Source organism: Diadema antillarum, unplaced genomic scaffold (assembly GCF_040938485.1).
Source record: "Diadema antillarum isolate AM-2024a unplaced genomic scaffold, OU_Dant_1.0 scf00000029, whole genome shotgun sequence".
In the NCBI taxonomy this organism is placed as follows: domain Eukaryota; kingdom Metazoa; phylum Echinodermata; class Echinoidea; order Diadematoida; family Diadematidae; genus Diadema; species Diadema antillarum.
Genome location: NW_027270918.1, coordinates 9,393,683 through 9,519,120, shown reverse-complemented (window position 1 = coordinate 9,519,120; position 125,438 = coordinate 9,393,683). Strand labels below are relative to the sequence as shown.

At 40.5% G+C, this 125,438-nt stretch overlaps 8 protein-coding genes across 8 annotated transcripts; all 8 read left to right on the top strand.

Annotated features, from left to right (window-relative positions):
• Window positions 1-4,917: 4,917 nt before the first annotated feature.
• Window positions 4,918-29,933, top strand: LOC139737722 (solute carrier family 23 member 1-like). The gene is made up of 12 exons (XM_071648401.1): window positions 4,918-5,124; window positions 13,322-13,479; window positions 16,489-16,568; window positions 17,248-17,324; window positions 18,047-18,228; window positions 19,238-19,358; window positions 24,289-24,445; window positions 25,307-25,560; window positions 26,359-26,488; window positions 27,797-27,940; window positions 28,757-28,852; window positions 29,653-29,933. The coding sequence occupies exons 1-12, from the start codon at window positions 4,918-4,920 to the stop codon at window positions 29,931-29,933; spliced, it is 1,887 nt and encodes a 628-aa protein (XP_071504502.1).
• A 105-nt stretch (window positions 29,934-30,038) lies between these two features.
• LOC139737713 (uncharacterized) lies at window positions 30,039-33,684 on the top strand. Its single transcript, XM_071648391.1, has 2 exons — window positions 30,039-30,055; window positions 32,757-33,684. The coding sequence occupies exons 1-2, from the start codon at window positions 30,039-30,041 to the stop codon at window positions 33,682-33,684; spliced, it is 945 nt and encodes a 314-aa protein (XP_071504492.1).
• An 832-nt stretch (window positions 33,685-34,516) lies between these two features.
• LOC139737701 (solute carrier family 23 member 1-like) lies at window positions 34,517-64,320 on the top strand. The gene is made up of 13 exons (XM_071648383.1): window positions 34,517-34,937; window positions 36,985-37,160; window positions 37,820-37,977; window positions 49,469-49,557; window positions 50,269-50,336; window positions 51,637-51,818; window positions 52,317-52,437; window positions 54,000-54,156; window positions 55,060-55,313; window positions 55,912-56,041; window positions 59,858-60,001; window positions 63,697-63,792; window positions 64,067-64,320. Exons 1-13 carry the CDS (start codon window positions 34,517-34,519, stop codon window positions 64,318-64,320), a joined length of 2,250 nt encoding a protein of 749 aa, XP_071504484.1.
• On the top strand, window positions 56,194-58,795 carry LOC139739351 (hemicentin-1-like). The gene is made up of 3 exons (XM_071649973.1): window positions 56,194-56,198; window positions 56,688-56,886; window positions 58,317-58,795. The coding sequence occupies exons 1-3, from the start codon at window positions 56,194-56,196 to the stop codon at window positions 58,500-58,502; spliced, it is 390 nt and encodes a 129-aa protein (XP_071506074.1). The 3' UTR covers window positions 58,503-58,795.
• A 5,066-nt stretch (window positions 64,321-69,386) lies between the features above and the next one.
• LOC139737690 (solute carrier family 23 member 1-like) lies at window positions 69,387-93,077 on the top strand. Its single transcript, XM_071648373.1, has 14 exons — window positions 69,387-69,593; window positions 69,966-69,985; window positions 81,730-81,867; window positions 82,533-82,614; window positions 82,762-82,777; window positions 83,285-83,352; window positions 84,522-84,703; window positions 85,487-85,607; window positions 88,029-88,185; window positions 88,751-89,004; window positions 89,372-89,501; window positions 90,849-90,992; window positions 91,921-92,016; window positions 92,812-93,077. The coding sequence occupies exons 1-14, from the start codon at window positions 69,387-69,389 to the stop codon at window positions 93,075-93,077; spliced, it is 1,881 nt and encodes a 626-aa protein (XP_071504474.1).
• A 2,551-nt stretch (window positions 93,078-95,628) lies between these two features.
• Window positions 95,629-96,880, top strand: LOC139737678 (uncharacterized). The gene is made up of 2 exons (XM_071648361.1): window positions 95,629-95,738; window positions 95,911-96,880. Exons 1-2 carry the CDS (start codon window positions 95,629-95,631, stop codon window positions 96,878-96,880), a joined length of 1,080 nt encoding a protein of 359 aa, XP_071504462.1.
• Window positions 96,881-97,863: 983 nt separating this feature from the next.
• On the top strand, window positions 97,864-102,627 carry LOC139737671 (uncharacterized). Its single transcript, XM_071648351.1, has 2 exons — window positions 97,864-98,599; window positions 99,248-102,627. The coding sequence occupies exons 1-2, from the start codon at window positions 97,864-97,866 to the stop codon at window positions 102,625-102,627; spliced, it is 4,116 nt and encodes a 1,371-aa protein (XP_071504452.1).
• Window positions 102,628-105,112: 2,485 nt separating this feature from the next.
• LOC139737661 (solute carrier family 23 member 1-like) lies at window positions 105,113-123,207 on the top strand. The gene is made up of 13 exons (XM_071648341.1): window positions 105,113-105,533; window positions 107,587-107,762; window positions 108,448-108,605; window positions 109,270-109,358; window positions 110,068-110,135; window positions 111,450-111,631; window positions 112,108-112,228; window positions 113,125-113,281; window positions 114,201-114,454; window positions 115,075-115,204; window positions 118,745-118,888; window positions 122,584-122,679; window positions 122,954-123,207. Exons 1-13 carry the CDS (start codon window positions 105,113-105,115, stop codon window positions 123,205-123,207), a joined length of 2,250 nt encoding a protein of 749 aa, XP_071504442.1.
• Window positions 123,208-125,438: the final 2,231 nt, after the last annotated feature.

Genomic DNA, 125,438 nt, shown 5'->3' with positions numbered 1-125,438 from the left:
TGAGCATTTTGTGTGTTCGGTGTGTGTTGTGGGAAATATCACGTGATTATATAAAAAATTGGTTTACTTTGGTTGTAATTATATCTTTAAATATTTCTAAAGCTATACTCAGAGTCTTCCAATACCTCGTCTATTTGCTCTATAGAGTATAACATACTGTAGAGGCAATCATGAATATTATATTATGATGTTGACACCTCAACGTAAAAATATTATATACTATTTTCTCTGCGTGATATTCTAACTGAAATCTGAAGCTGTTCAAAAAACAAGAGCTTTTGCTTGCACATGATAAAATCCAACAATGGAATCATAACTTGTAATTCTCATTTTGGTTTTAAGTCAGTTAGGGCCTATCTACTAAAAATGTTCAATACATTTAGAAGTCAGTATTTAGATAAAGTGTAAGTTGACACATTATGCTTCGCTTCATTTCCTTGGTGAAGGATTTTATGTATTACCTTTAGAAGAAAGATTTTCTATAACTTAGAAAGTTCCTGTTGAACTATAACCAGATAACTCTGGTTGACGGTTGATGTGTACGGTATTTAGAAGGATGATCTTAAATCTAGTGCAAAAACAATTTTATTATAATAAAGATAATATAGATGTCATCACATCTTTATTTTGCTCTCTTGTGCACCGCTACAAGAATGGGGAAAATGAAAAAATTTAGTAAATTAGTATTCTACAGACGTCATATTATATGGCTTTATTATTACATGGAATTTGGGTGAATTCAGTTAATACTCTACTGGAAGTGCTTGTCACGTTGATCTTCCACAACATCGTCAGTATTATCTTTATTCTTATATTGTCTGTTTGTATGATCGTCTTGAACGTCCGTCCTCAAAAACCTTCTTGGTACTCTTTAGCAAATACACAAGAAGACACACTTTTTAAGAGTTTAATGGTGATGCGGTGATACTTTTTCAATGACAAGGCCAGTGTACGGTTGATTTATTCTGGAGAATGTTTCTTGTTGGAAAATTTAAGAATAAATGATATTTGACAAGTCTATTCGAAAAAAGACGCGTCTCTCGATCATAGTGTCTGATATTGGAGGTGTAGCCTATTTTGATATTTCACTTGATTACTCGCATTTGGCTAAAATATCGGCTTTGCACACAAATATACGTGACCTCTACAGGGCAAATAACGTGGTACGTGCTGCATTTTGTCTTTTCATAATCATCTAGCAGTCTAGCGGGACAGATGTACGCAGAGAAGTACTTGGGAAAACAGATCGGATTTCAATTTGTACCATAAGAAGGGTCAATCAACGAGGTAAACCCTGCCATTTCTCGTTATCTTCAATGCATTCTTATCAGATCCGAAAGGAATCAAATTTCTGGGGCCATTATTCGCGTTGATATTCGTCACACTCGTCCGTGATCACGGTGGTGAGGGGAAAGGAAACTTTTAAACTGCTTTTTTTTTTCGAAATACCAGGACGTCTCTGCCTCCTCTCTTCAAATCCTTGGTATCTCCGCACAAGTACATTTTGGACTCGTGCTATGTATCAAATTAAAACAGAGTAAAAAAAAAAAAATGCCATGTCATCAGAGAATCGGCCACTCCCGACTTCTGGCTGCTTTTGAGGTACTGTACTGTATAGCAGGTGACATTTACTTCGTCAACTACTGCACTCTTGGATGGAGGTCATCACTGCTTGAGTTGATTGTATAGATCTTCAAGCTTCTGCGTGTGCTTTAATGGGAATTGCCTGCCGTGACGATATTATGCTGCTGCTTTACAGCGTCTCGTATAACCCTATGAACTCATTCAGTCTTTGAATACATATTGACCTCCGTGATTTTCCTTAATAAGAAAAAAATAACTGTTGTAAATTGGAAAGTCATCCCCGTCGTTTGAGACTTCGTCACAATGTTGGCATCATTGGTGAGAGGTACGGAAGAGATAGTGCTCGATGAACTGAAGACAGAAGCTACCCGTCATCGGACAACACCATCGACGTCGAAGAAGATGACGAAAGAGCTCGTGCCGATGTGATCGTCTATAGCAGACGCCTATGTTATACGGGATCAATAAAATCCTCCGTGGTCCAGCACGATTGTGTGTTGTTTTTTCTTCAGGTAACTCAAGCAAAACTCATTATCCTATTCAAGTTAACTTTAATAGCCAAAGCATAAACACACAGACCAGTTGAAAGGCAAATCCGGATTACTGTAGTTCAAAGTTGGCCTAAAAAATAAGGAAAATTTGACAAGCACAACAGTGAAACTTGACCAAAATCGGATAAAGATTAGGGAAGTTATATATCGTGCAATACTATAGCTCAATTCCATCTCTATATTTAACCATGCAGGGAGGTTTGGGAAATCTGTTCAAATCCCTGGTAAATTGATCAGATAAACATGATTTTTTTTTTAAATGTTCGCGAGCGTGTTTATTTATATATTTGATTTGAAAGATCATGCCTAATTAGCATTTTCAAGACAGACGTATCTCTCTGACGAAGGGTACGATTACGAATTATACAATTTCTTATGAGTTCACGTAGAAGGCATGGAGAAGTTCATTAGCAATTAAATCTTAGGTAAGGGAAGTTATATATCGTGCAATACTATAGCTCAATTCCATCTCTATATTTAACCATGCAAGGAGGTTCAAATCCCTGGTAAATTGATCAGATAAACATGATTTTTTTTTAAATGTTCGCGATCGTGTTTATTTATATATTTGATTTGAAAGATCATGCATAATTAGCATTTTCAAGACAGACGTATCTCTCTGACGAAGGGTACGATTACGAGTGATACAATTTCTTATGAGTTCACGTAGAAGGCATGGTGAAGTTCATTAGCAATTAAATCTTACATTAATATGTCTTTGTTATAACAGGACAAGTTTATGCTTAAACGAGGTTATGCTGCAGAGAACACGTCTAGCGAAAATGAGACAATTCATGGTGATCTCATGTAATTTGAGACGATTTAAATTTACAATGTGTTTGTGTGTATAATGAAGGCAAAAACGTCTGTAATGAAGCTATACAGATATTGCAATGAGGAAACTCGTAGTCAGTAGAATGTAGAAGACTTTACAGAAATAATATTTAGCCAGGGTTTGTTTAGCCTTTAGTGTTTCAAGACAGAACTTTGCCCAAAATAATGATAAAATTCAAACTGAATTAACGTCTAAGAGCATCACGCCAAGAGAGCCTCAATTCATTGTGTGCAAATTAGTAGGTACAGTATTATCAAATATGATGACAACTATCATAAAGAAAAACAAAATAAATGCAATAGTGTAAACCAGAACAAAGCCTAATGCCCTGTTTACAATGTATAGCAAAAATGAGTGGAGCTTGAAAACTTGTACAAAATAAAAAAAGAAAATGCAATCCATTTGCTTTGTGACTGGCGTTTATTCTAGACCTTTCATGAAAATTGATGAACATATTGCGGGTTTAGTTCCTTCTTATAGTTGCATTTTAGATGTAAGCTTTCCGGGCTTCTATATCATTTACAATGTCATGAAGAAGGTGGTAACATTAGCAACAAACGTAACTAAAACTGTCACAAATTACTGTATTACTTGTGTCTCAAACATTGATTAAATAGGACTCGAAGGGAAATTAATTCGAGCGGTCGCATGCCAACGAAACTTGAGGTTTCGTGGTCACTCTTGAAGCACTTCATATAGTTTGGTTCCAGCATTGCTTTCTCGTTTGTTCGCGTGTTTGTTTGTTCGTTTATTTGTTTAAATTTTGAAATGTATTCCAAGACAGTATATACACATGTGCAATGAAAACGGAAAACGCTTAATGACCAGTGAGTATATTAGGGTTTTTTATGTATACGAGACATATCCCTTCAGCAAATTTACTCATAATGTTCTCAGTACGTTCGTTGCTCATATTGAACAATTTTTCCCCCTGATATCGAAATTTGAATCAACTGATGCAAATTCACGCTTGGTTATTTGAACGTTTACGGGAGTCAGTCAATGGTGCAGTGTTGGAAAACATTAGCAATTGAATGAGACGACATGGATAAGCTGGCATAATCAAAATTGAAAAAAATCTCATTTTATATTGCCCTCAACAAGTCATTGTTCATTTTTATAGTATTTGTTTTTATGAGCAATGGTGTATAAGCTATGGGTTGCTTCTGAAGTCCAAGATGCACAGAAGCGGTATAAACTGATTGCATTTTTTTTTTCGTTGACTCCCAGTGAAGGTACCTGTTGTGCGAATGAAAAAGTGATAGTGCAATGTGGACTGCCAAAGTATAAATGGCAACTTATAAACAAAGGTTGATTTAGATTTTAATCCTTATCACAACGCTTTCTAAATTGGCGACTGAAATGTTGTATCAGATAATGGTGTTGTTGTTTTTTCCATCATATAAACTTTGAATTCCTCTTAAACTGGTATGTTCTGTACTATATCATAAGTGTTTTTCTTGGTATCTCGTAAAAAGTTAAAAGCCCAATTCTCATCTCCACCAATACTGTATCATCCCTTTGATCTTCCTAAATCCTTAACATCTTAGCATAGGAGTGATTTTACAATCATGTGATGTACCCGATTAAAGCAGATACATAGGAAAATTGTCGTGTTATCATCAGAGCACCGATCACTCCTGATTGTTATAGCGGATCACATTTACTCCGTCAGCTACCGTATTCGTCAGACCGATGTTTGCTGGCATGGGATGTTGTTCGCACTGCTTGAGTTGACTGAATTGATCTTCGAGCTTCTGCGTGTGATTAATGAGAACTACCTGACAATATCATTCTTTTAATAGTTGATTTACAGTGTCTCGTAACCCCGGATAAACTCATTAAAATGTTTGCACATAGGTCTTCGTAATTTTCCAAACAAGAAAGCCTTTGTAACTTGGAAAGCCCTCCCGTCAGTGGACACGTCACAGTCTGATCGCAATCGCAATGTCGGTATCATTGGAAAGAGATACGGAAGAGATAATGCTCGAGGAACTAGAAGACCAATGCTGCCCGTCATCAGACAACACTCTCGACGTCGAAGAAGATGACGGAAGAGATAGTGCCAATGTGATCATCGACCATAGACGCCTAGTGATATACGGGATCAACGATCGACCTCCGTGGTACAGCACGATTGTGTTGGCATTTCAGGTAACTAACAAAACTCTTCGTTAAACTCCATTTTTCAAATAAACGTTTATAGTCGTAGTATGATTAAACAGACCATGTACAGGGCAATTCTGAAGGGAAAAAGTAGAATTTAAAAAGCGCATCAGTGAAAATGTGACAATGTCGAATAATAACTAAGAAAGTTATGGAATGTACATTTTCTCTCATTTTTACCAAACATTTTCAAGAGTTGATATGAATATGAACTCAGTGAGTTGATGAAGTCATCATCTCACAATCTTGATGGAGCCTGTACAAAAAAAAATAACAAAGAAATAGATTTCTTTTCGACTGTAAGATACTATACGCCATTAAATGACAGAATAACCAGAGAGTCGTAGTACTCAGTGGTGAGGATTTTATTACCGAGCTCAAGTCACCTCTAAAGGGCTCACACCTGTAAATATAACTTGTATCATGAAATATCCCTGACCGCATCACCAAATCGTATCAAAGATACAAAAAAAAAAAATGAGAAACAAAAATTAATCAAAAATCCGAAAAGGCAGTTTTGCAGAAAACTTAATAGGTGCTGATATTGAGTGTGAATACCTCTGCAAACTGCATTTTGGTTGGAAGATGAGAGCTTTTCTCATGGAATTGAAGTTACTATTCATTGGGTGCATTTACAGAAAATATGTGATTTCTTTTTAGTTGAAAAAAGCTTGTAGTCTGGCTTTGCGAACCCTTGTACAGAGTTTAAGCTGAAGAACCTGCCTTGGAAATTTGATGGATGAAAGGGTATACCTCACTTTTTTCAGGTTACAGAAGATGTTAATTTCCAAAGCTATTTTACCGAACTTTTTGAATTTTGAATTTTAACACACGTCTCTATGAAATATTTACCCGTTTGAGCCTTATAACCACCGCCAATACTAGCTAGATGACGTTAACAGCAACAACAAATAAAAACATAATCAAGGTACTGGCGTGGCTGGCTTTTTCTTCTTTCCTCTTTACACAAGTATCATCTAATACATGTTCATGTACTTGCAAATGCTTGTGCCAGAAATACACTATTTACACTCAGCTTGAACACTCAACATATCACTTATAATATTCCTAATTCAAAATATATACCATGTTCTTAACATAGTTACGTGTATATCAAATAAAACTCTGAAATGAAGTACACGTATTGATTCTTACTTTTGCAGTCAACACCCGGATGAACTTGCAAATGCTTCTGCCAGAAATCCATTATGTACACTCGACTTGCTCACTCAACATATCACTTATATCCCTAATTCAAAAAATACGATGTTCTTAACAGAGTTACGGGTATATCAAATTAACACAACTCTGAAATGAAGTACATAATTGTACTAAATCTTACTTTTGCAGTCAACACCTGGGATATAAAATCCAATTGACTAATACAAATACATTGAACTAAAACTGTAATTATCATTTTATAAACTTGCGAAAACAATAAACTCTGTGGATCAGAGTAATATTAAGAGAGAGAGAGAGAGAGAGAGAGAGATTTGATCCAAGTGTATGTAGGTATTTGAACTTGCAAATACACTGTACATGTCATACATGTAAGCCTTTTTATTTCATACATGTACTACATAATAAATTGTGTATCTAATACCATTTGAAACAGATGGCAAAAGATCTTACAAATATCTTCGTTACAAAATAACTCACTAAAAACCCTCAATAAAATTATAATCACACACTACAGTGTCATTACTTTCTTTCTTCTGTCTCATTACAACAAATAAAACCATAATCAACATAAAATGGCGCTGGTTGAATAACTTCAAATAATGATCGGTCAGTTATATCATCGTTTTGAGAGGAGCATGATTTCGTTTGAACAACAACACATAGGACATTTCAAAAGTTTATGTACAAACTGCATGGTAACTTGTGGGATGACGACATTATCAGCTCGCTTTCCAATATTTTAAACGATTTTGATTAAATCTTCACTGCTGTGCATAAAAAAATGTCATTTATTCTTTTCAGACAATCTTTTAACTGGTCGAGAAAATAATGTACCCTTTTAGTTTCATCATGCTTTTATATGTATATTCCTTGTAACATTTTGTTTGTGGAAAATTCAGAGACGAGTGAATGAAATGGAATGAAACTACTACACAATCATGGGCGTAAATCCGGGGGGGGGGGGGGGGTGGGGGGGATATATCCCCCCCCCCTGAAATGGAGGAGGGGGGGGGGATGGCCTGTACAATCATCCCCCCCCCCCTGAATTTTGAAGAAAAAAAATGGAGGAAGCAGAAATGTGATTGTATCAATTTTGGCATATTGCATGACGTTTGTACGCCGGCCTTCAGACAGGTAACAGAGCTGAACAGTATTCTATCTTGTAGGAAATCGAATGCATAATTTTCTCAAGCGCTCGCTCGCTTCGCTCGCTCGCGGACATGGACATACACTGTAAGGTATGGCTCAGACGTTGACAACGTCAAATAGTGTAGGCCTACATGTAAACATGCTAAGACGAGAGTAACTTGGGACCATCTGCAAAATATGTACGAAAACAAACAAACAAACTATAACAAAATTATATTGCCATAATTGAACCCCCTCCATTTCCTGAATCATTCATGAGGAACGACAGTGACTGATGATTCAGTCAAGATACATCTATGGGTATACCCAGGGAAGATCAGGGGCGTCGAAAATATCTCGGGGGGGGGGGGGCAAAGGGCATTTGCCCCGCCCCTACGAAAGTGTTTAGGCAGGCAAATCATTTATCCCCCAAGCAATTTCCGAGATGAGGACAAATTTCGAACTTTCTTAATGGAATTATTGTCCAAATACCGCCAGAACTATGCACCAAATCATTGAATTGCAATCATAAACATGCAAAAGCTCCGCTATACTAGATCCCTTTCGATAAGTACACTGTTGAGATTGACGTATATTTCCCTAATTTGTCAAAGAGTGTGCAGCATATCTTTCACTTAACAAAAGCTCCCTCATATGCAGAGGCGTCGATGGGGGGGGGGGGGGGGTATGGTTCCGCCATAAAAGTGGGACAAACCAAATCGCAAAAATAAAGCTAAAAACGGCAGTTTTTGGGTGTAAAATGTCAACATTTTAAAGCTCGCTCGCTCGCATTTAAGCGCTAAGCCATTCCCCTGATGTTGCTGCCAGTGATTGACAGCAGTTGCGCCAGGTGCGCCCCCCCCCCTAATCTCCAAAGCAAAAAATATAGCTACAAATGGCAGTTTGGGGGACTGTAAGATGTCTAAATTTTTCAAGCTCGCTCGCTTCGCACACTCGCATTTAATCATTATGCCATTCTCATGATGTTGCTGCCATAAATTGCCAGCAGTTTTCGCCCTGTGTGCCTCCCCTTAATTTCCAAAGCGAAAAAATACAGCTACAAACGACATTTTCTGGGATTGCAAAATGTCAAAATTTTAAGGCTCGCTTGCTCCGCTCGCTCGCATTTAATCGCTATGGCATTCTCCTGATGTTGCTGCCAGTGATTGACAGCAGTTGTGCCCGGTGCGTCCCCTTTAATTTCCAAAGCGAAAAATATAGCTACAAATGGCAGTTTTGGGGACTGTAAGATGTCAAAATTTTCAAGCTCGCTCGCTTCGCACACTCGCATTTAATCATTATGCCATTCTCATGATGTTGCTGCCAGTAATTGCCAGCAGTTTTCGCCCGGTGCTCCCCCTTAATCTCCACAGCGAAAAACATAGCTACAAACGGCAGTTTTGGGACTGTAAGATGTCAAAATTTTGAAGCTCGCTTCACTCACTCGCATTTAATCATTATGCCATTCTCCTGATGTTGCTGCCAGTTATTGCCAGCAGTTTTCGCCCGGTGCTCCCCCCCCCCCTTAATTTCCAAAGCGAAAAATATAGCTACAAACGGCAGTTTTGGGACTGTAATAAGTCAAAACTTTGAAGCTCGCTCGCTTCGGTCGCTCGCATTTAATCATTATGCCATTCTCCTGATGTTGCTGCCAGTTATTGCCAGCAGTTTTCGCCCGGTGCTCCCCCCTTAATTTCCAAAGCGAAAAATATAGCTACAAACGGCAGTTTTGGGACTGTAATAAGTCAAAATTTTGAAGCTCGCTCGCTTCGCTCGCTCGCATTTAATCATTATGCCATTCTCGTGATGTTGCTGCCAGTAATTGCCAGCAGTTTTCGCCCGGTGCTCCCCCTTAATTTCCAAAGCGAAAAAATACAGCCACAAACGACAGTTTGGGGGACTGTAAAATGTCAAAATTTTCAAGCTCACTCGCTTCGCTCGCTCGCATTTAATCGTTATGCCATTCTCCTGATGTTGCTGCCAGTACGAACTGCCAGCAGTTGCGCCCTGTGCGCCCCCCTTAATTTCCAAAGCGAAAAAATACAGCCCAAAACGGCAGTTTTTTTTTACTGTAAAATGCCAAAATTTTCAAGCTCGCTCGCTTCGCTCACTCGCATTTAATTGTTAGGCCATTCTCTTGATGTTGCTGTCAGTAATTGCCAGCAGTTTCACCCGGTGCCCCCCCCCCCCTTAATTTCCAAAGCTAAAAATAAAGCTACAAACGGCAGTTTGGGGACTGTAATAAGTCAAAATTTTGAAGCTCGCTCGCTCCGCTCACTCGCATTTAATCATTATGCCATTCTCCTGATGTTGCTGCCAGTAATTGCCAGCAGTTTTCGCCCGGTGTGCCTCCCCTTAATTTCCAAAGCGAAAAAATGCAGCTACAAACGACATTTTCTGGGATTGCAAAATGTCAAAATTTTAAGGCTCGCTTGCTCCGCTCGCTCGCATTTAATCGCTATGGCATTCTCTTGATGTTGCTGCCAGTGATTGACAGCAGTTGTGCCCGGTGCGTCCCCTTTAATTTCCAAAGCGAAAAATATAGCTACAAATGGCAGTTTTGGGGACTGTAAGATGTCAAAATTTTCAAGCTCGCTCGCTTCGCACACTCGCATTTAATCATTATGCCATTCTCATGATGTTGCTGCCAGTACGAACTGCCAGCAGTTGCGCCCTGTGCGCCCCCCTTAATTTCCAAAGCAAAAAAATACAGCCCAAAACGGCAGTGTTTTTACTGTAAAATGTCAAAATTTTCAAGCTCGCTCGCTTCACTCGCTCGCATTTAATTGTTAGGCCATTCTCTTGATGTTGCTGTCAGTAATTGCCGGAAGTTTCACCCGGTGCCCCCCCCCCCCCCCCTTAAAGGAGACCTCCGGACGATTTTCAGATTTTTACATTTGATCAACTATAAATTAGTAATACTGAGGACAGAGTTTCAGAATTTGTGATAATTGGGATGAAGAATAAGAATATTTTCAAAATTTAGAGCAAATTGCAATGAACAAGGATGATGACATGGCAGAGCCACCATAAGAATGCATGAGTTTGGGCTCAAGGAAGCAGAACAAAAGAAGAAGGCATGCATAGATTATACACAGGTGAACTCGCAAGCAAGCGGTATTGTAATGGAATTACACTGCTACATTTCTGAAATATGTGAACCTCCTATGTCATCATCCTTGTTCAGTGTAATTTGTTGAAGATTTTTCAAAGTATTGTTTCTCTGCTCAAGAACCACAATAAATTCCATAAATCTATACACGGAGTTGTCGATTTATGTACTACATGATGTGAAATTATGAAAATCGTGTGGAATATCCCTTTAATTTCCAAAGCGGACAAAATACAGTCACAAACTGCAGTTTTGGGACTGTAAAATGTCAAAATTTTCAAGCTCGCTTGTAACAGTTTGTCAGAAATATACCACTCTCCTCCCACTTTATATTTCATGCAAAAGAGTGAGACATCCGATCCCTGTAAAGTGTGTGTGTGTGTGTGTGTGTGGGGGGGGGGGGTTACCAAGCTTCTCTCACCACCCCCCCCCCGTCCCCCTCAAGGCTGCGCCGGCCCGGTTCGGTTATGGGCTTGTAATCGTGGTGATGGTGACTATCGCCGATCATTCCCCCCCCCCCCCCCCATTCCTCAGTATGGATTTACGCCGTTGTACACAATGTCGTGTACCAGTAACGTGCTTGCAGGTTTAATGTCTGTACGAACAATAGGCTTTCTTTGCAAAGGAATACAGACTGTACGTGCACTACCAAGTTAATCTTTTGAGATAGGGGCGTGTATTGTTTTGTTTGTGTTTGTTTTATCGATAGAAACACGGGTTCTATGGAAACGAGACCATCCGTACCTCATGAACTCACAACATAGCAATACATTGCAAAGTAGGGCACATCTTTACACATCTATACAACAAAAACAATATGAAAAGCTTATCACGGCCATATACTTTGCGAGCAATATCATATAGGCTACAGACGAATGCAGACATCTAGAAATATGAAAAACAAAAATGTAGTTCTTCAAAGCGTAAAGGGATTATGCAATGCAAAATGCATGTCGACTTCTGTTGATTCATAATACCATGGTCACCATTCATGTGTCCAAAAGAATATCTAAATACGTGTCATATGTTTTATAATGATCATAATAGTACTACTTGTCCTGAGATTATACTCACACACACACACACACACACACACACACACACACACACAATTCAAACCAAGATTCTGCCTGTGACATCTGTCAATCAACATGATCAATGGTAAAGTACTGATACTCTTAACTAAAGACATTGAAGACAGCGCATTTTCATATAGGTCTACTTTACCATTGATTGACAGATGATGTCACCCGCAGGTCTTGATTTGCAAACTTTTTGGGTTTTGTTCGTTTGTTTCTGGGGGCGGCGTATCCAAGTAATCTGAAGAAAAATAGTATGGATATTGTGTTAGAATAAATGGCACATCATTAGGATATTCTTTGTGGCACACTTAAGTGATAATAAGGCCATTAATTTTGCAGCGCATATCCCTTTAACATGTCGCCACAGAATATCAATATCAGTCACAGTCCAATGTGCAAATGAGACGAATTAAGAGGGTCATGACCTCACAAGACAGGCTCGATCCCTTTTACTTGCACACTTCATCCAACTTTAGATAGCTTTGATTACGGGAATCAAAGAAGAACAAATCTCACTTAACAACAGTTCTAGAATTTCAACAATCTCGCAAAGACGACTTTGCGTATTCAGGGGGTGATAGATGCAAAATCATTGATAAAACGAATGATTTCATAAGATATCAAAATACAAGAAGGTGATGTTGGGTGATCACAATAAAACCTTGCTATATTGGGAATATTGCTTCTTCTTTCACTTTACTCCATTTATTCTGCTTTAATCGAACTGACTTGAACATGGAGGTGAGTTTGTCGTAAAGATGGAAGAAAAGTGTTGTAGTAAGAGTTTGCCTTGAATTTCCACTCACTCACTTTATGGTGCCATAAGGAAGAGAAGCCAGACTTTAAAGGACAAGCTCACCTTCATAAACATAAGGATTGAGAGAATGTAGCAATATTAGTAGAACACATCATTGAAAGTTTGAGGAAAATCAGACAATCCGTTCAAAAGTTATGAATTTTTGAAGTTTTTGTGCAGTACCCGCTGGATGAGAAGACTACTGCAGCGTATGAATAACTTAGATGTCACATGCGTACAACAATATAAGGAAAATATAAAGAGAATGTCACAAAATTCCATCTTTTGAAAAAAGTACACATTCCCCTCACTCGTTACCGATAAATGTTATGGGTAATATTATTCCCCCTGCCTTTAGAAAGAGGCAAGTCAATTGCTCTTTTATTATGCGAAAAAAGTGAAAGTATGTTGAATTTTCTTTTATATTTTCTTTATACTGTTGTACGCATATCACTCACAAGCTGTAGTAGTCTCCTCATCCAGCGGTACCAACACAAAAATTTAAAAAATTCATAACTTTTGCATCGACTGTGCAATTTTCCTCAAACTTTCACTGATGTGTTCTACTAATATTGTTGCATTTTCTCAATCCTTATGTTTATGAAGGTGAACTTGTCCTTTAAGCACCATAAAAGGATGAGGCGTTTTGCAGATACTACCAAACCCATGGCTCCTTTTTCGGTCTTTTTTTTTCAGTGGTTAGTATTTTATTGTGTCTCATATCAGATGATACTGTTTGTCAAGTAATATCTTTTTTAATGAATGATTTAAAGTCATCTTTCCTCTCTCTCTCTCTCTCTCTCTCTCTGTCACATTACCTTTCAATCTTTCCTTCATTCCCCTCTTTTTCCCTTTCTATTTTTCTTACTAAATTGCTCCTTTCAGCATTTCCTGTCAGATTTCAGCTCTTTCTTCACAGTGCCTCTCATCCTTGTCCCTTACCTCTGTATCCATGGCAACCTGGACATCATCTCTAAGCTGGTCTCCACTCAGTTCGTCGTTGCTGGTCTCCAGACCTTCTTGCAGACGACGTTTGGATCCAGGTGCTTGTCAAAGAACAAAATCGTCAGAAGAGACATGAAATCAAAGGACAAAGTTCAAAAGCAATATGACTATCATGAAATTAAAAAAAAATGAGGTAAAATCGTTCAGATAAGATGGGTGGCGCGTCGGAACTGACAACAATGTGGAACCGTTGATGCACATCCCATATCTGAGACATGAACGTCTCCATGATACAAATGTAGTTGTAAATTTACGTAATGTAATTCGTCTCGTAATTGGCAAACTGACACGTGGTAAAGACGCGCGATTTCTTCAGTATAACGTTTTCCTTGGGTGTGCATGCATATATAGATATGTTTTTGAGGGTGTTATTTAGTAAAAACTTTTCCATTCGCTTCGGGAATATACGGTCCGACCGGCTATGCACATGTTTGATTTGATTTGATTTGATTTGATTTGATTTGATTTATTTCTGCTCAATTCCGTTACATCAGATAGGATCATGTACATGTCATTTATGACAAACAGTATATCGACACATAGTTTTTAGTACAATTATACAAGACAAATACAAACATACAAGCTTATGGAACTTAAACAGAAGGGTCTCCAAAATAAGCCGAGGCTTGACGGTATGGAGACTATATGCTACCTACTCTGAATAGAATAGGGAATAGAGAAAGAGAGAAATAGGGAAGGGTAGGGGGAATAGGGAAAGTTACAGAGTGTATGGGTACCACTCCAACTACTTTACAATAATAGTAATGATGATAAATACAATATGATAATGATATTAAAGTTAACACGTTCAGTTGCCTTTGCCGGAGTAATAACCGAATATGCACTATGAAAATAATAATGTGTGAATACAAAATATCTTATACGTATTGTTATCTGACATTGAATAAAATATATCGTGATTGTTTTATGTACGCAGTAATGGTAAGGCACATCGTACACATGCATGTCCATAATATGTACATGATGTATCCTATACATACATATACATACTCATATTCATAATATGGATAGATAAATAAATCGATATATGTATGGACACATCCATGCATTATGTATCACGTACATATTCATATACATCTAATTATAATACAATAAAGGAATCAGAATGTTATCCTGGGGAATACTGCTTAAGGAGGTGAAGTTTTACAGCCTTCTTAAATGAATACATAGTGGTCATGTTTTTGATTTCAATGGGAAGGGAATTCCAAGTGTCAGGGCCGGAGTGTCTGATAGAATGATGCGCGAGTGCGGTTTTGGGGTTAAATAAATGTAAATTTGTGGATTGTCTGGTAGGATAAGAGTAAATCTCTGAATTTGACCGAAATATTATGTTAAATATTGGAGGCAAGAGGTTTGACTTGAGACAAAACATAAATACAGCTTTTTGGAGAAAATTTATATCATTTATCTTAAAGGGATTGTATAGTTTTGGTTGAGACCTATTTTCAGGTTTCTAACATTTTTTGGTGAGATAATGAGAAACCTCTTATGATATATGAAAGAGCACGTAATTCCATGAGGAATTCAACATTTATTTGATGAAAATTGGTTTTGAAAGGGCTAAGATATCAAAAACAGAGCAATTCTAATAAGCGTGGGACCCACACTTTATTACGATCGCTTTGTTTTACTTTGTTTTTGGATGTTTCAGTCATTCCAAACCAGATTTTCATCAAATAAACTTTGAATTCCTTTTAGAATGGTATGCTCTGTACTATTTCATAAGTGTTTTCTTGGTATCTCGCAAAAAGTTAAAAGCCCGATTCTCATATCCACCAATACTGTACTATCCCTTTAAGGGATTTAAGCTGGAAAAACAATGGGTCGGTGTGATCTCGAGAGCGTGCTCGACTGCACACTCGTATTGCTTTTTTTCTGTAGGAGAAGTATACGGTCTGTGTTACATTTGTGGGTTGCCCAGATAATGTTGCAATACGATATATATGGTAAGATTAAGGCATTATACAGGGTAAACAATACACGAGTTGGTAAAAAATACTGAAGCGTAAGGGCTTTTTACACTTGTGTTTCTTAACCCCGGACTTTCTCTGACCCAGGACTATCGTTAGTCCCGTACCAATTTTTTCAGCTTTTTACACTGGCCAATTAGTCCCGTACTATCTCTTGTCCGGGGCTAAGGAGAAAACTGACCTTTTTACACTCGTATTTCTTAGCCCCGGACTTTCCAAACCACATGAATATTCATAATTACGCTGTGTACTGTACACGTACACGCACGCACCGGCAGCACTTGATTGCCTCGTTTCTGATTGGTCAGTGAGGGTCGGACTTCGTCTCCGTCGCTTAGCCCAGGATTATTTTTTCGTTCTGTTTACACTCACTTGCTTGGCACCGCAATTGCGGTGCTAACCCCTGCTATTTTGCAGGGCCAGATAGTACCGTACTATCGGTGGGGCTAGCCCACTTTGGCAAAAACGAGTGTAAACAGAAAGTGGGCTAAGGATAGTCCCGTACCAACGGTGGGGCTAAGGCCCCCCCTTAGCCCCACCGATAGTCCGGGGCTAAGCAAAAATTTACAAGTGTAAAAAGCCCTTTAGTTAACAGGCCAACGTTTCGGGATATAGGCAAAATGATGTGTTTTACATGATCATCCCATTTTAGGTTTTCATTTATATACACACCAAGAAATTTATTAAATATTTTCCTTTCAAGAGATATACCATCAATATACAATTCATATTCTGGTAGATTAGCTTTTTTACATTTGAAATGAATGAAATTAGTTTTGCTTAAATTAAGTGCCAGTATATTACTTTTAAACCATGTAGATAATTTCGGTACATGTACCAGGTATATTTTGTTATGAATCATAATATATCATAATTGTTCTTCCAAGACAAGAAGTATTGTCTGCATTGGAAATATAGCCCTCTCGATGTATTTTGAAGCTATAATATTAACTCTGTATGACCCCTCTAGTAGCTGCAGCACATACGTCTTGTACTGCATACCTCGCTACTAGAGTGACCGACATAACACCTTTTCCTCCTGTCTTTTTCCCGCAGACTTCCTATCGTTCAAGGTCCTTCGTTTGCCTTTCTTCTTCCCGCCTTCTCTCTGATGAACCTACGCGGGGAATGCCCGGTGGTTCATGTAGGTGAGAACGAATATGTGCCAAAGTTTTGCGTTTTAGAATTGAAATTCAACGATTTGGGTCCTGTTTCATAAAACTTGTTATCAGTGACAGCTGCCACTTTTCTATGACAAGTTTCCTCTCATCCAATCAGATGCAAGGATTTCAGTATAGCTTGTAACAACTATCACAACTTGCCACTGATAATAAGTTTTATGAAACGGGGCCCTGGTGTACACTTTTGGTGGAATATTAGGACAATTTGCAATCAAAATGTGAGAAACAAGGATATTCAGAAGGGCGGATCCAGGAATTCAACAAAGGGGGGGGGGGCAAAAAATATTTCTGGTGCCACTTCCGGGTTTCATCGGCTAACAAGCACAAAAAATAATAAAATAAAAATAGAAGAAAAACACGCTTCAGCGCATTACAAAAAGGCTCCACAAAGATGGTTTCTTTAAAAAAAAAATCCCACACATATAATCATACTATATGGATAATGTACATACTGAATCTTGATATCTGTCACCTATGACCAAATTCATTTTTATCAGAAGACCCATTATAGTCATTGCTGTCGTTGCCTTCCATGCACCCATCACCAGCTATACGAGTATATCAGGCATGTCTTATGAAGCTTTAAAAAAATGCGAAATGAATCAACACACTCACGTTATGTTCTTACCATTTCATTCTCCAGCTATTGCTACCAATTCCTCCGAATTTTCAGAAGAAGCGAGAATGGAGTTCCGAGCCCGCATGCAGGAGGCAAGTTTGGCAAATAGTTATTATATTGTCTCTATACGGAGATAAGCTCACACACGCACACGCACATGCACATATACGCACACACACACACACACACACATGTAATATTGTGCAAGAAAAAAATATTTTTAAAAAGCCTAATTATAGTTACGTATGTAGATGTAGGGCAACCAATTTCTAAGAGAGATTTTTTTTTTCTTTTGAGGATCGGGCCATCAAAATTTGTAAGTGTGTACTCATTGTATTTCTATGTTTTTCTTATCCAGAAGAAGGGAAAATAACTTGCTGCTCAGTACTTGCTAACTACACGCATTCAATTCAATTCATTTATTTCATTCTCATTTTTTCAACAAAACATAACTCAAAGTAAATCAGGAATTCCATCATAAGCATATATACATTACAAAGTACGAAGGATAAACGATAGTCAACAAACTAATAAAGATAAATTATGTATACATACCGGAAAATACAAAGTTACGTTTTCATTTCAGCTACCTGCCACGACCAGGGTTGCAAAACTCAGCCACACTCAGCCTGTTTCACTACCAAGTTAAGTCAAACATTCTTTTTTTTTTACTCACGGTCAGATTTCGGATTTTATCTGTCCAATGATATAGGTGTACCTTTGTAATAATCATGATGATTTTGATAACCACAGTATCTTCATAATATCATAATTGCTGAAGCTGTTTTGCATTATTGCGTGTTTTCAATGGCAGCTGAGTGGGGCTGTCCTTGTCGCCTCCATTTTCGAGATCGTCGTCGGCCTCGCCGGCATCACCAGCCTGTTTCTGCGCTTCATCGGACCACTGACGATCACTCCTACGATAGCTTTGATCGGAATGTCGCTGTTCGACATGGTGTCTTCTAACGCGAGCCAGCACTGGGGCATAGCTGGGCTGTGAGTTAGCTTAATGGCATACCATGCAGCTAGTCATATATCACTCACACAGACACACACAAATACTCACACACACAGATTTATATATACATAATATACATTAATATTGGTGTGAGAGGATACATAGAGAGTGATCCGTACGAAGAGTTTGTGATGATCCTGACAAAAAGTTAAGGGTCTAAAAACATATCTTCATTAGCTTTTCAAATTGTGAGTGGGCATAGACCATTTTGTCACATAATTACGTTTGTGCCTTTCCGGCATTAGAAGATCATTATACACAACATGTGGGATGGAAATGCATTTCCTTTGTTTGTATATACGACGGTTCAATTTAGGATCTTTTCGTTGATGTTCTTCTCCAGAGGGACCCACATACTACAAGCTCTGTCTTTTTAGTGGGTCCCTCCATTTTTCGCATTTAAAACAACGGTATACATGTATTTCGCTTTGATCACTTATGTTTCTTTCTTGCAATACAATGTATGATTACTTTAGGTCCTCAATTGTTATACTCTTTTTATTTCACTATGTTCTACTTACCTTATTTTCTGTTACAAAATGAAGTGAAACATATGTTTTTTGTTGAAAAATGAAATAAACTTTGAACTTGAACTTGAACTTGAACGAATACATCCAACATCCAACTGCTAGAACTTACAGCGGGCTATAGGTACCCACGCAAACCTATAAAAGTAGCTTCAGTATATCATTGTAATGCAGAAACGAATATGACATTTTAAAATATTGAGCAGAATGATCTCAAAATCGCTAAAGGCTCTCCCTGTCAGTTTATGGTATATGGGAGAAATCGATCAAAAAAATGTACCGGTAAGGGAAGAAAAAGAATAAGGCTACATGGTTTTACCTTGAGCAGGCTTCAAGATATATACAATATTCAGTGCCATCTCTACATAGATGAATGTCTTCGTCTTTCCTTCTTCGAAGCGAAACGATTTTCTGCATTACTTTCCTGTAAACTCTTTTACAAATTGTGTCTCCCTTCCAGTACGCTGGCTCTCATCGCTATCTTCTCGCAGTATTTAGACCGCGTTAACGTTCCCTGTCTCGGGCTCGGGGAAACGACGAGATTCAAAGTGGCCTGGTTCCCGCTCTTCAAATTATTTCCGGTATACGCAGTCATCGTAGTTTGACACAGAAGCCATGTTATGATTGTAATTGTTTGTTGCAATATTCATTTATTTATTTATTTTTTGTAATGTAACCTCATTCTCTACATCCCCTCTCCGCTTCTTTATACAGAAACGAGCATCTTATCAACTAATGGTACACCCACACTAATCCACAGGACCTTGCCATTCCAGGGGCCGTTGCGGGAGGGGGTCAAGGTTCACGGTATCCCCCCCCCCCCCACCACCACCTATCAACGGGAAAACCATCCCCGGTGGGACCCTCGGAAGTCATTGGTTTTGTTGTGATTTTCTTCAGTCTTTCTTTTTAAGAGCTACGGCTCGTGCATTATCATAACTGTTCATTGTGAGGTACCACGTTTTGCATCTTGCACAAGATGAACATTGTGGATGAAGGGTCTTGTCCAGATATGTGACTAATGGGGAGGACTTTACCGCCGGATGTCCTCTATTCCTAAGGAAGAGTCGGGAGTCTTAAAGGCATCCTTTACCAACTTTTCTTAGTGTCCCCACACTAGAATCCGCAGCCAATGGAGTGATGAACAATCACACGAAGGCGTCCCTCACCTTCGTGTAGAATTCGTTAGGTTTTTATGATTGCACATTGTACATCCAGTTTCGCACTGATGGGAGAAGCGGTGAGTTAACTCAGTCTGTAACGCGTCTACCTCCAGATCCAAAGGACCGTTTTTGATTCCCCAGTCTAACTGAGCAATGTTGTGTGTAATCATACCTTCCTCTCTAGCAGTTGTCTAGTGAGAAGCAAAACACACCACATAAAACAGAGGTTCAATGTGAGAGAGAGAGTCAAAACTCATGCACGTTAAAGATCCTGCTAATTCACTCATCCATCGCACAGATCAGGGTGCATAACCCGTTGAAGTATAGTCCCACCTCACATCCAACTGGATCCCACCGAATACCACCTATTTAATAGTGCATCTGAATATGGGCTGTCCAGCCTTATTCTCAGGTGGAAAATGAAACAAACCAAAATTAAATTGTTTGAGGCCACCTTGTGTGAGTTTCTCTATAGACAAATGATCGTGCATTGGTTTTCAACTCCCCAAAAGACGTACAGTTCTTGAATGGTCGCTTTGCCGCTACCTGCACACGATTCGATCAGACAGGTGATCGATCAAGACGGAAACCATGTTTTGGCCCTCAGAGTCACATACTGCCAATGCACCATATCTTCTTCCTATCAGAAGAACAAGGACAGAGAGTAGAGAGATTAAGAATGTGGGAAAGTTCTGCTAACTGGGTAGCAGAACAGCGCATCCGTGGATGCTGAAGTGCTGCAGTCATGGAGAGATGAGTTCCCCCTTTGGCTAACTGACAAAGAGACTCTACGCTGGCAAGTCCATAGCTTCCGACACTCCACCAAGATTGCCGTGTACAAAGCTGTGGTCCTGAGTGCTCTCCCCCACTCCTGCGAGACGTGGACCACATACCGCCGCGCGCCGGCACATCCAGGTGCTAGCGATGTCTGCGAAGGATCTGTAGTATCAAGTGGCAGGATAGAGTGTCCAACCTCAAGGTTCTGGAAAACTATGGCATCCCCACCATCCAATTCCTGATCAAGTACCAACTGAGATGAACAGCTAGGACATGTTGTCAGCATGAAAGACGACAGGATTCCAAAGAAGCTACTGCATGGGCAGTTGCAACGTGGGCACCACGGTCAGGGAAGTCCCGTGAAGAGGTACAAAGACCCTGTGATAGCAGACCCTACGAGCTGCAGTGTCAGTGTGTGAAGTCTTGGGAAGCAAGATACTGCCTATGACAGAGTTCTTTAGATGGCACCAGTGTACACAAGAGAGCAATCGGCATCCAGTCAACGAAGGATACATAGGTCCCGTCTTATAAAACTTATCAGTAGGGCCTAACAACTGCCACATTTCTATGACAATTGCTCTCAGCCAATCAGATGCAAGGATTTTACTGTAGCTTATGACTACTATCGTAACTTGCTATTGATAAGTTTCATGAAACGGGGCCCTGGAGACAGATATCCACTTCTTTGGCGTCCTTTCGTTGTAGCACCTGAGGCCGTTGAACTAGACTTCATTCTTAAGTCCCGTCTTAACAGACCTTCTCCCCGGGTGCGCCCGGGCGCGCCCGGGCGCACCCGGCGAAGATATACATTCCACAGATTCCATGAAACACAGAGTACCCCGTTTTAACAGGCATTGCTCGAAAACCTTCCCCGGGGAATACACGTTCTCAATAGCCTCGTCTTAACAGACCTTCTCCGGGCGCGCCCGGGTGTTCGCCGGCGAAGATTGCATTCCACAAATTCCGTAAACACGGGTTAACCACCAAAGTGTCCCGTTTTAACAGGCATTGCTCGAAAACCTTCTCCGGGGAGGATACGCTCTCATCGACCAATCACATACGCTGAAAAGGAAGCATTTCACATGCACATCATCGTCATTGCACTAGCATGTGGTTGAGTACTAATGTACAAGCGTGTACTGCTGACAGAGGCATGTTGGAACTATAGACCGATTCTGTGACGCGCTATGTGTATTTTTGGCATGGGCAGCGCCATTAACGAGGTGTCTTGGCCAATTCTCATGGTCGGACATCCGGGTATTTTGCGTGTCACGGGGTCATGGATAGCGGTGGAGTGAAAACAAACAGTCGCGTGAGCCTGGAGGGGTAACGCTGTACGTGTTTTCTGCCGGGGCGCCCCGCGAGCACAAGCTGTACTACTGTAGCTGTGCGGGCAGCAGGATTAGGCCCTAGACTAGGCCTACCCTAAATTAGGCCCTACCTTAAGCCTACTACAGTACTAACGTTATATAGGCCTATAGACCTACCTGAAGTTTCTATTAGGTACTAAGTAAACGTAGATATCGGGGTAGGGCCTACTCAATGAGGTTCTACAGCACATCTGGCCATTTTCGGGTCGTTGATCCAGAGTCCTGCCGCGATTTCATACGGGCACAGGTCCAGTCCGGCTGCCTTCAACTTGGCAAAATACCGGGATCCGACCGATCGATCGACAGGATCCAGATTTTTAGAATATTGCTGGCAAGACATGATGTATGTATCTCATGAATAAATGACAAAATGAATACTAGTAATGAAAAACAGTCCCCATGTCTGCGTAGAGTTGCACATAAAACGCGTCGCACATGCAGGCACAGCATGCAGTATGCGCATTATGCATAGCATATATGCAGGCTTAGCGCGTGCAAGCTGTTTGTTTTCACTCCAGTCAACCGGAAGTGACGTGTAGCCGACCGCAAGAATAGGCGTCTCGTACTGAGTGCGCGAATGCTTGCTTAGTGCGCGAACCTTTGTTACAAGTGCGTGATAAACATGTTGCCCGGGGGCGTGTTTTTTTTTTAGACGGCGCAGATTGGGGACCCCAAAAATCTATTGGGGACCCTATCCCTAAACCTAACCCTAATCCTAATTCTAACCCTAACCATCAAACCCTAACCCTAACCCTAACCCTAACCCTAACCAAAAACCCTAACCCAACGTTTTTCCATGGGTTTAACACGCGCCATGCCCCAATCTGTGCCGTCTTAAAAAAAAAGCGCTGCCCGGGGGTGGGGGAGAGGAGGTGTGGTCGGCTAAGACACCTCCAAATGAGCTCATGGCTGCGCCCAGTGCCACAAATTGTCTGCTGCCCTCAACGAACCCGAATCGGTCTATATCTACCGAGGCGTTTCAATATATATTAGACAAACTGTGTTTCCTTAAAATGTGTTTACTGTGAAAGCGCCTTTCTTTTGTCTTTTCATAATGATCTTTCAAAAAGAAGGAAAGAAAGAAGAAGTCATGAAATCAACCACAGGATTTTATCAGAGCACGTCTATTACTATATTATGCAACCCACAGAACTCGAGGAGTGTTACGACTGTTTACATAATACATAAGATGTGTTATAAAAAGCATTTCACACTCTACAAAATGAATCTTTGAATGTTTTCATTTTCGAACTACCTCCAACAAAATTGTACTCTCTCCAGCTATTGCTCATATCAATGCCAGTGTTACATGTTCGTGATATGTAGGTTTTTTTTTACTATATATTAAACATCAAAAGCGGGATTTTTTTTTTATAACACCTATAATTACTGGTACGTGAGTACACATAAGCCCAATACGTCTGGTCGTGCTACTAGTAATACATAGGGAGAGTTTTTTTGATTTGCACTGGTCACGTGACGCCTCGGGGGAAGATTCACCCCGCGAGCGTCTTAACAGACACCATCGCGGGGTAGCCCCCGGTGGTTCGCCCGAGGCTACCCCGCGTCTACCCTGGTCGATCGAAGGGTGAGGTTTCGCCCGAGGCTACCCCGAGGCTATCCACTGTGTTGCGTCTTAACAGACACAGGGGAAGATTCTTCACCCGAGGCTACCCCGAGGCTACCCTGCGTTTTTAAAGACTTCGCCCGAGGTTACCCCGCGGCTACCCCGAGCCTGTCCACTGTGTTGCGTCTTAACAGGCACAATCTTCTCAGGGGAAGATTCTTCACCCGAGGCTACCCCGAGGCTACCCTGCGTTTTGTGGCCTGTTAAGACGGGGTATTACAGAACCCACCTCGGCAGATGCCTTGCCGGCCAATACTCATATCTGTCGCATCGATAGCAGATTCCAACATAATTATGATTTCAGTAAGAGCACAAGTCGGTCGTTGTATTTTTTTTTCTTTCCATACAATCTACAGTGCTTTCAATGGACACTCAAAACTCTTCCTGGTCATTTTCCTGTTAAGCCAACTCTTTGCTTTTAATGGAAAGCCGCAACTCATTCCGCTAGTTTTCTTTTTTTTTTCCAATTGCAAATTCAATGAACGAGATTGATAAATGATTGTAAACTCTGACTCTAAGTAGTTTTCCATAGCTAATTTTTTCGTCCAAAACACTTTGGTTTTTTTTTCTTCAGGTGGTGCTCGCGCTCCTTATATCGTGGCTGTTTTGCTACATTCTAACCGTAACGAATGTGTTTCCTGACGACGAGTCGTCCAGTGGATACGGGGCCAGAACCGATCTGAACGACAAGCAACTAGCTTCCACTCCCTGGTATTACATTCCATACCCAGGTAAGACTGCTACAATACGAAAGAGAATAGACTAAATTAAGATAATTTACTAAAGTGAGTTCACTTCGTGGTTATTTCGACCTCGAAACGAGGCTTTTTGAAATCTTTTTATCCAATTCTTTCCCAGTAATTCATCAAAAATTTGTAATTAGCTAATGATATGTGAAAAAATTCAAATGAATGAGAGAAATGAATAAACGTTACTATCGTCACGTGTGGTTGCAACAGCCCTGAATGTCCAAGGGCCTTTGCACACTATTTACGACTTTCGGTCATACGACTAACCAAATTTAGATCCGAAATAATTCACAACAGCGTCTGAATAAATACACTTGTTTATTTCAGATCTAAACTCAATCAGTCGTGCGAACGAAATTCATAATTATACTCTCTAAAAAAAATCGAGTTAAAATATTCACTCTTAAAGGAGTGAATTCAAAAAAGAGTAAATTTAGAGTGAAATTGGAGTGAATTTTGAGTGAAAATGTTCATATTCACTCATTTTGGAGTGACCTCAAGGATCACTCGAAGTTTTTGGAGTGATCCCTGAGGTCACTCTAAAATGAGTGAAAATGAACATTTTCACTCAAAATTTACTCCAATTTCACTCTAAATTCACTCTTTTTTGTATTCACTCTTTTTGGAGTGAATATTTTCACTCGAATTTTTTTAGAGAGTAGTGTGCGGTTGCCTTAAGTCTAAATTTTACTGTTGACAGATTCTTTTTGTTGTTTATTTCTTTTTCCAGTCATGTCATTACTTTCTTCGAATATGATGATTTGCATTTTGTGGAGCGTTTCTAAAACATCCGTCGTCCCATTTTCCTGGAATTGACCAGAAACGTTCCTGCTCTTTACGTAGGGCAATGGGGACCACCAAGGATAACTGCGCCAGGAGTTCTGGGTATGATTGTTGGCTGCACCGCTTCCATCGTGGAGTCCATCGGCGACTACTACGCATGCGCCAGAATAGCGGGCGCCCCTCCACTTCCTCCACACGCGGTCAACCGTGGGATAGGGATGGAAGGTGTCGGAGGTGTAATCTCGGCCTTGTGGGGAACCGGGATGGGTGCTACTTCGTATAGTGAGAATATAGGAGTCATAGGTATTACAAAGGTAAATATATTTAAACTGAAAATAGATTACCAAGTGCATTAAAGGTAAAACATAGTAAGCTTACTTGCAAGGGCTTAAAGGGGCATAGTCCCGGTAGTGTAGATGGCGCTGTTGATGATACTGCCGATCACCGTTAGCATTGATACGAAGATTACCGAAGTAGAGCTGTCATCAAGAGTAAAGTGCGTAGGTGTTGCTAAGTAACGTTGCCTTTGTTGTCTTCTTTACGCATTGCACAGTGTGTAGTAATGCCAGGGCGCGTGCATTATGTGCTTGTTATTATGACATCACAAAAGAAGTTTGCTAAAGCTGTCATCACCCTCAGCCGAATCATGAGCCGAACTGTGATCGGACCACTGACTACAGTGAATCGGACTTCTTCGGACTCGGGAAAGTGGGCCAAAGCGTAAGCGCCAAAGAGAAGTCGATAGCGTAGGTCTCTATAGGAAACTTGCGCCGTGCGCCCGCGTACGCATTTGACTAAAACACGGGGACCATGCACCTTTAAAATGCATCTTTCACCAACTCGACTTTACTGGCAATAGGCCTACATGGGAAAGCTCTCCCCCAAAAACTTGCCTCGCTGATGCGATTTACCGAGATAATGAGCTATTTCTTGTGGTATTTTGAAATTTAAAAAAAAAAGTGAAATAACAAAAATCGGCATACCGACTTCTATTCCTGAAGCGCCCTCCCCGCTCAGTATTGGGTATGTAGAACGCTGCTTTTACGTGATGATCGATGATCAACCGTTTGTCAACTTCCAATAATCTTTCTGCCTTGATTTTAAAACTCCAGGTCGGAAGTCGATTCGTTGTACAAGTCATGAGTGTCATTCTGCTCATTCTCGGGCTGTGGCAGAAAGCGGGCGCTGTGATCGTTTCCATGCCAGCACCGGTCATAGGTGGTGTATTGGCGGCAACGTTGGGTACGTGTAGCCCTCATGTTAGTCCGACTTTCCAGACTTATTGCCAACTTTACTCGTCCCTGTACCACAAAAGGCAGGACCATCTATGTAAGAAATCAGTGGAACCATCTTGGTGAACCTGCTACTTCTTTCGTCGTTAGAGAGAGAGTTAATAGGTGCCTACTCCTGGAAGCAAATTAAAACAGGCAGATGGTCTAGAAGACATACTAGTCTTAAATACATAAGTGTAATCGTTTAGGTAGGTCCTATAATGTGTATGTGTGTGTGTGTGTGTATGTACGCGTGTATCTAAGCCAATCATGCATTTTTGAAAGGGAAATTGTCGATTATATATAGTACAAAATTAAATACGTCCTAGTAGCCTACCTTGCAATATCCCCAATAGACAATGATAGAGACGAATGCACTGTATAACTTTGCTTGGCTCACAATTATGATGGGTGATCTATTTGGTCTACTCCCACTTTGTCTCATAGCCATTAGTCTCAACCCACATGGTCTAATCCTGTTTTGTCTAAAACCAGTTCGTCTAATGACTATTTAGTCCAACTGCTACTTTGCCTCATTACCAGTTGGTCTACTCCCAGATGGGCTATGCCCACCTTGTCTAATACCCACATTGTAGTTTATTAGACAAAATGCGAAAAAGTCCAAGAAGACAAGACTGCAATTAGACCATAAATCTAACTGATCATTAGATAAATAAATGATAAATAGCCAAACTGGGCAAAAGACCAAATGAAAAGTAGACCAAACGGACATTAGACGAAATTCACAGTAGACCAAGCAAGTGAGTTTAGTCGTAGTGGTGTTAGACGAACTGGGAAGTAGTCCATCTGATAGTAGACCACGTGGCTCTAAACTATTATGATGTACGAAAGTACGTAGACGTCGGGGTTGATGTTCTGTCTCTCTTTTCGAAAAATTCCGCAAGTGGTACAGAGAAGCTCGATATTCCTCAACAGACCAAATCAAAATGACCGTCCACACCATCTATCATAATTATATCAATATGTTACAGATTTACCGCTCCATCTTCATGTCGCTATGCTGTATACCGTTCACTATTAAATCTCAAGTTGGCAACACCTTGGGCCTATTTTAATAGGTTTTTTTTTTTTACCATAGTATTAACATTCTACTAAAATACACTTAAAAAGAGTCAAAATATTATTGAATATCACACCATTATCTTCAACATTATATCTATAACAGGTTAAGTCTTGCCAAAATGACGGAAAAATGGGAGATGATTTATGTGTCTGTACAAATGCTGGGATTCCAATGTTTCATTACCCGGTTCTCTAGGTATGGTGGTTGCCGTCGGCTTCTCCAACCTTCAATTCGTCGACCTCAACTCGCCCCGAAACCTCTTCATCATCGGCACCTCGTTCTACATCGGGATGGCCGTTCCAGCTTACGTCAATACGCACACCGATTCTATAAACACGGGTACCTTCCGGGGAGGCAACAAGCCATGAGCCCCAACAGCCTTCTCTTATTTCCACATCAATTTTCTTCTATTGTTTCTTCCCTTTTTGTTTTCTTTTCCTTTTTTTTTGGGGGGGGGGGAGGTGATATTCTGTTGATTTAGTCATGTTTTAAAGTACATTTTTAAGTATCCCTCATTGTACGCATTATTTGTGTTCTACTGTCTGTCTGTGTACGTGTGTGAGGGTGTATGCAGCGTGTATGTGTATTTTAGATGTACACAGAGGCTGCACGTTTGTTTTTCGTTTTTCATCTATTTCCAATATGATTACAAATTCGAGTATCTGTGTCAGAGAATTTTTATTTAGGGGCATTGATTCCAGGAAGGAGAGCTTTTTACTGTCGCACAAACAATTAATGTTTTGAGAAGTGAGTCAAAGATTGAATGCAAACAACGACTATAATATTATTGGACTAAGGTATATATCTGATTCACAGAAAGTCACAGCAGAAAAGAATCTCTAGATTTTCAGGATGCGAAAATATGCATGGATGTCATCAAACCCTACAAAAAGACAGAAAAAGAGCTTGAATTCTCACTTTCAAAATCGGGTATAGACCTATGACAACCATGCACTGTTTGATGCGACGTGCCAGCAAAGACGAAAATTTTTGCTCTAAGATCTGGAAATTAACAGGTTACGACGTGTGACGACAGAGGGGCATTTTGTTTTAATTATTGTTGTTGTAGTACTGAAAGTAGGATTGACCACCAGCAATGAACTTATGGATGATGTTCTTTATTTATTTATTTTATTATTATCTCTCTCTTTTCAGGCTCTGAGACTTTTGATCAGATATTAATAATCATTCTGGGCAATAGCATGTTTCTTGGGGGAGCTGTTGGATGCATTTTGGACAATACGGCTCCAGGTAATGATGTCAATACAGATCATGATTTCAATGAACAGATGTTACGATACTAATCATAAAAGCGATGTTCTCAGAAACTCAAGGCCCTTGCTTTAATTCTATCTGCAATGTAACATTTTGCAAGATGATGTTCCGAGTCAGGGGAGGAAGACAGGCACACAAAATAATAAGTTTATTTGCGATATCACTCAAACGTGGTTAAAAAAACCACTGATCAATGCTATAGGAACTTTCCTCAACTCGTCTCAAAATAAAACTAAAGATAACAGCTTACATGACATGTAAGGTAACAACCGACAAGTAGGTTGTCAAAGCATCAATCAGATTTGTGATAAGTTTTGCTGTTCCGTTGTATCAAAACTCTCTGGCAATTTTCGTAAATCTGTCACTCAGACCAAAATACAATGTATGTGGAAAATAATATTTGTCGAAGTAGATTAACGTATTAAAATGGAAAACAACTTGATTGTTTCATCACTTCAGATTCTAGTAGCGAACTTTACAGTGTGTGTGTACTTTTTGAATGTGTCACTCCACAATAATTATTTTTCTCTGGTTGTGAACAAATGAAATTCTCCTTTATTAGAAACTTACCCATCAGATGAACCTCTTCCAAGACATGATAATTATTGTTTTCCGCAAAATGTCTGATTTCTAACAATCGATTGAAGGCTTAACTTCATGAACCTAATCAAGTAGGCCTTACTGAAATCTGAAATAGATAATTGACACCAATTATCTATAATATTGTTTATTACTAAACGTTATATTCTATGTGGATGAATTTTTTGGATATCAAGGGACCCCGGAGGAGCGAGGAATGATACAGTTCCGTGCGATGCGACTTCCAACCGACAGTGAATTCAACGTTGAGGGCGACAGCGATGAGACTGAAGATCACGTCATCCACCGTGCAAACAGGTGCTACGACCTTCCCTTTGGAATGGCCGCCGTCCGACGGTGGAAATGGACCAGACGTGTGCCTTTCTGCCCAACTTTCACTGGATTTCCGAATCTGTCCAAGGGACTTAATCGTTGTAGGACCAAACACTCGGAAGGACACCGTCATAAACGTTATTAAGAATTAACAATTCAGAACTTTAAAAAGAAACATAATGGGATTGTCGTATTTAGGCTTGCTTTACATTCAAACTTATAACTTGGGAACCCAAAGCTACTTTCTCACATGATACCCCTGGAAGTGTAAGATTTATGACATAATACTACACAGCACTAGCGTTCCAGGGTATATATAAAGAGTAGTATGGGAGAACTTTCCCTAATATGCCTCAATCATCTCTTGCGACTTGCAGGTAAATGGGCAAATCTACACGTGCACGTCTAGCATAATTTGGGGGATAGTATACACCGGATAGACCTGTATTACATGGAACGCTTTTGCGAATATTATGTCATTCTATGATTGTTGATAAGTGTTCATAGTAGTCGCGGTTTGGCCATTTTGTTGAAGTTTCTTCATTACTGTTCAAACTGTTCAAGCGTTCATATTATAGTAGTTTCATAGTAGTCTGGCCATTTTGTAGAAGTTTCTTCAACTGTTCACAAACTATTCATGCATTCATATAAAGTCAGCAATATTGTATAGAACTAATATCAAATTAGCTGTACTCTAGTGTATAAATGTATTGATGCTTGTGTTTAATGATAGCATTCAGCTTTTGAAATGTTTAGTGTGATGAGTAATAGGAATAAGAGTATTGGTCTCGGATAATCAGCGTGGGTCATCAATGTGTGTAGATGATACAGATTGCAGTTCTTTCTCCCACAATCTATAAATATAATCACTAATACCCTGAGTCCTATGTACAGGTCAATTTTGTGAAATGAAAACATTACTTTTTTCACGGATTAAAAGGAAGATAGTGTAATATGGTCTTCTTTGTCACTTTGACAACACTATTCGCAGACGGCATAGCACACAAATCTTGCCATAGGATCATTCACAACCAAGGAATTATTGCTTGTACCGTATACCTTCTGTCAAATTTTCTCCTTTATGATAACGAAACAGTTTCCCTTTTCGTGAGATATGAATTTTCATGTCATCAGCCTGTTATAATTATGATACATGAAGAAGTTGCAATAATTATTAAATCCTTTCACTCTCCTATATATAGGCCCTAAAAGAACAAGAACAAAGTTGCTGTTTTTTCGTGAATAATTATGTCTTAACGTCCCAATGGATACTTAAATGTTTCAATCAGCATTATTTCGATGGTACACTTCATTTTACAGGAAAATTACATTCTTCAGTTTTTTGTTTGAATTGTTTGTAAGGGTATAAACGCATCCATAGTTTGTAAATTCATTGATAACAAGCTTTTGAAATGTTTAGAATGCTGATTATATACATTGGCTGACAACATTACGAGTATTATGAGTTGTTCAATTTTTTTTCAATTCAAATTATTTCATTTTCTCATGAAGTAATACAAAACAATGATGATAACGCTTACATGAGTACATAATATTTTTAAGTAACTTTGAATCACATTAATGAGGGAAGTTTCAACAAAACATGGATACGATCATAATGATATCAACTTTGTTGCACTCTGCTCTAATACATTATCATAATAATTATTACACAATTATCCATACGCTTATACAACGGGTTGCCCCTGTTAGTAGCAGACGACCTTTTCTGAGAAGATTGGGCCTCTTGCCATACGACAAGATCATCACACACATACCCATGTCCGTCTCTCCCGCCATCGCTCATCATTCATCGCAGATGTAGTCCCCCTCTCAATATACGTGTCATGATGATGTATCTCTGCACACTGGACTAAAGTAGAAATGTCGAAAAGCTCCACTTGGAGAGAACTTATGGCACTAAGTTTGGCGTTGAAATCATTTGCACCCTACTTGCAAAGTAAGGTTGCGAAAGTAATTACAGACAATAGAGGTGTAGTCTCTATTGTGGAGAAGGGTTAGCATGATTGCAGAATTGCACGAGCTTAGCTTGGACATTTTTAATTTTTGCAGAAAAAGTAGGATTACTTTACAGGTTCACTGGGTTCCCAGAGAGGAGAACCGTTGCGCAGATGCACTTAGTCGGATTATTGATTTCGATGACTGGGGAGTTTCTGTTGAATTCTCTAAATTTTTGGATGAGTTGTGGGGGCCCCATACTGTTGACAGGTTCGCAGATGATTTTAATTTCAAATTACCAAAGTTTAATTCTAAATATTGGTGTCCTAATACGGATGTAGTAGACGCGTTTTCGTGCGATTGGGCGGGCGAGAATAATTGGCTGGTGCCCCCTATCGATAGTATTGGGCAAGTTTTGAATCACGTTAGAGTGTGTTCCGCTATGGGAACTCTAGTTGTGCCATATTGGCCCTCTGCCCCATTTTGGCTCCTTTTGTTTCCGGAGAATAGAGAATCTCGTTTATTAATATCATGTGTAGTAAAGATTGATAATCCTGAAGGAGTTTTCGTTCAAGGCAGAAATAGGAATTCTATATTTGGGACAAAGAAATTCCAAAGTCCAGTGTTATGTGTACGATTGAATGGGGTGGCGAGCGGCAAATGAAAATTCTCCATAATTCCATAACATATCAGTCGTAGGACTATATCATGGTATCAGCCGCTTGGCTATGGAATCAGCCGCATGGCTATGGAATCAGCCGCAAGGCTATGGAAACAGTCGCATGGCTATGGAATCTGCCGCATGGCTGAATGAAAGCTATGTAGCTTTCCTTCCGCGGTTTGATGAATATTTATGCTGCGCTTGGCAATGGCGAATGAAATTCATCAAAAATTTTAGTCTTTGGGGTCCATGCAACATGTTGTTTTGGTGTCGAATGTAGAGCATGTCTTGTAATGACCACACAGGATAGGTATAAGTTGTGCTATTCCTCTTTTTATATTCCCCCAGATTTTCGCCACAGGACGAATATGGTAAAACATTGACCAAGATTTTGGCAGCTTCAAGAGCTCATAACACGGTTTATAAATACAAGAGAGCTTGGTTAGCCTGGGAAGAATGGTGTACGCAATTTAAGGTAAACTCAGCTCTGGCTGAACCAGAAGACATTAGTCGATACCTCATTCATTTATATCAAAGTGGTGCTCCTTACTCCAGGATGGAGTCGGCCCTTTACGCCATAAAATGGCATTATGACTGTAATCCCAAGGTACAAATTAACCCGTGTGATCGGAAGTTTCTACACATTGTACTTCAAGGATTGAAGAAGCTGCTGTATAAACCAATTGTAAAAAAGGAACCTATTACACCAGAAATTTTGAAGGCAGTTGTAGAGAAATATAGTTCTTCCACTAGTTTAGTGGATATTCGTTTATGTGCCATGATAAATATTCGTAGGTGCGATCTTGATATCTATGTTTCCCATGTGAACATCTTCATTATGAAAAGTAAAACTGATATTTATAGACAAGGAGCATGGGTCCTCATAGGCGCTACTAATACATCAACCTGTCCAGTTTCGGCTTTGCGGAAGTATTTGTTGGCTGCGGAGTTAGACGATCCAGCTGATGAGAAATTTCTTTTCAGACCCGTCAATTATTGTAAGTCCAAAGAATCATACAAACTAAGGGATGGACAATTGTCATACACTAGGTGTTTGGATCTGTTGCGGGATGCCCTGTCAGCAGTGGGTTTAGAACCGAAAAAGTTTGGCATGCACAGCCTTCGAAGCGGCGGTGCTACAGCGGCCGCAAAATTTGGAGTCCCAGATAGACTGTTTAAGAAGCATGGTAGATGGCGTTCAGAAACTGCCAAGGATGGATACATTAAAGATAGTATGAATGATCGTCTCTCGGTATCTTTGAATTTGGGCCTCTAAAACATTGCGTATGGATATATCGTTGATTGTACATGATAACGTTAGTAGGCAAATAAACTGCCTTGTTCATTCTGCATTATATGAAGCATGTAAGATATTACTGACACATTGTTTATGGAATGAAACTCGGATTAAAATCTCCTAAATGAAATTGTATGCGTTTTGTTTCTTTGTTACCCGTTCTTTAATTGACTGAGAGGGGAGGGCATAGGAATAGCCCTGTCTTGCCGTCGAAGCTTGGTGCTCCCCTAGGATTCAGGTATTATGTATATAATTTGCAGGTTATGCGTTAGGGAAGGGAGGCGGGATTGAAAATAATTTATTCACGTTTGAGTAGCGAATTAGGGAATAAATATATTTTCAATTGTTAGCTGAGCTAACCTATTAGCATAAGAATGTTGACAGGTGCCGGGTTCGAAGCTTTCGCAGGCGGAGAGAGCTGTGGAGCTCACTGACCTAGTTCGACACGCAGCAGAACGGACGTCTTATTCAGAGACGGAATTGCGACGTCCATCACTGGTATTGTCGGGACGGCCTGCAAGCTCAAGATAGAGGACCATATGACCAGGACGAAACAGCTGTCGGGATAAGAGCATCGGGAGGCGGTATTGGTTCCGGCATGTCAAGAAGCAGTTCGTGAGGGTGGTTTCCAGGCGCGTACGTAAGTCATCAGTTCTCTCCGTCCGTTCTGTCTTGCCGTCGAAGCTTGGTGCTCCCCTTGGTGCTCCCCTCTGACCTAGTTCGACACGCAGCAGAACGGACGTCTTATTCCTTCTCGCTTCAATTATTATCGTGCACTAGCGGCAATGTGACTCTGCTCTCCGAAATCAAAATGTCGGACCAGGAATTCAGCAGAGAGCAAGACCACACCCTGGGTTCTGATGTCCCCATAGTTTCTCAACCCGCAACACTGACCCCGTCATTCGTGAGCAACGCTATTAAAGAGGCTTTTGGTTCCTTTAAGGAGTATTTTGACTCTTCCATCGCCCAAGTGAAAGAGGAAAGCGAAAAAAAGCTTTCTGCCGCTTCCACGGAACTTCAACAACTAAAAAGGGCGTCGGAATTGTCATTTAGTTTCAAGGGCAATAGAGTTCAATTCGAATTCAACTCTAGTTTGCAGGAAAAGCTAGAGAAGGGCGTGGCCTTACTGGAGGAAGGCAAGCACGTTGCTGCCCTTTCCAAGTTGAAAGAGGGCATAGCCGACATCAGGAAAAGAAAGAAGTTAATCAGGCTTGCTGATAAATCTGATGCAGGTTAGTGTTCTAAAAGAATTATAAACATTCTTTGTGAGAGGTTCTAATCGTTGGTGTGATAATGAGGAAAGCGAGGGCGAGGAGCTCCTGGGCCAAAAAAAAATGCATGTATCTTTAGAAGTGAAATTGAGTGATTGTTGCACATTGTGAAAAATTGAAAAATTGAATGAGTATGTATGGAAATACAGTATTGGGAAAAAATTGTGGGGCGGGGGGCAAATGTCCCCCCCCCCCCTCTCCCTGCTGGGTACGCCGTAAGGCCATAGCGATAAGGGCTGAATGCTTGTTATGGAAATTCAATGATTCTAATTAGTTGGTGTAAAAAAAACCAAAAAAAAACCAAAAAAAAAACATACAACCTGCAATTTGTATCGTGACAGAAATATGCATTACATTGAGCAGGCTGCTGCTATAATGTAAATAAGTTTCAGTCTGTCAGCTTCGGTGAATTCTTAAATATGTGATTCTTTACAAATTATGGAAGGACTGAGAGGGGAGGGCATAGGAATAGCCCTGTCTTGCCGTCGAAGCTTGGTGCTCCCCTAGGATTCAGGTATTATGTATATATTATGTTCCTTTGCAGGTTATGCGTTAGGGAAGGGAGGCGGGATTGAAAATAATTTATTCACGTTTGAGTAGGGAATTAGGGAATAAATAAGGCACACTGACACACAAAGAGAGAGAAAGAGAGAGAGAGGGGGATATGACTCCCCTCCCTAGCTTCTTGTGGCACTCTGGTCAAAGTTCGAAGCTTTGAATAAGAGTGAGGAATTCAAGTAAAATAAAAGAATGTGCCCTTCCTCCAGGGTTAGTCTCTTCAGTGTTGCCATTGTTCTACCAGAGGGCCCTGCCACCATTATTACCCTATAGCGTTGCCAGGTACGCATTTGTGCACCTGGGTTGAGAGGGAAAGGGTGGGTTAGAAGATCCTAGTCCACGGACTTAAGCACTGGACTGGATTCGAACTTGTGTCCAGTAATTGAAAGTCAGGATCCACTTTGAAAGTACCCCCACAGGTGAAGAAGTGAACTTTTGTTGTTATTTTGTTTTTCAGTGGCGGATCCAGAGGGGGCGCAACGGGCGCGCACCCCCTCTTTACTTTTTTTTTTCAAAGTAAAAGACACAAAAAGAAAAACATGGGGGTGCGTGCGACCCCCCATTTAATTTTGCAAAGGCGCCTTTTCTTTACGGATACATGGATCGGTCCCTGGATTTGGTGCTGAAATGTTAAAAGCACTCCGATTCAACGAGTTTTTTTTGTATACAGGGAGGGGTCAGTATAGAACCCATTATGTCTTTGTTGTTTCTTAATGTGGAATCCCTTTTTCCCTTAATGTGTTTTTAATATCGTTTCTTAGACTGTCGTCATTGTTGATAATGGGCCGTTCGTTTCATGTTTCTTTTTTTTTTCTCTTTCAGTAAACAAGATTCGGCAGAGGCTTCACTCGACTGTTTGCCCCTTCAATGACTGCACTCAACTATTCTTAATCTGTTCTTAAAATGGATAATAGCTGTCATTCTGGGGAAAACAACAATGAGCTCCACACATGCGAACAGTTATGGCGACTTTACAAATAGCCTTAGGAAAAAAAAAACCTGGACAAAGAAGAGAGAAATATAAATCAGGGATTCATCTTTTCTGCTGTTCAGTCTTTTGACTCCTGCACATTGAGCATAAATACGTCGGAGATCACAACTCACTTATCTGCGGTCACAATGCATTGCAAAAATGTATGCTGTACAATTTTGTGCGGTACACTCGGCCTTTCCTGCGCACTGACACCAGCCCTGTTGACTTATGACATACAAAACGACTTTCCGTGTATGTATTCATAGCCTTGGTTATAGTTTCCGGACTTCTTGCGGTCATCGGAACTAGTGTGTAGGGTTACTAGCTCCTCACTAATATTTATCTGACCCTTTACTGGAGGGAAATTGTCTCGGACCAAGTGTAGGGCCTAAGTGTATTAAAGGCTCAAAACTTTGAAGGGGCGAAGTTGTCTCTTTGTTTCGGCATCAACGTTCTTCTCGAGTTTGGACCGCACAGAGAAAACCGTGATGGAGGAGATACGATTGGCGGATGTGGATGACCCCAACATTACACATATAGAAATCGACAAGGACGTTAATACCAGCGTCACAGCTGCCAAGAACAGAAGCACGGTGATCTATGGAATCGACGACCGACCACCATGGTACAGCACGTTCTTGTTGGCGATGCAGGTAAAGACAAGTAAATAGAAAGTTAATTGTATTTGTGTTTTGCATTGTTGGAAATGAAATAAAAATGAAATGAAAGTTTGCCGTGCTGAGCAGCAAAGTTAGAGATAGAATTCTCTTCAAATAAAAAAAAAACTTAGAATCTGTGAGTAGAGTCAAATTGAAACAAGATAACATAAAGACACTCATGTTAACTGTTTACCATTTCTTAAATTGTCCTCTTTTATCCGTCGTTAGAATGTCCGTTTTTGTCTGTCGTTTGTGTTCTCTTGTGGCATTGGGCTGTCTTAGGAACTATTTGTTTGACGATTGGATATTTTCGAGCAAAAAAGGCTTCGTCATGCATGTCTTCCTCTTTTTATTCTTTTAACAGTGCTGATAAAGCGAATACGGCTTCCATTTATGAGCATATAGCTCTTGCCAGATCTATCACCTTTTGGCGGTGCTGTTATATAACATTATGTCAAGGCTATTATAGCTTGTTATCTAACATCAAAAACAATTTCGTAGCTTGAATGTGTGACTGGGCTGGGAGTATCTTTCTCGGAGATGGAGTAGAGACGTCATAAAAGTATAGCCATTCCCTAACACCGCCCCTCCGCTCTCTCTCTCTCCCTCTTCCCCTTTCTCTCTCTATACATCTCTCACTCTGCTTCTTCCAGCATTTCTTGTCAGATTTCACGGGCCTCTTTGCTACACCCCTCATCTTGGCGCCATATCTCTGTATCCATGGCAACCTGGACATCATCTCTAAGCTGGTCTCCACGCAGTTCGTGGTTGCTGGTATCCAGACCTTCTTGCAGACGACATTCGGATCAAGGTGCTCGCACCCGCCAAACAAACAAGCAAGCAAGCAAACAAACAAACAAATAAACAAACAAGCAGTTTAAGTGGAGTTACATCTCCATGTACCTAACAATTTACTTGAAAAAAAAAAAGAAAAGTTCTCTACTCTGAAAGAAGAGTTAGGTATTCATGGCAACTGCTGATTAAATCTTAATGAATGATATGAATAAATCATATTCCGATATTACGTCTGAGGATTGCTATATATATCCATCCATTCTTAGTCACTTTATTTTCCTAATTTCACATTGGTAAACAATATTTAACATCGCAAAACAAAACAGTTTTCTTTCAAAGGTAACCAGCAAATCTGGGTGATACTTATTAAACGTTGTTAAACAAAGGAACATGTTTAATGCACAGCGAAGTGATACTGTAGCAGCTCAACTTTTCTCTGCTTCTTTCTCCTCCACAATCTCCTTCTCTCCGCTCCGACCTCTGATCTCTGTCTTCCACACATGCACACTCTCTCTCTCTCTCTCTCTCTCTCTCTCTGTGGGTGTGACCCTCTCCGTTGTTTTGTTTTCCCCTCGACAAGTTTCCTTTATCAGGTAATTATGTAGACAAATTCTCGCATGATTACTCGCGAGCCTCCGCTGGCTGGTGTGTTTATTCTCAATGTTATTGATGACGGATACAATTCCTAGTATTGAAAGCCACTCGGCATAATATTTTTCTCTCGTGGCCGATCCCAGACACCGCTTGATAAGCACACGACTTCAGAGGCGGCCGCCGTATAATGGGTAAAGATAAGGCCACCGATTGATAATATCCGAACACAGTAGACCCCTGTCAAAAGTGACAAGTGATCTGTAACTTTCTTTAACCCCATTGTTTCACCGCCTACCGGAGATGTGAGTCATCTCCCTGTTGAGATTGGGTATAAATAGTGATTGCTGAATATTGTAAAAGGGTGACTCGCACCACGACTCGTCGATTGATACCTCTTCGAATAAAAGCTGCAATACCTCATGTACTTCCTGCGTACCCCGAGTCTGATTTCTTTACAACTTTAATTAGTGAGTAAGTGTGACTGTGGATCTGTGTACAATTGCATCTGCAATACGAACAATACAACTCACACGCACACATCATCTACCCTCACTAAATTGGTGACCCCGCTTCGAACACTGCCTCAATCATGACTGAAACGACGACATCGACATCGACCTCTATCTCGGACGCAGGCACCATCGCAACAGCTGCCATCAAACTCCCGCCCTACTGGCCCGCCGACCCGCACGTGTGGTTTGCTCAGGTGGAATCACAGTTTGCGACGAAGGCTATTACCCGTGAGCAGACGAAGTATCATTATGTCGTGGCGTCCCTCCAGCCAGACATCGCCCAGGAGGTGCGGGACTTAATAGTCGCACAACCGGAGGAGCAGCCTTACACGGCGTTGAAAAATGCTCTCATCTCCCGGACGTCTGCGTCAGAGCAGCGCCGACTACAGCAGCTCCTCACCGATGAGGAGCTTGGCGACCGCAAGCCGAGCCAGCTGTTGAGGCGCATGCACCAGCTATTGGGTGACCGGAAGTTGGAGCAATCCATCTTGAAGCAGCTATTTCTCCAACGGCTGCCGGCCAATATTCAACTCATCCTCGCCACGACGGGCGACAGCGTAGAGGTGGAAAAGCTCGCGGAGATGGCGGACCGCATCGTCGACGTCGCCCTCCCGCAAACGGTCGCCCACGTCTCGGCACCAGCAGCTGCACAACCAAAGACTGACGAGACGGGGGAGTTGCGGGCAGAAATTAGGAAGCTGGCCGCACAAGTCCGTTCGCTAACATTTCAGGTACGAGAGCGCAGTCGCAGTCGTAGCCGAGATCGATCACCGGGTCAGAGGCGAGACCCCAGCCCGGGCCCTCTGCCAACGAATTCGGACGTTTGCTGGTATCACGCGAATTTTGGTGAGCGGGCGCATCGCTGTCGCTATCCGTGCCGGTTTTCAGCTCCTTCGTCTACTCCTCCGCCAACGATGCCCCCGTCATCGGGAAACGACCACGCCAGCGAATAGGGGCGACGCAGTCCGCTGGCACTACGAATTCAGGTGAGAGTCGCCTATTTTACGTCACAAACCGACAGACAGGGCAGCGTTTTCTTGTCGACACGGGAGCAGAGGTCTCCGTTATTCCCCCCAGTACGCACGGTGAGCGTCATCGACCACGCTCGCCTGGTCCTCAACTGTGCGCAGTGAACGCCACTCCGATCCGCACGTTTGGGCAGAAGTCTGTTTCGCTCAACTTGGGACTGCGGAGATGTTTCAAATGGGTTTTTCTCATCGCCGACGTCTCTTCCCCTATATTGGGAGCGGACTTCCTACGACATTTCAGCCTTCTCGTCGACATGCATCGTCACAAACTTATCGACCCCACAACCACACTTAGCATCAGTGGAATCTCGTCTGCCCTACCGCCACAAAAACTTTCTCTCGCCTTGCCCCATCCTGACAATCGTTTCTCGGCTCTTCTCTCACGCTATCCGTCTCTCACACGGACCACTTTCGCCGACACTCCTGTCATCCATTCTACCACGCACCATATCACGACCAAAGGTCAGCCGGTGGTCGCGCGCCCACGACGTCTCGTTGCCGACAAACTCTCCATCGCACGAGCGGAGTTCGACCACATGCTCGACCTCGGCATCATACGCCCATCCGAGAGCAACTGGTCGTCACCTCTTCACATGGTCCCAAAACGCACGGAGGGGGATTGGCGACCGTGTGGGGATTATCGGGCCCTCAACAACATCACTGTTCCCGACCGCTACCCGATCCCCCACATTCATGATTTCACGTCGACGCTGCATGGTAAGACAGTTTTCTCAAAAATTGACCTTATCCGTGCATACCACCAGATACCGCTCGAACCATCTGATATTAAGAAGACCGCGATCACGACCCCATTCGGACTGTTCGAATTTGTCCGCATGCCTTTCGGACTAAGAAATGCGGCGAACACATTTCAGCGGTTTATTGATGAAGTCACTCGTGGCCTCGATTTCTGCTACGCTTACATCGATGACCTTCTCGTCGCCAGCTCCGATCTCGATGAACACGAGCGTCATCTCCGTCAGCTGTTCGATCGACTCTCTCGCTATGGCATCGTCATCAACCCAGCGAAGTGCGAATTTGGTGTCGACAAGCTCGAGTTCCTCGGCCATCGCGTTGATCACGCTGGTGTTCGCCCTCTCGACAGCAAAATCGCCGCAATTCGCGATTTCCCCGCTCCGTCATCGTTGAGAAAGTTGCGTGAGTTCCTCGGTATGGTGAACTTCTACCGCCGCTTCATTCCACGATGTGCGGACATCGTCCAGCCCCTCACCTCGCTCCTCTCGTCGAAAAGCCCGCGACATTTCGCCCTCAACGACGCCGCAATCCACGCCTTCAATGAAGTGAAATCTGCTCTCGCCAACGCGACTTTGCTCGCCCATCCACGACCCGACTCCCCTCTGAACGTGATGGTTGATGCTTCTGATGTTGCTGTCGGTGGAATATTGCAACAGCAAGTCGACAACCACTGGCAGCCGGTCGCGTTCTTCTCCCAAAAACTGAAACCAGCTGAAACTCGCTGCAGCACGTTTGGCAGGGAGTTGCTAGCGATCTATCTGACTATACGACACTTCCGCCACGCCCTCGAAGGACGGCAGTTTCACGTCTTAACGGACCATAAGCCCCTCACACATGCCCTGCGTGCATCTCCGGAGAGATATTCGCCACGAGAAATAAGACACCTCGACTTTGTTTCTCAATTCACATCAGACATTCGACATGTGAAAGGCACAGCTAACGCCGCAGCTGATGCCTTATCACGCATCGACGTCAACGCCCTCACCGCGTCATCACCCACCATCGATTTCGCCGAGGTAGCTAGGCATCAACGCGATTGCCAAGAGCTAGCTGCCATGAAGAATAATTCGACAACATCACTTGAGCTCGACGACGTGCCTATTCCGAATACCGATGTTACGCTTGTGTGTGACACTTCGACTGGGCAACCTCGCCCATTTCTCCCACGCAAGTGTAGACGAGCAGTTTTCGACGCAATCCACGACCTCGCCCACCCCGGAGTTCGCGCCTCCCAACGCCTAATCGCTGAGCGCTACGTGTGGCCTGGGATGAACCGCGACGTGCGTCAATGGGCTCGAGAATGCACCTCTTGTCAACGCTCGAAAGTGCATCGCCATACCACGGCACCCATTGGTACCTTCGTCGCGCCCGACGCCCGCTTCAGCCACGTCCATATTGACCTCGTCGGTCCGTTGCCGTCATCGAATGGGTTTCCCTTCCTTCTCACTTGTGTGGACCGGTTTACCCGATGGCCCATCGCCGTACCCATCGCGAATATCACCGCCGACACTGTCGCGAAAACTTTTGTCGAGCACTGGATTGCGCATTTTGGGACGCCTGCTACGATCACCACCGACCGTGGTCGTCAATTCCAATCGGCGCTTTTCGCGGCCCTCACGAATCTCCTTGGAGCGAAACACATCAGCACGACAGCGTACCATCCGTGCGCCAATGGTTTGGTAGAGCGTTTCCATCGCCAATTAAAAGCATCGCTCATCGCACACCACAATGACAACTGGACCGAAGCCTTGCCGCTGGTCCTTCTCTCATTACGCACCACCATCAAACCCGACATCGGACATTCGCCAGCCGAGCTTGTGTACGGCACGACTCTGCGACTTCCTGGCGAATTCATCGTCCCGACGAATTCGACTACTACAGACGACCCCACCAACTATGTGCATCGTCTCCGTCATTTCATGACCTCCTTACGCCCCACTCCACCCCGACCGCACCCGACTTCGCCGTCGTACATCCCCACGGACTTGTCGACATGCACACACGTTTTTGTGCGACATGATGCTGTCCGCCGACCGCTACGACCTCCCTATGACGGACCATTCCGCGTCATTAGCAAATCTGACAAACATTACACGCTCGACATTAACGGACGCACCGACACCGTTAGCATTGACCGACTCAAAGCCGCACGACTTGACTCTGAACCGCCCCGCTCCTGTTCCAACAACACGACACCGCCGCCCACCGTGGCTTCGCCGACCACCACGCCTATTACGCCTAACCTTGCCTCGACCTCCGAACCTCGCACTCGACGCGGGAGGCGAGTACATTGGCCGAAGCATCTCGTTGATTTTGTTTGTTAGTAACCCTCTTGTTGTTGGACAGTGAATTCAAACTTTTGACTCTGAACGAACATTCAGTGACATTTTGTTTTGATCTTGTGTCTATTTTGTCACTTTGTATTTTTTTACTTGCATGGTGCTACGGCCGAATTTCATGTATTCATATTTTATGTTGTCTTTCGGTATTCAGATTCAGATTCAAGTTTATTTCGTTTCTCGACAGTAAAAAAATAACATAACATACATCACTCTTTCTTCAGTGATAAGAATCGTACCAACAAAAAACAAACAAACAAACAAACAAACAAACAATCAAAGTGAGTTTAACAGAGTAAAACAGTACTTGTATGCTTGCAGTAAAGATACATTTCAATGCCTGAAGTAAATCAAAGTAAAGTAAAGTTGAATATCAGCGTACACAAGGCGAAAAACGGAGGGACCCACTGAAAAGACGAAGCTTGTAGAGTGTGGGCCCCTCAGGAGAGAAAGAATCATTGAAATTATTGGTAATAATTATCGGCATCAGGACAGCAACGAAAATATCTGAAGCAACAACAGCGAAAATAGTTGTAACAGCAGAGAAAAAAAAGAGGAAAAAATGTTTAAAAACATTGACAAAATAGAATTAGAAATGGAAGCCCATAAAGAGTCAGACAGAAAAGGAAGAAAAACACAAAATGACAACATTAACATATAAACGAACATAAAACGACACTGGGACATCGACGAGGCTAAAAAACCCGCAAAAGACAGACTACGACAGGAAGTAAGACTAGCACAACGGAGATAACGATACACGAGGGCTGGACGATGAAAAACAAAAACAAGACAGAGACAAGACCGGACGGAAAAAAAAAATAACAATCCCTCATTGTATAAGCGTATAGAGTGCAGATCCCGAAGAAAAATCCATCAACTGCATGACTAACTTAACCCAAAACTTTATTCACGAACTTGGCGGTGGTCAGCTAGTACGAGCGACAATGTGTAAGCAATTATGCGGATTTTATGAAAGGGGTATCAAAATGAATAACGTGTAAAACTAATCCGATTCATGACAAATGTTATTGTAAAATCGCAAAAGATAGGCTTTTAATTTTCTTTGAAATGAATACAAAGAGGGAGCTGTTTTTATATCGTGGTTCAGAGAATTCCAATAGTTTGGACCAGTGTAGATAAATGAATTTTTCCCTAAAATTGTTCGGAAAAAAGGTAAATGAAATTCATTTGAACGTCGGGTGGGATAGGAGTGAAATGATTGGTTTTTAAGGAACATTGAATCAAAAATAGATGGAAGTGAACTGTTATTAAACATGTACATAAATTGACCTAAGTTCAATAAAAACAACTCATTTATTTTTAGTAGCTTATTAGACGCAAACAGTAAATTTGTATGTGAACGTGTAGGAGAATGACAAATAATACGGAGGGCTTTTTTCTGCAGTAACAACACTCTATTCAAGAGGGTCTGATGAGTATTACCCCAAGCCAAAATTCCATAATTCAAATAAGGCAGTATCAAAGTGGAGTATAACATGAGTAATGACTTTTGAGGAATATAAAATTTCAATCTGTTCAAAACACCTATATTACGTGAAATAATTTTACATATATGATCAATATGTGTTTTCCAAGACAATTTATTGTCAACAATTATACCAAGAAATTTAAAATCTAATACACTTTCTAAATTAATATCATCTAAAACTATGTTAGAATTTAGTGCTTCGACAGTATTACTGAAAAGCATATATTTTGTTTTTTGAACATTCAATGATAATTTATTAGCCCTGACCCAATTAGTAACTTTTAAAAGTTCTGTGTTAACTTTTTGGACTAAAATATCAACATCGTTGTGAGCAAAAATAACAGTGGTATCATCTGCAAAATGAATAAAAGAAAGTATTTCAGAAACAGAAGAAAAGTCATTGATATATACTATGAATAGCAACGGTCCTAATAAACTTCCCTGAGGAACACCACACTTAACATCTCTTATAACTGAATTATTATCTTTAATAGTAACAAACTGTTTTCTATTACCTAAGTAACTCTTAAGCCACTCCAAGGCCTTCCCACGTATTCCATAATGCGATAACTTATAAAGTAAAATGTTATGATTGATTGTATCGAAGGCCTTGGAGAAGTCCAAAAAAATACTAATTAAATGAGCATGGTTGTCAATTGCGTTAACCACGTTATCAACGAAATGAAGAATTGCATGAATAGTGCTATGTTTTTCTCGAAATCCAAACTGAGACTTTGTAAAAATTTTATGCAAATTAAGAAATTTAATAATTCTAATATAAATTATTTTTTCTAATACTTTAGACAATGAAGATAATAAAGAAATTGGGCGATAATTACTGATATCCAGTTTGTCACCCTTCTTATATATTGGTATTACTTTCGCCAATTTCATTTTATCAGGAAATATACCATGAGAAATTGATAAATTAAAGATATGAGTCAAAGGGTCTGCAATTGCAGATATGACTCCTTTAAGAATGCAATTATCAATACCATCATAACCGGAACTGCGCTTATTTTTAACAGAAGAAACTATATCAATAATTTCATACCTATTCGTTGGAATAAAAAAAACAGAATTAGGGTTACGTTGACCTAAAAAGTCAGTAAAGTTTTGTTTAGTGGCCGGGATATCTTGAGCAAGCGATTCACCTATCTGAGAAAAATAAGAATTAAAAACATTGGCAATATCAACAGAATTGTTAATCAAATTATCATCCGATTTAATTTGATCAATCTCTACTTTTTTGCTCTGTATATTCATCGCTCGGTTTAAAACTTTCCAGGTATTTTTAATATCAAACTGAAATTTTGACAACTGTCGTGAGTAATAATTTTTCTTCTCAAAACGTAGAATTCTGATTAGTGTATTTTTATAAGATGTGTATTTCCTTTTCGATTGATCAGTATTTTCCATTTTGTATTTATAATATAAACGATTTTTTCTGTTAATTGAGCGAAGAATTGATTTAGTAATCCACGGTAACCTAGGAGTCTTCTTATAATCCATTCTTTTCTTGTGTTTAGGAATTATATCATCCAGAAAACAATTCAAAATATTCATAAAATTGTCAAAAGACAAATTAACATCGTCACTGTCGTATACTCGTGACCAATCTGCATTATCAAGAGCGGCATCAAGACTGGCCAACTTTTCAGGGGACACTCTACGTTTAAATAAAGAAAATGAAGATTTGGAGTCATTAACAAGCGTTCTCAAAGTAAAGGAAGTCATTATTGGAAAATGATCCGTTATATCTGAAAGAATTATAAAAGAGTCAGGGAGGGGTAAAACATTACAAAACATATTATCAATGAGAGTAGCCGAATGATCTGTAACCCGAGTTGGTTTGGAAATGAGGGGCAGAAAGGAAGAAGACAAAAGCGTTTCGAGAAACTCACTTGAAGAATGATCATTTCCTGATTTCAACAAATCAATGTTATAATCGCCAAGTAAGAAACAGTCCTTGTTTCGAATTGCTGGATTTTTTGCCAAATCTGAAATATAAGTTAAAAAATCTACAATATTTGAATTGGGAGGTCTATATATAATTCCAACTACCACATTCTTACATCCTGGAATACTAAGTTCAATGAAAAGAGATTCAACGGTACTATCCATTCTGGAGATATCGCTGTGAACAACACATTTAAACGAACTTGAGACATAAAATGCAACGCCACCTCCACTCCTGTCAGATCTATTATTAACATACATATTATATCCGTCGATAGCAAAAGAGTTTTCAGACGACGCGGTTAGCCAAGTTTCACTCAGACCAATGACAGAGCATGATTGAGTGTGATCAGATTCTAATAAAAACTGTAACTCATCAAAATGCTTATTTAAACTCCTTATGTTTAGATGCAGCAAAGAAAACGTGTCTTTAGAAAAACTATGATACATATCTTTACATTCATTAACAGTTATATAATTACATAGCGGGTTCTGAATTGAATCATCAAAATCATAAGTAAATTCAGGAGCTGATGAATTCAAATTATCGGCTGCGAAATTATCATAGGGAGTTGCATGTGTAACTGGTACTCCATCAACTAAATCAGATTCGGATGTTGTGTGTCTAAATAATTCAAAGAAATCATCATTCGACATAGAATGAAAGGGTGCATTTACGAAATCAGCCATAGTAAATAATGATATGGTCTGGAATAGAGTTCTGAGTTTCCAGCAAAAGTGTGAAGAGGAAGCGTGCGATAGAAAAGGAAAGCGGCCAGCAGGCAACGTGTAACAAAGCACGTGAACAATTCGATACACGTAGGAATGTGCAATGCTGGCGTAGGAGTCTTGATGTAGGGATGATCGCTTCGAGGAAGGTGTAGTGGGAGTAAGAAAAAGCAGAATGGGTTGAACGAGAGAGACCAATAATGGCGAGGGAGACAAACACAGAACAAATAGAACAAGTAAACGAAGATACATGTACAACGAGTGTCTGGGTGGGCATCCAAACTGAAAGCAAAAGACATATATATAGAAAAAGTTGGGCTGAAAATAAAGAAAGAAAAGGAAGCAAATAACAAAACTCAACTGTTGGAGTGAAAGAACATATCCGCCTGGACATCTTTATCAGGTATAACATGTACAATACAATTACAGAGCCGAGCTAAACTGTTGCTGTCTTGTTCTTACAAGAGGAGTTGCTGTGAGCTCTCCCCTTCTCACTTTCATTAAATGGTTTCCATAAAATTAAAAAAAAAAAAAATTAAATTAATTAATTTAAATTAAAAAAAAATAAAATTAAAAAAAAAAAAAATTATGCGATATCACCGTTCATTATCACTGTTTAACGACACACATCAATCTGACAGTGATTATTTTCATATCGTTATCTCGTAAGGAACGCATAGATGTGCGAAGCGACGGAATTAGGCGTATTATTTGGTGACCATTTCAGTAATTCATGTGCCTTAGTCACCATCTCACATGCATTTAATTGTACATGGAGTATACAGTTTGATGAGTAATTGCTTTAAAACGTTCTTAGCTCAATTTAAATATATATTTCATTTCGCATCTTATTCACGAACCACGTTCATGCTATAGGCATTATATGTATACGACTACATGATGTGTTCCATGCCTTACAACCAACAGTTCACGATGTGGATTAAGCACGTATATTTAATAGCTTGTACATTTTTTTTTCTAACCACTTTGTATATTTCACGATTTTGTAGGCACTCTAGTCCCGCTGCAGGCTTTTACATTTTCTATCGTTCACATCTCTCCTTCACCTTTCGAGAAGCTCACTAGGGGGGAGCTACTGTAGCAGCTCAACTTTTCTCTGCTTCTTTCTCCTCCACAATCTCCTTCTCTCCGCTCCGACCTCTGATCTCTGTCTTCCACACATGCACTCTCTCTCTCTCTCTCTCTCTCTCTCTGTGGGTGTGACCCTCTCCGTTGTTTTGTTTTCCCCTCGACAAGTTTCCTTTATCAGGTAATTATGTAGACAAATTCTCGCATGATTACTCGCGAGCCTCCGCTGGCTGGTGTGTTTATTCTCAATGTTATTGATGACGGATACAATTCCTAGTATTGAAAGCCACTCGGCATAATATTTTTCTCTCGTGGCCGATCCCAGACACCGCTTGATAAGCACACGACTTCAGAGGCGGCCGCCGTATAATGGGTAAAGATAAGGCCACCGATTGATAATATCCGAACACAGTAGACCCCTGTCAAAAGTGACAAGTGATCTGTAACTTTCTTTAACCCCATTGTTTCACCGCCTACCGGAGATGTGAGTCATCTCCCTGTTGAGATTGGGTATAAATAGTGATTGCTGAATATTGTAAAAGGGTGACTCGCACCACGACTCGTCGATTGATACCTCTTCGAATAAAAGCTGCAATACCTCATGTACTTCCTGCGTACCCCGAGTCTGATTTCTTTACAACTTTAATTAGTGAGTAAGTGTGACTGTGGATCTGTGTACAATTGCATCTGCAATACGAACAATACAACTCACACGCACACATCATCTACCCTCACTAAAATACCAAAAGCCAATAACATGCACTTTCTAACGTTACCCTGAATCGATGCTCGGAGTGAACTTCAATATTCAAAGAAAATGAAAATGTAACAACTATCCACGCACTTGATATAGGTATCTCACAATCAAGGGGTGATAGCTTAAACTACATCATATCAATATGTTTGACGATCCCTACGCATACGGTCTTGCAAGTGAAAAAAAACAACAACAAATCAGTAGTCTTGTGGTATCATGTCTTATTTTCATACTGTCTTACAAAATCTACAGACTTCCAATAGTTCAGGGTCCTTCGTTTACCTTCCTTCTCCCTGCCTTCTCTCTGATGAACGTCCGCGGAGATTGTCCGGCTGTGACAGGTGAGCACTCCTGGGTTTAAAAAAAAAAAAATGTCTCTGCTTTTCTAAAAAAAAAAACTTCAGCTGAGACGCTCAACCCCGATGAATTAAATCTTAATTAGTTGTCAATAGATCAACTGACCTGTAAATATTATGAAGCAGCACTGGCCTTCGGTAAGCACATGATCTCGTCACGCCTTACAGCACACATCTCTTATCAAGTCATATGACAATCTCTTTTTGTTGCGGTGAGTGGACACTCACATTTTGCAACACCAAATATCCTTCTTCCCCTCTCATGCACTATCATAAGTATCGAGAAGAAATGTTGGATCTGACTAAAACCCAGAAATGAACCAGGATTTTTTTTAATCTTATAAACACAATACACGGAAAATTATTTTCGTGGGTTCCACCCTATCTTCCCATCGAAGGGGTGGGGAAAGAGCATTGCCCCTTGGCCCAACCAACAAGCACTATCCCCCTCCCCCCCCCCCCATCTGCATGCCACCGCGCGCCAACACCCCTACACACACAGACACACACAGACACCCACCCACAAACAAACAAACAAACAAACAAACAAACAAACAAAAAACGTTCCGCGGCTTCTGCTCTCCCTATGATATAAACATTGTAAAATTATCATCGATGAGGTCCTCAAGCTTTCATTTTTAATGTTTGAGCCATTTTTTTTTTTTTTGGTTTTATCATATGTATTTTTTTTTTTAGCCAACGCCACAAACGCATCTGAGATTCAAGAGGAGGAGATGAAGGAATTCCAAGTCCGAATACAGGAGGCAAGTTTTGCCAAATATTTAGTTTGATAATAATGACGTGAACGCGTTACTTTGCTGTGGGTGGTACGCACGTAGTACAGTGTAAGCCAGTTCGGAGTTCAGTTTTGTGCATGAGCAATAGCAGAATTAGGTAATTTGTACCAACAGGGTATGTTGACAGTTTTTCATATTCACTGATATAAGGATCTGTGATGTAATGATCGTTCAAATAGACCTTGTAAACGATGCTTGCCAGCATATCCACCTGATAGCCAAAGCGGCATTTGGCAATATCGATAGAAAAAAAAAGGACTCCATGTATGAAAATCTTGACATCATGACGTCAGACGAATCGGACAGTGAGAAAAGACTTTATAACAAGGAAATAACGAAAACAAAGAAACATTTTTAATACATTCAGTGCTAAGTAGTGAAATGGATGCTTTCCCAAGTGTTAATGAGTACGTACCGTTCTGGGCCCCATTTCATAAAAAGTTGACGTGATAGAAACTCTTGCTTAAATGGCAGTTGTCATGGTAACGGCATGAATCCAGCTTCCTGATTGGCTGTCGATGTGGAAAGTTGCCATTCCAACAGGAGTTGCTACTCTAACACTTTTTATGAAATGGGGCTCATGTCACCTGGTCCACGCAAGTTAGTAACTTTCTTTGAATATGACTGATGAATTCCACCAGTCAAGCTTAATATGCATTATGTCATTTGAAAACAAGGTCATTTGTACCCATGTATAACACACAATTTGCTAACCCCGAACTAGCTTATTCAATTCAATTCAGATTTTATTTCATTTTTTTTTACGAGAACATAGACATGAGGTTTCACTGGGCAAAACAAAGCAAACCGAGAAGAGTATACAATAATTGTAGAACCTTATGATTATCACACATTGTCATGAAATCTGAAGCAATGAGAATGAAATAACGATACGCAAACTGCGAACAATGGAGGGACCCACTAAAGAGACAAATCTTGTACAATGTGGGCCCATCAGGTAAAGAACATCAATCAAAAACTAAGTCGATGCACAGGGAGGGGAAAAAATCAGTAGTAGCAGAAAAACTGTTGACTATGTAGCAGTACTTCTGTGATCATGGCAATGGTAACAATCCCATCGAGTAGGATGCATTAATACTATTCGTAGGCACCACATAAATGCAGTCTTTGCTATCGATTACGAATTTACCATGTATTTGCTCAGGACATAAATTTATATCCATATCTTAATATGTCTTGTATACGGTAAAATAGCTAATGATGGTATTGTCAATTAATGAAGTCTCTTTATTGATCGTATATATAGCTGAGTGGAGCTGTCCTTGTCGCCTCCATTTTCGAGATCGTCGTTGGCTTCGCGGGCATCACCAGCCTGTTTCTGCGCTTCATTGGACCACTGACGATCGCTCCTACGATCGGTCTGATCGGACTATCGCTGTTTAACGTGGCGTCTTCGTACGCGAGCCAGCACTGGGGCATTGCTGGCCTGTGAGTTTATATTTTTACCTTGTGTATAAATTAACATAATTGGGAATTAGAACAATATTCAAATAATCATCAGTTAAATCATTTGCTAAAGGTATATCACACACACACACACACACACACACACACACACATATATACACACACATATGTATATAACACATTAATATGAGCGTACTTACGCCTATATTATCAATGTTTTACATCTATATTATGCATATTTTCCTAGTTACTTCATTGATATGCCTTCGTGCACCTATTTTTTTTTTTTTAAGATGAATATTGTTGCAAGAATTTATAATAATTTTGTATAATATTTGGATATGGAAAACTGAAATAAAACGAATATTTTGAGAGAAACGGAGCAGAGCCTGTTCCGGCCTGGTTATATAGTTTGTTTTGTATGCTATTGTTTTGCTTTTTGAAAATTAGCAGCAATTTTCAATATAGTGTTTGGGCTTCCGATCAAAATACAATTTTCTTCTTTCCCGCTCTTTGCAGCACGTTGGCTCTCATCGCTATCTTCTCGCAGTATTTAGACCGCGTTAACGTTCCCTGTCCCGGGCTCGGGAAAACGAAGAGATTCAAGGTGGTCCGGTTCCCACTCTTCAAATTATTCCCGGTTCGTGTGATGATGATTAATTACAATTTTAATGTAATCTCATATGCCAAAATTGTAATGAACTGCACATTTCTGTTCATTCCTTTCATGAGGGCAAGAAGATACATGAAACAAGAGATTACGATTAAAGCACTCTTTCTGAAATAGGTTGGTTTCAAATTATTCTAGTTCTTCAAACAAAACGAGCTATTACGCAAGTAGTGATTACAAAGCAACCAAATTATGAATGAGTACTAAGGGAATTGGTTAAGTTTAGCTGAAACGCTGAAAACACTTATCAAGAAATCCCAGAGAAGAGAATAGTTACGTTCAGACGGTGAACCTTAACTTCGAGGATAAACTTGTAGGTAAGTATGGGGCGCCAAGTGTCGCATGGTCTCTTTCATTACGAAATAGGTTATTTGGTCAGGAAATTACAATTTCGTTGCCACAGACTGACAAACTTACGTTGAAGAAATGACAATTCCGTCACGAAGCGCCCCATACTTAATTACAATCTTATCCTCGAAGTTAAGGACGGCCCACCGTCTGAACGTAACTAATGTAAATAACCATACCAGGTAATACCAGGTTTATGCGAATAATAATATAATAATAAGTACAGCATTTGTAATGCGCCTTCGATCTAGTATCCTATTCTGAGGCGCAGAGGGACGTAATTATGAAAAGAATAGCATACATCATAGTCATAATTGTACATAAGAAGGTTGAAAAAGAAGAAAGAGATAAGTAGAGATATACACACCAATGAACAATTCGTTGAAAATTCAATCGAAACAAGATGCGAACATATGTGATTTCAAAAGCTTTTTAAATGTTTCAATGGTCTCTGCTGATCGGATCCTCAGCGGAAGAGCGTTCCAGAGAGATGGGGCTGCAGAAACAAAGGCTTTTTCTCCGAGAGTCGAGATTGTTCTTTTAACTGTTAATTGTTTACTATTACATGAACGGAGATTTCTGCCAGGGACGTATTCTGAAACAAGGTTTTGCAAATATTTTGGAGCTGAAGAATGTACTGCTTTCCATGTATGAATAAGAATTTTAAACTCTATCCGCTTGGATATTGGTAGCCAGTGAAGATTTTTTAGAACTGGGGTAATGCTGGAGAAGCGAGATGTTCCACTGAGGACCCGAGCAGCAGAGTTCTGAGCACGCTGTAGTTTGGCCAGTTGGTAAGATGAATAGAATTATCTATGCCTGGCGATATAGCAACCTATTCAATGTAAATGAATACAGTCGAAATTTGTATTCAAAATGTGAAAAAGGATGGTACGGACTAGTTTGTATGTACATGTAAGGCCTACGGAAGATTACAGCTATTCACTCGATTGACGTGGTGATCACATGACGGATTGAGATATTTCCATGTATCCCAGGTATACCTATTATTGTTAGGAGATTTAGGCTCAAAAGTCCATACAGTTAGATGGTTATACATTTCTGGACTTTTGTTATTTCTTCTGAATTCTTTTTCAATGTTGATTTTTCTAGTTTCTCGTATTCATAAAAACATGTGTTATCATTATATCTAAATTTCCATCGCTGATGCATTATATTTGTAGGTGGTGCTCGCGCTCCTCATATCGTGGCTGTTCTGCTGCATTCTGACGGTAACGAACGTGTTTCCTGACGACGAGTCTTCGAGTGGCTACCGGGCTCGAACCGACCTGAACCATGAACAGCTGTCTGCTACACCCTGGTACTACATTCCATATCCAGGTATGGTGTCTTTGAACGAGACAGTACAGCGAATTCCAAAGTAGCAGGCAGATACAGTAGGCCTATAACTTTGGGTAACTTGTTGGATGATGAAACTTTCTTAAGTGGCTATCACATGGGATTGGACACTAGATAGCGACCTGATGGCGGCTCGGGTCTCGCTGGTTGCGGAGACGTTTCCGCGACCAGCCAGGTCGCCGGGGAGTCACGAGACTCCAGATGGTCTCGGGGACGTCTCCACGACGTCTCCTTGGTTGCGGCCTAGTCACGGAGACTAATCTTGCCCGCGACCTTGCGGAGGCCCATGGCGGTGTAGAGACGTCGCGGAGACGTCTCTACGACTAAGAGAACGTCTCAGAGACGTCGCGGCGGCGTCCCCGCGACTTCAGGGCGAATACGTGTAACCCTGTTTGTAGACGTCTCGGACGTCGTCCTGGAGTTACCCTCTTGGTGAGAACACCAGCCATTTTTAGTCGCAAGAGTCGTGGCAGTCGCGGCGACGTCTCTTCCACTGAGATATGCTTGAAATGAATACAGTTTTCTCTACATGCAATAGGGCAATGCCGTATACAAGTTTACTATAGTTTAGATAGTTTAGTTAGGAGAATACTTTTACTTTACGTTTTGATACCTCAGCAGACTTCTGATGCATGATTCGCGCAGCCTTATCTCGCAACGACCGTGATCTCCTTATGACGCAACACAAGGATAGTCATGTTAAACTATAATACACAAAATGGAGGACTGTCCAATTATCACACAGTCACGTGCAACCCTAAGCTTGTTCTCCTCTTGTGATTTGTCATGTAATATCAGAAAAAAAAAATCCCTGCCAGCAACAGTCGAAATCGGTCCCAATTGCCTACAATTTTGTAATTCAACTCGCCTAATTATCTTACGCAGGTCAGTGGGGACCGCCACGGATAACTGCCCCCGGAGTTCTGGGTATGATGGCAGGCTGCACCGCTTCCATCGTCGAGTCCATCGGTGACTACTACGCATGCGCCAGAATAGCTGGCGCCCCTCCACTTCCGCCACACGCGGTCAACCGTGGGATAGGGATGGAAGGTGTCGGAGGTATAATCTCGGCCTTGTGGGGAACCGGTGTGGGTGCTACTTCGTATAGCCAGAATATAGGAGTCATAGGTATCACAAAGGTGAGAATAGCTTCCATAAGTTCACAAAACAAAAGTAGTCAGCAACAGCCCAAAATACCAAGTAAACACATACACGAATCACTATACCGCTGCTGTAATTGACGCATAGAAGTAAAGTTAATGAATACTATTATGTATTATTTGGGGTTTTCATTTCTATATCTGCTTGCATTACGCGTCATTATTTTGTTCTGCACAAAGTATACATACAACATGAAATTAATAAAAAGTATCTGAACGCTGAGTGAGTATTATCATTCATTTTGTTTGCATGAATATCCATAGGAGGACATTGGATATTTCAACCTGCATCTCGTTTGTAATATCCATTCCAAGCACTAAAGGTATGACATTTCATAGGCTCGACAATCCCATACAAATCAGACAGGACAAAAGATGATAGCGGGATCGAGTGATGAGCAAGAGAGCAAGGAGGGGGGGGGGGGGGGGTCGAGAGAATCTATGAACATTGCTATCTTGCTGTCCAGTTTTACGCATATTTACCTATAGATTAACCACCGCTTGACGCAGATTCGTGGCATGAGTACTTCCATATCGAACTAAAATGTGCTGTGTAATGTCACCATCAACGACGCAGGTGGGAAGTCGGTTCGTTGTGCAGGTGATGTCATTCATACTTCTCGTCTTTGGACTGTGGCTGAAAGCGGGCGCTGTTCTCGTGTCGATCCCAGCTCCAGTCATCGGGGGCGTTATGGCTGCAACGTTTGGTGAGTTGCCGAACGATTCAGTTATTTTGATCTCATTCTGTGAACTCCTGATAGGGAAAATTCGGTTTACAAAGTAGCCTGTGATAAAGACACTCATCCCTAAGTATCTACGAGTAGGTACTACTCTCAAGCTCAAAAAGAAGACTGTGTACATGCTGTAATGTTAACAAAAATTGTCTCCGCGAAAGGTTACGCCTTCTGTAACGGAATACCCCCATCTAGTAGCTATTTTACTATAGAGACTTGCATGAAATTGGTAGATATGTGGCATATCACTGATCTACACGTAACAAAATATTGAAATCTTGCGTAATTCCACTGGATTCAAAGTAAGCTCTGCTTCAATCGCCAAGGGAATTATAGCTGTCTGGAGACATCCTGTCCTCAATATTACAGCAGAGATGCTCATTCGGGGTAAGGAAAGACATTAATGTTACTGAGCTGTTAAAGAAGAGATGTTTAACTGAACTTTGAAGTGCCAGAAGGTTAATTATCTTTAAGGTCACAGAGGACAAGCTGATTTTGCTATAGCATGCATTTCCCATAGACACCTGTCTGAGAATACGTGGGACTAGTCTTTAACGGGTTAAGTACCATGACAGTACATTGTACTTTACAATGGTTCACTTCTCTCTGCACATCACAGGTACTGCCGCAAGAGCTGGCCGTCCAATCTGCCAAGCAACGAGCTGCGTCGCTGTCACAGCCTAGCCCAGATTATCCAGTTCAAGACGCTATCCCTGCTGACCAAGACACAGTCCAGCCGAGACCTGCTACGTCTCCACGTGGTGCGGGAAGGGGGTGCCATGCACACCAACACACACTTCTCCATTGAAAACAGAGAGGTAAGTCCCCTCCCATCTCGGCAACCCCGCTTATCTATGAAAACAAGAGATGATTTCCTCCAGACAGCTTTTAACCCTTCATGTGCCAGGAACTAAGCTTAGCTGGCCGAACGTTTTTATCAGCATTCAATAATCCCTCCAAACTTAGCCTAGTTGTAAAGTTAGCACACCCACTCAGGTGTAGCAACGTGCCTCAGTCCAAAAGGAAGCCCATGGTGACACAATAGGGATTAGGTAATCTCTTTCATTTGACTGTTACTTTCCAGATATGTGTGTGTGCCTGCCGATGGGCTGCCACAGAGCCAAGGAAGGGGTAAAGAGTCTGTTTGGTCTTCTGCAAGTTGGGATACTTTAAAACTTGGATAGTAAAATTAGGTTTTGAAAGCTAAACTGTCATTTCAACTCCTTTTATAATAATGCATTATTTACCTTGTACCAATTCTGTATTTTCAGTGGTAGGAACACCGGAGTGAGCATGTTAGGAGCTAATACTAATCTTTCTGTTTTTTCATGCTGCCTAAATAGCAACAAAGAAATATCCCTATGATTTTACAGCTTCCATAAGATTCTGAAATTTCTATTAACCTCGTACAGAACCCACTAGGTTTCTACACACAAGTAATTTAGTGTACGTAGTTTGTTCACCAACTTGAGAGTTTAAATTGATGAAACTGAAAGCACAGTGGCAATATGGCCTAGTGCAAAACAGTAGGGTATAGTAACACATGTCCCTATCAGGATCCAGGAACCCCTTGTATGTTTGCCAAATGACACCTTCATCAACTTGCATGATTTGGCACGATAGAACTCTATCAGTTAATTTGCTGTGTATAGTGACCTTATGCATGTTGTACAAAGTCATGGAATTCTTGTTGGGAAGAAGGTTAAAAATGTTGCATAATCATCATGTCATAGGAAGGGGTATGTGCTGACATTAAAGGTGTAAGTGCCCCTTCCCCTGATTCTAGTAAGACAGTAAGACAAGTGATGAACAGGACAGAGTGGATGGGTGAGAATTGGATGCGTGAAATTAACTTTGGAACTGTTTGAACCCACGAGCGCAGCGAGTGGGTTTTAGACTGTTCCAAAGTTAAACGAGAGCATCCAAGTCGCACTGATCCACGGAATAGGCCTGTGCATCATTTGTGTTATAAAATGGGCCCGTAAATTCATGAAATACAATTACAAGATTTGACCCATGTGTTCAGATTTTACCGGATGCATGGCTCTGTGTGGATCAGTAAAATCAGTGCATGACAATTGACCGATCAGATTGCAGTGATTCTAAAGCCCATACTATTATAGTGAAATGACGTGACATTTCAAAATTGGCCAGCCTGAAACATGTGACCTCTTTCTGTGCAACGCTGCCGAGCACTGTGAACGATGGACACTTCTATGATCATATTTTTCCTCCCCGCATCCTGCAGGTACCTTTCAGTATCCGAAGAGATGCGGACGGGTCGGGGGTGCTGTCGACGCGACTGATGCTGCGTCACCCGCAAGAATACATTGTCAGAGTGCGGGCCAAGAGCTTCGGCAGTAACAATCAGGTGGAGCTGGACTTCGTATACCATATTTATATCTCAGTCTCACAGTTTCCCTTCTACGCATAAGCTTGACTAGAGAGGGAGAGATGGAGAAGAAAAAAAAAATGTGAGTGAGCGAGTGTGAGAGAGAGAGAAAGGAGAGAGAAAGAGAATACAGAAGGAGAAATCTCTTTATGTGCGCTTTCCGGCCCAGCGAATGATTCGTCCAGCTCCTACCCACCAGCAGACACAAATATGAAACTGAAGTCGATGGAATGGCACGCCAGAGAGAAAACAGCACGCCTCCTATTCCTGCCCACAGTGATGGAGTGTGAGAGACGGAGGGCTCTCGTCGGTGTTCCTTGGAACTTGATTTAGGAAGGGTGGTGCCATTGACGTCAGTGTCGGTCTGATGTTACAAGGCTCAGGAGAGCTTTCTTCGTCGTTTTGCGACAAGGATGTCTTGTGGACACAACTTGCTGGGGTCACTTTACTTTTCTGTAAATAACTAATGTGTGCTTAGGAGTGGCGTATAACCACGCCCACCTATGTAGATGTCATCTCTTACAAGAAAGAACACAAAAAAAAAGACAAGAGTTTGTATTCTTTCAAACAAATTCTTGGAATCTAATGTCTATATGAAGAAGCTTTTGTACTTATGCCCCTCACGAGGTGTGTGAAAGCAGGACCACATGGTAACAATAATTATTACTTTTTCTGTTTCTATTTAGTTTTTCACTCGAAATTTGTAAATGTTTTCTAAATTCAGAGTGATGCAAAAGAAAGTCCCCTGGATATTAGAGAACAGAAATCATTTCCAGGGATAAGATTAAGTGTCGTATAAAACTTAATGGCATTCAAAAAGTTGTTATAAGAAACCGGCATTACATTTTTATTGATTTCTTATTTCATTTTCATTCATTAGCCTTGGTGTCTTCTGTAAAGTTTTGTGATAATACATCTGTATATAGGTCACTTTTATTGCAGATTAAAGAAATGTAGAGGCACGCCCCCCCCCCCCAAAAAAAGGCGAGAAAATATCTGATTGCTTGTAAAATTATTATTTGAGTCAAAAATGAATACAAACGTGCTGAATCTCTTGTGCAATTGAAGTGTTTGTCAGGTTTGATAAACATTAACACTCAAACATTAATATGCATGTAGGATATACAGATATCAGTGACAAAATACCACTGATGACGTTATTATCAACGTTGATGCGTATTGAGTAGGACAGATTTACACAATAATCTTCCGTGTACCCGTTATTGATGATTCCAATAAAATCATTATACATAGCACACCCGTTCCTGCTAGCAATTGGTTAATATAGACTGTCTAAATATACTCAAAATGTTGTTCAATTTAAGTTTCTCTTTGAAATCACAGAGATAGTGCATAGCGTACTCTCTTCCACGATTCTCCTCGACCGCTTGTTTTAGGTATGGTGGCCGCCGTGGGTTTCTCCAACCTCCAGTTTGTCAATTTGAACTCGTCCCGAAACCTCTTCATCCTGGGAACAGCGTTCTACATTGGAATAGCTGGCCCTACCTACATCAACGAAAACAGGGACTCCATCAACACAGGTCACTGCCATCACCCATCGGAACAGCATTAAACAGTTTTGCTTATTCATCCATGCAGCTCCTCATCAGCGAGCTAGATACCGCTAACGGTAACGCTAATTAGGCAAAAATGGTGTTCCGCATATACGCGATACAGCTGTTTCCAATGTCCAACCCGCGAGGATGCGTTGTCTTAGCGTTCGCGTCGCATATCTAAAACTCGCTATTTACAGGATCTTGCCCAACCTGTAATTACCGAGATTGTGGAAAAATTCTTTCATTCCCATTTATTCATAACCCCAAACCTGTTTGACTAAATCTACACAATTGAACTATCCGTATGTAATGTGAACATTTAAACAAAAACTTGGACTGCAGGTTGATTTCACGCTCTGGCAAGCTATTTTGGGTTCAATTCATCTCAATTTATTTTGTTTTGTAAAAAAAAAAAAGAACATCAAATAAAGTTACTTGACTCGTTGATACATATTATGCTAAAAAGAAGGTCAACAGGATTTAAATCAAATTCTAAACAACTTTATACGTTAGGCTGAAATCATGTTTTGATAAACATGTAGGAACCAATGAATTACAAAAGAGCATGAAATTTCAGTTCTGGAAAGAAAATAAAATTCCCCCCCCCCCAAAAAAAAAAAGAAAAAGAAATAAAAATGTCATGTATACTGTAATAGGCCTACCTTAATGCCGTTTTTCAATTCAATTCAATTCATTTGTTTTCATTCTTCTTTTTTCTTTTTCAACAAAAACATAGCACAAGATAAAGATAAATCATAAACAAAGAACATTATATTTTTTGCCTATGCAATGGTGTAGGCGCGCTTGTAAAGTGCGCACACGCATATAATTGTGATTGACTTCGTTCTATTTCATTTACTTATTTCATTTCCAACAAAAATGCAGTTGCACTAAGACATTTGAATACACATAATTACATACAATTACTACAACATTGTAATCAAGGAAAACACTGTGATATAAGTACAATAGATTGTTTGAAACGGAAAGACTGCGGAAATGCACGGCTCGTGTTTTGCTGTCTCCTCATAAACGATATGTAATTGTAAAAAACTTAATACAAAACTAGACAAATTGCCTCAAAAATAAAAGAAGACAAAGACACAAACAAATAAACAAACAAACAAACACGAGGAAGCTCGCATGTAGCAAAAAAATATATATTTATGAAATGCACTGTGCTAATCTAAAAATGAACGCTCATCCAGTTGATTTTCCAATCAGATGAACCTTTTCAGCGAACTGTGCTAATCTATTTGCTTGTGTCTTGTCTACTTTAAAGGGTGTGTACAGTTCTGGTCGAGGTGAAGATTTAGCTTTTAACGTTTTGCGAAATATTCAGAAACCATTCTATAAGATGTCAAAGAGCATGCAGTTCTAAGGGGTATCAAAAGTTTATTAGATGAAAATCGGTTTTGAAATGGCTGAGATATCCAAAGACAAGGTGAAACAAAGAGATCCTAATAAAGTTGTGGCATGTCGCCTTTTATTATTAGCACTTTTTGTCAAATAAACGTTGAATCCTTCTTAAAATTCCATGCTCTTTTATATTTCATAAGAGGCTTTTCATTACCTCACTTAGGAATGTTCAAAACATGAATCCCTACCTCAACCAGTACTGTACAGTCCCTTTAAAGGGATAGTACAGTATTGGTGGAGATGAGAATTGGGCTTTTATCTTTTTGTGAGATACCAAGAAAACACTTATGAAATAGTACGGAGCATACCATTTTAAGAGGAATTCAGAGTTAATTTGATGAAAATCGGGTTTGGAATAACTGAAACATCCAAAAACAAAGTAAAACAAAGTGATCGTACTAAAATGTGGGTCCCACACTTTATTAGAATTGCTCTTTTTTGGATATCTCAGCCCTTTCAAAACCAATTTTCATCAAATGAACGTTGAATTTTTCATGGCATTACGTGCTCTTTCATATTTCATAAGAGGTTTCTCATTATCTCACCAAAAAATGTTAGAAACCTGAAATTAGGTCTCAACCAAAACTATACGATACCTTTAATCCTTCGTCTTCGTCTTCTTCTTCTTCTCTCTGTCTTTCTGCCCCTACAGACCCATCCGATCTGGCAGAAAATCAACAATTTTCGTACTGCAGTGTCCACGTGCGAACTCGTGTGCTGAATGTATGATAAGCCGTGGTCACACTGGCAGACGATCGAAAAGTTTACGATTGCTATCTTTCAGATCTCGAAGTGTTATTGCCAGTGTAACTTCCCGCGAAACTTCTCGCGAAACTCTTCCCGCAACTTCCCACTCAAACTATGGATATTGACCCCATCCCCACCAAACTTCTCGATCTTTTTCCAGGGTGAACGCTAGAAGCTGAAACTTCGCGAAATTTGTCACGTGACCTGTCCAGTCCACCACCTGTTTTCGGGCGGTGCCTATTTTGTGTTATACAGGTGTTCATTGTTACGTCACAATCACTAGCAATCCGACGACGCGCTCTATCTTCTTTCTTTGGCACGCGCACGACCCAAACTTCTCGATAAAGTTTGGCTGCCAGCAAAGTAATACGTAGGATGACGGATCTTTGCTGCCAGTGTGAACGGATGACTGAAGATCACGAAGACTTGCGATCTTGAACTTGGTTAAGGCCGTGTCACACCATAACGCGGGCTTGTGGCGAGGAGGTAGTTTCCAGCACGTATAAGATTTTCAGCGGGCGAACAAGAATGTTTGCAATTTTCATTCATGCCTTGTCATATACCTTACGGGGGAACTTCTGCGGCTTGACTTGCGGGGAAACAAATTTACTCCAAGGAGCTCTCCGCAGTTGGTCCGCACCTGACAGTATCTAGCGCGTAGTTGCCCGGAGGTGCTCACGCAAGTCCGATTTAACCGCAGCCAAGTTTTGAGCATGACCAAAACTTTTTCCGGGTGAGTCGCGGGAATGCCCGTAGAAGTCCACGCAGAACGCCAGTAGGAGACCCTTAGCGGCAGTACTTCCCAGGCAATTCCCACGCAGGTACTTCGCAGTCCCGTATGCAGCCAAGATAATGAAATTCTGTGAGATTTCAGCCATTCCGTTAGAGAAATTCCTTCACTGAGTTGTCAGCCCCCACGCGACTGGTACAAAGGTCACACAGTATACTCGCAAGCATAACGCGTCCAGCAAGTAAGACACATGCGCTGACTCGCACAAATCCTTTCCGCCCTCAGGAATGTCCGGTATGCTAAAAAAATCCATACACGTAACAAGCACGAGTAGCTTGCCCGGAAAGGTGTGACAGGGCCTCGAACACGGTTGCGGGTAAAAAAATATGCGTGCTCACCTCCGGGCGACTACTTTTGAGATACATGCTAGGTACTGCCATGTGCGGATATCTACGGGGACCTCCGGGGAGTCAAAATTGTTCTTTGCAAGTCGCACGCAAGGCTGGTGTGACACGGCCTTAATCTTCTGCCACTGTGACCGCGGCTAGTGAGTATAAATTGCGGCGAGCGCGAGCGGGTCGCAATATCATGCATTCGCATAGTATGCTTGCGCGAATGGGACACGTAATCTTTTGGTGGATTTTGCTGTCAGGTCGGATCGGTCTGTAGTCAATTTTATTGCCATGCAAGAACTTCAGTTAAAAATGAGAGCATGCGCGTAAGTACAGCTAGTAATGAATACACTATTCTTTTAACACGATCCTTGTGACTTGTTATCATGCAGGTTCTGAGACGTTTGACCAAATCTTGGTGATCATTTTGGGCACAAGCATGTTCCTAGGTGGGACAGTCGGCTGCATTTTGGACAACACCATTCCTGGTAATTACTTCTTTTTGAAGAAAAAAAAAGTAGAACACAAATGTGTACTGGTAATGCTCTCTCAAAGATTAGACATTGTGGCATCTGTAAAATGTAAATAAGGTAACATTTTTGCAGGACCTATACATTGTGCGTGCTTACACTGAAATACAACAAGGGGCAAACTATACAGTATTCTATTATCGCTTCTCGGGATTTTGGCTAAGATCATGACTTTATTGTGTAGTATTAAGTCGCACAATGTTTAGTCTCGTTGATTTTTATGGCCAAACAGGTTCCCCGGAAGAGCGAGGAATGATCAAGTTCAGCAAGATGCAATTCCAGAAAGACGACGAAGTCGACGTCGAAAGCGACCTGGGAGAGTCTGGAGATGACGTCACTTACTTGGTGAAAAAGTGCTACGACTTTCCCTTCGGTATGAAAGCTGTCCGACGGTGGAAATGGACCAAACGAGTGCCTTTCTGTCCAACTTTCACCGGGTTTCGGAACCCCTTCGCGAAAGTAAATCGCTGCAGACCGAAGATATAATGATAATGATAATAATAAGGTCTTATTTTTCCAGGGTAGCCTCTTCAGTGTTGCCACTGCTCTACCAGAGGGCCCTGCCATTATTGTTATTACCCTAGCGTTGCCAGGTACCCATTTATACACATGGGTCGAGAGGGACATTGTGGGTAAAATCATCTTGTCCAATAAGGACGTAAGCGCTGATCGGGACTCGAACTCGGATCCTCCGATCGGAAGTCGGGAGTCTTAACCACTCTGTCACAACGCCCCCATAAATGAAATGAAATATGAAATGAGTTCAGGCAACTTCGCGATGCAACAGCAGAGAAATGATATACATGCATACTATAATGATACAATTTAATATAAACCATGACCGAGATCGATCAATCTGCGGATCTGCCCGTGTTATGTCCAGTTCTGAACACATTTTCGTTCACTCCTGCATGTTTGTATGGAAGAAGATAATATGAGCATTTTGTGTGTTCGGTGTGTGTTGTGGGAAATATCACGTGATTATATAAAAAATTGGTTTACTTTGGTTGTAATTATATCTTTAAATATTTCTAAAGCTATACTCAGAGTCTTCCAATACCTCGTCTATTTGCTCTATAGAGTATAACATACTGTAGAGGCAATCATGAATATTATATTATGATGTTGACACCTCAACGTAAAAATATTATATACTATTTTCTCTGCGTGATATTCTAACTGAAATCTGAAGCTGTTCAAAAAACAAGAGCTTTTGCTTGCACATGATAAAATCCAACAATGGAATCATAACTTGTAATTCTCATTTTGGTTTTAAGTCAGTTAGGGCCTATCTACTAAAAATGTTCAATACATTTAGAAGTCAGTATTTAGATAAAGTGTAAGTTGACACATTATGCTTCGCTTCATTTCCTTGGTGAAGGATTTTATGTATTACCTTTAGAAGAAAGATTTTCTATAACTTAGAAAGTTCCTGTTGAACTATAACCAGATAACTCTGGTTGACGGTTGATGTGTACGGTATTTAGAAGGATGATCTTAAATCTAGTGCAAAAACAATTTTATTATAATAAAGATAATATAGATGTCATCACATCTTTATTTTGCTCTCTTGTGCACCGCTACAAGAATGGGGAAAATGAAAAAATTTAGTAAATTAGTATTCTACAGACGTCATATTATATGGCTTTATTATTACATGGAATTTGGGTGAATTCAGTTAATACTCTACTGGAAGTGCTTGTCACGTTGATCTTCCACAACATCGTCAGTATTATCTTTATTCTTATATTGTCTGTTTGTATGATCGTCTTGAACGTCCGTCCTCAAAAACCTTCTTGGTACTCTTTAGCAAATACACAAGAAGACACACTTTTTAAGAGTTTAATGGTGATGCGGTGATACTTTTTCAATGACAAGGCCAGTGTACGGTTGATTTATTCTGGAGAATGTTTCTTGTTGGAAAATTTAAGAATAAATGATATTTGACAAGTCTATTCGAAAAAAGACGCGTCTCTCGATCATAGTGTCTGATATTGGAGGTGTAGCCTATTTTGATATTTCACTTGATTACTCGCATTTGGCTAAAATATCGGCTTTGCACACAAATATACGTGACCTCTACAGGGCAAATAACGTGGTACGTGCTGCATTTTGTCTTTTCATAATCATCTAGCAGTCTAGCGGGACAGATGTACGCAGAGAAGTACTTGGGAAAACAGATCGGATTTCAATTTGTACCATAAGAAGGGTCAATCAACGAGGTAAACCCTGCCATTTCTCGTTATCTTCAATGCATTCTTATCAGATCCGAAAGGAATCAAATTTCTGGGGCCATTATTCGCGTTGATATTCGTCACACTCGTCCGTGATCACGGTGGTGAGGGGAAAGGAAACTTTTAAACTGCTTTTTTTTTCGAAATACCAGGACGTCTCTGCCTCCTCTCTTCAAATCCTTGGTATCTCCGCACAAGTACATTTTGGACTCGTGCTATGTATCAAATTAAAACAGAGTAAAAAAAAAATGCCATGTCATCAGAGAATCGGCCACTCCCGACTATTGGCTGCTTTTGAGGTACTGTACTGTATAGCAGGTGACATTTACTTCGTCAACTACTGGACTCTTGGATGGAGGTCATCACTGCTTGAGTTGATTGTATAGATCTTCAAGCTTCTGCGTGTGCTTTAATGGGAATTGCCTGCCGTGACGATATTATGCTGCTGCTTTACAGCGTCTCGTATAACCCTATGAACTAATTCAGTCTTTGAATACATATTGACCTCCGTGATTTTCCTTAATAAGAAAAAAATAACTGTTGTAAATTGGAAAGTCATCCCCGTCGTTTGAGACTTCGTCACAATGTTGGCATCATTGGTGAGAGGTACGGAAGAGATAGTGCTCGATGAACTGAAGACAGAAGCTACCCGTCATCGGACAACACCATCGACGTCGAAGAAGATGACGAAAGAGCTCGTGCCGATGTGATCGTCTATAGCAGACGCCTATGTTATACGGGATCAATAAAATCCTCCGTGGTCCAGCACGATTGTGTGTTGTTTTTTCTTCAGGTAACTCAAGCAAAACTCATTATCCTATTCAAGTTAACTTTAATAGCCAAAGCATAAACACACAGACCAGTTGAAAGGCAAATCCGGATTACTGTAGTTCAAAGTTGGCCTAAAAAATAAGGAAAATTTGACAAGCACAACAGTGAAACTTGACCAAAATCGGATAAAGATTAGGGAAGTTATATATCGTGCAATACTATAGCTCAATTCCATCTCTATATTTAACCATGCAGGGAGGTTTGGGAAATCTGTTCAAATCCCTTGTAAACTGATCAGATAAACATGATTTTTTTTAAAATGTTCGCGATCGTGTTTATTTATATATTTGATTTGAAAGATCATGCATAATTAGCATTTTCAAGACAGACGTATCTCTCTGACGAAGGGTACGATTACGAGTGATACAATTTCTTATGAGTTCACGTAGAAGGCATGGTGAAGTTCATTAGCAATTAAATCTTACATTAATATGTCTTTGTTATAACAGGACAAGTTTATGCTTAAACGAGGTTATGCTGCAGAGAACACGTCTAGCGAAAATGAGACAATTCATGGTGATCTCATGTAATTTGAGACGATTTAAATTTACAATGTGTTTGTGTGTATAATGAAGGCAAAAACGTCTGTAATGAAGCTATACAGATATTGCAATGAGGAAACTCGTAGTCAGTAGAATGTAGAAGACTTTACAGAAATAATATTTAGCCAGGGTTTGTTTAGCCTTTAGTGTTTCAAGACAGAACTTTGCCCAAAATAATGATAAAATTCAAACTGAATTAACGTCTAAGAGCATCACGCCAAGAGAGCCTCAATTCATTGTGTGCAAATTAGTAGGTACAGTATTATCAAATATGATGACAACTATCATAAAGAAAAACAAAATAAATGCAATAGTGTAAACCAGAACAAAGCCTAATGCCCTGTTTACAATGTATAGCAAAAATGAGTGGAGCTTGAAAACTTGTACAAAATAAAAAAAGAAAATGCAATCCATTTGCTTTCTGACTGGCGTTTATTCTAGACTTTTCATGAAAATTGATGAACATATTGCGGGTTTAGTTCCTTCTTATAGTTGCATTTTAGATGTAAGCTTTCCGGGCTTCTATATCATTTACAATGTCATGAAGAAGGTGGTAACATTAGCAACAAACGTAACTAAAACTGTCACAAATTACTGTATTACTTGTGTCTCAAACATTGATTAAATAGGACTCGAAGGGAAATTAATTCGAGCGGTCGCATGCCAACGAAACTTGAGGTTTTGTGGTCACTCTTGAAGCACTTCATATAGTTTGGTTCCAGCATTGCTTTCTCGTTTGTTCGCGTGTTTGTTTGTTTGTTTATTTGTTTAAATTTTGAAATGTATTCCAAGACAGTATATACACATGTGCAATGAAAACGGAAAACGCTTAATGACCAGTGAGTATATTAGGGTTTTTTATGTATACGAGACACATCCCTTCAGCAAATTTACTCATAATGTTCTCAGTACGTTCGTTGTTCATATTGAACAATTTTTCCCCCTGATATCGAAATTTGAATCAACTGATGCAAATTCACGCTTGGTTATTTGAACGTTTACGGGAGTCAGTCAATGGTGCAGTGTTGGAAAACATTAGCAATTGAATGAAACGACAGGGATAAGCTGGCATAATCAAAATAGAAAAAAATCTCATTTTATATTGCCCTCAACAAGTCATTGTTCATTTTTATGGTATTTGTTTTAATGAGCAATGGTGTATAAGCTATGGGTTGCTTCTGAAGTCCAAGATCCACAGAAGCGGTATAAACTGATTGCATTTTTTTTTTCGTTGACTCCCAGTGAAGGTACCTGTTGTGCGAATGAAAAAGTGATAGTGCAATGTGGACTGCCAAAGTATAAATGGCAACTTATAAACAAAGGTTGATTTAGATTTTAATCCTTATCACAACGCTTTCTAAATTGTCGACTGAAATGTTGTATCAGATAATGGTGTTGTTGTTTTTTCATCATATAAACTTTGAATTCCTCGTAAACTGGTATGTTCTGTACTATATCATAAGTGTTTTTCTTGGTATCTCGTAAAAAGTTAAAAACCCAATTCTCATCTCCACTAATACTGTACCATCCCTTTGATCTTCTTAAATCCTTTACATCTGCGCAGAGGAGCGATTTTACAATCGTGTGAAGTACCCAATTAAAGCAAAGGAATCGGAAATTTGTCTTGTCATCATCAGAACACGATCACTCCTGATTGTTATAGCGGATCACATTTACTCCGTCAGCTATCGTCAGACCGATGTTTGCTGGCATGGGATGTTGTTCGCACTGCTTGAGTTGACTGCATTGATCTTCGAGCTTCTGCGTGTAATTAATGAGAACTACCTGGCAATATCATTCTTAGTTGATTTACGGTGTCTCGTAACCCCGGATAAACTCATTTAATGTTTGCACATAGGTCTTCGTGATTTTCCATACAAGAAAGCCATTGTAACTTGGAAAGTCCTCCCGTCAGTGGAAACTTCACAGTCTGATCGCAATCGCAATGTCGTCATCATTGGAAAGAGATAAGGAAGAGATAATGCTCGAGGAACTAGAAGACCAATTCTGCCCGTCATCGGACAACACACTCGACGTCGAGGAAGATGACGGGAGAGATCGTGCCAATGTGATCGTCGATAGCAGACGCCTAGTGATATACGGGATCAACGATCGACCTCCGTGGTACAGCACGCTTGTGTTGGCATTTCAGGTAACTCAAACAAAACTCTTCTACAAACTCCATTGATCAAATAAACGTTTATTCTCGCAGTATGATTAAACAGACCAAGTAAAGAGCAATTCTGAAGGGAAAAATAGAATTTAAAAAGCACAGCTGTGAAAATGTGACAATGTCGACTAAAAACTAAGAAAGTTATGGAAACGTAAATTTTCGTTCATTTTCGCCAAACATTACCAAGAGTTGAAATGAATATGAGCTGAGTGAGTTGACGAAGTCATCATCTCACAATTTTGATGGAGCCCCTGTACAAAAAAATAACAAAAAAATAGATTTCTTTTGACTGTAAAATACTGCGCCATTAAATGAGGCAAAAACCAGAGAGTCGATGTACTCAGTGGTGAGGATTTTATTACCGAGCTCAAGTCAGCTCTGTAGGGCTCACACCTGTAAATATAATGGAATATCCCTGACCGCACCACAAAATCGTACCAACGATACTGAAAAAGTGAAGAACAAAAATTAATCAAAAATCCGAAAAGGTAGTTCGGAAGAAAAACTGAATAGCTGCTGATATTGAGTGTGAATTCCTCTGGAAACTGCATTTTGGTTGGAAGATGAGAGCTTTTTTCATGGAATTTGAAGTTACTATAATTATTTGATAAGGTGCATGTACAGAGAACTCGTAGTCTTGCTTTGCGAACCATTGAACAGAGTTTGAGCTGAAAAATCCCCCTTGGAAATTTGATGGATGAAAGGGTATACCTCACTTTTTCAAGTTAATGACGATGAAACACCTCATTTTCCCAGCTATTTTCCAGAATTTGTTGAATTCTGAATTTTGACAAACGTCCCTATGGGGAAATATTTACCCGTGTGACCCCTATAACCACCGCCGATAGATAATGTTAACAACAACAACAACAACAGCAACAACAACAAATAAACCATAATCAACATACTTTCCTCTTTCCTCTTTACACAAGTATCTAATACATGAACATGTACTTGCAAATGCATGTGCCAAAAACACATTATTTACACTCAACTTGAACACTCAACATATCGTTTATATCCCCAATTCAAAACATATACCATGTTCGTAACATAGTTACGGGTATATCAAATAAAACTCTGAAATGAAAAAAAATGTATTTGAAATGAAATACATGTATTAATTCTTAGGGGTTTTGCAGTCAACACCTGGATGAACTTGCAAATGCTTGTGCCAGAAATAGATTATGTACACTCGACTTGAACACTCAATATATCACATATCATATATCATAAACATATCACTTAAACTATTGTTATCATTACTATAATTCAATATAATACGATGTTCTTTACAGAATTACGAGTATATCAAATACAACTCTGAAATGAAATACATGTATTAAATCTTACTTTTGCATCAACACCTTGATGAACTTGCAAATGCTTTTGCCGGAAATAGTATGTACACTCGACTTGAACACTCACCATATCACTTACATCCCTAATTTAAAAAATACGATGTTCTTAACAGAGTTACGGGTATACCAATAAAACTCTGAAATGAAATACATATATTAAAGTGCCAGTTTTCCTTTGGTTCAGTACAAGTTTTCCTTTTGTATCAGGTTCCAAAGTGTGAGTTAAGGATTAAAATCACCACTGTGAAAATCTTAATCAGTATGAGTAATGTTAAGTAATTTAAAATACGTAAAATGTAGGCATACTATTTACTGAATTCAGGAGTTTTCTAACGGTCAATCCACAAATTTTGAAGCTTATTGAAGAGCGCCACCGTAGGGGTGATCACTTACAGCGGAGCTCCACTCGCTATCCATCCATACTATCCGCCGTGGAAGTACGTAACCCAACGCCGTGGTATACGATGCTTCCCATAGAAGCTACTGTGTTGCATTGATACACGCATAGCAAACAGGTACCAGGGAGGTGGATCGCCACCTCCCTGCAGGTACCGTACCCGCGCTGTGTGTTATGCGCTGCAAGCTTGTTACATGCTGCAGTTGGCATTTCGACTTTCGTCCATCCAGTCTGACGAGCTGTTCGCGTTTGGTGCGCTGCACAGTCGTATGCTGGTTCATGTACGCCTACATGTACTGTGTGCGTGTGTGTTCTCTGAGTATGTTTCAGCATGTTTCGGCAACGAACAATGTTGATATGCTCTACATATCATTCTATTTTGGAGGGCAAAAACTAACCCGACTTTTATAGAAATTATCGGTTTGTTACTGCAGCGCCGTAGTCCCGTGCGTGCAATTTAGCGTATGTATCAACGCAAGTCCGATACGATGCCGATGGGATCTTGGGATCCGACTATAAACGAGAACCGTTGTGTTTAGGGCTTCGCAAATTGTCCCCAAAAATTATAAAAAGGGGGAGGCATTTTGTCGATACTTGATGAACGCAGCTGACTGCGAAGGCACTACTAGTTTTAGTTTACAATATTGTACTCCAGTGTACTTGATACACTACTGTACTAGCTAGGAGGTATACCTCCTTGGACCTTGGTACCAGAAAGAGATACTACGTACAGCATAGTACAGTACAATAACTAGGTATCCACAATTGGTGCAATACAGGAATGTTGTATTATTCATGTCTTTTTATGCACATCTGCAGCCCGTACTGTACAAATTACAGTGTATTACAACTGCTTTGGAGCTTTCGCTTTCTCACTGTAGCCCAATGACTGGGTATAGAGAGTGAAATCATGTAAAATTGTTTTGCTTCCAATCCATACAACCCAACGGTCCTTTTGAGGACCAACATATCAATTCACATGTTTCTTTCAGGTTTATATTTCTCTTGCCTTCTCCCCTCAAGACTACACTTGTAGGCCTATTTATTCTTTCCCTTTCCCTCCTACAGGAACCTCTTCAGGATTTCACTGCCATGAATTATCCTCTCCACAATTTTCTCTCTGAAGCATTTATTTCTAGGATCTACTCAAGTTTCCTCCCCTTTACGCTTCATGTTCTCAACTTTTATTCTTCTTTTTCGTCTTCTTGATCCTCTTAGTTTTCTCCCCCCCCCCTCAACTATAGTCTCATCTCTCCTCGACTTACCTTTCCTTCACGGATGTATTCATCTTTTCTCCGTTTGATTCCACATTCCACATTGTTCGCTGACTTCATTTTTCTCTTTGGTTCGATGAATCTTCACCTCTTTCCCCTATTTCCATGATTTTCCAAAGTTATTCAAATCCTCCCTCTTCCCTGCTATTTCATCTTCCTCTCCCAACGATGTCCAAACATCTTTACTCGATTGTTGATCCTCACTCTATTCTTCCTCACAACGTTGAACCCTTTCTTACCGTCTCCACCAGTGCAACTACAACTTCTAGCCCATCATTGCTGTCCCCAACTCTTCACTTTTTGCCCTCCTTATAACCCCACTCCTCTTTCTGGGCTATTCTGCCATGCAAAGATCCGGAAAAGGACTACACTCATGGTGTCACCGCAAATTACCTCTCTCCCTCATGTACTGCACCATGCAATCCTTCAAGCAACACATTTATCTTTCTTATACATACAATTATGCATAATTAGACCCTATACATTATTGTATAGATTCTATGTATATGTATTTAGAGATAACACACACACACACACACACACACATATATATATATATATATATATATATATATATATATATATTAGAATTATAGAATTATATTGAATTTAAATACAGGAAAGATTCCTTGTTTATGTGAATCAAGACCACAGTTTTCAGCGGTTGCTAGAGAAAACCTAATTTTATGAAATATAGCCTATAACAATATCCAAATCCCTCTCCCTACTCTCTAGCAACTCTGTCTCGATCTTCTCTCTTTATTCATCATTGCACTGACTTAGAAGCAAAAGTTTGAAACAAATGTGAGATTCATAATTATGATACAACAGAAGTGTATGAATCGGTACACAAGCAGTGTGTTCTGGTACAACAGCTGTACTTCTTGCTGATATGCTGATGTATACATGTAGTTGTACTATAGTTTGTACTCCAGACGAGCGAATGACCTTCACCGCCTGGTTCTCTCATACCTCCTTGGCCGGTTATCGCACACACGTGCCTGCGCCTTGGTGTTCGGCCAAAGGAGACGGCGGTGACAACACACACACACACACACACACACACACACACACACATTCACACACACACACGTACGTTACGACTTTATTACGAAGATTTACAGACAGCCGCCCAACCACAGAGCTCGTTCTGTGCACCCAACCCGCCTACTAATCCTCACCAGGTTTCTGCCTCCAGTTTCAACTTGCTTATAATCATCCATTGGGGTAACACGCACAAACGGGCACACACACACACACACACACACACAAGCCCCACACACGAGCACATTGTGTCTGTGCCTCATCGCTAAGACCAGAAGTTCATTGACCTGTCAAGTTCCGACGGCACAATGTAGTAGACTGTACATTGTACACCCTGCTATTCTGCACTGACTGCTGCACATGTACAATACATGTACAAGCTTCGAGAATCGTCATTCGCAGAGACTCCAACCCCAAGCACCTTCTGATCTGGAGATTCTCCCGCCCGGAACCCCTAGCAAACGGGAGACTCTAACTTGATGTGCTCGAAGCGCGAAGTTCCTTGTGGCCGGGGTCCACCTCTAGGGTTCTAGATGTTATCTCTTGCTATCTAAGGCTTATTTTTCGATGACACTAAGTAAGAAATCATTTCAAGCGGGAGAACGGAGATTTTACAAAAATGGGCTTTCGGCGGGAGATCTCCCATCGAAAGCGGAAAAGTTGGAGTCTCTGCTTGATTCGTGGTGTCAGGGAGGAAAGCTATAGTTTCCAATTAGGCACATGAATTCCAGTTTCACAAACCATAAAAATAAAGAATATTTCTAATTACTTTATTTCCACCGACGCTCAGACAAGGTCGACCGTTTTAGGCCTATGCATACATGCAACATGATTACACGTGCATAAATCAGTTTACAAATTGCACCAGGTTTTGTGCATTCCATGTTGTGAGGGTCCAAGAGGCTAAATAAATCGAACCTTACTGAATGAAAGCCTAAAATGGGGTAGGGAGAAAAAGGGCATGGAGATGTGATTCAGAGTAGTCAATGAGTGGAGAGGGCCTACATTGAAAATGATATTGGTATGTTGTACAATTTGTAAAGCCAATAAGTCATTCGCCTTTCTTCTTTTATTCCCCCGTGGGGTAATTGCATGTATAGGATTCCCTATAAAACATATTCAAAATACAATTGTACTATATGGTCATCTTTGGTTCCATCCAATGACATAGACTATCATTCGTCTACAGAAGTAATAACTGCATTAATTTGGTTGTAAATTGTACAGTGTATACTATTTTCGTTGCCAAATACCATCAGAGCTGCCTCCAATGTGCAAATATGATCAAACATAGGGTCTACACACACGTGCGTGCTGCATGGTCCAAATCATATACTGTATTCGTGTGTTTACATATGCGTGTGTGTGTGTGTGCGTGTGTACGCGCGTACATGTATGTCTGTTTCAGCACATACCATTTTGCGTACTACTGTACATGTATAGAGCATTTCACCACTGCAGTGAAATTTCCTCAAAAAATCCATCTCCACCCCCAATAAAAATAAATACAATTTAAAAAATAATGACTTGAATTTACTATTGATTGACAAAGATCATGTTTTTTGATAGCAAGTCATACCATGTTGTTTGTTCATACCAAGACATTAGTCACTTCTGTACCACTTACTCTTCCTCAAACCCCATTCCGATGTGGCTTGCCCTGGCCTCCGACCCACAGCCCAGTTTTACATTTGCAGTCAACACCTGGATGAACTTGCAAATGCTTGTGCCACAAATATACACTCGACTGTAACACTCAACATATCACTTATACTGTATCCCTAATTCAAAAAATACTATGTTCTTAACAGAGTTACGGGTATATCAATATAAAACTCTGAAATGAAATACATGCATTAAATCTTACTTTTGCAGTCAACACTTCGGATATATAATCCAATAGACTGATGCTTACAAATACACTGAACTAAAACTGTAATTATTATCTTATAAACTCACAAAAAAAATAAACTCTGCGGACCAGAATAATAGCAACCAAAAAAAAAAATCATTTGATCCAAGTGCATGTAGGTATGTGAACTTGCAAATACAGTGTACATGTAGGCCTATTATTCCATACATGGGTACCTAATATCATTAGAAACAGATGGCAAAAAAAAACTTACAGAAATCGTCGGTACAAACAAACACAATAATAACCCTCTATAAAATAATAATCACACACTTTAATCTCATTACTATTTTAAACGATTTTGATCAAATCTTCACTGCTGTGCTTATAAGATGTCATTCATTCTTTTCAGACAAACTTTTAACTGGTCGAGAAATGTACCCTTTTAATTTCATCATGCTTTTATATGTATTTTCTTTGTAACATTTTGCTTGTGAAAAACTGAGAGACGGGTGAATGAAATAGAATGAAACAACTACACAATGTCATATACCAGTAACGTGCTTGCAGGTTCAATGTTTGTACGAACGTGCTCAAACAACAGGCTTTCTTTGCAAAGGAATGCACACTGTACGTGCACTATCAAGTTAATCTTTTGAGATAGGGGCGTGTTTTGTTTTGTTTGTGTGTGTGTGGTTGTTGTTTTTTTTTTTGATCGATAGAAACACGGGTTCTATATGGAAACGAGACCATCCGTACCTGGTGAACTCACAACATAACAATACATTGCAAAGTAGGGCACATCTTTACACGGACGTCATGAACATTTATCACACCTGACGAATGATGCACGTAAAATTTTCAATTCAATTCAATTCATTTTTTCAATTCATTTTATTTTCATACTTCTCATTTATGAACATTACAACAGAAACCAGACAAGTTCTTTTACCTTGTGAACAATGTGCAGAAAACAAACAATATACATGGTGATAACACAGTAATTACATGTAATGATAACTGGTCAAAATCGAAATCGAAATGGGGTTGATCAAAGAGAAGTATGACGGGACCTACATGAAAGCTAGCTTGTTTGGCTGTAAGCCCCGAGTAATCAGTGTTTGTGAAAAAGAAACGGAGAACGGATAGAAGACCAGGATGATGATGTAAGGTTGCCAAATTTTATGTAATAAAAAAGAAGAAGAAAAAGAAGTAGAAGAAAAACAAACAAACTATACATTAATATGAACTTACTGTGACCGAGCCATCATTATTATACAGCCTACTTTGGTGTATATACTATAAACTATTGTTGCATTAAAACTTTCACCAGGATATGATCAGTAAGACACAAAAAGTAACATGTACAACGATTAAGCCATTTGGTGCCTGGCCGTCAAGCTCTGCATAGAAGGTAGAGAGGGGCAGAGGGAAAGAGGAAGAGAGGGAACGAAGTAGAGTGTGGAATTGCTAATGATGAATTCAGAGAGCCCCATGGCAAGACCCTAAATGGAATCTGTAACGTGTTGACAAAAATGTTTGATGGGACAATAACATACCACAGTATTACATAAGACATTACGATCTGTTCAGTGTCTGCAAAATATGCACTCAATAAAAACTCTTTTAATTTACGTTTAAAGGAATATAAAGACGAGCAGTTGCTATTCGGGGAGAGGTCATTCCAGTATCTAGGGCCCGTATACATTATCGTTTTTTTTAGCAAAAATTGTTCGAGTACGTGGAAGGTGAAATGCGTCACTTTGGCGGGTAGGATAATTGTGAATCAAATAGTTTTTTCTGAACATGCTAGTAAAAACATCCGGTAACTCGTTGGCAGAAAATTTGTACATAAATATGCCGACGTTGTAACTGAACAGATCTGATATTTTCAGTATTTTATTTTTCAAAAATAAATCATTCGTGTGGGACAAATATCCGACATGGTTGATATTTCTGATGGCACGTTTTTGAATACGGAACAGTATATCAAGAAGATTTCTAGTTGCATTCCCCCACACAAGAATACCATAATTAAGGTACGGAGTAATCAAAGTAGAATAAAGATTAAGCAGAATTTGACTTGGAAAAACACTCTTAAGTTTATTAAGAACACCCGTATTTTTAGAAAGAATATTACTTAAATAACTAACGTGGGATTTCCAAGATAAATCACTATCAATAAAAAGCCCTAAAAATTTTATACTACTGACTTGATTTAATTCAGTTTCATTAAACTTAATATGAAAAGGAAGGGTTTTAAGATTATTGCTAAAAAGCATACAATGAGTTTTATCAATATTAAGTGACAATTTGTTGGCGTATATCCAAGATTGCTCAGATTTAAGTTCTTTATTCACTGTGTTAACAAGAGTATAAGGATCTCTGTGTGTAAAAAACAGATTGGAGTCGTCAGCAAAACATATAAAGGAAAGAATTGGCGAGGAACTAGGAAGATCGTTAATGTACAAAATGAACAATAGTGGGCCTAGTAAGGAGCCCTGTGGAACACCACATGAAATTAACTTTAACTGAGAATCACGGCCATTTATACTCACAAATTGTTTTCTGTTTGATAAATAATCTCGAAACCAGTCCAAAGCCTTCCCACGTATACCATAATGTCGTAGCTTGTAAATCAAAATATCGTGGTCAATTGTGTCGAAGGCCTTCGAAAAATCAAGAAAAACTCCAATAGTGTGGGAGACATCATCTATAGCATGAGCAACTTTATGGATAAAAGTGAGTAAGGCATGGGTCGTACTGTGGTTTTTCCTAAAACCAAACTGGGAGTTACAAAAAACTTCACACTTTTCGAGAAATTTGTGTGTGCGCGTATATACCAACCTTTCAAGAAGTTTTGAAAATGAAGTTAACAAAGATATAGGGCGATAATTTGTCACAGATTCTTTTTGTCCTTTTTTAAAAATTGGTACTACTTTAGCTATTTTCATTTTTTGTGGAACTATGCCAGTAGATAACGATAAATTAAAAATGTGTGTTAATGGTATAACTATTTCATTAATGATGTTTTTAAGGAGAAAATTGGTGATTCCATCACATCCAGAGCTTTTCTTAGTGTTAAAGTTTTGCACGATATCTTTGATTTCTTCTTCAATGACAGGTTCAAAAAAAAGAGACTGCTGATTCTGGTCTTTTAGAAAGTAATAAAAATCAGTATTTGAATGCGGAATACTGCTGGCAAGATTAGGTCCTATGCTTACAAAGTATTCATTGAATACTTCTGCCACATCAGCTTCATCTTCAATGTACTTATCATTATTAATAATATGCCTAGGTGGTTCGATGTTATTTTTAGTGTTCAGCGCTTCATTTATCACCTTCCACGTACTCTTGATGTCATTTTTATGCTTGATAAATTGCTTTGAAAAATGCATTCGTTTGGCTAAACGTATGGATGATGTAAGAACGTTGCGATAATGCACATACCGAGACCGAGTTCGACTGTTAGGATCACTTCGGTATTTGTAGAAAAGAGCATTTTTACGGTTAATAGACCTCAGGAGAGATTTCGTAATCCATGGTTTCTTTGGAACCTTTTTACGGTTTAAACGTGTAAATGGCTTAACGGGTATAATGGAATTGAATGCGGATGATAATATTTGTGAAAAGTGTTCAAAAGCTAAATTTGCATCACTTTGGTTATTAACAATTGACCAATTAACGGATCCTAGTCTCTCCCTAAGTCTATTAAGATTAGTTTCTGACATTTCTCGAAAACCAGAATTGGGCGAATAAAAAGAGGCATTACTTATGTTAACATTGGGCAGAACAGCGAAAATCGGAAAATGATCGGATACATCAGACACTATTACACCAAACGTGATATTGGAAAGAGAACTATTAACAAAAATGTTGTCAATTAGAGTTGCTGTGACATCTGAAATTCGAGTGGGCTTCTTTATAAGAGGTGAAAAGGACTCGGATAACATCACATTGAGGAAATCTTGGCATGCGGAGTTGGTATGACAGTCTAAAAGGTTGAAATTGAAGTCACCCATGATGAAACAACTTTTATTCTCCAAATATTTATCAGCTGAAAGTACGGATAAAGATTCAATAAATTCAGTGGGGCTTGTATTTGGAGGTCTGTACATTTCACCGACAACAATACTTTTTCTATTTGGAACCCTAATTTCAATGAAAATACTCTCAATAACTTCAGACATTAAACTGAATTCGTCTAAGAGTTCATAATTCAAATTCTGAGTGACGTAAAGCCCAACTCCGCCGCCTTTTTTACCTGCCCTGTTTTTTGTCAAAAGTGTGAAGCCATCAATGGTAAATAGCGAAGAAGGTGATGTTTCATATTAACCAGGTTTCACTGATTCCGATAACCTGACTATCAAATTTAACTTGATTCACGAACATATTGAATTGATCAAAGTTTTTGTTTATACTCCTTTATGTTAAAGTGCGAAATAAAAAATTGGTTTGGATTAGAATGAGATAATGAAATTATGTCGTCTTCAATGTGGTATTCTGTAGGTGGTGTTTGACGACTGGTGTCGTTTACATCAGAATCAAGTATCAGTTCGTGAGCTTGTGAGTTCAAAAAACTAATTATATCAGGGTTCTTACCCTCTTCGCTATTTGTGGCATGTACGGGTACATCCTCTTTGTCTTGTGCATAAGCAGACATAACAACGATTCCATTATTCATATCATTCACACTATTTGACTCAGCCATTGTGAAAAAGTTTCAGAACAGTGGGTATTACATAAACTTGTTGACACAAAGAACTACATTTTTGTTTTTCATATTTCTAAATGTCTAATCTAAACAGCAACAACAATCTAAACATCTAAACAGCAACAACAACAATATGAAAAGCTTATCACGGTCCTATACTTTGCGAGCAATATCATTATAGGCTACAGACAAATGCAGACATTTAGAAATATGAAAAACAAAAATGTAGTTCTTCAAAGTTTAAATGGATTATGCAATGCAAATGTATGTTGATCTGTGTTGATTCATAATACCATGATCCCCACTCTCTTGTGTCAAAAAGAATATTTACTTACGTGTCATATGTTTTATAATGATTATATACTACTTGTCCTCAGATTATACTCGGATACTCTCACACACACATACACATACACACATATACACATACACACACACACATACACACACACACACACACACACATACACACACACACACACACACACACAAACAATCCAAACCAAGATTCTGCCTGTGACATCTGTCAATCAACATGATCAATGATAAAGTACTAAAGTACTTTGTTTTGTTTGTTTGTTTGTTTGTTTGTTTTTCTGTGCGTATTCAAGCAATCTTAAGAAAAATATTAGGGAGATTGTTATGAAATAAATGGCATATTATTTGGATATTCTTTGGGCACACATAATGATAATCAGGCCATTAATTTTGCAGCGCATATCCCTTTAACATGTCGCCACAAAATATCAATATAAGTCACAATCCAATATGCAAATGAGACGAAGTAAGAAGGTCATGACCTCACAAGACAGGCTCGATCCCTTTTACTTGCACACTTCATCCAACTTTAGATAGCTTTGATTACGGAAATCAGAGAAGAACAAATCTCACTCAACGACTGTTCTAGAATTTCAACAATCTCGCAAAGACGACTTTGTATATTAAGGGAGTGATAGATGCAAAATCATTGATGAAACGAATGATTTCATAAGATATCAAAAATACAAGAAGGCGATGTTGGGCGATCACAATAAAATTTTGCTATATTGGGAATATTGTTATTTCTTTCACTTTACTCCGTTTATTCTGCTTTAATTGAACTCACTTGAACATGGAGGTGAATTTGTCGTAAGGATGAAAGAAAAAGCCTTACATTTCCACTCACTCATTTTATGGTGCCATAAGCTGATAAGGAAGGGCCATAAAAGGCGCAGACGTATTGCTGACACTACCAAACCCATGGCTCCTTTTTCGGTCTTTTTTTTCCGTGTTAAGAATTTTCTCGTGTATCATATCAGATGGTATTGTTTCTAAAGTAATATTTTTATGTATGATTTAAAGTCATCTTTCCTCTCTCTCTCTCTCTCTCTCTCTGTCACACTCCCTTTCAATCTTTTCTTAATTCCCCTCTTTTTCCCTTTCTATGTTCCTTTTTAAACTGCTTCTTCCAGCATTTCCCTCTCAGATTTTCAGCACTTTCTTCACAGTGCCTCTCATCTTTGCCCCTTACCTCTGTATCCATGGCAACCTTGACATCATCTCTAAGCTGGTATCCACGCAGTTCGTAGTTGCTGGTCTCCAGACCTTCTTGCAGACGACGTTTGGATCCAGGTGCTTGTCAAAGAACAAAATCGTCAGAAGAGACATAACATCAAAGGACAAAGTTCAAAAGCAATATGGCTATCATAAAATAGAAACTAAAAAATGAGGTAAAATCATTAAAATCGTTCAGATAAGATGGGTGGCGCGTCGGAACTGACAACAATATGGAAACCATTGATGCACATCCCATATCTGAGACATGAACGTCTCCATGATACAACTGTAGTTGTAAATTTACGTAATGTAATTCGTCTCGTAATTGGCAAACTGACACGGGGGTAAAGACGCGCGATTTCTTCAGTACAACGTTTTCCTCGGGTGTGCATGCATATAAAGATATGTTTTTGAGTGTGTTATTTAGTAAAAACTTTTCCATTCGCTTCGGGAATATGCCGTCCGACCGGCTATGCACATGTACCAGGTATATTTTGTTATGAATAATAATATATCATAATTGTTCTTCCCAGACAAGTAGTATTACATAATATATCATAATTGTTCTTCCAAGACAAGTATTGTCTGCATTGGAAATATAGCCCTCTCGATGTGTTTTGAAGCTATAATATTAACCCTGTATGACCCCTCTAGTAGCTGCAGCACATACGTCTTGTACTGCATACCTTGCTACCAGAGTGACCGACATAACACCTTTTCCTCCTGTCTGTTTCCCGTAGACTTCCTATCGTTCAAGGTCCTTCGTTTGCCTTTCTTCTTCCCGCCTTCTCTCTGATGAACCTACGCGGGGAATGCCCGGTGGTTCATGTAGGTGAGAACGAATATGTGCCAAAGTTTTGCGTTTTAGAATTGAAATTCAACGATTTGGGTCCTGTTTCATAAAACTTGTTATCAGTGACAACTGCCACTTTTCTATGACAAGTTTCCTCTCATCCAATCAGATGCAAGGATTTCAGTATAGCTTGTAACAACTATCACAACTTGCCACTGATAACAAGTTTTATGAAACGGGGCCCTGGTGTACACTTTTGGTTGAATATCAGGACAAGTTGCAATCAAAATGTGAGAAGCAAGGATATTCAGAAGGGCGGATCCAGGAATTCCACAAAAGGGGGGGGGCAAAAAATATTTCTGGTGCCACTTCCGGGTTTCATCGGCTGACAAACACAAAAAAATAATAAAATAAAAATAGAAGAAAACACGCTTCAGCGCATTACAAAAAAGCTCCAAAAAGATGGTTTCTTTAAAAAAAAACCACACATATATATAATCCTACTATAGGGATAATGTAAATACTGAATCTTGATATAATTATTTTTCATCAGAAGACTCATTGTAGTCATTGCTGTCGTTGCCTTCCATGCACCCATCACCAGCTATACGAGTATATCAGGCTTGTCTTATGAAGCTTTAAAAAAATAAGAAATGAATCAACACACTCACGTTATGTTCTTACCATTTCATTCTCCAGCTAATGCTACCAATTCCTCCGAATTTTCAGAGGAAGCGAGAATGGAGTTCCGAGCCCGCATGCAGGAGGCAAGTTTGGCAAATAATTATTTTATTATATTATTATATAGGCCCCTTTTGAATCACTGTATGGTTATAGCCAAACAGATGATATATGCATGTAGACATTTGGGTATTTTGCCAACATTTGAACTGTTCTGGTCAAAGCTAAAAATTATATATGTGACTGAGAAGCAAATTGGTTTTCAAAATAGACAACTATGTAAATTTGAAAGGAAGTGGATAAATCTGCATGCCTCCTTGACATGACATTCTGGCTGTTACTTTTCTTTGGTATGTGATATGGATAGCATAATTCAATATGTTATATGTGAAATTTAAAAAAAAAAACCACAAACTTGTGTGCACCTGCTATTTTTCCCTCTTTTTTGTCTGTTTTGGTTTTTGTTATGTATGATTATGTACAATGATTATTATTGTTTTTGTGAAAGGATGGAAATAAAAAAAATGAAAGATAAAAAAATAGTTATTATATTGTCTCTATAAGGAAATAAGCTCACGCACGCGCACACTTGTCGTTCACACGCACACACACATGTAATATTGTGCAAGAAAAAAATGTTTTTTTAAAAGCGTAATTATAGTACGTATGTAGATGTAAGCCGTAGGGCAACCAATTTTTAAGAGAGATTTTTTTTTTCTTTTGAGGATCGATCGGGTCATCAAAATTTGTAAGTGTGTACTTATTGTATTTCTATGTTTTTCTTATCCAGAAGAAGGGAAAATAACTCGCTGCTCAGTGCTTATTAACTACACGCATGCATTCAATTCAATTCATTTATTTCATTCTCATCTTTTTCAACAAAACATAACACAAGATAAAGCAAGAATTCCATCATAAGCATATATGCATTACAAAGTACGAAGGATAAACGATAATCAACAAACTAATAAAGATAAATTATGTATACATACCGGGAAATACAAAGTTATGTTTTCATTTCAGTTACCTGCCGCGACCAGGGTTGCAAAACTCAGCCACACTCAGCCTATTTTACTACCAAGTTAAGTCAAATATTCTTTTTTTTATACTCACGGTCAGATTTCGGATTTTATCTGTCCAATGACAGAAGTAGGTGTACCTTTGTAATAATCATGATGATTTTGATAACCACAGTATCTTCATAATATCATAATTGCTGAAGCTGTTTTGCATTATTGCGTGTTTTCAATGGCAGCTGAGTGGGGCTGTCCTTGTCGCCTCCATTTTCGAGATCGTCGTCGGCTTCGCGGGCATCACCAGCCTGTTTCTGCGCTTCATCGGACCACTGACTATCGCTCCTACGATAGCTTTGATCGGAATGTCGCTGTTCGACATGGTGTCTTCTAACGCGAGCCAGCACTGGGGCATAGCTGGGCTGTGAGTTAGCTTAATGGCATACCATGCAGCAAGTCATATCACACACACACACACACACACACACAGGCACACACACAGATTTATATATACATAATATGTATATATATATATATATATATATATATATACGTTTAGATATACGTAACACATTGATATTGGTGTGGGAGGATACAAAGAGAGTGACCCGTACGAAGAGTTTGTAATGATCCTGACAAAAAGTTAAGGGTCTAAAAACATATCTTCATTAGCTTTTCAAATTGTGAGTGGGCATAGACTATTTTGTCACATAATTACGTTTGTGCCTTTCCAGCATTAGAAGATCATTATACACAACATGTGGGATGGGAATGTATTTCCTTTGAGAGTTATGTATAACGAATACATCCAACATCCAACTGCTAGAACTTACAGGGGGCTATAGGTACCCACGCAAACCTATATACGAATGTAGTTTCAGTATATCATTGTAATGCAGAAACGAATATGACATTTCAAAATATTGAGCAGAATATCTCAAAATCGCTATAGGCTCTCCCTGTCAGTTTGTAGCATATGGGAGAAATCGATTGAAAAGAAAATGTATCTGCACGGGAAGAAAAAGAAGAAGGCTACATCAGTTTACTTTGAACAGGCTTCAAGATAATTATACACAACAATATTCAGTGGCATCTATATCGAGATGAATGTATTCTTAATCTTTCCTTCTCCGACGCGAAACGATTTTTTTTTTTTTTTTGCATTACTTTCCTCTAAACTATCTTACAAATTTTGTCTCCCTTGCAGTACGCTGGCTCTCATCGGTATCTTCTCGCAGTATTTAGACCGCGTTAACGTTCCCTGTCTCGGGCTCGGGAAAACGAAGAGATTCAAAGTGGCCTGGTTCCCGCTCTTCAAATTATTTCCGGTATACGCAGTCACCGTAGTTTGACACAGAAGCCATGTTATGATTGTAATTGTTTGTTGCAATGTACATTTATTATTTTTGTTGTAATGTGACCTCATTCTGTACATCCCCTCTCCGCTACTTTATACAGAAACGAGCATCTTATCAACTAATGGTACACCCACACTCATCCACAGGACCTTGCCATTCCAGGGGCCGTTGCGGGAGGGGGTCAAGGGTCATGGTATCCCCCCACCAATCAACGGGAAAACATCCCCGGTGGGACCCTCGGAAGTCATTGGTTTTGTTGTGATTTTCTTCAGTCTTCTTTTTAAGAGCTACGGCTCGTGCATTATCATAACTGTTCATTGCGAGGTACCACGTTTTGCATCTTGCACAAGATGGACATTGTGGATGAAAAATCTTGTCCAGATATGTGAGTAGTGGGAAGGACTTTACCGCCTGATGTCCTCTACTCCTAAGGAAGAGTCGGGAATCTTAGGCATCCTTTACCAACATTTCTTAGTGTCCCCACACTAGAATCCGCAGCGAATAGAGTGATGAACAATCACACAAAGGCATCCCTCGCCTTCGTGTAGAATTCGTTAGGTTTTTATGATTGCACAATGTAAATCCAGGTTCGCACTGATGGGAAGAGCGGTGAGTTGGCTCAGCCTGCCTCCGGATCCAAAGGACCGTATTCGATTCCCCAGTCTAACTGAGCAATGTTGTGTGTAATCATACCTTCCTCTCTAGCAGTTGTCTAGTGAGAAGCAAAACACACGACATAAAAACGGAGGTTCAACGTGTGAGAGAGTGAAAACTCATGCACGTAAAAGATCCTGCTAATTCACTCATCCATCGCACAGAGCAGGGTGCATAACCCGTTGAAGTAGTCCCACCTCACATCCAACTGGATCCCATCGAATACCACCTATTTAATAGTGCACCTGAATATGGGCTGTCCAGCCATCTTCTCGGGTGGAAAATGAAACAAACAAAACCAAATTGTTTAAGGCCACCCTTGTGTGTGTTTATCTATACACGGATGATCGTGCATTGGTTTCCCACTCCCACGAAGACGTACAGTTCTTGAATGATCGCTTTGCCGCTGACTGCACACGATTCGGACAGGTGATCAATCTTGAAAAGACTGAAGCCATGTTTTAGCCCTCAGCGCGTCACATACTGCCAATGCACCACATCCTCTTCCTGTGATCATCAAGAACAGAGAGATTAATACTGTGGGAAGGTTTTGCTACCTGTGTAGCAGAACACCGGATCCGTGGATACTGAGGTGATGCAGTCCCTTGGAGAGATGAGTGGCCCCTTTGGCTAACTGACAAAGAGACTCTAAGCTGGTAAGTCCATAGCTTCCGACACTCTACCAAGATTGCCGTGTACCCGAAGCTGTGGTCCTGAGTGCTCTCCTCTACTCCTGCGAGACGTGGACCACGTACCGCCGGCACATCCAGGTGCTAGAGTAATTTCACCAGCGATGTCTGCGAAGGATCTGTAGTATCAAGTGATAGGACAGAGTGTCCAACCTCAAGGTTCTGGAAAAGTGTGGCATCCCCACCATCCAATGCCTGATCATCGAGTGCCAACTGAGATGAACAGGACATGTTTTCAGCATGAAAGACGACAGGATTCCAAAGATATATATGCTACTGCATGGACAGTTACAACGTGGGCACCATGGTTAGGGAAGACTCTTGAAGAGGTACAAAGACCCTGTGAAAGCAAACCCTACGAGCTGCAGTTTCAGTGTGTGAAGTCTTGGGAAGCAAGATACGTGTACTGCCTATGACAGAGCTCTTTAGGTGGCACCAGTGTACACAAGAGGGCAATCGGCATCCGGTCAACGAAGGAGACCTGGGTCCCGTCTCGTAAAACTTATCAGTAACAACTGCCACATTTCTATGACAAATTTGCTCTCAGCCAATCAGATGCAAGGATTTCAGTAGCTTATGACTACTATCGTAACTTCTTATTGATAAGTTTCATGAAACGGGGCCCTGGAGACAGATATCCACTTCTTCGGGGTCCTTTCGTTGTAGCACCTGCGGCCGTTGAACTAGACTTCATTCTCACAGAACCCACCTCGGCTGATGCCTTGCCGGCCAATACTCATATCTATCGCATCGATAGCAGATTCCAACATAATTATGATTTCAGTAAGAGCACAAGTCGGTCGTTGTATTTTTTTTCCATACAGTCTACAGTGCTTTCAATGGACACTCAAAACTCTTCCTGGTCGTTTTCCTGTTAAGCCAACTCTTTGCTTTTAATGGAAAGCCGCAACTCATTCAGCTAGTTTTCTTTTTTTTTTCAATAGCAAATTCATTGAATTAGATTGATAAATGATTGTAGACTCTGACTCTAAGTAGTTTTCCATAGCTAATTTTTTCGTCCAAAACATTTTGTTTGTTTTTTCTTCAGGTGGTGCTCGCGCTCCTTATATCGTGGCTGTTTTGCTACATTCTAACCGTAACGAATGTGTTTCCTGACGACGAGTCGTCCAGTGGATACGGGGCCAGAACCGATCTGAACGACAAGCAACTAGCTTCCACTCCCTGGTATTACATTCCATACCCAGGTAAGACTGCTACAATACGAAAGAGAATAGACTATAGATAATTTACTAAAGTGAGTTCACTTCATGGTTATTTCGACCTCGAAACGAGGCTTTTTGAAATCTTTTTATTCATTTCTTTGCTAGTAATTCATCAAAAAATTGTAAGTAGCTAATGATATGTGAAAAAAATTCAAATGAATGAGAGAAAATGAATAAACGTTAACATCGTCACGTGTGGTTGCAACAGCCCTGAATGTCCAAGGGCCTTTGCACACTATACGACTTTCGGTCATACGACTAACCAAATTTAGATCCGAAATAATTCACAACAGCGTCTGAATAAATACACTTGTTTATTTCAGATCTAAACTCAATCAGTCGTGCGAACGAAATTCATAATCATAGTGTGCGGTGGTCTTAAGTCTAAACTTTACTGTTGACAGATTCTTTTTGTTGTTTATTTCTTTTTCCAGTCATATCATCACTTTCTTCGAATATGATGATTTGCATTTTGTGGAGCGTTTCTATAACATCCGTCGTCCCATTTTCCTGGAATTGACCAGAAACGTTCCTGCTCTTTTCGTAGGGCAATGGGGACCACCAAAGATAACTGCGCCAGGAGTTCTGGGTATGATTGTTGGCTGCACCGCTTCCATCGTCGAGTCCATCGGCGACTACTACGCATGCGCCAGAATAGCGGGCGCGCCTCCACTTCCTCCACACGCGGTCAACCGTGGGATAGGAATGGAAGGTGTCGGAGGTATAATCTCGGCCTTGTGGGGAACCGGGATGGGTGCTACTTCGTATAGTCAGAATATAGGAGTCATAGGTATTACAAAGGTAAATATATTTAAACTGAAAATAGATTATCAAGTGCATTAAAGGTAAAACATAGTAAGCTTACTTGCAAGGGCTTAAAATGCATCTTTCACCAACTCGACTTTACTGGTAATAGGCCTACATGGGAAAGCTCTCCCAAAACACTTGTCTCGCTGATGCGATTTACCGAGATAATGAGCTATTTCTTGTGGTATTTTGAAATTTTAAAAAAATGTGAAAATAACAAAAATCGGCATACCGACTTTTATTCCTGAAGCGCCCTCCCCGCTCAGTGGTTGGTACGTAGAACGTTGCTTATACGTGATGATCGATGATCGATCGTTTGTCAACTTCCAATATTCTTTCTACCCTGATTTTAAAACTCCAGGTCGGAAGTCGATTCGTAGTACAAGTCATGTGTGTCATTCTGCTCATTCTCGGGCTGTGGCAGAAAGCGGGCGCTCTGATCGTTTCCATGCCAGCACCAGTCATAGGTGGTGTATTGGCTGCAACGTTGGGTACGTTTAGCCCTCATGTTAGTCTGACTTTCCAGACTTATTGCCAACATTACTCGTCCCTGTACCACATAAGGCAGAACCATCCTACTGATCTCTATGTAAGAAATCAGTGGAACCATCTTGCTGAACTTACTATACTTCTTTCGTCGTTAGAAAGAGAGTTAATAGGTGCCTACTCCTGGAAGCAAATTAAAACAGGCAGATGGTCTAGAAGACACACTAGTCTTAAATACATAAGTGTAATCGTTTAGGTAGGCCCTATAATGTGTATGTGTGAGTGTGTGTGTGTGTGTGTGTGTGTGTGTGTGTGTATGTATGCGTCTATCGAAGCCAAACATGTATTTCTTGAAAGGACAATTGTCGATTATATTATAGTACAAAATTAAATACGTCCTAGTAGCCTACCTTGGAATATCCCCAATAGACAATGATAGAGACGAATGCACTGTATATAAACTTTGCTTGGCTCACAATTATGATGGGTGATCTATCACTTTGGTCTACTCCCACTTTGTCTCATAGCCATTAGTCTCAACCCACATGGTCTAATCCTGTTTTGTCTAAAACCAGTTCGTCTAATGACTATTTAGTCCAATTGCTACTTTGCCTCATTACCAGTTGGTCTACTCCCAGATGGGCTATGCCCACCTTGTCTAATACCCACATTGCAGTTTATTAGACAAAATGAGAAAAAGTCCAAGAAGACAAGACTGCAATTAGACCATAAATCTACCTGATCATTAGACGAAACGATAAATAGCCAAACTGGGCAATAGACCAAGTGAGAAGTAGACCAAACGGACATTAGACGAAATTCACAGTAGACCAAGTGAGTTTAGTCGTAGTGGTGTTAGACGAACTGGGAAGTAGTCCATCTGATAGTAGACCACGTGGCTATAAACTATTATGATGTACGAAAGTACGTAGACGTCGGGGTTGATGTTCTGTCTCTCTTTTCGAAAAATGCCGCAAGTGGTACAGAGAAGCTCGATATTCCTCAACAGACCAAATCAAAATGACCGTCCACACCATCTATCATAATTATATCTATATGTTACAGATTTACCGCTCCATCTTCATGTCTCTATACTATATACCGTTCACTATTAAATCTCAAGTTGGCAACACCTTGGGCCTATTTTAATAGGTGTTTTTTTTTTACCATAGTATTAACATTCTACTAAAATACACTTAAAAAGAGTCAGAATTATATTGAATATCAGACCATTATCTTCAACATTAATATAAATTACAGGTTAAGTCTTGAAAAATGACGGAAAAATGGGAGATGATTTATGTGTCTCTACAAATGCTGGGATTCCAATGTTTCATTACCCGGTTCTCTAGGTATGGTGGTTGCCGTCGGCTTCTCCAACCTTCAATTCGTCGACCTCAACTCGCCCCGAAACCTCTTCATCATCGGCACCTCGTTCTACATCGGGATGGCCGTTCCAGCTTACGTCAATGCGCACACCGATTCTATAGACACGGGTACCTTGCGGGGATCGAGGCAACAAGCTATGAGCCCGAACAGCCTTCTCTTATTTCCACATCAATTTTCTTCTATTGTTTCTTTTCTTTTCTTTTTTCTTTTCTTTTTTTTTTGGGGGGGGGGTGATATTCTGTTGATGTAGTCATGTTTTAAAGTACATTTTTAAGTATCTCTCATTGTACGTATTATTTGTGTTCTCATGTCTGTCTGTGTGCGTGTGTGAGGGTGTATGCAGCGTGTATGTGTATTTTAGATGTACACAGAGGCTGCACGTTTGTTTTGTTTTTGTTTTTTCATCTATTTCCAATATGATTACAAATTCGAGTATCAGTGTCAGAGAATTTTTATTTAGGGGCAGTGATTCCAGGAAGGAGAGCTTTTTACTGTCGCACAAACAATTAATGTTTTGAGAAGTGAGTCAAAGATTGAATGCAAACAACGACTACAATATTATTGGACTAAGGTATATATCTGATTCATAGAAAGTCACAGCAGAAAAGAATCTCTAGATTTTCAGTGAGTCAAAGATTGAATGCAAACAACGACTACAATATTATTGGACTAAGGTATATATCTGATTCATAGAAAGTCACAGCAGAAAAGAATCTCTAGATTTTCAGGATGCGAAAATATGCATGGATGTCATCAAACCCTACAAAAAGACAGAAAAAGAGCTTGAACTCTCACTTTCAAAATCGGGTATAGACCTATGACAACCATGCACTGTTTGATGCGACGTGCCAGCAAAGACGAAAATTGTTGCTCTAAGATCTGGAAATTAACAGGTTACGACGTGTGACGACAGAGGGGCATTTTGTTGTAATTATTGTTGTTGTAGTACTGCAAGTAGGATTGACCACCCGCAATGAATTTATGGATGATGTTCTTTATTTCATTTTTTTTTTAATATTATCTCTCTCTTTTCAGGCTCTGAGACTTTTGACCAGATATTGATAATCATTCTGGGCAATAGCATGTTTCTTGGGGGAGCCGTTGGATGCATTTTGGACAATACGGCTCCAGGTAATGACGTCAATGAACAGTTGTCACGATACTAACCACAGAAGCGATGTTCTCAGAAACTCAAGGCCCTTACTGTGATTCTATCTGCAGTGTAACACTTTGTAAGATGACGTTCCGAGTCAGGGGAGGAAGACAATGATTTATAGGCATGCGAGATAGGAACGCAAAATAATAAGTTTATTTGTGGTATCATCTTTTATACTGAATATTTCACTCAAACGTGGTTAAAAAAAACCACTGACCAATGCTAGAAACTTTCTCCGACTCGTCTCAAAACAAAACTAAAGATAACAGCGTTCTTTAATACCTGCACTTATATGGCATGCATGGTGACAACCGACAAGTATAAGAATTTACTCGCTTAAGCTCCGAACAGAGGTTGTCAAAGCATCAATTAGATTTTCGATAAGTTTTGCTGTTCTGCATGTTGAATCAAAACTCTTTTGCAATTTTCGTAAATCTCTCATTCAGACCAAAATACATGTACAATGTACAAGTATTTAGTATGTACAAAATTTGTCAAAGTAGATTGAGTTATTGAGATGGAAAACAGCTTGATTGTGTCATCACGTTCGATTCTAGAAGCGAACTTTACAGTGTACATTTGAATGCGTCACTCCATAATATTGTTTTCCGCAGTGTCTGATTTCTAGCAGTAGATTGAAGAGCTAACCGGATGAACGCAATCAAGTAAGCCTTACTGAAATCTAGAAGAGATCATTAACATAAATCATCTTTGATATTGTTTATTACTAAATATCCTTTTGTATGTGCCTGAATTCTTTGGATATCAAGGGACCCCGGAGGAGCGAGGAATGATACAGTTCCGTGCGATGCAACTCCCAACCGACAATGAGTTCAACGTTGAGGGCGACAGCGATGAGACTGAAGATCACGTCATCCACCGTGCAAACAAGTGTTACGACTTTCCCTTTGGAATGGCCGCCGTCCGACGGTGGAAATGGACCAGACTTGTGCCTTTCTGCCCAACTTTCACTGGATTTCCGAATCTGTTCAAGGGACTTAATCGTTGTAGGACCAAACGTAGGACACCGTCATAAACGTTATTAAGAATTAACAATTCAGAACTTTAACAAGAAACATAATGGGATTGTCGTATTTAGGCTTGCTTTACATTCAAACTTGTAACGTTGGAACCCAAAGCTACTTTCTCACATGATACCCCCGTAAGTGTCAGATTTATGACAAAATACTACACAGCACTAGCGTTCCAGGGTATACGTAAAGAGTAGTATAGGAGAACTTTCCCTAATATGCCTCAATCATCTCTTGCGACTTGCAGGTAAATGCAGGTAAATTGGCAGATCTACAAGTGCACGTCTAGCATAATTTGGGGGATAGTAATCTATACACCGGATGTACCTGTATTACTTGGAACGCTTGAGCGAATATTATGTCATTCTATGATTGTTGATAACTGTTCATAGTAGTCGCGCTATGGTCATTTTGTTGAAGTTTCTTCAACTGTTCAAACTATTCAAGCGTTCATATTATAGTAGTTTCATAGTAGTCTGGCCATTTTGTAGAAGTTTCTTCAACTGTTCATAAACTATTCATGCATTCATATAAAGTCAGCAATATTGTATAGAACTAATATCAAATTAGCTGTACTCTAGTGTATAAATGTATTGATGCTTGTGTTTAATGATAGCATTCAGCTTTTGAAATGTTTAGTGTGATGAGTAATAGGAATAAGAGTATTGGTCTCGGATAATCAGCGTGGGTCATCAATGTGTATAGATGATACAGATTGCAGTTCTTTCTCCCACAATCTATAAATATAGATCACTCATACCCTGAGTCCTATGTACAGGTCAATTTTGTGAAATGAAAACGTTATTTTTTTTTTCACGGATTCAAAAGAAGATAGTGTAATATGGTCTTCTTTGTCACTTTGACAACACTATTCGCAGACGGCATAGCACACAAATCTTGCCATAGGATCATTCACAACCAAGGAATTATTGCTTGTACCGTATACCTTCTGTCAAATTTTTTCCTTTATGATAACGAAACAGTTTCCCTTTTCGTGAGATATGAATTTTCATGTCATCAGCCTGTTATAATTATGATACATGAAGAAGTTGCAATAATTATTAGATCCTTTCACTCTCCCATATATAGGCCCTAAAAGAACAAGAACAAAGTTGCTGTTTTTTCGTGAATAATTATGTCTTAACGTCCCAATGGATACTTAAATGTTTCAATCAGCATTATTTCGATGGTACACTTCATTTTACAGGAAAATTACATTCTTCAGTTTTTTGTTTGAATTGTTTGTAAGGGTATAAACGCATCCATAGTTTGTAAATTCATTGATAACAAGCTTTTGAAATGTTTAGAATGCTGATTATATACATTGGCTGACAATATTACGAGTATTATGAGTTGTTCATTTTTTTTTCAATTCAAATTATTTTATTTTCTCATGAAGTAATACAAAGCAATGATGATAACGCTTACATGAGTACATAATATTTTATGGAACTTTGAATCACATTAATGAGGGAAGTTTCAACAAAACATGGATACAATCATAATGATATCAACTTTTTTTTTGCACTCTACTCTAATACATTATCATAATAATTATTACACAATTATCCATACGCTTATACAACGGGTTGCCCCTGTTAGTAGCAGACGACCTTTTCTGAGAAGATTGGGCCTCTTGCCATACGACAAGATCATCACACACATACCCATGTCCGTCTCTCCCGCCATCGCTCATCATTCATCGCAGATGTAGTCCCCCTCTCAATATACGTGTCATGATGATGTATCTCTGCACACTGGACTAAAGTAGAAATGTCGAAAAGCTCCACTTGGAGAGAACTTATGGCACTAAGTTTGGCGTTGAAATCATTTGCACCCTACTTGCAAAGTAAGGTTGCGAAAGTAATTACAGACAATAGAGGTGTAGTCTCTATTGTGGAGAAGGGTAGCATGATTGCAGAATTGCACGAGCTTAGCTTGGACATTTTTTATTTTTGCAGAAAAAGTAGGATTACTTTACAGGTTCACTGGGTTCCCAGAGAGGTGAACCGTTGCGCAGATGCACTTAGTCGGATTATTGATTTCGATGACTGGGGAGTTTCTGTTGAATTCTCTAAATTTTTGGATGAGTTGTGGGGGCCCCATACTGTTGACAGGTTCGCAGATGATTTTAATTTCAAATTACCAAAGTTTAATTCTAAATATTGGTGTCCTAATACGGATGTAGTAGACGCGTTTTCGTGCGATTGGGCGGGCGAGAATAATTGGCTGGTGCCCCCTATCGATAGTATTGGGCAAGTTTTGAATCACGTTAGAGTGTGTTCCGCTATGGGAACTCTAGTTGTGCCATATTGGCCCTCTGCCCCATTTTGGCCCCTTTTGTTTCCGGAGAATAGAGAATCTCGTTTATTAATATCATTGCGTAGTAAAGATTGATAATCCTGAAGGAGTTTTCGTTCAAGGCAGAAATAGGAATTCTATATTTGGGACAAAGAAATTCCAAAGTCCAGTGTTATGTGTACGATTGAATGGGGTGGCGAGCGGCAAATGAAAATTCTCTATAATTCCATAACATATCAGTCGTAGGACTATATTATGGTATCAGCCGCCTGGCTATGGAATCAGCCGCAAGGCTATGGAAACAGTCGCATGGCTATGGAATCTGCCGCATGGCTGAATGAAAGCTATGTAGCTTTCCTTCCGCGGTTTGATGAATATTTATGCTGCGCTTGGCAATGGCGAATGAAATTCATCAAAAATTTTAGTCTTTGGGGTCCATGCAACATGTTGTTTTGGTGTCGAATGTAGAGCATGTCTTGTAATGACCACACAGGATAGGTATAAGTTGTGCTATTCCTCTTTTTATATTCCCCCCAGATTTTCGCCACAGGACGAATATGGTAAAACATTGACCAAGATTTTGGCAGCTTCAAGAGCTCATAACACGGTTTATAAATACAAGAGAGCTTGGTTAGCCTGGGAAGAATGGTGTACGCAATTTAAGGTAAACTCAGCTCTGGCTGAACCAGAAGACATTAGTCGATACCTCATTCATTTATATCAAAGTGGTGCTCCTTACTCCAGGATGGAGTCGGCCCTTTACGCCATAAAATGGCATTATGACTGTAATCCCAAGGTACAAATTAACCCGTGTGATCGGAAGTTTCTACACATTGTACTTCAAGGATTGAAGAAGCTGCTGTATAAACCAATTGTAAAAAAGGAACCTATTACACCAGAAATTTTGAAGGCAGTTGTAGAGAAATATAGTTCTTCCACTAGTTTAGTGGATATTCGTTTATGTGCCATGATATTGATTGCATATGCTGGATTTCTACGATATGACGAACTGATAAATATTCGTAGGTGCGATCTTGATATCTATGTTTCCCATGTGAACATCTTCATTATGAAAAGTAAAACTGATATTTATAGACAAGGAGCATGGGTCCTCATAGGCGCTACTAATACATCAACCTGTCCAGTTTCGGCTTTGCGGAAGTATTTGTTGGCTGCGGAGTTAGACGATCCAGCTGATGAGAAATTTCTTTTCAGACCCGTCAATTATTGTAAGTCCAAAGAATCATACAAACTAAGGGATGGACAATTGTCATACACTAGGTGTTTGGATCTGTTGCGGGATGCCCTGTCAGCAGTGGGTTTAGAACCGAAAAAGTTTGGCATGCACAGCCTTCGAAGCGGCGGTGCTACAGCGGCCGCAAAATTTGGAGTCCCAGATAGACTGTTTAAGAAGCATGGTAGATGGCGTTCAGAAACTGCCAAGGATGGATACATTAAAGATAGTATGAATGATCGTCTCTCGGTATCTTTGAATTTGGGCCTCTAAAACATTGCGTATGGATATATCGTTGATTGTACATGATAACGTTAGTAGGCAAATAAACTGCCTTGTTCATTCTGCATTATATGAAGCATGTAAGATATTACTGACACATTGTTTATGGAATGAAACTCGGATTAAAATCTCCTAAATGAATTTGTATGCGTTTTGTTTCTTTGTGTGACGGAGAACCGTGATGTGCCTTGGTGAAACCAGGGTGGGGTGTAATAAAAGTGTCCATTCGGGACATGAGAGTTGGAGTTGGCAAACATGGCGTGAACAGTTGCAGTCATTCGGTGCTGATCCAGGAATGTTTTGTCGGTGTATGACAGATGTTATGTCGGTGCTGACGGGTGTTCTGTTGGTGCATGACATGTGTGGGGAACATGTCCGGGAAATGAACATACAAACAAGCTGTCTTTTTGGTAGTACACTGTATTTCGGTGTTTGGTACATCGTTGTAATGATTGATGCCCGTTGGAGGTATGTGTAGCGGTTAGTGTTCGCACTCATGTGAGATGTGTACACAGGGTAGCGAACGTAACAGTGTCGTTCGTACCATTCGTAGCGGTATTATTTACTGCATGACATTGCATGTTATGTGTAATGGGGCTGCGTTAGCAGTGGTTGTGAATGGAAATGCGATTCGCGAAGCGATGCGATGAGTATGTTTTGCGCACTAATTGTACTGGTCTTCTCGCTAGCTGAATACCAGGGTTGCAGCATTGATTGCTGGAAAGGAAGGGTACGTATTACCATTTCCGTTATGTCATTCTATCAGATTAGTGTGTCACTTTCTGGTTATTTGGATTAGCATTGTTAGATGTGGCTTTACGAGGAAATTGGCCTCGAGATATACGAGTGTTTGTCCGGTCTGAATTGCTTAGACTATTCTCGTAGTTCGGTACGCAGTGAGTGGAGTGTACTGTGGAAGTTGCGTTAGCGACGTAGTCTTGAAATCTAGTCGGAAAGCTAGAGGTGAATAAATCATGGCAGCCAAGTTCGATGCTGCAGAGTTTGTGAAAGACGTCACTCTTGGTAGATTGAGAGGGTTAGTGAAAGCCCAATTGATTGAGGTTGCAACTCATGTAGATGCTGATATCAGAGAGTGTAGTCGAAAGAAAGAAATCTTTGCAGTTTTGGTGAAGAAGCTTGAACTGGGTGGTGTAGAATATGAACACACAGACCAGAGTGAGAGTACAGATGAGATTGAGAGTGCTGGTAGAAAAACTGCTCCAAGTACTACTACTACTAGACCTAGTGAGATGAGGGTAGATTCCACACAACTAGAACTGGCTAGATTGGTGTTAGAAAAAGAAAAAATGAAGGCAGAAAATCTGAGACTCGAACAAGAGTTAATGCAACGTCAAATTGAGTTGACCCAGGCCCAGTCCAGTAGCGTCCAAGGGGATAGGCCTAATGTTACTATGTCGAGACAGAAGACGCCCGACATTGCAAAAATGGCAAACACAGTCCCCCGCTTTGACGAAGAGGATGTAGACTCTTTCTTTTTCTCCTTTGAGAGAATAGCCAGGAATTTGGAGTGGGAGAAGAAATATTGGTCTATGATAGTACATCAAAAGCTCACAGGCAAGGCACAATCAGTAGTGTCTGCTCTCTCGGATGAGGAGGCAAATAGCTATGACACAGTTAAGGAAGCAGTCCTTCTTGCCTATCAGTTAGTCCCAGAAGCCTACAGGCAAAAGTTTCGAGGATATAGGAGAGGTTCGGGACAGACCTACGTACAGTTTCAGAGAGAAAAGGAAATCATGTTCGATCGATGGGTTCGATCAATGAAAGTAGATCTCACTTATGAAAATTTGAGGGAGATAGTGTTGATGGAGGAGTTCAAGAAATCGACACCTCCAGATCTGAGAACATATTTGGAAGATCGAAGAGTACATGATGTAAAGAGTGCAGCAGTCACAGCTGACCAGTATGAGTTGACACATAAGGTGAAAACAAAAAGTCCTGAGGGAAAGAGGAAGTTTGATCAGTTGAGAAATCATGACACTCAAAAGTGGCACAGTAGTTACAGTGAACGCAGGGATAAAGTAAAGACTGAATCACAGAAAGAGGGCCCGAAATCGCCACGGCCTCAATACAAAGAGGTGAGATGCTTTTTCTGTGGGAAAACAGGTCATATTAAGTCCGAATGTAGGCGATTGCTGGAACAAAATGAAGCAAAAGTAAAACAAAAGCAAAAAGCAACACATGGTTTAGTCCATGCAGACACACGTACACAGAACAGTTCAGATGCTGAAACAAAAGAGAAACCGAACCAGACAGCCACCAATGGTTTTGTTAAGTCAAGTGTAAGTGATGAACAGCGTCATCCAAATGTTGTGAAAAGCACTGTCTCAACAATGACAGATACGTGTTCAAGTGGTCGTGTGGATGAAAAGTACAAGGACTTCATTTCCCAGGGTACAGTTACCATTGCTGAATTTAGAGTACCAGTAGTCATCCTTCGTGATACTGGAGCTACACAGTCCCTCATGGTAGGAGATGTGAAGAGTATGCCCATAGAATGTAACACGGGTAGAAAAGTATTGATACATGATGTCAATGGAGGAACGCAGGCGGTCCCTCTATTCCGAGTGAATTTGGATAGTGGACTGATTTCAGGGGAAGTGATTGTGGGAATTGTTCCATTTCTCCCTATGGATGGAGTTTCCTTTTTGCTTGGTAATGACCTTGCAGGAGGTCGAGTGAGTGTCCTCCCGGTTGTTTCTGAAGTCCCAGTGTACGAGCAGGAAACCGAAAAACTGGTTGATGAATTTCCAGAAGTATTTCCAACATGTGCTATCACCAGGTTTCGAGCAAGTGAAGCAGAGCGTGAGAGAAAGGAGTCTGAAAGTGAAATTTCTCTTCATGACACATTCTTTGGTAAGGTGACTAGTGAAGGTGAAAGAGAACAAAGTTGGGAAGAAGGTGTGTTCAGTCAGCCGGCTTTAATCAAAGCACAGATGGAAGATGAGGAATTGTTGAAGTTGAGAGAGGGTGCATTGACTGTAGATGAGGCGAAGGGAGTGCCAGAATGTTTCTATGTAAAGTCTGGTGTTTTGATGAGGAAATGGCGTCCTCCAGATCGTCCCGCAGATGAGGACTGGACGATTGTCAACCAGATAGTTGTTCCTCCGCCGTATCGAAAGGAAATTCTACGTCTTGCACATGAAATTCCAATGGCCGGACACATGGGTGTCAAGAAGACTTTGTGTAGAATTAGAACTCATTTCTTCTGGCCCAAGATGAGAAAGGATGTGTCTGAATTTTGTCGAACGTGTCATGAATGTCAAGTGGTAGGAAATCCACAACATGCCATTAGACCTGCGCCGTTGATTCCTATTCCGGCTTTTGAGGAGCCATTTAGCCGTGTGATGATAGATTGCGTTGGTCCATTGCCGAAGTCCAAGTCGGGATGTCAGTATTTATTGACTGTGATGGATGTTTCCACGAGATACGCAGAAGCTTTTCCGTTGAGGAGCATAACTGCTAAGTCAGTTCTGAATGCCTTGTTGACTTTCTTTACTAGGTACGGGCTACCAAAAGAAATTCAGTCGGATCAAGGTAGCAATTTCATGTCTCGTGTCTTTCAGGAGTTGATGTACCAGCTTGGTATTCAACAGATCAAGTCGTCTGCATATCACCCGCAATCACAGGGGGCCTTAGAAAGGTACCATCAGACGCTAAAAACGATGCTGAAGGTCTATTGTCAGGATAATCCCAGGGACTGGGATAAAGGTATCCCTTTTCTTCTCTTTGCTGCTCGTGAAGTGCCGAATGAATCCACTGGATTCTCCCCCTTTGAGTTGGTGTTTGGGCATGAGCCAAGAGGGCCCCTGAAAGTTGTGAAGGAGCAGCTGTTGTCTGATGAGGAAGAGACAGATTCCAATGCCTTAGACTACATATCCATGTTCAGAGAGCGTCTTGTGAGAGCGAATGAAGTGGCGAGAGAACACTTGAAGACTTCGCAGCAGACAATGAAGGAACGCTTTGACCGAAAGGCACAGAGTCGTGTGTTTGAGGTTGGAGACAAAGTCTTGGTTCTACTTCCATTGCCAGGAGATGCATTGAAGGCTAAATTCAGTGGTCCCTATGTAGTAGAGAGGAAGCTTGGGAAGGAGACTTATGTGGTGAGCATGCCAGATCGTAGAAAAACCAAGAGAGTGTGTCACGTTAATATGTTGAAGAAATACCATGAACGTGTAGAAGACGTAGGTGCAGTTGTGAGTGAGAGTGTCGTACACAGTGCTGAGAAAAGTGCAGAAGAGTTTGAACATGATGCTCCAGATTCTCAGAGTGTGAGTTTCAAGTCAGGAATGATTCCGCGAGTAGAGAACTCAAAGGCACTAGAAAATCCAGAGTTACTGCTCAGTCATCTGTCTGATTCGGAGAGGCAAGATGTTGTCGACATCTTCCAGGAATTTCCGGAGGTCTGCAGTGATAAATTGGGCTGTGCGAAAGACACTGTTCATACGGTAGATGTTGGTGAAAATGCACCCATAAAGCAGCATCCATATCGGATTCAACCTGCGAAGAGAGAACAGGTGGATAGGGAGATAGATTTCATGCTTGGAAATGGAATCATAGAGCCTAGTAATTCAAACTGGAGTTCCCCTGTAGTGCTAGTCCCAAAGGCAGACGGAACGTCCAGGTTTTGTATAGATTACAGGAAGGTCAATACCATAACCAAGACTGATTCGTTTCCGCTTCCTTTGATTGAGGAATGTATTGATCGGGTAGGAAGTGCTGAGTATGTCAGCAAATTGGATTTGATGAAAGGGTATTGGCAGGTGCCATTAGACAAGGATGCCAGAGAGATCTCGGCGTTTGTCACGCCCTCCGGGTTATACCAGTGTCGTGTCATGCCCTTCGGGATGAAGAATTCCCCCGCAACTTTTCAACGGATGATGAATCGAGTTATTGCTGGTCATGATAACTGTGTTGTCTATATAGACGATGTGTTGGTTTTCAGCAATACGTGGGAGGAGCATGTTGCTCATCTTCGAGAGCTGTTCCGGAGGTTATCACATGCAGGACTCGTGGTGAATCTGGCCAAATGCGAGTTTGGGAAAGCTTGTGTGACCTACCTAGGTCACAAGGTAGGCCGAGGAAGCGTCGCACCACGAGATGCAAAGGTCCGAGCCATCGTGGACTTCCCAGTGCCGGCATCGAAACGGGAGCTTCAGCGCTTCTTGGGAATGTGCGGATTCTACCGGAGATTCGTCCCCAATTTCAGTCACTTGGTGGTGCCCTTGACGGACTTGTTGAAAAAGGGTAAAACGTTCCAGTGGTCGGCGAGCTGCCAGGATGCGTTCCAGAAGCTGAAGGCCGTCCTCATGAACGATCCCGTGCTCATCGCACCAAACTTCGAGAGGAGCTTCCAGCTAGCTACGGATGCTAGTGACCGAGGAGTAGGAGCCGTGCTACTTCAGGACGACGACAACGGACACAGCAAACCCGTGTGTTTCTTCTCCAAAAAACTGAATCGCCATCAGCAAAAGTATTCAACTGTGGAGAAGGAATGCCTCAGTGTCGTTCTAGCCGTGCAACATTTCGAAGCGTATTTGGACGGTGGAAGAGACATCGTGGTGTACACTGACCATAACCCATTGACATTCTTAGAACGCTTCAAGCACAAGAATCAGCGTCTCTTCCGTTGGAGTTTGATTCTCCAGCCGTACCCACTGAGAATTGTGCACATAGCAGGAAAGGACAACAAATTAGCAGACGCTTTGTCGCGAGTTTGAAACTGTGCACGCGCTGATAATGTTGCCGAACGATAACAATCTCAAATCTACAGTGAAACCTACATGAAGCAGAACATTTCCAACAAGACTCAAAACAAACAAGAAACTGATGTTAATTTTTTGTTTGTATATGACAATGTATACATGTGTTTATGTATTTTCGTTCAGTTTTCTTCCTTTCCCAAGGATCTGTGAAGGAAGAAATTGTATTTATGTTAAGCATATTTGTTTCAAACGAAAACAGTATATGTGAGTGATGCTAGGAAGTATGAGAAAGTACTAGTACACAATATTCTGTCTTCATAAGAAGACATCATTTGAAAATGTTCACGATGTGTTACACGCCAAGCATTGTATGATGTTTTGAAAACCCAACATTACAGGAAGCGCCCGGATACAACATTTGTGGTGTGTAAGATTACAGTGAAAGTTGCGCTTCAGTTGCACACTTCTATTTTGATTTCATTCAATGTACCTGAATGTACCCGATACGTTACAGAGTTAATGCTAGCAAATGCAGAAACAGTATAGCAAAACACAACCGGCCAGTCACAGGAAAACTGTTGATCAAATTTTGAGTTTTATGTCAACCGATTTGTGTTCAAACAAAAGAATTTGTGTTGTTTTGTATTAATGAAAAAGTGTTGAGTGACAGTGAGGCATAAAGAAGCCAAGATATAATGTCACTCTTGTAAATCAATAACCTGTATATATGTATTTCGTTACAGAGTGACAGAGTCACATTTGTGTGTCGAGTATGATCTCGATATTTTCCAGAGTTTGCACATATGTTATAACATACGAGTAACAAAACATGTATGTGTGGAGTAACAAAAAGAAATGTCCGATGGCTAATTTTTGTTGTTGCTTTTGCTAACTTATGACACAGAGTTGACATACGTATAAGATTTATTAGCAAGTACATTGAGTAGATGTACACCTGTGTCATAGTGTTTGAATACGATGTTGTTATAATCAAGAGATGTGTGCTGTTACCTCATTCAGTGAAACTCCAGTGAAAGTTTGTGTTGGAGAAACAGACATATCTTTGCAACAGTCAGAACAATTTCAGGAAGAAAGTGTATGTTTAGTTTCCACATTTAAAGATGAAGTGTATGTGTTACCAAAAATATAACACTCTACATGTTTGAAGTTATGTCAGTTTATTGGTCCAGTATGTGAGGATATAATTACAATTGAGACTACCAGAAAGCACAGTCTCAGTAAAAATATTGATACTACTGGAGAAATGATTGATTACATTTGGTGTAATCTTTCCGGATTATGTGCACCCATATGTGCACCCGTTAAAAACAGTTTCACATGTGTATTACTGTCGACATATTGATATTGTATTTACATGTTTTGTAGGGGGCTTGTCAAGTTTTCATATACATGTGTATTGTTCCAAAAGTGGACAATTGATGCCGGAGTTAACTGATTCTGATAAGGCTCAAAATCAGTAATTATATGTGTAGTATGCCAGGTGATGTTTTAAGAAAACATTACAAAACTAAACTAATACGTGTAGTAAGCAAGAACAGTGAAGCAAGCCTTACAACGAAGGTGTTTATAGTCGAAAAGTTACATTCATAACTTTCCTCTTGTTGGGGGGAGGTGTGACGGAGAACCGTGATGTGCCTTGGTGAAACCAGGGTGGGGTGTAATAAAAGTGTCCATTCGGGACATGAGAGTTGGAGTTGGCAAACATGGCGTGAACAGTTGCAGTCATTCGGTGCTGATCCAGGAATGTTTTGTCGGTGTATGACAGATGTTATGTCGGTGCTGACGGGTGTTCTGTTGGTGCATGACACTTTGTTACCCGTTCTTTAATTGACTGAGAGGGGAGGGCATAGGAATAGCCCTGTCTTGCCGTCGAAGCTTGGTGCTCCCCTAGGATTCAGGTATTATGTATATATTATGTTCTTTTGCAGGTTATGCGTTAGGGAAGGGAGGCGGGATTGAAAATAATTTATTCACGTTTGAGTAGCGAATTAGGGAATAAATATATTTTCAATTGTTAGCTGAGCTAACCTATTAGCATAAGAATGTTGACAGGTGCCGGGTTCGAAGCTTTCGCAGGCGGAGAGAGCTGTGGAGCTCACTGACCTAGTTCGACACGCAGCAGAACGGACGTCTTATTCAGAGACGGAATTGCGACGTCCATCACTGGTATTGTCGGGACGGCCTGCAAGCTCAAGATAGAGGACCATATGACCAGGACGAAACAGCTGTCGGGATAAGAGCATCGGGAGGCGGTATTGGTTCCGGCATGTCAAGAAGCAGTTCGTGAGGGTGGTTTCCAGGCGCGTACGTAAGTCATCAGTTCTCTCCGTCCGTTCTGTCTTGCCGTCGAAGCTTGGTGCTCCCCTTGGTGCTCCCCTCTGACCTAGTTCGACACGCAGCAGAACGGACGTCTTATTCCTTCTCGCTTCAATTATTATCGTGCACTAGCGGCAATGTGACTCTGCTCTCCGAAATCAAAATGTCGGACCAGGAATTCAGCAGAGAGCAAGACCACACCCTGGGTTCTGATGTCCCCACAGTTTCTCAACCCGCAACACTGACCCCGTCATTCGTGAGCAACGCTATTAAAGAGGCTTTCGGTTCCTTTAAGGAGTATTTTGACTCTTCCATCGCCCAAGTGAAAGAGGAAAGCGAAAAAAAGCTTTCTGCCGCTTCCACGGAACTTCAACAACTAAAAAGGGCGTCGGAATTGTCATTTAGTTTCAAGGGCAATAGAGTTCAATTCGAATTCAACTCTAGTTTGCAGGAAAAGCTAGAGAAGGGCGTGGCCTTACTGGAGGAAGGCAAGCACGTTGCTGCCCTTTCCAAGTTGAAAGAGGGCATAGCCGACATCAGGAAAAGAAAGAAGTTAATCAGGCTTGCTGATAAATCTGATGCAGGTTAGTGTTCTAAAAGAATTATAAACATTCTTTGTGAGAGGTTCTAATCGTTGGTGTGATAATGAGGAAAGCGAGGGCGAGGAGCGCCTGGGCCAAAAAAAAAAAATGCATGTATCTTTAGAAGTGAAATTGAGTGATTGTTGCACATTGTGAAAAATTGAAAAATTGAATGAGTATGTATGGAAATACAGTATTGGGAAAAAATTGTGGGGCGGGGGGCAAATGTCCCCCCCCCCCCCTCTCCCTGCTGGGTACGCCGTAAGGCCATAGCGATAAGGGCTGAACGCTTGTTATGGAAATTCAATGATTCTAATTAGTTGGTGTAAAAAAAAACAAAAACAAAAACAAAACATACAACCTGCAATTTGTATCGTGACAGAAATATGCATTACATTGAGCAGGCTGCTGCTATAATGTAAATAAGTTTCAGTCTGTCAGCTTCGGTGAATTCTTAAATATGTGATTCTTTACAAATTATGGAAGGACTGAGAGGGGAGGGCATAGGAATAGCCCTGTCTTGCCGTCGAAGCTTGGTGCTCCCCTAGGATTCAGGTATTATGTATATATTATGTTCCTTTGCAGGTTATGCGTTAGGGAAGGGAGGCGGGATTGAAAATAATTTATTCACGTTTGAGTAGCGAATTAGGGAATAAATAAGGCACACTGACACACAAAGAGAGAGAAAGAGAGAGAGAGGGGGATATGACTCCCCTCCCTAGCTTCTTGTGGCACTCTGGTCAAAGTTCGAAGCTTTGAATAAGAGTGAGGAATTCAAGTAAAATAAAAGAATGTGCCCTTCCTCCAGGGTTAGTCTCTTCAGTGTTGCCATTGTTCTACCAGAGGGCCCTGCCACCATTATTACCCTATAGCGTTGCCACGTACGCATTTGTGCACCTGGGTTGAGAGGGAAAGGGTGGGTTAGAAGATCTTGTCCACGGACTTAAGCACTGGACTGGATTCGAACTTGTGTCCAGTAATTGAAAGTCAGGATCCACTTTGAATGTACCCCCACAGGTGAAGAAGTGAACTTTTGTTGTTATTTTGTTTTTCAGTGGCGGATCCAGAGGGGGCGCAACGGGCGCGCACCCCCTCTTTACTTTTTTTTTTCAAAGTAAAAGACACAAAAAGAAAAACATGGGGGTGCGTGCGACCCCCCATTTAATTTTGCAAAGGCGCCTCCTCTTTACGGATACATGGATCGGTCCCTGGATTTGGTGCTGAAATGTTAAAAGCACTCCGATTCAACGAGTTTTTTTTTTTTTTTTTTGTATACAGGGAGGGGTCAGTATAGAACCCATTATGTCTTTGTTGTTTCTTAATGTGGAATCCCTTTTTCCCTTAATGTGTTTTTAATATCGTTTCTTAGACTGTCGTCATTGTTGATAATGGGCCGTTCGTTTCATGTTTCTTTTCTTTCTCTTTCAGTAAACAAGATTCGGCAGAGGCTTCACTCGACTGTTTGCCCCTTCAATGACTGCACTCAACTATTCTTAATCTGTTCTTAAAATGGATAATAGCTGTCATTCTGGGGAAAACAACAATGAGCTCCACACATGCGAACAGTTATGGCGACTTTACAAATAGCCTTAGGAAAAAAAAAACCTGGACAAAGAAGAGAGAAATATAAATCAGGGATTCATCTTTTCTGCTGTTCAGTCTTTTGACTCCTGCACATTGAGCATAAATACGTCGGAGATCACAACTCACTTATCTGCGGTCACAATGCATTGCAAAAATGTATGCTGTACAATTTTGTGCGGTACACTCGGCCTTTCCTGCGCACTGACACCAGCCCTGTTGACTTATGACATACAAAACGACTTTCCGTGTATGTATTCATAGCCTTGGTTATAGTTTCCGGACTTCTTGCGGTCATCGGAACTAGTGTGTAGGGTTACTAGCTCCTCACTAATATTTATCTGACCCTTTACTGGAGGGAAATTGTCTCGGACCAAGTGTAGGGCCTAAGTGTATTAAAGGCTCAAAACTTTGAAGGGGCGAAGTTGTCTCTTTGTTTCGGCATCAACGTTCTTCTCGAGTTTGGACCGCACAGAGAAAACCGTGATGGAGGAGATACGATTGGCGGATGTGGATGACCCCAACATTACACATATAGAAATCGACAAGGACGTTAATACCAGCGTCACAGCTGCCAAGAACAGAAGCACGGTGATCTATGGAATCGACGACCGACCACCATGGTACAGCACGTTCTTGTTGGCGATGCAGGTAAAGACAAGTAAATAGAAAGTTAATTGTATTGATATTGTGTTATTTTGTGCATGTATATGTTTTGCATTGTTGGAAATGAAATAAAAATGAAATGAAAGTTTGCCGTGCTGAGCAGCAAAGTTAGAGATAGAATTCTCTTCAAATAAAAAAAAACTTAGAATCTGTGAGTAGAGTCAAATTGAAACAAGATAACATAAAGACACTCATGTTAACTGTTTACCATTTCTTAAATTGTCCTCTTTTATCCGTCGTTAGAATGTCCGTTTTTGTCTGTCGTTTGTGTTCTCTTGTGGCATTGGGCTGTCTTAGGAACTATTTGTTTGACGATTGGATATTTTCGAGCAAAAAAGGCTTCGTCATGCATGTCTTCTTCTTTTTATTCTTTTAACAGTGCTGATAAAGCGAATACGGCTTCCATTTATGAGCATATAGAGCTCTTGCCAGATCTATCACCTTTTGGCGGTGCTGTTATATAACATTATGTCAAGGCTATTATAGCTTGTTATCTAACATCAAAAACAATTTCGTAGCTTGAATGTGTGACTGGGCTGGGAGTATCTTTCTCGGAGATGGAGTAGAGACGTCATAAAAGTATAGCCATTCCCTAACACCGCCCCTCCGCTCTCTCTCTCTCCCTCTTCCCCTTTCTCTCTCTACACATCTCTCACTCTGCTTCTTCCAGCATTTCTTGGCAGATTTCACGGGCCTCTTTGCTACACCCCTCATCTTGGCGCCATATCTCTGTATCCATGGCAACCTGGACATCATCTCTAAGCTGGTCTCCACGCAGTTCGTGGTTGCTGGTATCCAGACCTTCTTGCAGACGACATTTGGATCAAGGTGCTCGCACCCGCCAAACAAACAAGCAAGCAAGCAAACAAACAAACAAATAAACAAACAAGCAGTTTAAGTGGAGTTACATCTCCATGTACCTAACAATTTACTTGAAAAAAAAAAGAAAAGTTCTCTACTCTGAAAGAAGAGTTAGGTATTCATGGCAACTGCTGATTAAATCTTAATGAATGATATGAATAAATCATATTCCGATATTACGTCTGAGGATTGCTATATATATCCATCCATTCTTAGTCACTTTATTTTCCTATTTTCACATTGGTAAACAATATTTAACATCGCAAAACAAAACAGTTTTCTTTCAAAGGTAACCAGCAAATCTGGGTGATACTTATTAAACGTTGTTAAACAAAGGAACATGTTTAATGCACAGCGAAGTGATACCAAAAGCCAATAACATGCACTTTCTAACGTTACCCTGAATCGATGCTCGGAGTGAACTTCAATATTCAAAGAAAATGAAAATGTAACAACTATCCACGCACTTGATATAGGTATCTCACAATCAAGGGGTGATAGCTTAAACTACATCATGTCAATATGTTTGACGATCCCTACGCATACGGTCTTGCAAGTGAAAAAAACAACAACAAATCAGTAGTCTTGTGGTATCATGTCTTATTTTCATACTGTCTTACAAAATCTACAGACTTCCAATAGTTCAGGGTCCTTCGTTTACCTTCCTTCTCCCTGCCTTCTCTCTGATGAACGTCCGCGGAGATTGTCCGGCTGTGACAGGTGAGCACTCCTGGGTTAAAAAAAAAAAATGTCTCTGCTTTTCTGAAAAAAAAAACTTCAGCTGAGACGCTCAACCCCGATGAATTAAATCTTAATTAGTTGTCAATAGATCAACTGACCTGTAAATATTATGAAGCAGCACTGGCCTTCGGTAAGCACATGATCTCGTCACGCCTTACAGCACACATCTCTTATCAAGTCATATGACAATCTCTTTTTGTTGCGGTGAGTGGACACTCACATTTTGCAACACCAAATATCCTTCTTCCCCTCTCATGCACTATCATAAGTATCGAGAAGAAATGTTGGATCTGACTAAAACCCAGAAATGAACCAGGATTTTTTTTAATCTTATAAACACAATACACGGAAAATTATTTTCGTGGGTTCCACCCTATCTTCCCATCGAAGGGGTGGGGAAAGAGCATTGCCCCTTGGCCCAACCAACAAGCACTATCCCCCTCCCCCCATCTGCATGCCACCGCCATCACCCCTACACACACACACAGACACACACACACACACACACACACACACACACAAACAAACAAACAAACAAACAAACAAACAAACAAAAAACGTTCCGCGGCTTCTGCTCTCCCTATGATATAAACATTATAAAATTGTCATCGATGAGAGGTCCTCAAGCTTTCATTTTAATGTTTGAGCCATTTTTTTTTTGTTTTATCATATCATGTATTTTTTTTAGCCAACGCCACAAACGCATCTGAGATTCAAGAGGAGGAGATGAAGGAATACCAAGTCCGAATACAGGAGGCAAGTTTTGCCAAATATTTAGTTTGATAATAATGTCGTGAACGCGTTACTTTGCTGTGGGTGGTATATGCGCGTAGTACAGTGTAAGCCAGTTCGGAGTTCAGTTTTGTGCATGAGCAATAGCAGAATTGGGTCATTTGCACCAACAGGGTATGTTGACAGTTTTTCATATTCACTGAGATAAGGATCTGTGATGTAATGATCGTTAAAATAGACCTTGTAAACGATGCTTGCCAGCATATCCACCTGATAGCCAAAGCGGCATTTGGCAATATCGATAGAAAAAAAAAAGGACTCCATGTATGAAAATCTTGACATAATGACGTCAGACGAATCACACAGAGAGAAAAGACTTTATAACCAAGGAAATAACGAAAACAAAGAAAACATTTTTAATACATTCAGTGCTAAGTAGTGAAATGGATGCTTTCCCAAGTGTTAATGAGTACATACCATTCTGGGCCCCATTTCATAAAAAAGTTGACGTGATAGAAACTCTTGCTTAAATGGCAGTTGTCATGGTAACGGCATGAATCCAGCTTCCTGATTGGCTGTCGATGTGGGAAGTTGCCATTCCAACAGGAGTTGCTACCCTAACACCTTTTATGAAATGGGGCTCATGTCACCTGGTCCACGCAAGTTAGTAACTTTCTTTGAATATGACTGATGAATTCCATCAGTCAAGCTTAATATGCATTATGTCATTTGAAAACAAGGTCATTTTTACCCACGTACACAATTTGCTAACCCCGAACTACTAGTAGCTTATTCAATTAAATTCAGATTTTATTTCATTTTGTTTTTGACGAGAACATAGACATGAGGTTTCATAGGCAAAACAAAGCAAACCGAGAAGAGTATACAATAATTGTAGAACCTTAAGATTATAATACATTGTCATGAAATCTGAAGCAATGAGAATGAAATAACGATACGCAAACTGCGAAAAATGGAGGGACCCACTAAAGAGACAAATCTTGTACAATGTGGGCCCATCAGGTAAAGAACATCAATCAGAAAACAAGTCGATGCACAGGGAGGGAAAAAAAAATCAGTAGTAGCAGAAAAACTGTTGACTATGCAGCAGTACTTTTGTGATCATGGCAATGGTAACAATCCCATCGAGTAGGATGCATTAATACTATTCGTAGGCACCACATAAATGCAGGCTTTGCTATCGATTACGAATTTACCATGCATATATTTGCTCAGGACATAAATTTATATCCATATCTTAATATGTCTTGTATACGGTAAAATAGCTAATGATGGTATCGTCAATTAATGAAGTCTCTTTATTGATCATACATATAGCTGAGTGGAGCTGTCCTTGTCGCCTCCATTTTCGAGATCGTCGTCGGTTTCGCGGGCATTACCAGCCTGTTTCTGCGCTTCATTGGACCACTGACGATCGCTCCTACGATCGGTCTGATCGGACTATCGCTGTTTAACGTGGCGTCTTCGTACGCGAGCCAGCACTGGGGCATTGCTGGCCTGTGAGTTTATATTTTTACCTTGTGTATAAATTAACATAATTGGGAATTAGAACAAAATTAAAATAATTATCAGTTAAATCATTTGCTAAAGGTATATCACACACACACACACATACACACACACACACATACACACACATATATATAACACATCAACATTAGCGTACTTACGCCTATATTATCAATGTTTTACATCTATTTTATGCATATTTTCCTAGTTACTTCATTGATATGCCTTCGTGCACCTATTTTTTTTTAGATGAATATTGTTGCAAGAATTTATAATAATTTTGTATTATTTGGATATGGAAAACTGAAATAAAACGAATATTTTGAGAGAAACGGAGCAGAGCCTGTTCCGGCCTGGTTATATAGTTTGTTTTGTTTTGTATTGTTTTGAAAATCAGCAGCAATTTTCAATAAAGTGTTTGGGATTCGGATCAAAATACAATTTTCTTCTTTCCCGCTCTTTGCAGCACGTTGGCTCTCATCGCTATCTTCTCGCAGTATTTAGACCGCGTTAACGTTCCCTGTCTCGGATTCGGGAAAACGAAGAGATTCAAGGTGGTCCGGTTCCCACTCTTCAAATTATTCCCGGTTCGTGTGATGATGATTAATTACAATTTTAATGTAATCTCATATGCCAAAATTGTAATGAACTGCACATTTCTGTTCATTCCTTTCATGAGGGCAAGAAGATACATGAAACAAGAGATTACGATTAAGCACTCTTTCTGAAATAGGTTGGTTTCAAATTATTCTAGTTCTTCAAACAAAACGAGCTATTACGCAAGTAGTGATTACAAAGCAACCAAATTATGAATGAGTACTAAGGGAATTGGTTAAGTTAAGCTGAAACGCTGAAAACACTTATCGAGAAATCCAAGAGAAGAGAATAGTTACGTTCAGACGGTGAACCTTAACCTCGAGGATAAACTTGTAGGTAAGTATGGGGCGCCAAGTGAAGCATGGTCTCTTTCGTTACGAAATAGGTCATTTGGTCAGGAAATGACTATTTCGTTGCCACAGAATGACAAACTTACGTTGGAGAAATGACAATTCCGTCATGAAATTGTAATTTCGTGGCGAAAGAGACCATGCAGACCATGCATAGAATTGTCTATGCCTGGCGATATAGCAACCTATTCAATGTAAATGAATACAGTCGAAATTTGTATTCAAAATGTGAAAAAGGATGGTACTGGCTATTTTTTATGTACACGTAAGGCCTACGGAAGATTACAGCCATTCACTCGATTGACGTCATGATCACGTGACGGATTGGGATATTTCCATGTATCCCAGGTATACCTATTATTGTTAGGAGATTTAGGCTCAAAAGCCCATACATTTAGATGGTTATACATTTCTGGACTTTTGTTATTTCTTCTGAATTTTTTTTTCAATGTTGATTTTCCATAGTTTCTCGTATTCATAAAAACATGTGTTATCATCATATCTAAATTTCCATCGCTGATGCATTATATTTGTAGGTGGTGCTCGCGCTCTTCACATCGTGGCTGTTCTGCTGCATTCTGACGGTAACGAACGTGTTTCCTGACGACGAGTCTTCGAGTGGCTACCGGGCTCGAACCGACCTGAACCATGAACAGCTGTCTGCTACACCCTGGTACTACATTCCATATCCAGGTATGGTGTCTTTGAATGAGACAGTACAGCGAATTCCAAAGTAGCAGGCAGATACAGTAGGCCTATAACTTTGGGTAACTTGTTGGATGATGAAACTTTCTTAAGTGGCTATCACATGGGATTGGACACTAGATAGCGACGTGATGGCGGCTTGGGTCTCGCTGGTTGCGGAGACGTCGGCGACCAGCCAGGTCGCCGGGGAGTCACGAGACTCCAGATGGTCTTGGGGACGTCTCCACGACGTCTCCTTGGTTGCGGCCTAGTCAAGGAGACTAATCTTGCCCGCGACCTTTCGGAGGCCCATGACGGTGTAGAGACGTCGCGGAGACGTCTCTGCGACTAAGAGAACGTCTCAGAGACGTCGCGGCGGCGTCCCCGCGACTTCAGGGCGAATACGTGTAACCCTGTTTCTAGACGTCTCGGACGTCGTCCTGGAGTTACCCTCTTGGTGAGAACACCAGCCATTTTTAGTCGCAAGAGTCGTGGCAGTCGCGGCGACTTCTCTTCCACTGAGATATGCTTGAAATGAGTAGGGCCTACAGTATTCTCTACATGCAATAGGACAATGCCGTATACAAGTTAACTATAGTTTAGATTGTAGGCGGGACTTATAGTTAGGAGAATACTTTTACTTTACGTCTTGATACCTCAGCAGACTTCTGATGCATGATTCGCGCAGCCATATCTCGCAACGACCGTGATCTCCTTATGACGCAACACAAGGATAGTCATGTTAAACTATAATACACAAAATGGAGGACTGTCCAATTATCACACACGTGCAACCCTAAGCTTGTTCTCCTCTTGTGAATTGTCATGTAATATCAGAAGAAAAAAAAATTCCCTGCCAGCAACAGTCGAAATCGGTCCCAATTGCCATACAATTTTGTAATTCAACTCGCCTAATTATCTTACGCAGGTCAGTGGGGACCGCCACGGATAACTGCCCCCGGAGTTCTGGGTATGATGGCAGGCTGTACCGCTTCCATCGTTGAGTCCATCGGTGACTACTACGCATGCGCCAGAATAGCTGGCGCCCCTCCACTTCCGCCACACGCGGTCAACCGTGGGATAGGGATGGAAGGTGTCGGAGGTATAATCTCGGCCTTGTGGGGGACCGGTGTGGGTGCTACTTCGTATAGCCAGAATATAGGAGTGATAGGTATCACAAAGGTGAGAATAGCTTCCATAGGTTCACACAACAAAAGTAGTCAGCAACGGCCAAAAATACCAAATAAACACATACACGATCACTATACCGCTGCTGTAATTGACGCATATAAGTAAAGTTAATGAATATTGTTATGTAGTTGTAGAGATTCGCCTCCAAACAATTACGTTTTGGGGTTTTCATTTCTATATCTGCTTGCATTACGCGTCATTATTTTGTTCTGCACAAAGTATACATACAACATAAAATTGATAAAAAGTATCTAAACGCTGAGTGAGTATTATCATTCATTTTGTTTGCATGAATATCCATAGGAGGACATTGGATATTTCAACCTGCATCTCGTTTGTATTTTCCATTCCAAGCACTAAAGGTATGACATTTCATAGGCTCGACAATCCCATACAAATCAGACAGGACAAAAGATGATAGCGGGATCGAGTGATGAGCAAGAGAGCAAGGAGGGGGGGGGGGTCGAGAGAATCTATGAACATTGCTATCTTGCTGTCCAGTTTTACGCATATTTACCTATAGATTAACCACCACTTGACGCAGATTCGTGGCATGAGTACTTCCATATCGAACTAAAATGTGCTGTGTAATGTCACCATCAACGACGCAGGTGGGAAGTCGGTTCGTTGTGCAGGTGATGTCATTCATACTTCTCGTCTTTGGATTGTGGCTGAAAGCGGGCGCTGTTCTCGTGTCGATCCCAGCTCCAGTCATCGGGGGCGTTATGGCTGCAACGTTTGGTGAGTTGCCGAACGATTCAGTTATTTTGATCTCATTCTGTGAACTCCTGATAGGGAAAATTCGGTTTACAAAGTAGCCTGTGACACTGGCGTAGGCAGGGGGGGGGGGGGGGGGGACGGGGGCGGTTGCCCCCCCCCCCCCCCCCCCCTAAGATTTGGACCGGGGATTTGGGAGGCGGGAAAAAAAAATGCGTGTATACTGTATGCATGCACATTAAGCGGGTCTCCTTTGCAACCTTTCATCAAATAAGATATTTCTTTTTTTAATATTTCACTCAAAGTGTGCACCAGATCGTTGAATTTCAATTCAAAATATGCAAAATCTCTCGTGCTTGGGAGGGGGTATCCCCCTCCCAAACCCTCCCCCTCTGTGCCTCTTTCCCTAGCTAAGTACACTTTTTAGATTAAAAAAAATTCTGAATAATTCTGAGTGCACAAGACTTATCACTTATATTCCGAAAACTGAAGGTTCCATCATGTATCTTAAGGGGAATTTCCCCTTTTAATAGACTCTTTCCTCCCTCAGCCCCCCCCCCCCATCATTTTTTTTTTTTTTTTGGTGATTTCCCAAATGTTGATTCCATATACATATGCGTATACCAGATATCTCAATTTCAACCTTAAAAAGATAAAAGCTCCATCGGAAGGGAAGGGTGGAGATAACACTCGCCAACGCCTTCTCCCTGCTCGCCCCCCCCCCCCCAGAAATGCAAAGAAGTAGACTGTGGCTACACCCAGATCGCTTTATTTCAATTCTAAAAACGCAAAAGCTCCGCGAACGGGAGGGGGAATCCCCTTCCCCTAAGCTCTACCTCACTAGACTTTATACATACGCACAGATGGTGCACATTCGGAATAAGAGCTAAATTCCGTGATTTTAACACTTCGATGAAAAAGTATTGCATCAAAAATTTGCACCAGATCGCTGAATTTCAGGTCTGAAAACGCAAAATCACCTTCGTGTGGGAGGGGATATGCCCCTATCTACACCCTCGTGTGCATGCTTTTTCTGTTTGATTGCTGAACAGACAGCGTTCATGATATTCAGTGTAAGAATTAATACAAGAAGACTAGTGTATTTAAATTATACCATTTTATAGGCAAATTGTTTAATAATAATCTACACTAAAATATACTGCAACCTTAAACACGTGGGACTGTTTCAACTCGTTAAAACACGCAAGAACATGCATCAAATTGCACCATTTGCAACATCAAAATGTAAAAAGTTCTCACCGTGAGAGGGGGGACACCCCCTCCCACACCCTCCCCTACCCCCTCGCTCGCTCCGCTCGCTCGGGTTCAGTCGCGTTCATGATATTCACTGAAGTGTATGTAAATTATACCATTTTATAGGCAAATTGTTCAATAATAATCTACACTAAAATATATTGCTACCTTAAACAAGTGGGACTGTTTTATGTCGATAAAACGCGCAAAAACATGCATGAAATTGCACCATTTGCAAAATCAAAATACAAAAAGTTCTTACCGTGGGAGAACGAAAAAGCTCCCAAAGAACAAAAAGTTCTTACCCTCCCCCCCCCCCCCCCCCCTCGCTCGCTCCTCTCGCTCGGGTTCAGTCGCGTTCATGATATTCAGTGAAAAGAATTAATACAAGAAGTGTATATTTGAATTATACCACTTTATAGGCAAATTGTTCAATAATAATCTACACTAAAATATACCGCTACCTTAAACAAGTGGGACTGTTTCACGTCGATAAAACGCGCAAAAACATGCATCAAATTGCACCATTTGCAACATCAAAATGCAAAAAGTTCTTACTGTGGGAGGGGGGACACCCCCTCCCACACCCTCCCCTCCCCCCCCCCCCCCCCCCTCGCTCACTCCTCTCGCTCGGGTTCAGTCGCGTTCATGATATACACTGAAAAGAATTAATACAAGAAGTGTATCTAAATTATACCATTTTATAGGCAAATTGTTCAATAATAATCTACACTAAAATATACTGCTACCTTAAACAAGTGGGAATGTTTCACGTCGATGAAACGCGCAAAAACATGCATCAAATTGCACCATTTGCAACATCAAAATGCAAAAAGTTCTTACTGTGGGAGGGGGGACACACCCTCCCCTCCCCCCTTGCTCGCTCCGCTCGCTCGGGTTCAGTCGCGTTCATGATACTCAGAGAAAAGAATTAATACAAGAAGTGTATCTAAATTATACCATTTTATAGGCAAATTGTTCAATAATAATCTACATCAAAATAAACTGCTACCATAAACAAGTGGGACTGTTTCACGTCGATAAAACGCGCAAAAACATGCATCAAATTGCACCATTTACAACATCCAAACACCCCCCCCCCCCTCGCTCGCTCCGCTCGCTCGGCCTCGGTCGCTTCGCTCCCTCGCACACTAACCGCCCCCCCTAAGATGAAATCCTGGCTACGCCGTTGGCCTGTGATAGAGGCGCCTGTGATAAAGACACTCATCCCTAAGTATCTACGAGTAGGTACTACTCTCAAGCTCAAAAAGAAGACTGTGTACATGCTGTAATGTTAACGAAAATTGTCTCCGCGAAAGGTTACGCCTTCTGTAACGGAATACCCCCATCTAGTAGCTATTTTACTATAGAGACTTGCATGAAATTGATAGATATATGGCATATCACTGATCTACACGTAACAAAATATTGAAATCTTGCGTAATTCCACTGGATTCAAAGTAAGCTCAAGTACTATATTTCACATCAATTCCAATAGCTTCATAGAAGCTTTTGTACTTATGCCCCTCACGAGGTGTGTGAAAGCAGGACCACATGGTAACAATAATTATTACTTTTTCTGTTTCTATTTAGTTTTTCACTCGAAATTTGTAAATGTTTTCTAAATTCAGAGTGATGCAAAAGAAAGTCCCCTGGATATTAGAGAACAGAAATCATTTCCAGGGATAAGATTAAGTGTCGTATAAAACTTAATGGCATTCAAAAAGTTGTTATAAGAAACCGGCATTACATTTTTATTGATTTCTTATTTCATTTTCATTCATTAGCCTTGGTGTCTTCTGTAAAGTTTTGTGATAATACATCTGTATATAGGTCACTTTTATTGCAGATTAAAGAAATGTAGAGGCACGCCCCCCCCCCCCCAAAAAAAAAAAAGGCGAGAAAATATCTGATTGCTTGTAAAATTATTATTTGAGTCAAAAATGAATACAAACGTGCTGAATCTCTTGTGCAATTGAAGTGTTTGTCAGGTTTGATAAACATTAACACTCAAACATTAATATGCATGTAGGATATACAGATATCAGTGACAAAATACCACTGATGACGTTATTATCAACGTTGATGCGTATTGAGTAGGACAGATTTACACAATAATCTTCCGTGTACCCGTTATTGATGATTCCAATAAAATCATTATACACAGCACACCCGTTCCTGCTAGCAATTGGTTAATATAGACTGTCTAAATATACTCAAAATGTTGTTCAATTTAAGTTTCTCTTTGAAATCACAGAGATAGTGCATAGCGTACTCTCTTCCACGATTCTCCTCGACCGCTTGTTTTAGGTATGGTGGCCGCCGTGGGTTTCTCCAACCTCCAGTTTGTCAATTTGAACTCGTCCCGAAACCTCTTCATCCTGGGAACAGCGTTCTACATTGGAATAGCTGGCCCTACCTACATCAACGAAAACAGGGACTCCATCAACACAGGTCACTGCCATCACCCATCGGAACAGCATTAAACAGTTTTGCTTATTCATCCATGCAGCTCCTCATCAGCGAGCTAGATACCGCTAACGGTAACGCTAATTAGGCAAAAATGGTGTTCCGCATATACGCGATACAGCTGTTTCCAATGTCCAACCCGCGAGGATGCGTTGTCTTAGCGTTCGCGTCGCATATCTAAAACTCGCTATTTACAGGATCTTGCCCAACCTGTAATTACCGAGATTGTGGAAAAATTCTTTCATTCCCATTTATTCATAACCCCAAACCTGTTTGACTAAATCTACACAATTGAACTATCCGTATGTAATGTGAACATTTAAACAAAAACTTGGACTGCAGGTTGATTTCACGCTCTGGCAAGCTATTTTTGGTTCAATTCATCTCAATTTATTTTGTTTTGTAAAAAAAAAAAAGAACATCAAATAAAGTTACTTGACTCGTTGATACATATTATGCTAAAAAGAAGGTCAACAGGATTTAAATCAAATTCTAAACAACTTTATACGTTAGGCTGAAATCATGTTTTGATAAACATGTAGGAACCAATGAATTACAAAAGAGCATGAAATTTCAGTTCTGGAAAGAAAATAAAATTCCCCCCCCCCCCAAAAAAAAAAGAGAAAAAGAAATAAAAATGTCATGTATACTGTAATAGGCCTACCTTAATGCCGTTTTTCAATTCAATTCAATTCATTTGTTTTCATTCTTCTTCTTTTTTCTTTTTCAACAAAAACATAGCACAAGATAAATCAGGCTTTTCAAAGAACATTATATTTTTTGCCTTTGCAATGGTGTAGGCGCGCTTGTAAAGTGCGCACACGCATATAATTGTGATTGACTTCGTTCTATTTCATTTACTTATTTCATTTCCAACAAAAATGCAGTTGCACTAAGACATTTGAATACACATAATTACATACAATTACTACAACATTGTAATCAAGGAAAACACTGTGATATAAGTACAATAGATTGTTTGAAACGGAAAGACTGCGGAAATGCACGGCTCGTGTTTTGCTGTCTCCTCATAAACGATATGTAATTGTAAAAAACTTAATACAAAACTAGACAAATTGCCTCAAAAATAAAAGAAGACAAAGACACAAACAAATAAACAAACAAACAAACACGAGGAAGCTCGCATGTAGCAAAAAAATATATATTTATGAAATGCACTGTGCTAATCTAAAAACGAACGCTCATCCAGTTGATTTTCCAATCAGATGAACCTTTTCAGCGAACTGTGCTAATCTATTTGCTTGTGTCTTGTCTACTTTAAAGGGTGTGTACAGTTCTGGTCGAGGTGAAGATTTAGCTTTTAACGTTTTGCGAAATATTCAGAAACCATTCTATAAGATGTCAAAGAGCATGCAGTTCTAAGGGGTATCAAAAGTTTATTAGATGAAAATCGGTTTTGAAATGGCTGAGATATCCAAAGACAAGGTGAAACAAAGAGATCCTAATAAAGTTGTGGCATGTCGCCTTTTATTATTAGCACTTTTTGTCAAATAAACGTTGAATCCTTCTTAAAATTCCATGCTCTTTTATATTTCATAAGAGGCTTTTCATTACCTCACTTAGGAATGTTCAAAACATGAATCCCTACCTCAACCAGTACTGTACAGTCCCTTTAAAGGGATAGTACAGTATTGGTGGAGATGAGAATTGGGCTTTTATCTTTTTGTGAGATACCAAGAAAACACTTATGAAATAGTACGGAGCATACCATTTTAAGAGGAATTCAGAGTTAATTTGATGAAAATCGGGTTTGGAATGACTGAAACATCCAAAAACAAAGTAAAACAAAGTGATCGTACTAAAATGTGGGTCCCACACTTTATTAGAATTGCTCTTTTTTGGATATCTCAGCCCTTTCAAAACCAATTTTCATCAAATGAACGTTGAATTTTTCATGGCATTACGTGCTCTTTCATATTTCATAAGAGGTTTCTCATTATCTCACCAAAAAATGTTAGAAACCTGAAATTAGGTCTCAACCAAAACTATACGATACCTTTAATCCTTCGTCTTCGTCTTCTTCTTCTTCTCTCTGTCTTTCTGCCCCTACAGACCCATCCGATCTGGCAGAAAATCAACAATTTTCGTACTGCAGTGTCCACGTGCGAACTCGTGTGCTGAATGTATGATAAGCCGTGGTCACACTGGCAGACGATCGAAAAGTTTACGATTGCTATCTTTCAGATCTCGAAGTGTTATTGCCAGTGTAACTTCCCGCGAAACTTCTCGCGAAACTCTTCCCGCAACTTCCCACTCAAACTATGGATATTGACCCCATCCCCACCAAACTTCTCGATCTTTTTCCAGGGTGAACGCTAGAAGCTGAAACTTCGCGAAATTTGTCACGTGACCTGTCCAGTCCACCACCTGTTTTCGGGCGGTGCCTATTTTGTGTTATACAGGTGTTCATTGTTACGTCACAATCACTAGCAATCCGACGACGCGCTCTATCTTCTTTCTTTGGCACGCGCACGACCCAAACTTCTCGATAAAGTTTGGCTGCCAGCAAAGTAATACGTAGGATGACGGATCTTTGCTGCCAGTGTGAACGGATGACTGAAGATCACGAAGACTTGCGATCTTGAACTTGGTTAAGGCCGTGTCACACCATAACGCGGGCTTGTGGCGAGGAGGTAGTTTCCAGCACGTATAAGATTTTCAGCGGGCGAACAAGAATGTTTGCAATTTTCATTCATGCCTTGTCATACCTTACGGGGGAACTTCTGCGGCTTGACTTGCGGGGAAACAAATTTACTCCAAGGAGCTCTCCGCAGTTGGTCCGCACCTGACAGTATCTAGCGCGTAGTTGCCCGGAGGTGCTCACGCAAGTCCGATTTAACCGCAGCCAAGTTTTGAGCATGACCAAAACTTTTTCCGGGTGAGTCGCGGGAATGCCCGTAGAAGTCCACGCAGAACGCCAGTAGGAGACCCTTAGCGGCAGTACTTCCCAGGCAATTCCCACGCAGGTACTTCGCAGTCCCGTATGCAGCCAAGATAATGAAATTCTGTGAGATTTCAGCCATTCCGTTAGAGAAATTCCTTCACTGAGTTGTCAGCCCCCACGCGACTGGTACAAAGGTCACACAGTATACTCGCAAGCATAACGCGTCCAGCAAGTAAGACACATGCGCTGACTCGCACAAATCCTTTCCGCCCTCAGGAATGTCCGGTATGCTAAAAAAATCCATACACGTAACAAGCCCGAGTAGCTTGCCCGGAAAGGTGTGACAGGGCCTCGAACACGGTTGCGGGTAAAAAAATATGCGTGCTCACCTCCGGGCGACTACTTTTGAGATACATGCTAGGTACTGCCATGTGCGGATATCTACGGGGACCTCCGGGGAGTCAAAATTGTTCTTTGCAAGTCGCACGCAAGGCTGGTGTGACACGGCCTTAATCTTCTGCCACTGTGACCGCGGCTAGTGAGTATAAATTGCGGCGAGCGCGAGCGGGTCGCAATATCATGCATTCGCATAGTATGCTTGCGCGAATGGGACACGTAATCTTTTGGTGGATTTTGCTGTCAGGTCGGATCGGTCTGTAGTCAATTTTATTGCCATGCAAGAACTTCAGTTAAAAATGAGAGCATGCGCGTAAGTACAGCTAGTAATGAATACACTATTCTTTTAACACGATCCTTGTGACTTGTTATCATGCAGGTTCTGAGACGTTTGACCAAATCTTGGTGATCATTTTGGGCACAAGCATGTTCCTAGGTGGGACAGTCGGCTGCATTTTGGACAACACCATTCCTGGTAATTACTTCTTTTTGAAGAAAAAAAAAGTAGAACACAAATGTGTACTGGTAATGCTCTCTCAAAGATTAGACATTGTGGCATCTGTAAAATGTAAATAAGGTAACATTTTTGCAGGACCTATACATTGTGCGTGCTTACACTGAAATACAACAAGGGGCAAACTATACAGTATTCTATTATCGCTTCTCGGGATTTTGGCTAAGATCATGACTTTATTGTGTAGTATTAAGTCGCACAATGTTTAGTCTCGTTGATTTTTATGGCCAAACAGGTTCCCCGGAAGAGCGAGGAATGATCAAGTTCAGCAAGATGCAATTCCAGAAAGACGACGAAGTCGACGTCGAAAGCGACCTGGGAGAGTCTGGAGATGACGTCACTTACTTGGTGAAAAAGTGCTACGACTTTCCCTTCGGTATGAAAGCTGTCCGACGGTGGAAATGGACCAAACGAGTGCCTTTCTGTCCAACTTTCACCGGGTTTCGGAACCCCTTCGCGAAAGTAAATCGCTGCAGACCGAAGATATAATGATAATGATAATAATAAGGTCTTATTTTTCCAGGGTAGCCTCTTCAGTGTTGCCACTGCTCTACCAGAGGGCCCTGCCATTATTATTATTACCCTAGCGTTGCCAGGTACCCATTTATACACATGGGTCGAGAGGGACATTGTGGGTAAAATCATCTTGTCCAATAAGGACGTAAGCGCTGATCGGGACTCGAACTCGGATCCTCCGATCGGAAGTCGGGAGTCTTAACCACTCTGTCACAACGCCCCCATAAATGAAATGAAATATGAAATGAGTTCAGGCAACTTCGCGATGCAACAGCAGAGAAATGATATACATGCATACTATAATGATACAATTTAATATAAACCATGACCGAGATCGATCAATCTGCGGATCTGCCCGTGTTATGTCCAGTTCTGAACACATTTTCGTTCACTCCTGCATGTTTGTATGGAAGAAGATAATATGAGCATTTTGTGTGTTCGGTGTGTGTTGTGGGAAATATCACGTGATTATATAAAAAATTGGTTTACTTTGGTTGTAATTATATCTTTAAATATTTCTAAAGCTATACTCAGAGTCTTCCAATACCTCGTCTATTTGCTCTATAGAGTATAACATACTGTAGAGGCAATCATGAATATTATATTATGATGTTGACACCTCAACGTAAAAATATTATATACTATTTTCTCTGCGTGATATTCTAACTGAAATCTGAAGCTGTTCAAAAAACAAGAGCTTTTGCTTGCACATGATAAAATCCAACAATGGAATCATAACTTGTAATTCTCATTTTGGTTTTAAGTCAGTTAGGGCCTATCTACTAAAAATGTTCAATACATTTAGAAGTCAGTATTTAGATAAAGTGTAAGTTGACACATTATGCTTCGCTTCATTTCCTTGGTGAAGGATTTTATGTATTACCTTTAGAAGAAAGATTTTCTATAACTTAGAAAGTTCCTGTTGAACTATAACCAGATAACTCTGGTTGACGGTTGATGTGTACGGTATTTAGAAGGATGATCTTAAATCTAGTGCAAAAACAATTTTATTATAATAAAGATAATATAGATGTCATCACATCTTTATTTTGCTCTCTTGTGCACCGCTACAAGAATGGGGAAAATGAAAAAATTTAGTAAATTAGTATTCTACAGACGTCATATTATATGGCTTTATTATTACATGGAATTTGGGTGAATTCAGTTAATACTCTACTGGAAGTGCTTGTCACGTTGATCTTCCACAACATCGTCAGTATTATCTTTATTCTTATATTGTCTGTTTGTATGATCGTCTTGAACGTCCGTCCTCAAAAACCTTCTTGGTACTCTTTAGCAAATACACAAGAAGACACACTTTTTAAGAGTTTAATGGTGATGCGGTGATACTTTTTCAATGACAAGGCCAGTGTACGGTTGATTTATTCTGGAGAATGTTTCTTGTTGGAAAATTTAAGAATAAATGATATTTGACAAGTCTATTCGAAAAAAGACGCGTCTCTCGATCATAGTGTCTGATATTGGAGGTGTAGCCTATTTTGATATTTCACTTGATTACTCGCATTTGGCTAAAATATCGGCTTTGCACACAAATATACGTGACCTCTACAGGGCAAATAACGTGGTACGTGCTGCATTTTGTCTTTTCATAATCATCTAGCAGTCTAGCGGGACAGATGTACGCAGAGAAGTACTTGGGAAAACAGATCGGATTTCAATTTGTACCATAAGAAGGGTCAATCAACGAGGTAAACCCTGCCATTTCTCGTTATCTTCAATGCATTCTTATCAGATCCGAAAGGAATCAAATTTCTGGGGCCATTATTCGCGTTGATATTCGTCACACTCGTCCGTGATCACGGTGGTGAGGGGAAAGGAAACTTTTAAACTGCTTTTTTTTTTCGAAATACCAGGACGTCTCTGCCTCCTCTCTTCAAATCCTTGGTATCTCCGCACAAGTACATTTTGGACTCGTGCTATGTATCAAATTAAAACAGAGTAAAAAAAAAAAAATGCCATGTCATCAGAGAATCGGCCACTCCCGACTATTGGCTGCTTTTGAGGTACTGTACTGTATAGCAGGTGACATTTACTTCGTCAACTACTGGACTCTTGGATGGAGGTCATCACTGCTTGAGTTGATTGTATAGATCTTCAAGCTTCTGCGTGTGCTTTAATGGGAATTGCCTGCCGTGACGATATTATGCTGCTGCTTTACAGCGTCTCGTATAACCCTATGAACT

What these genes read in the sequence shown, in the direction of transcription:
- LOC139737722 (XM_071648401.1), top strand. Translation starts at nt 4,918, where the DNA reads ATGTCGGTATCATTGGAAAGAGATACGGAAGAGATAATGCTCGAGGAA. An exon ending in CAGACGACGTTTGGATCCAG is followed by an intron (nt 13,480 to 16,488) that starts GTGCTTGTCAAA and finishes TTTTTCCCGCAG; the next exon opens with ACTTCCTATCGTTCAAGGTC. An exon ending in CACCGATTCTATAAACACGG is followed by an intron (nt 27,941 to 28,756) that starts GTACCTTCCGGG and finishes CTCTCTTTTCAG; the next exon opens with GCTCTGAGACTTTTGATCAG.
- LOC139737701 (XM_071648383.1), top strand. Translation starts at nt 34,517, where the DNA reads ATGTCGGACCAGGAATTCAGCAGAGAGCAAGACCACACCCTGGGTTCT. An exon ending in CAGACGACATTCGGATCAAG is followed by an intron (nt 37,978 to 49,468) that starts GTGCTCGCACCC and finishes CAAAATCTACAG; the next exon opens with ACTTCCAATAGTTCAGGGTC. An exon ending in CAGGGACTCCATCAACACAG is followed by an intron (nt 60,002 to 63,696) that starts GTCACTGCCATC and finishes GTTATCATGCAG; the next exon opens with GTTCTGAGACGTTTGACCAA.
- LOC139739351 (XM_071649973.1), top strand. An exon ending in TCTCCATTGAAAACAGAGAG is followed by an intron (nt 56,887 to 58,316) that starts GTAAGTCCCCTC and finishes CGCATCCTGCAG; the next exon opens with GTACCTTTCAGTATCCGAAG.
- LOC139737690 (XM_071648373.1), top strand. Translation starts at nt 69,387, where the DNA reads ATGTCGTCATCATTGGAAAGAGATAAGGAAGAGATAATGCTCGAGGAA. An exon ending in CGCTTGTGTTGGCATTTCAG is followed by an intron (nt 69,594 to 69,965) that starts GTAACTCAAACA and finishes CTCAGTGGTGAG; the next exon opens with GATTTTATTACCGAGCTCAA. An exon ending in CACCGATTCTATAGACACGG is followed by an intron (nt 90,993 to 91,920) that starts GTACCTTGCGGG and finishes CTCTCTTTTCAG; the next exon opens with GCTCTGAGACTTTTGACCAG.
- LOC139737678 (XM_071648361.1), top strand. Translation starts at nt 95,629, where the DNA reads ATGGTATCAGCCGCCTGGCTATGGAATCAGCCGCAAGGCTATGGAAAC. An exon ending in TATGTAGCTTTCCTTCCGCG is followed by an intron (nt 95,739 to 95,910) that starts GTTTGATGAATA and finishes TATTCCCCCCAG; the next exon opens with ATTTTCGCCACAGGACGAAT.
- LOC139737671 (XM_071648351.1), top strand. Translation starts at nt 97,864, where the DNA reads ATGGCAGCCAAGTTCGATGCTGCAGAGTTTGTGAAAGACGTCACTCTT. An exon ending in GTTTCGAGGATATAGGAGAG is followed by an intron (nt 98,600 to 99,247) that starts GTTCGGGACAGA and finishes CAACAATGACAG; the next exon opens with ATACGTGTTCAAGTGGTCGT.
- LOC139737661 (XM_071648341.1), top strand. Translation starts at nt 105,113, where the DNA reads ATGTCGGACCAGGAATTCAGCAGAGAGCAAGACCACACCCTGGGTTCT. An exon ending in CGTTATGGCTGCAACGTTTG is followed by an intron (nt 115,205 to 118,744) that starts GTGAGTTGCCGA and finishes CGCTTGTTTTAG; the next exon opens with GTATGGTGGCCGCCGTGGGT. An exon ending in TTTGGACAACACCATTCCTG is followed by an intron (nt 122,680 to 122,953) that starts GTAATTACTTCT and finishes ATGGCCAAACAG; the next exon opens with GTTCCCCGGAAGAGCGAGGA.